The sequence below is a fragment of the Hevea brasiliensis genome, chromosome 16 (genome assembly GCF_030052815.1).
Source record: "Hevea brasiliensis isolate MT/VB/25A 57/8 chromosome 16, ASM3005281v1, whole genome shotgun sequence".
NCBI classification, from domain to species: Eukaryota; Viridiplantae; Streptophyta; class Magnoliopsida; order Malpighiales; family Euphorbiaceae; genus Hevea; species Hevea brasiliensis.
In genome coordinates this window covers 48915525-49059703 of record NC_079508.1, presented here as the reverse complement: position 1 = coordinate 49059703, position 144179 = coordinate 48915525, and the positions used below count along the sequence as shown (strand labels likewise).

The 144179-nt window shown below is 32.8% G+C and overlaps 10 protein-coding genes and 2 long non-coding RNA genes across 20 annotated transcripts; 8 read left to right on the top strand and 4 right to left on the bottom strand.

The window, feature by feature from the left end:
• The first annotated feature begins 11815 nt into the window (after window positions 1-11815).
• Window positions 11816-14438, top strand: LOC131174761 (G-type lectin S-receptor-like serine/threonine-protein kinase LECRK3). Its single transcript, XM_058138670.1, has one exon. It carries the CDS (start codon window positions 11882-11884, stop codon window positions 14210-14212), a length of 2331 nt encoding a protein of 776 aa, XP_057994653.1. The 5' UTR covers window positions 11816-11881; the 3' UTR covers window positions 14213-14438.
• A 14550-nt stretch (window positions 14439-28988) lies between these two features.
• Window positions 28989-31545, top strand: LOC110636012 (G-type lectin S-receptor-like serine/threonine-protein kinase LECRK1). The gene has a single exon (XM_021785516.2). The coding sequence runs from the start codon at window positions 28989-28991 to the stop codon at window positions 31317-31319; it is 2331 nt and encodes a 776-aa protein (XP_021641208.2). The 3' UTR covers window positions 31320-31545.
• A 7932-nt stretch (window positions 31546-39477) lies between these two features.
• On the top strand, window positions 39478-42080 carry LOC110636014 (G-type lectin S-receptor-like serine/threonine-protein kinase LECRK3). Its single transcript, XM_021785518.2, has one exon. The coding sequence runs from the start codon at window positions 39654-39656 to the stop codon at window positions 41796-41798; it is 2145 nt and encodes a 714-aa protein (XP_021641210.2). The 5' UTR covers window positions 39478-39653; the 3' UTR covers window positions 41799-42080.
• A 1243-nt stretch (window positions 42081-43323) lies between these two features.
• LOC110636013 (RNA-binding protein 2) lies at window positions 43324-47205 on the top strand. Its single transcript, XM_021785517.2, has 6 exons — window positions 43324-43785; window positions 45317-45459; window positions 45560-45848; window positions 45968-46029; window positions 46120-46198; window positions 46744-47205. Exons 1-6 carry the CDS (start codon window positions 43461-43463, stop codon window positions 46845-46847), a joined length of 1002 nt encoding a protein of 333 aa, XP_021641209.2. The 5' UTR covers window positions 43324-43460; the 3' UTR covers window positions 46848-47205.
• A 10575-nt stretch (window positions 47206-57780) lies between these two features.
• Window positions 57781-59335, top strand: LOC110636006 (repetitive proline-rich cell wall protein). 2 transcript variants are annotated; one of them, XM_058137611.1, is made up of 3 exons: window positions 57781-58449; window positions 58483-58916; window positions 59063-59335. In XM_058137611.1, the coding sequence occupies exons 1-2, from the start codon at window positions 57921-57923 to the stop codon at window positions 58884-58886; spliced, it is 933 nt and encodes a 310-aa protein (XP_057993594.1). In that variant the 5' UTR covers window positions 57781-57920; the 3' UTR covers window positions 58887-58916; window positions 59063-59335. The 2 variants fall into 2 exon arrangements, with proteins under 2 accessions (XP_057993594.1, XP_057993593.1); XM_058137610.1 differs by having other exon boundaries at window positions 57781-58916.
• A 6047-nt stretch (window positions 59336-65382) lies between these two features.
• On the bottom strand, window positions 65383-86250 carry LOC110636015 (serine/threonine-protein kinase STY8). Of its 5 annotated transcripts, none has more exons than XM_021785523.2 (16): window positions 85813-86238; window positions 84941-85055; window positions 83669-83778; window positions 83398-83517; window positions 82547-82619; window positions 81051-81161; window positions 80485-80535; window positions 74184-74323; window positions 73981-74088; window positions 72702-72775; window positions 69289-69464; window positions 68482-68577; window positions 67142-67222; window positions 66987-67037; window positions 65889-66029; window positions 65383-65682 (listed from the first exon to the last, which is right to left on the bottom strand). In XM_021785523.2, the coding sequence occupies exons 1-16, from the start codon at window positions 85995-85997 to the stop codon at window positions 65674-65676; spliced, it is 1641 nt and encodes a 546-aa protein (XP_021641215.2). In that variant the 5' UTR covers window positions 85998-86238; the 3' UTR covers window positions 65383-65673. The 5 variants fall into 5 exon arrangements, 4 of the variants coding, with proteins under 4 accessions (XP_021641215.2, XP_021641213.2, XP_021641211.2 ...); XM_021785521.2 differs by having other exon boundaries at window positions 65383-65788; window positions 85813-86233; XM_021785519.2 differs by having other exon boundaries at window positions 65383-66029.
• Window positions 86251-87215: 965 nt separating this feature from the next.
• LOC131174788 (uncharacterized) lies at window positions 87216-88897 on the bottom strand. Its single transcript, XR_009145005.1, has 2 exons — window positions 87620-88897; window positions 87216-87336 (listed from the first exon to the last, which is right to left on the bottom strand). It is a non-coding gene; the product is annotated as an uncharacterized LOC131174788 (long non-coding RNA).
• Window positions 88898-92381: 3484 nt separating this feature from the next.
• On the bottom strand, window positions 92382-93967 carry LOC110636017 (SKP1-interacting partner 15). Of its 2 annotated transcripts, XM_021785527.2 has the most exons (2): window positions 93627-93967; window positions 92382-93398 (listed from the first exon to the last, which is right to left on the bottom strand). In XM_021785527.2, the coding sequence occupies exons 1-2, from the start codon at window positions 93713-93715 to the stop codon at window positions 92531-92533; spliced, it is 957 nt and encodes a 318-aa protein (XP_021641219.1). In that variant the 5' UTR covers window positions 93716-93967; the 3' UTR covers window positions 92382-92530. The 2 variants fall into 2 exon arrangements, with proteins under 2 accessions (XP_021641219.1, XP_021641218.1); XM_021785526.2 differs by having other exon boundaries at window positions 92382-93964.
• An 804-nt stretch (window positions 93968-94771) lies between these two features.
• Window positions 94772-95512, top strand: LOC131174639 (uncharacterized). Its single transcript, XM_058138395.1, has one exon. It carries the CDS (start codon window positions 94772-94774, stop codon window positions 95510-95512), a length of 741 nt encoding a protein of 246 aa, XP_057994378.1.
• A 6741-nt stretch (window positions 95513-102253) lies between these two features.
• Window positions 102254-103637, top strand: LOC131174638 (serine decarboxylase 1-like; the record flags this gene model as incomplete). Its single annotated transcript, XM_058138394.1, has 4 exons — window positions 102254-102423; window positions 102538-102731; window positions 102820-102956; window positions 103071-103637. Coding segments are annotated over 4 exons (1068 nt in total), but the record flags the coding sequence as incomplete, so codon positions are not given.
• A 125-nt stretch (window positions 103638-103762) lies between these two features.
• On the top strand, window positions 103763-107129 carry LOC110635983 (uncharacterized). 3 transcript variants are annotated; one of them, XR_009144954.1, is made up of 3 exons: window positions 103763-104915; window positions 104996-105628; window positions 105757-107129. It is a non-coding gene; the product is annotated as an uncharacterized LOC110635983 (long non-coding RNA). The 3 variants fall into 3 exon arrangements; XR_009144955.1 differs by having other exon boundaries at window positions 104996-105912; window positions 106682-107129; XR_009144953.1 differs by having other exon boundaries at window positions 104996-105912; window positions 106046-107129.
• A 2404-nt stretch (window positions 107130-109533) lies between these two features.
• Window positions 109534-120847, bottom strand: LOC110636019 (transcription factor VIP1). Its single transcript, XM_058137962.1, has 5 exons — window positions 120178-120847; window positions 119675-119807; window positions 110495-110579; window positions 109846-110097; window positions 109534-109740 (listed from the first exon to the last, which is right to left on the bottom strand). Exons 1-4 carry the CDS (start codon window positions 120741-120743, stop codon window positions 109847-109849), a joined length of 1035 nt encoding a protein of 344 aa, XP_057993945.1. The 5' UTR covers window positions 120744-120847; the 3' UTR covers window positions 109534-109740; window position 109846.
• Window positions 120848-144179: the final 23332 nt, after the last annotated feature.

Below are 144179 nucleotides of genomic sequence, written 5' to 3'. Positions count from 1 at the left end.
TTCTTCATGGAATTAATACTGAAATTAATAATGACAATAATAATCAAAAGCAAAATCAGAAGGGTAAGCCTAAAGCAACTGAGGAAAGAATGAGGAATGAAGGTTTTGGGGCTAGTTTAAGGTTTGACACAGCTGATACTGATTCTGAATATGGTGATTCATATGAGTTGCATTTTAATTCAGATTCTGAGGGTGATGGGGAAAATGTTATTTCCAGAGTTTAATATGGATAGGGATATTGATGATCCTACATTTAAGGTTGGTATGATATTCTCAACTGGAGATGAGTTTAAAGATGCATGCAGGGTTTATGGGATTAAGCATAGATTTGAACTTTATTTTCCAAAAAATGACTTCCAACAGGTACAAGATAGATGTAAGAAGGAGTGTGGCTGGAAGATTTGGGCAAGTAAACTACACCCTAAAGACCCCAATGATTAAACCATGCAAATAAAGACAGCTTCATTGAACCATAGTTGTGGAAAGAGTTTTACAAACTACCATGTCACTGCAAAATGGGAGGATCAAAGATGATTACAACATATGTATTAGCATGGCCAAAGCTTGGAGAGCAAAAATCATGCTTTGAAAAGGATTCATGGGGATGAGGCTACCCAGTATGGTAGATTGCATGATTACAAGTGGGAAATTTTAAGAACTAATCCTGGGAGTACAGTGACATTTAGAGAAGAGAAGGGAGAGTTTGCTAGGATGTACATATGTTTGTCAGCTTTAAAAGAGGCATTTAAAGATGGTTGTAGGAAACTCATTTGTCTGGATGGATGTTGGTTAAAAGGGACTTATGAGGGACAACTATTCTCAGCAGTAGGGATAGATCCAAATGACTGTATGTTCCCTTTAGCATATGCTATTATGCGTGTAGGGAATAAAGACAGTTGGCAATGGTTCCTAGAGCAGCTTAAAGAAGATATGCACATGTACAACAATCACTAGTGGTGTTTCATGTCAGACAAGTAAAAGGTAAACTTTTTTTTATAAGTATTTTTCATATTAAATACATAACTAGTTATTATAATTTTTATGTTTACTAACTCAAATCTTTTTCTTTTTGTCCAACCACTTGTCAATGTATCTAAATTGGGTGGATTCAGGGACTTGTTAATGTGGTCAGTGAGATGTTCCCAAATTCAGAACACAGGTTATGTGTTAGACACATGTACACAAACTTTAGGGGTAGATTTAAGGGGAAGGAACTTAAAGACCTTGTGTGGAATGCAGCTAGGGCCACATACCAAGCCAAATTGGACTTTTGGTTAGAAAAGATTGAGAATAAAAATAGTGAAGCTAGGGAGTGGTTAAGGGAAAGACCTTGTGAAAATTGGTCTAGAGCTTCTTTCGAAACCACTGCAATCTGTGATATGTTAACAAATAATTTGTGTGAATGCTTCAATAGGTACATCTTAGATGCAAGGGACAAACCAATCATTACCATGCTAGAAATGATTAAAACAAAATTGATGAGGAGACTGTTTAGAAAGAGAGAACAAATGCATAAAATTCAGAGTGCAATTTGTCCAAAGATATTGAAAAAATTGGAAGAATTGAAAAACTTGTCAAATTTGTTTCAACCTCAGTTTTCAGGTGGTCCACAAGTCCAAGTTTTTGCGGGGGAGGGGGGGGGGTTGGTTTGTTGTTAACATGGTGGAGAAGACATGCACTTGTCGTAGATGGGAATTAAAAGGCATTCCTTATGCTCATGCTTGTGCAGTCATCTTTGGAAATAATGAAGAACCTGAGGATTATGTGCATGACTGTTATTCAATGAGAATCTATTTAAGGGTTTATAGTCATGTAATCCATCCCATTAATGGTCATGATATGTAGCCAAAGGGATCAAAAGATTATATTATCATCCCTAATGAAGCCATTCAGAGAAAGAGAGGAAGAAAGTAGATGGCAAGGAAGAAAATAGCTGAAGAACTTGAAATGGCAGCAGCTAAAGGGAGACTATCTAGGAAAGTAATGGTAAAAATGAGATGCCAAATATGTAGGCAAATTGGACACAATAAAAGGTTCCACAAAGACCATCCTGTGTCACAATCACATGAGGAAGCCCTTCCTGCTTCAACTCAAATTTCTTCTAATGCTGTAAGAACCTTATTCAATGTAACTACTTCTTTGCTATTCATTTATTCTGTTTGCAATATAACTGAACATTTAAACAAAGTTATATTGCAAACAAAGGAATGGTATTTTTTTTTTCATTTGGATATTTGATACTGTTTATTTATTGATTATAGAGAACAAAAAAAAAAATTATATGCAAAGTCAAGCAAAACAAGAACAACTGATACAAATGCAAAGGCTGCACCTATTTCATCACCTACCACAGTGCAATGGATGATGGATGCAAGTCCTAGAGTACAAATTGTTGTTTGTGTATTTTAATTAAAATGAGAAAAGTCACTTAATGTAATAATATTAATATTTGTATCAGGGTTCAAGTCAAAGACCTACAAGGATACCCAACAATGTGGAAGACACCATGACTGATGCAAATATATTTAGATCACTGCAGACCTCATCTTCACAGCTGTAACAACTCAAAAAAAAAAAATATCAGAAAACCAAAGCTCCCCTTAAAACTCTCCCTCACTCTCATTCCCTCTCCTTTTCTTCCACAAGCAAGCCTCCAGCCACCATGGCCGGCCGGCGAGGCGTCCCCCCACCCTGGGCGACACCGGCGACCCTCCAGCGACGGCCAGAACCACAAGAAACGGCAGCGAGAGAGGGAGAAGAGAGAGAAAACGTGCGCACAGTGGGCAGCGGCTTTCCGGTGCGATTCCGGCTTCATCTGACATCCAATCGAGGTGATTCAGGTGGCGTTGGAAAGCTTGTTCCGAGAGCTTTCTTTTGATACCAATTTTGCAGCAAATGGTGGTCAGATGAGTGAGATATGGAGGAGAGAAGTTTCGAGTTTTTCAAGCTTTTTCGTCAGATCTAGGACGATTCGACCGTTGGATCGACGATCTGAGACCACCTATGGACTGAGGAAGAGGGGAGGAACATGATGGTATGATCAGATCCAGCAAATGTCGCCGGCTACGGCAGCCGGCCACCGTGCGCGGTGGTTTCGGCGGTGGCTCCGGTGGGCTTTGGAGATGATTCAACTTCTAGAAGCTTTCTCATAAATTTTTGGAATTTTTGAGACACAGATAAATTTCGGGTAAGATTATTTTCATTATTTCTCTGTCTATGGAGCATAAATGCAGTGTTTCTTTAACAGGAAAAATTGGAGAAAAATTCTAAGAAAAATATATGATAAAAGTAAAATTATTTGGAGATATTCTATGGTGTTTGTTAAATTTTTGAGTGATTGTAGAATATTTTTGAAAAATATAGATGGATTTTAGTTAGATTTTTAGCATATGGGCGTATAAGATTATTTGAAATTATGATATTTAAATTTTATATGATTGGTTGAAGCTTGAGGATGGGGGTTTAAATATGTAAATATTGAATTTGGTTGAATTAAGAATACGTTAGCTGTTGGAAACTTATGAAAATTGAGTAATATTCTTGAATAAAATATTCATGGGTGATTAGAAAATTACAATTCATTTTGCAATAATCTTATAATATTATTAAGGACCGCGGGGCAAAATTTTAGAATTTTTAGAGCTTGTTTGAGTGGATTTTTACAAAATGTCAATTATAAAGACTAAAACGTAATTTTTAAGTTTTTGAGTATTGCTTGGTTTGGAGGGTCCAGGAGGGGCCATATAATGATGATATAAAATGAGTTGAATTTAGAAGTGTTATTTGAGCCTTTTTGCAGGTTGGGTAAGTTCCAGGTATAGGGGAAACTCTGCCAGATTTTCGGCATAAATTAAGCTATCTGTTGCCTTTTTAGAGTTTTATTTTGACTTAGTACTAATAAATTTATAATTTAATTATTAGGTGATCGATGTCAGCTATTTTCTTGCATCCAGCAGCCACAATAGTCATCGGTGTACTGTGAGTAAAATATTAATTTTAATTATAATTTCGATATTATTATATGTTCAAGCATGCCCATGCATCACTTATATGTATATATATATATGTAGTTAAACTCTAGGCACGTTTTATGTTGCATTCACAACTGTTAAAGTGCCATGTATGTTATTGTGGTAATTTGGAGCAGTGTGCGTGCGTTGGCGTGCGTGTGATGTGGTGTTGGCTATGGATAGGACGGGTAAACACGGCTTGAGATCTTCGCTGGGACCCGGTCCTTTGGGGTAGTCACGGCTTGAGTTCTTCGCTGGGACCCCGATTTGGTTTATTAAGCGAAAGTCCGGCTTGAGTTCTTCGCTAGCACTGGTTGGATTTAAGAGAGCTGTATAGGGGATCAGCTCCCATATATTTATGATTTGACATTACTGGGTGCGTGAGTGCTCCAAATTACCTTTTTGCTGTTATGATATGAAAATATTGCTGATGTTGCATTTCACTCTACAGGGTGCATTAGCTTTAGATAGTTATAGAGATTATGGTTAAAGTTGATATTTTACTCTCTGAGTCGAACGCTCACTCCTGTTCACCTATTTTTCCAGGCTACAGGAGGAGTTCTTTTACAGAGCAACCTGCTTTCTTCCTTGCAGGTTTAACGTCGGTTATTTAATTGTTTTATTATTTTTCAAAATTTGAAATCTAGAACTCCGCATGTGTTAGTAATAGTGTGAACCTTTTTAGAAATCGTGTTAATTTAAATTTTTGAGGTTAATAAATGAAGATTTATGTGGTATTTAAACAATTTATAAGTGGTGATAACAGGGTTGAGCGATGCTCCCCTTACTTCAGTTTTTTTATGTTTATCGGGTTGGGTTGACCCGGATAAAAATATTTTATTTTATTTTATTTTATTTACATGTTGGGCCTAAGTTTTTGGGCCTTGGTTATGGATTTGAGAACAGTAAGGCTTACTACGGGCCTCGGGGGCTTTATGTCGGCCCAGGTCCTAGAAATGGGCCAATCAAAGGTAACTCAAAGAAACAACAATCAACTGTGGTGGGGAAGGACAAAGGGAAATTACTAGCACATAAAGGGAACAAAGGAAATGCACACTCCAAGAGGAAACCATGGAAATGATAGCAGCTAAAGGGAACTTTTTTGGATGTAGATTGTGTATGGAAATGTGTTTTGTGGACATAACATTAGGAAACTTTTTGGTTTTTGGATGTTGTTTTAGATAATGTGTTCATGTGATATAGCTATGTCCATCTTTTTGGGTTTTTGATTTTATATGTGGCAATTGCAGGTTATGGACATATTTTAGGCAATTGTCACTTACTTACTCACAAGATATGGTCTGGTCACAGGATAAGAGTGATTCAACTGTGAATCATTGTACATGCCACAACTGTGAAGCATTTTTTGACACAGACAACATTATTATTAATGAAGTTATTGATTTTATGTCTTGAACATTACTTCTTTAGGCTTGTTATTTTGAATATCATTTTTTGCATTTATAATAAAAGGGCAAATGGTACCCAATTGCAAATGTAGCTTACAAACCAGTTTTAGTTTTACATATATCATTTTATTTCTTATAAAGCCAAAAATATTAATTCAAGCTTTTGTTTACCATTTATAATTTTCAAACTAATGTTTAAATACAATTCAACGCAATTCAATTATTTCATAAAATACCATAAAATATTAAGCCAAGTTTTTCATTGCATATTTTGCATTACACCATCAGTAGCACATTTAACATTTGCATAATACAAATTTCACAAACTTAAAATCAAGGTAAATACAACTTTCAGCTTCCAAAACATTTTGCCGCTAATGGCCCCAAACACTTAACTAACAAAACACTACCTCTCTAACACTCCAACTTTACCTCACAGCAAAGACATGCACCAAAGGCTCACTTTCCCCATCCGAATTTCTCAACTAAGATATACACTATCAAATAACAAGCAACCACCTTCCATTTTCTTCCTTTTCTCTTAGCAGCTTCAACTTCTCTCTCTTCTTTATCAATCCTTTTAGCAGTCTAGAAATTATTTGGCCCAATTAAAGTGGGATTGGATCATCAAACTACTGGAAAAACCCACAATGATCTCTACTTTGAACAAACAAAAATGCCATTACCATTTCCCCTAATTAACCCAAAGCAAAAAACCCAAAATATCTCATAAAATCAAAATTACTTACCCCGTAATTTCTGCAACCATAAAAACGTCTCCCTGGGTTACATCCTGACCAAGAAGTACGCAACTCAGCTTCCAAGTTGCAAGTGCATCTTGGAGCTCCTAGAATTACCATCGCAGATCCTTAAGAATGGACGAAGGGATTCAAAATAGCAAGGGACAGATGAGGAAGGGATTCAAAATTTGAAAGAAAGAAATTTATTAGCTAGAGCAGAAATCAGAAGAAAGGTGTAAGTGGATTGCATGTTTCAATGTACAAAAGATTTTCCATATCTTTTTACTGTTAGAGTGAAAGATGAGAGAGGATTTGGTGACGTGAATTTATTTTCATTTAAAAATGACACCTTGGATTGACACGTAAGCAAGTCATCAGAACTCATACCGGATTCTATTTTAAAGGACTGTTATTGCAATTAAAACGAAGTTAAATAATTTTATTTTAATAAATTGAAGTTTATGGATGAAATTGAAAATACCCCTAAAGTTCAGGGATAAGCGGTGCAATTAACCCAATGCACGCTTGGCATGATATTTGCGCAGTTAGATAGAAGAACACAGTGCAAGGAAAAATAATCTGTTAACTTGGAGATAAAAGAGGGTGCTAGCAAGTCAACATGAGCCATTCAAATGCATGCATAGTGAAAGAATTCAGCGGACTGCTAGCTAACATGGAAAGGAAAAGCATTTCAAATATTGAAAAGCACAAGCAAAGGGGAAAAGTGGAAAGGGAAAGAAGGCCGGAAACGGTAGGTTTAGGGGCTGGACGATGTCGTTTCAAATTAATGGCGTGAATGATGAGAGTGGAACATAGTGTGGCTGCACGCTGACAGCACAGGAAGGAAATTAATTTTTTTTTTCCATGGAACACATTAGCGATAACGAAGAAAGGAAGGAGGAGCAACACAACCCTTAAATGTGTGAGTATTTGCAAAAGCACCAAAAATTGCCACTGTGCTATGAACATTGAAAATCTTTCATGTTATATAATGTAACAATGTATTTATTTAATTGACAAAAAAAAATAACATACTTAATAACATTTTTTATATAATAAATCGAAATTACCAAGAAATTTTATGTGATAATAACAACAATAAATGACCAAAGACCATCATAAATGCTTCAGCTTGTACTGGATGACCAATGAATGCTGTTATGCAAGAAACAAAACCACAAAACAAGAGGTAACCAACGGAAAAAAAAGGTCAAGAACGTAACAGCCACTTACAAACAAGACCAAGATTTTTCCATTGTGCCATTTGCAGGGATATGTAGGTCTGCCCCGAAAATGACGAAAAGAAAATAACAAACGTTTCCAGCTGGGCATGCTCGTTTCCAACTGAACAGAGCTTAGTTCTCATTTTAACAACCCATGCCGTTCAATTATGGGCGCATGATTCATACCCTTCAGAAAACTTTATACGGTAAGCCTACTTTTATTGACTTCTTAATAACTTCAAGTCGAGTATTCTCAATAGTTTGGAAAATTGAACAAGAGAGATTGACCAAATTTTCTATTCCCTATATTGAGGAATTGAAATATTGGGGAGAACTCGGGAATTAAGGGACAAGAATAACATGTTCCACAATCCAAAAATTGTAGCAATGGTCCTGTTTCTTCTCATTCTAAGTTCCATATTTTCTGGAGCAACAGCTCAACAAAGAACTTCCAACATTAGCCTAGGTTCTTCTCTCACCTATTTATAGTTAAACTTAGTTATAACTTAAATTTAATAAATAATTGAAGTTAAATTAATTTATAACCTCAGTTACTTCATAAATGATTAGATTTAAGTTTAAATTATGTTTAATAAATAAGCTTAATAAATGAAGGCATGAATCATACCAAGGCCAAGCGAAGACCAAAAAAATACGTCAAGCGATAGATTTTAGCATAATCATGGTTCATATGTCAATGAATATAAAACATAAAATATACAGTGAAATTCTTCGGCCCTGGCTTAGCCTAGTGGCCAAGACATCGCTCACCCTGGACAATGCTCCGGATTCGAGCCCCCCAACAAAATACCAGTTTAAGGCCTTGAAATGCAAAACACAATAAAAAAAAAAAATATAATGAAACTTATTTATTAAATGAAAATTTTTATTTAAATCGAGTTAATTATGAATCGAAAATATAAATACGTGGGATTTATATTTTAATATGTGAGTCTTACTTGAGTCTATAGTAAATTCGATATAGATAAGAAAAATCTCTTGGATCTTACTTAAATTCATGATATACCAAATCTTAACCGGGCAATGAAGTCGAAACATACGTTGAGCTTAGAGTTAGGCGGAATCATGACTCATACGCCACGAGCATTTTAAAGTCAAAAAATACGTCGAGAGATAGAACTCAACATAATCATGACTTGTATGCAATGACCACTGAAGTCCACAAATTACGTGAGAAATAGGGTTTCACATAATCACGACTCATGGGATACACCGGGTGAATTAAGTAAAATTTACTGAATTATTGTGAGTTATATTTAATTATGTGTTTGGTACAAGAGTAATAAGAAATAATTATTATTTTTATAATTTTTAACCTTTTAGAACTCTTATTTGAATGTTAATAAGAGATTAAATTAATTTTTAATATATTTAATTAATATTTATTTCCTCTTTAGAGATTAAATATTAACATAAGGGTCAAGTTAATAAGGCTTAATAAATGAAAATAATTAAAATTTTTTAAATATATTTCATTTTAAAATATATTTTATTAATGTGATCAAATTAATGAATAAATAAATTAAATAAGACAGTGATTTCATTATTATTTTTTATGTGCAATAAATTAAAATAAAAATATTTTTTACAATATACTTTGATTGTGTGTGAATGTAGAATATTTTTAATTATGAGTAAATCTACATAATTAATAAACTATTTTATAATAATATTATATCCGTTTAAATATTATTGTCAAGTTTTGTTATTGTTTATTTTTTTTTCTTTTCATCATTACTAATATTTATTTATTTATTTGTTTTCCGTTTATAAATTGCTTTTAAGTTATCTGGTTGAATCAGAAAAGCATAAGAGCTACCACAAATCGGAAAGAAAATTTATTTAAGCTTCATTTATTTACAGAAATATTTTTTATATTTTTTATTATTAAAAAAATATCAATAAAAAATATTTTCTTAATAAAAGAGAAAATTAAATCATTTTTTGATACTTATCTCAGAAATGCACAAATTCCTATGTAGAATTTAATCTAAGGGCCAAGTAGCGCATTCTCATATATGATCGCGCTTAATCGGACCCTTGATTATTTTGTACTCTTTAATAATCATTCCTTTTAAATTTATAAGAATAACACTTAATTATTAATTTTTAATATTATATTAAATTAAATGCTTCTTTAAGTGAAATTTACCTTATTATTTTTTAATTTTAAAAGATCAATTGAATTAAACTCAACTCAACTCAACTAAACTTTTATCCCAAAAATTTATTGGGGTAAACTATATGGATTCTTTTTCTCCACTCTAACGATTTTAGGTTAAATCCTCTGAAATTTGTAATGCTTCTAGATCATGTTGCACAACTCTCCTCCAAATCATTTTAGGTCTACCCTTTCTTTTCTTTCTATCCTCTAACCTAACGTGCTTTACTTGTTTAACTGGAGCTTCCGTATGTCTATGCTTCACATGACCAAATCACCTCAATCTCCCTTCTCTCAACTTATCCTCAATTGGCACCAATCCTACCTTTTTTCCAATACTTTCATTACGAACTTTATCTAGTCTAGTATGGCCACTCATTCACCTTAATATTCTTATCTCCGTAATTCTCATCTTCGACACATATGGCTCCTTCATTGCCCAATACTCACTACCATATAACAGTAAAATTTTCCTATCAACTTATTGGAAATCTTGCGATCACATAAAACTCTCATGGCACTTCTCCACTTCAACCATCCGGCTTTAATCCTATGACTAACATTCTTCTCACATTCCCCATCTACTTGATGGATTGAGCCGAGATATTTAAAGTAATTACTTTGAGGCAATACTACTCCATCCAAAATAACTCCTTTCCTATCACCAGTTCGGCATTCACTGAACTTGCAATACATGTATTATATCTTCGTTCTACTCAACTTAAAGCACTTTGACTCTGGAATGCTATCAATTAGATTAAACATGTCAAATATTTATGTAAATTATAATTGTATTTAAAAATTTTAATTTTATGTAAAATAGTCAAACTTTAAAGATTTATTGCAATTGTATCCAATGAAGTGAAATTAAATTTAAAAAGTTAATTACAATATAATATCTGAAATTTTATTTAATTAACAAATAAAAGTTTTAGATAAAATTGTAATTTTAAGTAAATATTTTGACATTTTTAGTCCATTTGATTAAACTTAATATATATAAAATTTCATACTAAAAAATATTTTTATTAATTAAAATTAATGTAATTATATTTTGAATCAAGATAAATAAATCTATATAAATTTATACCTTTTTACAAGCAATTTAAATATAAAAATTTTCACTTATTTTTTATTATATTTTTGAAAAATTCATTAAGGAGTTTTAATTTTAATTGAAGAGAAATGGAAAAAAAAATTCAACATAATAATATGCAAGGCTCTATAATTTTATTCTTCTCTCACAAAGAAAAGAAGAAAAAATGAAAAAACAATTTTATGAAAATTTGTGAAGAACTTATATATCTTTTTTTTTTTTAATTTTCACGAAATTTGCATTGTAAAGAATTTATGTAAATTATATGAAATTTATACGTCTTAATATTATATATCATATATTTTGATCTAAAAGATAAATCGGGTTTACATGTCTTTTTTTTTAATTCTAATTCAAGAGTAAAAAAGGACTCAATGCAATAATATGTATAGTTATACAATTCTAATCTTCTATTCACAAGAAAAAAAGAAAGAAAAGGAAAAAAAAATAGTGAAAAAAATTTTATTTAAACCCACATGAATTGTAGCATATATTAAATAAAAATATATAAAATATACATTTTATTTAATGGATATTACAATTCATATGAAACACATTCTTTTTAATTATATATTCTTTTCAAAATTATTTTGTAAAAATGTATGAATTTATTTTTATATTTTATATTTAAATACATAAATTTATTTAACTTGATTCAAAAGGTAATTACATTAGTTCTAATTAATTAGAAAATTTAGAATAAAATTTTAATTAAAAATAAATATAACATATATTTTCTTTTTAAATATGAAATTTAATTAATAGAATAAAAACTTATATTAAATTATAATTAAATCTAAAACTTTTATTTATTAATTAAATAAAACAATATATTATATTATAATTTACAGTTAATTTTTTTATTTAATTTTACACATTTAAATATAATTATGATAAATTTTAATCATGATTTGATGTGAACATTTTACATTTTTTTCCAATTGCGCATTTTAAAATTACATTTTTAATCAAGTCCAATGGATAGAACCATGCCCGAATTTTTGGTATCAAACACTTGCATTCCGTCCTATTGGGGAAATCGTGGTCCCAATAACAATTTTCAACACCGCGGTGGCCACCTTTCAAAGGTTTTGAAGTCAAATTTGAGAGGGTTGATGATTTTTTCAACTCGGCGGAATTGAATGCCGACGCATCTAGATAAATTAAAGCAAGGAATTTAAAAATTTACAAAGTGCTATCAGCGTCACGAAAATTGCAGCAATGTTGCTAATTTTTCTTCTACTGAGTTCAATATTTTGTAAAGCAATAGCTCAACACAGTATCATCAGCCCAGGCTCTTCTCTTACTCCCACTAATATCTCTTATTGGTCCTCAGAGTCTGGCCATTTCGCCTTTGGTTTTTATCCACAAGGGGATGGCTTTGCTATAGGCATATGGTTGCCAAGAATCCAGCAGGCAACTGTCATATGGACAGCTAACCGTGATGACCCTCCTCTGTCCAGGAATGCTACTTTGATCTTAAATACCGAAGGTAAGCTCGTCCTGCAGCAACGAGGAAGTGAACCGAAATTCATTGCAAATATTCCGAAGCCTGCTTCCTCAGCCTCCATGCTCAATTCTGGTAATTTTGTACTCTATGATTCGGAGTCTAAGATCATATGGCAGACTTTTGATGCCCCCACAGACACCATTTTACCAGGACAGCATCTAGCGGCTGAGGAACAGCTGGTGAGTAGCATCTCCAACAAAATTCATAAGAGTGGAAGATTTGCACTCAGGATGCGAAGGAATGGAAATCTGGTAATGTTGGCACTGGAATATCCACTTCAAAGGGATTACTTTTACTGGATATCCCAGACAGCAAATGCTGGAGATAATGTTACGCTGAATCTTGATACCAATGGTCTGCTGTACCTGCTGGATACTAATGGCAAAAATATAAGGACACTAAGTGATGGCAGAACCATGTTTGATCAAGCTATGTATCGGGCAACAATTGATGCAGATGGAATATTCCGATTGTATTCGCATAATTTGGATCGATACAGCAATTGGTCAATGGAATGGCAGTCATCTGATAACAAGTGCGATCCCACTGGCTTGTGTGGCTCAAATGCATATTGTACTGTGGTGGATCAGGTAGTTGCATGCGCTTGTCCTTCTGGTTTTGATTTTATTGATCAAAGCCAGAAGAATTTGGGGTGCCTGCCGAATTCAAGCGCAGATGATTGCTTGCATATTAAAGAGAGTAGTCAGGCTTTTAATGAATTGGAAGGCATATCATGGAAAGCTGAACCATATTCTACTCTTCCGTCTAGTACAAAAGAAGCTTGCAGACAGGAGTGCCTAAAAGACTGTTATTGTGAAGCTGCAGTATATAGGAATCAACAGTGCGGAAAACACAGGCTTCCTCTGAGATTTGGGAAAGCCCAGGAAAAACCATCAATGACAACTTTTATCAAAGCAAGAGTTGTAGATTTGGGAATGAAAACTGGGGCCAGTAATAGAAAGAAAGAGTTACGAACAAGAGGCATCCTGATAGCTTGCACTGCAATCTCAACACTCGTATCACTAGCTCTGGTGATTTTTGGTATTCTTTTCTACAGATACCGTGTTTGGAACTACAAAAAAATTACAAGTCAAGGCAATGATGAACTGTTCGAAGATGCCATTTTGAGATCATTTGCGTATGACGAGCTAAAAAAAGCAACTAACAATTTCGAGGATGAAATTGGCAGAGGAGCTTTTGGGACAGTGTATAGAGGTGTCATATCAAATGGCAATAGAGCTGTGGCAATCAAGAGGCTAGGGGAAGTGGTGGCGGAAGGTGAGAGAGAATTTCGGAATGAGATGAAAGTAATAGGGAGAACCCATCACAAAAACTTAGTTCGATTGTTTGGTTACTGCCATGATGGATCTAACAGGCTTCTGGTATACGAGTACATGTGCAATGGCTCACTTGCAGATTTTCTTTTCAGGTCTGAGCAAAAGCCAGCCTGGGAGGAAAGAATTGAAATTGCACTAAACATAGCCCGAGGAATTGTCTATTTGCACGAAGAATGTGAGACCCAGATCATCCATTGCGACATCAAACCTGAAAACATTCTGATGGATGAGAAAGGATCAGCAAAAATTGCAGATTTTGGTTTGTCCAAGCTGCTGATGCCCAACCAGTCCAGGACGTATACTGTAATCAGAGGAACAAGAGGATATGTTGCGCCTGAGTGGCACACTAACTTGCCAATTACCGTCAAGGTAGATGTGTACAGCTATGGAAAAATGTTACTGGAGATCATATGCTGTCGTAGGAATGTGGATTTGAATGTTCCTGACGACCAAGTTGTTCTTGCAAGCTGGGTCTATGATTGCTTTGAGGCTAATGAGTTAGATAATCTAATCCAGGACGAAGAGGTGCAGGAAGGTAAACTTGAGAGGCTGGTCAAAGTAGGACTATGGTGCATCCAGGATGAGCCCTCATCTCGGCCGTCGATGAAGAACGTGGTGCTGATGTTGGAAGGGACAATAGACATACCAGATCCCCCAGCTCCTCCATCCTTTTCCAGTTCCAATAATGACACTACTGGCACATAATTTGCCAAGACCTGAGGGCTACAAGACCCTTCCGATGGGTTTTCATTTTTGAATCTTTCCTTGTGTATATTAGTTTTGAGTGGTTGAATTTCCTTAAGGATGGAGGGAGTATATAGTTAGCAAGCTTAAGTGAAAAAGAACATTATAATCCATTCTTGATTCTTCAACCGAAATTAAAAATGTAAGTGTCTACAATAATTAATAATTATGCAAATTATATTTGTTATATTAATCTATATATATAAGTCATTAAATAAACATAAACTATATTTTTGACAATAATATTTACACATTCTTTATATATTATACAACTCAACTCAACTAAACCTTTGTCCCAAAAATTTGAGGTCGGCTATGTGGATTCTTTTTCTCCGCTCTAAACGATTTTAGGTTAAATCCTCGGAAATATGTAATGCTTCTAGGTCATGTTTTACTATTCTCCTCTAAGTCAGTTTAGGTCTAACCCTTCTTTTTTTTCTATCCTCTACCCTAATGTGCTCTACTTGTCTAACTGGAGCCTCCGTATGTCTACGCTTCACATTACCAAATCACCTCAATCTTCCTTCTCTCAACTTATCCTCAATTGGTACCACTTCTGCCTTTTTTCTACTACTCTCATTACGGACTTTATCTAGTCTAGTATGGCCACTCATCCACCTTAACATTCTCATCTCCGCAACTCTTATCTTAGACACATACGACTCCTTAAGTACCCAACACTCATTACCATATAATATGGCCGGTCATATGGCTGTACGGTAAAATTTTCGTTTCAACTTATTGGGAATATTACGATCACATAAAACTCCCATGGCACGTCTCCACTTCAACCATCCGGCTTTAATCCTATGACTAACATCCTCCTCACATCCCCCATCTACTTGAAGGACTGAGCCAAGATATTTAAAGTGATTACTTTGGGACAGTATCACTCCATCCAAACTAACTCCTTCCCTATCACCAGTTCGGCCTTCACTGAACTTGCAATGCATGTATTCTGTCTTCGTTCTACTTAACTTAAAGTCCTTTGACTCTAGAGTACTTCTCCAAAGCTCTAGCTTTCTATTAACTACTTTTTACGTCTCATCTATCAGAACTATATCATCCGCAAACATTCTTTATATATTATATTTAAAATAAATATAGTTTAGATATTTTTTATAATTAATAATTTATATTAATTATAAAATATTTGCTAAAAATGGTACAAATGCATGCTGGGTTAATTGCACTATCCATCCCTGAACTTTAGGAGTATTTTCAATTCCATCCCTTAACTTCAATTTATTAAAATAAAATCATTTAACTTCGTTTTAATTGCAATAACAATCCTTTAAAACAGAATCCGGTATGAGCTCTGGTGAATTGCTTACGTGTCAGTCCAAGGTGTCATTTTTAAATGAAAATAAATCCATGTCACCAAATCCTCTCTCATCTTTCTTCCACTCCCACATTACCTTCCCGATAAGATTGCAGTCCTCATGAATCTGCCTAACTCTATCAAACTTTTTCTTCATCTCCTTCCTGTCACTCACCTTTCTCTCGTTTATCATCTCCGTCAACAATATAGATGTGAAACAAAACCCTAATTTGAGCAAAGTGAAAAGGTAAGTTTTGTTTGGAGAAAACATTTTTCATCTCTCTTTTGTCAGGTGTGAGTGTTGCTTTCTTGACTTTTTCATGGAAAGTATTATTTTGTCAAATCTTTTCTAATAGATAAATATAATATGGGTAGGACCACATTGAAAGGGACGAAGGTGCAGTGGGGGACAGAGAGTCGAATATTTGCAAAGGTTGGAAGCCCCACAAGAATATGGCTACCCCCTCGACAAGTGAACCCATTAAAATACTTCCTGAGTGTAAAAGCTTGTGTTTTGCCGTAGTTGTGGATTGTAGAAAAAAAGAAACTTTCTTGTACAGTTCAAATTATTAGTAGATAAGTATTAAATTTGGTTTGTTTATTGTGGCCAAATTATTGCATGTTGCAGGACCTGGTGGTTCTAGGTTTTTTACTATAATATTGCATGTTAAGGGGGTTAAGGGAGAGTGGGGCTATTATGATGGAGTTACTTGGACAATTCCTTTCTGTCAAGATAATGAAATGTCATTAGTAAGGATAGATAAGTTATGTCAGGGCTTGAAGTTACATGGTTATTGAGGTACTATTGGAGGGTTCCAGGTGCTGATTATAAGGGTAGTTTAATGACATTAGGTTCTGACAGTGATGTAGTAACAATGTGTGAGCATGCTGTTGAACATGGTGAGGTGGATATTTATGTAGAGCATTTGACAATTGAAGACTTAAAAAGAGAATTTCAAATTGATGACAATCTACCAAAATAGTCTAGTTTGGTTATTGAAGAGATTGAGGAAGAAACAGTAGCACATACTGACATTCCAATGCAGCCTTTAGCTAAAACAATTGAACTTGGGGAGTGTAGTTGGACCACTAATCATGCTAATTTATTATGTGATAGGGAAGCTAATGTTGATTCTAATATAGAGATTGTAAATGATGTGCAATGTGAAACAAGTGTCAATGAACATTGTGTAAATGAAGAGAATAGTGATGGTAGTGTAAGGGCAAAAGAAGTAAATGTTGATGATGGATTTAATGAGTATATTGATGCTTTAAAAGGGAGTGAGAGACTTGATGATTATATTAATCCCATTATGGAAGACAATATGGGGAATTTTGGGAATAATAGTCAAGATGTGCCATGTGAAGAAGTAAATATTTGTCAGAGTGGGGGGTATCATGCAATGAATGCAAGAGAAGGAGTGAATGTTGAAGAGGGAAATCCCAACAGGTCAGGGGTAAATGCTCAAGCAGATGATGAATTACAGGATAATGAGTATGAAATGGAAGAAGGGGATGAAGATGTTCAAGATGTTCTTCATGGAATTAATACTGAAATTAATAATGACAATAATAATCAAAAGCAAAATCAGAAGGGTAAGCCTAAAGCAACTGAGGAAAGAATGAGGAATGAAGGTTTTGGGGCTAGTTTAAGGTTTGACACAGCTGATACTGATTCTGAATATGGTGATTCATATGAGTTGCATTTTAATTCAGATTCTGAGGGTGATGGGGAAAATGTTATTTCCAGAGTTTAATATGGATAGGGATATTGATGATCCTACATTTAAGGTTGGTATGATATTCTCAACTGGAGATGAGTTTAAAGATGCATGCAGGGTTTATGGGATTAAGCATAGATTTGAACTTTATTTTCCAAAAAATGACTTCCAACAGGTACAAGATAGATGTAAGAAGGAGTGTGGCTGGAAGATTTGGGCAAGTAAACTACACCCTAAAGACCCCAATGATTAAACCATGCAAATAAAGACAGCTTCATTGAACCATAGTTGTGGAAAGAGTTTTACAAACTACCATGTCACTGCAAAATGGGAGGATCAAAGATGATTACAACATATGTATTAGCATGGCCAAAGCTTGGATAGCAAAAATCATGCTTTGAAAAGGATTCATGGGGATGAGGCTACCCAGTATGGTAGATTGCATGATTACAAGTGGGAAATTTTAAGAACTAACCCTGGGAGTGCAAGGACTTTTAAAGAAGAAAACAGAGAGTTTGCTAAAATGTACATATGTTTGACAACATTAAAAGAGACATTTAAAGATAGCTGTAGGAACCTCATTTTTCTGGATGGATGTTGGTTAAAGGGGACTTATAAGGGTCAGTTATTCTCAGAATTAGGGATAGATCTAAATGATTTTATATTCCCTTTAGCATATGTTGTGATGCATATAGTGAATAAAGACAGTTGGTAATGGTTTCTAAAGTAACTTCAAGAAGATTTGCAAATGTACAATAATCACTAATGGTGTTTCATGTCAGACAGGCAAAAGGTAAACTTTTTTTTATAAGTATTTTTCATATTAAATACATAACTAGTTATTATAATTTTTATGTTTACTAACTCAAATCTTTTTCTTTTTGTCCAACCACTTGTCAATGTATCTAAATTGGGTGGATTCAGGGACTTGTTAATGTGGTCAGTGAGATGTTCCCAAATTCAGAACACAGGTTATGTGTTAGACACATGTACACAAACTTTAGGGGTAGATTTAAGGGGAAGGAACTTAAAGACCTTGTGTGGAATGCAGCTAGGGCCACATACCAAGCCAAATTGGACTTTTGGTTAGAAAAGATTGAGAATAAAAATAGTGAAGCTAGGGAGTGGTTAAGGGAAAGACCTTGTGAAAATTGGTCTAGAGCTTCTTTCGAAACCACTGCAATCTGTGATATGTTAACAAATAATTTGTGTGAATGCTTCAATAGGTACATCTTAGATGCAAGGGACAAACCAATCATTACCATGCTAGAAATGATTAAAACAAAATTGATGAGGAGACTGTTTAGAAAGAGAGAACAAATGCATAAAATTCAGAGTGCAATTTGTCCAAAGATATTGAAAAAATTGGAAGAATTGAAAAACTTGTCAAATTTATTTCAACCTCAGTTTTCAGGTGGTCCACAAGTCCAAGTTTTTGCGGGGGAGGGGGGGGGGGTTGGTTTGTTGTTAACATGGTGGAGAAGACATGCACTTGTCGTAGATGGGAATTAAAAGGCATTCCTTATGCTCATGCTTGTGCAGTCATCTTTGGAAATAATGAAGAACCTGAGGATTATGTGCATGATCATATTCAATGAGAATCTATTTAAGGGTTTATAGTCATGTAATCCATCCCATTAATGGTCATGATATGTAGCCAAAGGGATCAAAAGATTATATTATCATCCCTAATGAAGCCATTCAGAGAAAGAGAGGAAGAAAGTAGATGGCAAGGAAGAAAATAGCTGAAGAACTTGAAATGGCAGCAGCTAAAGGGAGACTATCTAGGAAAGTAATGGTAAAAATGAGATGCCAAATATGTAGGCAAATTGGACACAATAAAAGGTTCCACAAAGACCATCCTGTGTCACAATCACATGAGGAAGCCCTTCCTGCTTCAACTCAAATTTCTTCTAATGCTGTAAGAACCTTATTCAATGTAACTACTTCTTTGCTATTCATTTATTCTGTTTGCAATATAACTGAACATTTAAACAAAGTTATATTGCAAACAAAGGAATGGTATTTTTTTTTTCATTTGGATATTTGATACTGTTTATTTATTGATTATAGAGAACAAAAAAAAAAATTATATGCAAAGTCAAGCAAAACAAGAACAACTGATACAAATGCAAAGGCTGCACCTATTTCATCACCTACCACAGTGCAATGGATGATGGATGCACGTCCTAGAGTACAAATTGTTGTTTGTGTATTTTAATTAAAATGAGAAAAGTCACTTAATGTAATAATATTAATATTTGTATCAGGGTTCAAGTCAAAGACCTACAAGGATACCCAACAATGTGGAAGACACCATGACTGATGCAAATATATTTAGATCACTGCAGACCTCATCTTCACAGCTGTAACAACTCAAAAAAAAAAAATATCAGAAAACCAGCAGCTCCCCCCCCCCTTAAAACTCTCCCTCCTGTCACTCTCATTCCCTCTCCCTTTTTCTTCCGGCCGGCAAGCCTCCAGCCACCATGGCCGGCCGGCGAGGCGTCCCCCCACCCTGGGCGACACCGGCGACCCTCCAGCGACGGCCAGAACCACAAGAAACGGCAGCGAGAGAGGGAGAAGAGAGAGAAAACGTGCGCACGATGGCAGCGGCTTTCCGGTGCGATTCCGGCTTCATCTGACATCCAATCGAGGTGATTCAGGTGGCGTTGGAAAGCTTGTTCCGAGAGCTTTCTTTTGATACCAATTTTGCAGCAAATGGTGGTCAGATGAGTGAGATATGGAGGAGAGAAGTTTCGAGTTTTTCAAGCTTTTTCGTCAGATCTAGGACGATTCGACCGTTGGATCGACGATCTGAGACCACCTATGGGTGAGGAAGAGGAGGAACATGATGGTATGATCGGATCCAGCAAATGTCGCCACTCACGGCGGCCACCGTCTTGTGATGGTTTCGTGATGGCTCCGGTGGGCTTTGGAGATGATTCAACTTCTAGAAGCTTTCTCATAAATTTTTGGAATTTTGAGACACGGATAAATTTGGGTAAGATTATTTTCATTATTTCTCTGTCTATGGAGCATAAATGCAGTGTTTCTTTAACAGGAAAAATTGAAAAAAAATTTTAAGAAAAATATATGATAAAAGTAAAATTATTTGGAGATATTCTATGGTGTTTGTTAAATTTTTGAGTGATTGTAGAATATTTTTGAAAAATATAGATGGATTTTAGTTAGATTTTTAGCATATGGGCGTATAAGATTATTTGAAATTATGATATTTAAATTTTATATGATTGGTTGAAGCTTGAGGATGGGGGTTTAAATATGTAAATATTGAATTTGGTTGAATTAAGAATACGTTAGCTGTTGGAAACTTATGAAAATTGAGTAATATTCTTGAATAAAATATTCATGGGTGATTAGAAAATTACAATTCATTTTGCAATAATCTTATAATATTATTAAGGACCGCGGGGCAAAATTTTAGAATTTTTAGAGCTTGTTTGAGTGGATTTTTACAAAATGTCAATTATAAAGACTAAAACGTAATTTTTAAGTTTTTGAGTATTGCTTGGTTTGGAGGGTCCAGGAGGGGCCATATAATGATGATATAAAATGAGTTGAATTTAGAAGTGTTATTTGAGCCTTTTTGCAGGTTGGGTAAGTTCCAGGTATAGGGGAAACTCTGCCAGATTTTCGGCATAAATTAAGCTATCTGTTGCCTTTTTAGAGTTTTATTTTGACTTAGTACTAATAAATTTATAATTTAATTATTAGGTGATCGATGTCAGCTATTTTCTTGCATCCAATGACCACAATAGTCATCGATGTACTGTGAGTAAAATATTAATTTTAATTATAATTTCGATATTATTATATGTTCAAGCATGCCCATGCATCACTTATATGTATATATATATATGTAGTTAAACTCTAGGCATGTTTTATGTTGCATTCACAACTGTTAAAGTGCCATGTATGTTATTGTGGTAATTTGGAGCAGTGTGCGTGCGTTGGCATGCGTGTGATGTGGTGTTGGCTATGGATAGGACGGGTAAACACGGCTTGAGATCTTATTGGGACCCGGTCCTTTGGGGTAGTCACGGCTTGAGTTCTTCGCTGGGACCCCGATTTGGTTTATTAAGCGAAAGTCCGGCTTGAGTTCTTCGCTAGCACTGGTTGGATTTAAGAGAGCTGTATAGGGGATCAGCTCCCATATATTTATGATTTGACATTACTGGGTGCGTGAGTGCTCCAAATTACCTTTTTGCTGTTATGATATGAAAATATTGCTGATGTTGCATTTCACTCTACAGGGTGCATTAGCTTTAGATAGTTATAGAGATTATGGTTAAAGTTGATATTTTACTCTCTGAGTCGAACGCTCACTCCTGTTCACCTATTTTTCCAGGCTACAGGAGGAGTTCTTTTACAGAGCAACCTGCTTTCTTCCTTGCAGGTTTAACGTCGGTTATTTAATTGTTTTATTATTTTTCAAAATTTGAAATCTAGAACTCCGCATGTGTTAGTAATAGTGTGAACCTTTTTAGAAATCGTGTTAATTTAAATTTTTGAGGTTAATAAATGAAGATTTATGTGGTATTTAAACAATTTATAAGTGGTGATAACAGGGTTGAGCGATGCTCCCCTTACTTCAGTTTTTTTATGTTTATCGGGTTGGGTTGACCCGGATAAAAATATTTTATTTTATTTTATTTTATTTACATGTTGGGCCTAAGTTTTTGGGCCTTGGTTATGGATTTGAGAACAGTAAGGCTTACTACGGGCCTCGGGGGCTTTATGTCGGTCCAGGTCCTAGAAATGGGCCAATCAAAGGTAACTCAAAGAAACAACAATCAACTGTGGTGGGGAAGGACAAAGGGAAATTACTAGCACATAAAGGGAACAAAGGAAATGCACACTCCAAGAGGAAACCATGGAAATGATAGCAGCTAAAGGGAACTTTTTTGGATGTAGATTGTGTATGGAAATGTGTTTTGTGGACATAACATTAGGAAACTTTTTGGTTTTTGGATGTTGTTTTAGATAATGTGTTCATGTGATATAGCTATGTCCATCTTTTTGGGTTTTTGATTTTATATGTGGCAATTGCAGGTTATGGACATATTTTAGGCAATTGTCACTTACTTACTCACAAGATATGGTCTGGTCACAGGATAAGAGTGATTCAACTGTGAATCATTGTACATGCCACAACTGTGAAGCATTTTTTGACACAGACAACATTATTATTAATGAAGTTATTGATTTTATGTCTTGAACATTACTTCTTTAGGCTTGTTATTTTGAATATCATTTTTTGCATTTATAATAAAAGGGCAAATGGTACCCAATTGCAAATGTAGCTTACAAACCAGTTTTAGTTTTACATATATCATTTTATTTCTTATAAAGCCAAAAATATTAATTCAAGCTTTTGTTTACCATTTATAATTTTCAAACTAATGTTTAAATACAATTCAACGCAATTCAATTATTTCATAAAATACCATAAAATATTAAGCCAAGTTTTTCATTGCATATTTTGCATTACACCATCAGTAGCACATTTAACATTTGCATAATACAAATTTCACAAACTTAAAATCAAGGTAAATACAACTTTCAGCTTCCAAAACATTTTGCCGCTAATGGCCCCAAACACTTAACTAACAAAACACTACCTCTCTAACACTCCAACTTTACCTCACAGCAAAGACATGCACCAAAGGCTCACTTTCCCCATCCGAATTTCTCAACTAAGATATACACTATCAAATAACAAGCAACCACCTTCCATTTTCTTCCTTTTCTCTTAGCAGCTTCAACTTCTCTCTCTTCTTTATCAATCCTTTTTAGCAGTCTAGAAATTATTTGGCCCAATTAAAGTGGGATTGGATCATCAAACTACTGGAAAAACCCACAATGATCTCTACTTTGAACAAACAAAAATGCCATTACCATTTCCCCTAATTAACCCAAAGCAAAAAACCCAAAATATCTCATAAAATCAAAATTACTTACCCCGTAATTTCTGCAACCATAAAAACGTCTCCCTGGGTTACATCCTGACCAAGAAGTACGCAACTCAGCTTCCAAGTTGCAAGTGCATCTTGGAGCTCCTAGAATTACCATCGCAGATCCTTAAGAATGGACGAAGGGATTCAAAATAGCAAGGGACAGATGAGGAAGGGATTCAAAATTTGAAAGAAAGAAATTTATTAGCTAGAGCAGAAATCAGAAGAAAGGTGTAAGTGGATTGCATGTTTCAATGTACAAAAGATTTTCCATATCTTTTTACTGTTAGAGTGAAAGATGAGAGAGGATTTGGTGACGTGAATTTATTTTCATTTAAAAATGACACCTTGGATTGACACGTAAGCAAGTCATCAGAACTCATACCGGATTCTATTTTAAAGGACTGTTATTGCAATTAAAACGAAGTTAAATAATTTTATTTTAATAAATTGAAGTTTATGGATGAAATTGAAAATACCCCTAAAGTTCAGGGATAAGCGGTGCAATTAACCCAATGCACGCTTGGCATGATATTTGCGCAGTTAGATAGAAGAACACAGTGCAAGGAAAAATAATCTGTTAACTTGGAGATAAAAGAGGGTGCTAGCAAGTCAACATGAGCCATTCAAATGCATGCATAGTGAAAGAATTCAGCGGACTGCTAGCTAACATGGAAAGGAAAAGCATTTCAAATATTGAAAAGCACAAGCAAAGGGGAAAAGTGGAAAGGGAAAGAAGGCCGGAAACGGTAGGTTTAGGGGCTGGACGATGTCGTTTCAAATTAATGGCGTGAATGATGAGAGTGGAACATAGTGTGGCTGCACGCTGACAGCACAGGAAGGAAATTAATTTTTTTTTTCCATGGAACACATTAGCGATAACGAAGAAAGGAAGGAGGAGCAACACAACCCTTAAATGTGTGAGTATTTGCAAAAGCACCAAAAATTGCCACTGTGCTATGAACATTGAAAATCTTTCATGTTATATAATGTAACAATGTATTTATTTAATTGACAAAAAAAAATAACATACTTAATAACATTTTTTATATAATAAATCGAAATTACCAAGAAATTTTATGTGATAATAACAACAATAAATGACCAAAGACCATCATAAATGCTTCAGCTTGTACTGGATGACCAATGAATGCTGTTATGCAAGAAACAAAACCACAAAACAAGAGGTAACCAACGGAAAAAAGGTCAAGAACGTAACAGCCACTTACAAACAAGACCAAGATTTTTCCATTGTGCCATTTGCAGGGATATGTAGGTCTGCCCCGAAAATGACGAAAAGAAAATAACAAACGTTTCCAGCTGGGCATGCTCGTTTCCAACTGAACAGAGCTTAGTTCTCATTTTAACAACCCATGCCGTTCAATTATGGGCGCATGATTCATACCCTTCAGAAAACTTTATACGGTAAGCCTACTTTTATTGACTTCTTAATAACTTCAAGTCGAGTATTCTCAATAGTTTGGAAAATTGAACAAGAGAGATTGACCAAATTTTCTATTCCCTATATTGAGGAATTGAAATATTGGGGAGAACTCGGGAATTAAGGGACAAGAATAACATGTTCCACAATCCAAAAATTGTAGCAATGGTCCTGTTTCTTCTCATTCTAAGTTCCATATTTTCTGGAGCAACAGCTCAACAAAGAACTTCCAACATTAGCCTAGGTTCTTCTCTCACCTATTTATAGTTAAACTTAGTTATAACTTAAATTTAATAAATAATTGAAGTTAAATTAATTTATAACCTCAGTTACTTCATAAATGATTAGATTTAAGCTTAAATTATGTTTAATAAATAAGCTTAATAAATGAAGGCATGAATCATACCAAGGCCAAGCGAAGACCAAAAAAATACGTCAAGCGATAGATTTTAGCATAATCATGGTTCATATGTCAATGAATATAAAACATAAAATATACAGTGAAACTCTTCGGCCCTGGCTTAGCCTAGTGGCCAAGACATCGCTCACCCTGGACAATGCTCCGGATTCGAGCCCCCCAACAAAATACCAGTTTAAGGCCTTGAAATGCAAAACACAATAAAAAAAAAAATATAATGAAACTTATTTATTAAATGAAAATTTTTATTTAAATCGAGTTCATTATGAATCCAAAATATAAATACGTGGGATTCATATTTTAATATGTGAGTCTTACTTGAGTCTATAGTAAATTCGATATAGATAAGAAAAATCTCTTGGATCTTACTTAAATTCATGATATACCAAATCTTAACCGGGCAATGAAGTCGAAACATACGTTGAGCTTAGAGTTAGGCGGAATCATGACTCATACGCCACGAGCATTTTAAAGTCAAAAAATACGTCGAGAGATAGAACTCAACATAATCATGACTTGTATGCAATGACCACTGAAGTCCACAAATTACGTGAGAAATAGGGTTTCACATAATCACGACTCATGGGATACACCGGGTGAATTAAGTAAAATTTACTGAATTATTGTGAGTTATATTTAATTATGTGTTTGGTACAAAATTAATAAGAAATAATTATTATTTTTATAATTTTTAACCTTTTAGAACTCTTATTTGAATGTTAATAAGAGATTAAATTAATTTTTAATATATTTAATTAATATTTATTTCCTCTTTAGAGATTAAATATTAACATAAGGGTCAAGTTAATAAGGCTTAATAAATGAAAATAATTAAAATTTTTTAAATATATTTCATTTTAAAATATATTTTATTAATGTGATCAAATTAATGAATAAATAAATTAAATAAGACAGTGATTTCATTATTATTTTTTATGTGCAATAAATTAAAATAAAAATATTTTTTACAATATACTTTGATTGTGTGTGAATGTAGAATATTTTTAATTATGAGTAAATCTACATAATTAATAAACTATTTTATAATAATATTATATCCGTTTAAATATTATTGTCAAGTTTTGTTATTGTTTATTTTTTTTTCTTTTCATCATTACTAATATTTATTTATTTATTTGTTTTCCGTTTATAAATTGCTTTTAAGTTATCTGGTTGAATCAGAAAAGCATAAGAGCTACCACAAATCGGAAAGAAAATTTATTTAAGCTTCATTTATTTACAGAAATATTTTTTATATTTTTTATTATTAAAAAAATATCAATAAAAAATATTTTCTTAATAAAAGAGAAAATTAAACCATTTTTTGATACTTATCTCAGAAATGCACAAATTCCTATGTAGAATTTAATCTAAGGGCCAAGTAGCGCATTCTCATATATGATCGCGCTTAATCGGACCCTTGATTATTTTGTACTCTTTAATAATCATTCCTTTTAAATTTATAAGAATAACACTTAATTATTAATTTTTAATATTATATTAAATTAAATGCTTCTTTAAGTGAAATTTACCTTATTATTTTTTAATTTTAAAAGGTCAATTGAATTAAACTCAACTCAACTCAACTAAACTTTTATCCCAAAAATTTATTGGGGTAAACTATATGGATTCTTTTTCTCCACTCTAACGATTTTAGGTTAAATCCTCTGAAATTTGTAATGCTTCTAGATCATGTTGCACAACTCTCCTCCAAATCATTTTAAGTCTACCCCTTCTTTTCTTTCTATCCTCTAACCTAACGTGCTTTACTTGTTTAACTGGAGCTTCCGTATGTCTATGCTTCACATGACCAAATCACCTCAATCTCCCTTCTCTCAACTTATCCTCAATTGGCACCAATCCTATCTTTTTTCCAATACTTTCATTACGAACTTTATCTAGTCTAGTATGGCCACTCATTCACCTTAATATTCTTATCTCCGTAATTCTCATCTTCGACACATATGGCTCCTTCATTGCCCAATACTCACTACCATATAACAGTAAAATTTTCCTATCAACTTATTGAAAATCTTGCGATCACATAAAACTCTCATGGCACTTCTCCACTTCAACCATCCGGCTTTAATCCTATGACTAACATTCTTCTCACATTCCCCATCTACTTGATGGATTGAGCCGAGATATTTAAAGTAATTACTTTGAGGCAATACTACTCCATCCAAAATAACTCCTTTCCTATCACCAGTTCGGCATTCACTGAACTTGCAATACATGTATTATATCTTCGTTCTACTCAACTTAAAGCACTTTGACTCTGGAATGCTATCAATTAGATTAAACATGTCAAATATTTATGTAAATTATAATTGTATTTAAAAATTTTAATTTTATGTAAAATAGTCAAACTTTAAAGATTTATTGCAATTGTATCCAATGAAGTGAAATTAAATTTAAAAAGTTAATTACAATATAATATCTGAAATTTTATTTAATTAACAAATAAAAGTTTTAGATAAAATTGTAATTTAAAGTAAATATTTTGACATTTTTAGTCCATTTGATTAAACTTAATATATATAAAATTTCATACTAAAAAATATTTTTATTAATTAAAATTAATGTAATTATATTTTGAATCAAGATAAATAAATCTATATAAATTTATACCTTTTTACAAGCAATTTAAATATAAAAATTTTCACTTATTTTTTATTATATTTTTGAAAAATTCATTAAGGAGTTTTAATTTTAATTGAAGAGAAATGGAAAAAAAAATTCAACATAATAATATGCAAGGCTCTATAATTTTATTCTTCTCTCACAAAGAAAAGAAGAAAAAATGAAAAAACAATTTTATGAAAATTTGTGAAGAACTTATATATCTTATTTTTTTTTAATTTTCACGAAATTTGCATTGTAAAGAATTTATGTAAATTATATGAAATTTATACGTCTTAATATTATATATCATACATTTTGATCTAAAAGATAAATCGGGTTTACATGTCTTTTTTTTTAATTCTAATTCAAGAGTAAAAAAGGACTCAATGCAATAATATGTATAGTTATACAATTCTAATCTTCTATTCACAAGAAAAAAAGAAAGAAAAGGAAAAAAAAATAGTGAAAAAAATTTTATTTAAACCCACATGAATTGTAGCATATATTAAATAAAAATATATAAAATATACATTTTATTTAATGGATATTACAATTCATATGAAACACATTCTTTTTAATTATATATTCTTTTCAAAATTATTTTGTAAAAAAGTATGAATTTATTTTTATATTTTATATTTAAATACATAAATTTATTTAACTTGATTCAAAAGGTAATTACATTAGTTCTAATTAATTAGAAAATTTAGAATAAAATTTTAATTAAAAATAAATATAACATATATTTTCTTTTTAAATATGAAATTTAATTAATAGAATAAAAACTTATATTAAATTATAATTAAATCTAAAACTTTTATTTATTAATTAAATAAAACAATATATTATATTATAATTTACAGTTAATTTTTTTATTTAATTTTACACATTTAAATATAATTATGATAAATTTTAATCATGATTTGATGTGAACATTTTACATTTTTTTCCAATTGCGCATTTTAAAATTACATTTTTAATCAAGTCCAATGGATAGAACCATGCCCGAATTTTTGGTATCAAACACTTGCATTCCGTCCTATTGGGGAAATCGTGGTCCCAATAACAATTTTCAACACCGCGGTGGCCACCTTTCAAAGGTTTTGAAGTCAAATTTGAGAGGGTTGATGATTTTTTCAACTCGGCGGAATTGAATGGCGACGCATCTAGATAAATTAAAGCAAGGAATTTAAAAATTTACAAAGTGCTATCAGCGTCACGAAAATTGCAGCAATGTTGCTAATTTTTCTTCTACTGAGTTCAATATTTTGTAAAGCAATAGCTCAACACAGTATCATCAGCCCAGGCTCTTCTCTTACTCCCACTAATATCTCTTATTGGTCCTCAGAGTCTGGCCATTTCGCCTTTGGTTTTTATCCACAAGGGGATGGCTTTGCTATAGGCATATGGTTGCCAAGAATCCAGCAGGCAACTGTCTTATGGACAGCTAACCGTGATGACCCTCCTCTGTCCAGGAATGCTACTTTGATCTTAAATACCGAAGGTAAGCTCATCCTGCAGCAACGAGGAAGTGAACCGAAATTCATTGCAAATATTCCGAAGCCTGCTTCCTCAGCCTCCATGCTCAATTCTGGTAATTTTGTACTCTATGATTCGGAGTCTAAGGTCATATGGCAGACTTTTGATGCTTCCACAGACACCATTTTACCAGGACAGCATCTAGCGGCCGAGGAACAGCTGGTGAGTAGCATCTCCAACAAAATTCATAAGAGTGGAAGATTTGCACTCAGGATGCGAAGGAATGGAAATCTGGTAATGTTGGCACTGGAATATCCACTTCAAAGTGATTACTTTTACTGGAAATCCCAGACAGCAAATGCTGGAGATAATGTTACGCTGAATCTTGATACCAATGGTCTGCTGTACCTGCTGGATACTAATGGCAAAAATATAAGGACACTAAATGATGGCAGAACCATATTTGATCAAGCTATGTATCGTGCAACAATTGATGCAGATGGAATATTCCGATTGTATTCGCATGATTTGGATCGATACAGCAATTGGTCAATGGAATGGCAGTCATCTGATAACAAGTGCGATCCCACTGGCTTGTGTGGTTCAAATGCATATTGTACTGTGGTGGATCAGGTAGTTGCATGCGCTTGTCCTTCTGGTTTTGATTTTATTGATCAAAGCCAGAAGAATTTGGGGTGCCAGCCGAATTCAAGCGCAGATGATTGCTTGCATATTAAAGAAAGCAGTCAGGCTTTTAATGAATTGGAAGGCATATCATGGAAAGCTGAACCATATTCTACTCTTCCGTCTAGTACAAAAGAAACTTGCAGACAGGAGTGCCTAAAAGACTGTTATTGTGAAGCTGCAGTATATGGGAATCAACAGTGCAGAAAACACAAGCTTCCTCTGAGATTTGGGAAAGCCCAGGAAAAACCATCAATGACAACTTTTATCAAAGCAAGAGTTGTAGATTTGGGAATGAAAACTGGGGGCAGTAATAGAAAGAAAGAGTTACGAACAAGAGGCATCCTGATTGCTTGCACTACAATCTCAACACTCACATCACTAGCTCTGGTGATTTTTGGTATTCTTTTCTACAGATACCGTGTTTGGAACTACAAAAAAATTACAAGTCAAGGCAATGATGAACTGTTCGAAGATGCCATTTTGAGATCATTTGCGTATGACGAGCTAAAAAAAGCAACTAACAATTTCGAGGATGAAATTGGCAGAGGAGCTTTTGGGACAGTGTATAGAGGTGTCATATCAAATGGCAATAGAGCTGTGGCAATCAAGAGGCTAGGGGAAGTAGTGGCGGAAGGTGAGAGAGAATTTCGGAATGAGATGAAAGTAATAGGGAGAACCCATCACAAAAACTTAGTTCGATTGTTTGGTTACTGCCATGATGGATCTAACAGGCTTCTGGTATACGAGTACATGTGCAATGGCTCACTTGCAGGTTTTCTTTTCAGGTCTGAGCAAAAGCCAGCCTGGGAGGAAAGAATTGAAATGGCACTAAACATAGCCCGAGGAATTGTCTATTTGCACGAAGAATGTGAGACCCAGATCATCCATTGCGACATCAAACCTGAAAACATTCTGATGGATGAGAAAGGATCAGCAAAAATTGCAGATTTTGGTTTGTCCAAGCTCCTGATGCCCAACCAGTCCAGGACGTATACTGGAATCAGAGGAACAAGAGGATATGTTGCACCTGAGTGGCACACTAACTTGCCAATTACCGTCAAGGTAGATGTGTACAGCTTTGGAATCATGTTACTGGAGATCATATGCTGTCGTAGGAATGTGGATATGAATGTTCCTGACGACCAAGTTGTTCTTGCAAACTGGGTCTATGATTGCTTTGAGGCTAATGAGTTAGATAATCTAATCCAGGACGAAGAGGTGCAGGAAGGTAAACTTGAGAGGCTGGTCAAAGTAGGACTATGGTGCATCCAGGATGAGCCCTCATCTCGGCCGTCGATGAAGAACGTGGTGCTGATGTTGGAAGGGACAATAGACATACCAGACCCCCCAGCTCCTCCATCCTTTTCCAGTTCCAATAATGACACTACTGGCACATAATTTGCCAAGACCTGAGGGCTACAAGACCCTTCCGTTGGGTTTTCATTTTTGAATCTTTCCTTGTGTATATTAGTTTTGAGTGGTTGAATTTCCTTAAGGATGGAGGGAGTATATAGTTAGCAAGCTTAAGTGAAAAAGAACATTATAATCCATTCTTGATTCTTCAACCGAAATTAAAAATGTAAGTGTCTACAATAATTAATAATTATGCAAATTATATTTGTTATATTAATCTATATATATAAGTCATTAAATAAACATAAACTATATTTTTGACAATAATATTTACACAGTTTTTCTATATTTTTGACAATAATATTTACACATTTTTTATATATTATACAACTTAACTCAACTAAGCCTTTGTCCTAAAAATTAAAGGTCGGCTATATGGATTTTCTTTCTCTACTCTAAAAGATTTTGGGTTAAATCCTCGGAATTGTGTAATGCTTCTAGCTCATGTTGTACTATTATCCTCAAAATCAGTTTAGGTCTACCCCTTCTTTTCTTTCTATCCTCTACCCTAATGTGCTCTACTTGTCTAACTGGAGCCTCCGTATGTCTACGTTTCACATCACCAAACCACTTCAATCTCCCTTCTCTCAACTTATCCTCAATTGGTACCACTCCTACCTTTTCTCTAATACTCTCATTACGGACTTTATCTAGTCTAGTATGACCACTCATCCACCTTAACATTCTCATCTTCGCAACTCTTATCTTAGACACATACGACTCCTTAAGTGCCCAACACTTACTACTATATAACATGGCCGGTCATATGGCTGTATGGTAAAATTTTCCTTTCAATTTATTGGGAATCTTGCGATCACATAAAACTCCCATGGCACGTCTCCACTTCAACCATTCGGCTTTAATCCTATGACCAACATCCTCCTCATATCCCCCACCTACTTGAAGGACTGAGCAGAGATATTTAAAGTGATTACTTTGGGACAGTATCACTGCATCCAAACTAATTCCTTTCCTATCACCAGTTCGGCCTTCACTGAACTTGCAATGCATGTATTCTGTTTTCGTTTTACTTAACTTAAAGCCCGTTGACTCTAGAGTACTTCTCCAAAGCTCTAGCTTTCTATTAACTACTTCTTGTGTCTCATCTATCAGAACTATATCATCCGTAAATATTCTTTATATATTATACTTAAAATAAATATAATTTAGATATTTTTTATAATTAATAATTTATATTAATTATAAAATATTTGCTAAAAATGGTACAAATGCATGCTGGGTTAATTGCAATGTTCATCCCTGAACTTTAGGGGTATTTTCAATTCCATCCCTTAACTTCAATTTATTAAAATAAAATTATTTAACTTCATTTTAATTGCAATAACAGTCCTTTAAAACAGAATCTAGTATGAGCTCCAGTGAATTGCTTATGTGTCAGTCCAAGGTGTCATTTTTAAATGAAAATAAATCCACATCACCAAATCCTCTCTCATCTTTCTTCCACTCCTGCATTACCTTCCCGATGAGATTGCAGTCCTCGTGAATCTGCCTAACTCTATCAAACTTTTTCTTCATCTCCTTCCTGCCACTCACCTTTCTCTGGTTTATCATCTTCATCAGTGATATAGGTGCGAAACAAAACTCTAATTTGAGCAAAGTGAAAAGGTAAGTTTTGTTTGGAGAAAATATTTTTCATCTCTCTTTTGTCAGTGTTGCTTTCTTGACTTTTTCATGGAAAGTATTATTTTGTCATATCTTTTCTAATAGACAAATATAATATGGGTAGGACCACATTGAAAGCGACGAAGGTGCAGTGGGGGACAGAGAGTTGAATATTTGCAAAGGTTGGAAGCCCCACAAGAATATGGCTACCCCCTCGACAGGTAAACCCATTAAAATACTTCGTAAGTGTAAAAGCTTGTGTTTTGGCAATAGTTGTGGATTGTTGAAAAAAAGAAACTTTCATGTATAGTTCAAATTATTGGTAGATAAGTATTAAATTTGGTTTGTTTATTGTGGCCAAATTATTGCATGTTGCAAGACCTGGTGGTTCTAGGTTTTTTACTATAATATTGCATGTTAAGGGGGTTAAGGGAGAGTGGGGCTATGATGGAGTTACTTGGACAATTCCTTTCTGTCAAGATGATGAAATGTCATTAGTAAGGATAGATAAATTATGTCAGGGTTTGAAGTTACATGGTTTATTGAGGTATTATTGGAAAGTTCCAGGTGCTAATTATAAGGGTAGTTTAATGACATTAGGTTCTGACAGTGATGTAGTAACAATGTGTGAGCATGCTGTTGAACATGGTGAGGTGGATATTTGTGTAGAGCATTTGACAATTGAAGACTTAAAAAGAGAATTTCAAATTGATGACAGTCTACCAAAATAGTATAGTTTGGTTATTGAAGAGATTGAGGAAGAAATAATAGCACATACTGACATTCCAATAAAGCCTTTAGCTAAAATAATTGAACTTGGGGAGGGTAGTTGGACCACTAATCATGCTAATTTATTATGTGATAGGGAAGCTAATGTTGATTCTAATATAGAGATTGTAAATGATGTGCAATGTGAAACAAGTGTCAGTGAACATTGTGTAAATGAAAAGAATAGTGACGGTAGTGTAAGGGCAAAAGAAGTAAATGTTGATGATGGATTTAATGAGCATATTGATCCTTTAATAGGGAGTGAGAGACTTGATGATTATATTAATCCCATTATGGAAGACAATATGGGGAATTTTGAGAATAATAGTCAAGATGTGCCATGTGAAGAAGTAAATATTTGTCAGAGTGGGGGGGGAGGGGGGGGGGATCATGCAATGAATGCAAGAGAATGAGTGAATGTTGAAGAGGGAAATCCCAACAGGTCAGGGGTAAATGCTCAAGCAGATGATGAATTACAGGATAATGAGTATGAAATGGAAGAAGGGGATGAAGATGTTCAAGATGTTCTTCATGGAATTAATACTAAAATTAATAATGACAATACTAATCAAAAGCAAAATAAGAAGGGTAGACCTAAAGCAACTGAGGAAAGAATGAGGAATTAAGGTTTTGGGGCTAGTTTAAGGTTTGACACAGCTGATACTGATTCTGAATATGGTGATTCACATGAGTTGCATTCTAATTCAGATTCTGAGGGTGATGGGGAAAAGGTTAGATTTCTAGAGTTTAATATGGATAGAGATATTGATGATCCTACATTCAAGGTTGGTATGATATTCTCAACTAGATATGAGTTTAAAAATGCATGCAGGGCTTATGGGATTAAGCATAGATTTGAACTTTATTTTCCAAAAAATGACTTCCAGCGAGTACAAGCTAGATGTAAGAAGGAGTGTGGCTGGAAGATTTAGGCAAGTAAACTACACCCTAAAGACCCCAATGATCAAACCATGCAAATAAAGACAGCTTCATTGAACCATAGTTATGGAAAGAGTTTTACAAACTACCATGTCACTGCAAAATGGATTGCTTCACACTACTTAGAGACCTTCAAAAATGATCCAAACTTGACTTTAACAAGGTTAATTGGGAGGATCAAAGATGATTACAACATATGCATTAGCATGGCTAAAGCTTGGAGAGCAAAAGATCATGCTTTGAAAAGGATTCATGGGGATGAGGCTACCCAATATGGTAGATTGCATTATTACAAGTGTGAAATTTTAAGAACTAATCCTGGGAGTACAGTAACATTTAGAGAAGAGAAGGGAGAGTTTGCTAGGATGTACATATGTTTTTCAGCTTTAAAAGAGGCATTTAAAGATGGTTGTAGGAAACTCATTTGTCAGGATGGATGTTGGTTAAAAGGGACTTATGGGGGACAACTATTCTTAGCAGTAGGGATAGATCCAAATGACTGTATGCCCCCTTTAGCATATGTTATTATGCTTGTGGACAATAAAGACAGTTGGCTATGGTTCCTAGAGCAGTTTAAAGCAGATATGCACATGTACAATAGTCACCAGTGGTGTTTCATGTCAGACAAGCAAAAGGTAAACTTTTTTTTATAAGTATTTTTCATATTAAATACATAACTGGTTATTATAATTTTTATGTTTACTAACTCAAATCTTTTTCTTTTTGTCCAACCACTTGTGAATGTATCTAAACTGGGTGGATTCAAGGACTTGTTAATGTGGTCAATGAGATGTTCCCAAATTCAGAACACAGGTTATGTGTTAGACACATGTACACAAACTTTAGGGGTAGATTTAAAGGGAAGGAACTTAAAGACTTTGTGTGGAATGCAGCTAAGGCCACATACGAAAGCCAAATTGGACTTTTGGTTAGAAAAGATTGAGAATAAAAATAGTGAAGCTAGGGAGTGGTTAAGGGAAAAACCTTGTAAAAATTGGTCTAGAGCTTCTTTCAAAACCACTGCAGTCTGTGATATGTTAACAAATAATTTGTGTGAGTGCTTCAATAGGTACATCTTAGATGCAAGGGACAAACCAATCATTACCATGCTGAAAATGATTAAAACAAAATTTATGAGGAGACTGTTTAGAAAGAGAGAACAAATGCATAAAATTCAGAGTGCAATTTGTCCAAAGATATTGAAAAAATTGGAAGAATTGAAAAACTTGTCAAATTTGTTTCAACCTCAGTTTTCAGGTGGTCCACAAGTCCAAGTTTTTTTTTTTTTTTTTTTTTTTTTAGGGTGGGGGGGGGGAGTCAGTTTGTTGTTAACATGGTGGAGAAGATATGCACTTGTCGTAGGTGGGGATTAAAAGGCATTCCTTGTGCTCATGCTTGTGTAGTCATCTTTGGAAATAATGAAGAACCTGAGGATTATGTGTATGACTGTTATTCAAGGAGAACCTATTTAAGGGTTTATAGTCATGTAATCCATCCCAGTAATGGTCATGATATGTGGCCAAAGGCATCAAAAGATTATATTATCACCCCTAATGAAGCCATTCAGAGAAAGAGAGGAAGAAAGCAGATGGCAAGGAAGAAAACAGTTGAAGAACTTGAAATGACAGCAGCTAAAGGGAGACTATCTAGGAAAGGAATGGTAAAAAATGAGATGCCACATATATGGGCTGATTGGACACAATAAAAGGTTCCACAAAGACCATCCTGTGTCACAATCACATGCTTCAACTCAAATTTCTTCTAATGCTGTAAGAACCATATTCAATGTAACTATTTCTTTGCTATTCATTTATTCTGTTTGCAATATAACTGAACATTTAAACAAAGTTATATTGCAAACAAAGAAATGGTAATTTTTTTTTCATTTGGATATTTGATACTGTTTATTTATTGATTATAGAGAACAAAAAAAAAATCATATGCAAAGTCAAGTAAAACAGGAACAACCGATACAAATGCAAAGGTTGCACGTATTTCATCACCTACCACAGTGCAATGGATGATGGATGTAAGTCCTAGAGTACAAATTGTTCTTTGTGTGTTTTAATTAAAATGAGAAAAGTCACTTAATGTAATAATATTAATATTTGTATCAGGGTTCAAGTCAGAGACCTACAAGGATACCCAACAATGTGGAAGACACCATGACTGATGCAAATGTATTTAGATCATTGCAGACCTCATCTTCACAGCAAATCACAGCTGATGCAACTAAAAATGGGCCAATCAAAGGCAACTCAAAGAAACAACAGTCAACTGTGGTGGGGAAGGACAAAGGAAAATTACCAGCACGTAAAGGGAACAAAGGAAATGCACACTCCAAGAATAAGCCATGGAAATGATAGAAGCTAAAGGGAACTTTTTTGGATGTAGATTGTGTATGGAAATGTGTTTTGTGGACATAACATTAGGAAACTTTTTGATTTTTGGATGTTGTTTTAGATAATATGTTCATGTGATATAGCTATGTCCATCTTTTTGGGTTTTTGATTTTGTATGTGGCAATTTCAGGTTATGGACATATTTTAGACAATTGTCACTTACTCACAAGATATGGTCTGGTCACAGGATAAGAGTGCTTCAACTGTGAATCATTGTACATGCCACAACTGTGAAGCATTTTTTGATACAGACAATATTATTATTAATGAAGTTATTGATTTTATGTCTTGAACATTACTTCTTTAGGCTTGTTATTTTGAATATCATTTTTTGCATTTATAATAAAAGGGCAAATGGTACCCAATTGCAAATGTAGCTTACAAACCAGTTTTAGTTTTACATATATCATTTTATTTCCTATAAAGCCAAAAACACCAATTCAAGCTTTTGTTTACCATTTATAATTTTCAAACTAATGTTTAAATACAATTCAACACAATTCAATTATTTCATAAAATACCATAAAATATTAAGCCAAATTTTTCATTGCATATTTTGCATTACACCATCAGTAGCACATTTAACCTTTGCATAATACAAGTTTCACAAACTTAAAATAAAAGTAAATATAACTTTCAGCTTTCAAAACATTTTGCAGCTAATGGCCCCAAACACTTAACTAACAAAACACTACCTCTCTAATACTCCAACTTTACCTCACAGCAAAGACATGCACCAAAGGCTCACTTTCCCCATCCAAAATTTTCAACTAAGATATACATTATCAAACACCAAGCAACCACCTTCCATTTTCTTCCTTTTCTGTAAGTAGCTTCAACTTCTCTCTCTTCTTTATCAATCCTTTTCAGCAATCCAGAAATTATTTGGCCCGATCGAAGTGGGATTGGATCATCAAACTACTGGAAAAACCCACAATGATCTCTACTCTGAATAAACAAAAATGCCATTACCATTTCCCCTAATTAACCCAAAACAAAAAAACCCAAAATATCTCATAAAATCAAAATTACCTACCCCGTAATTTCTGCAACCATAAAAACGTCTCCCTGGGTTACATCCTGACCAAGAAGTACACAACTCAGCTTCCATGTTGCAAGTGCATCTTGAAGCTCCTAGAATTACCATTGCAGATCCTTAAGAATGGACGAAGGGATTCAAACTAGCAAGGGACAGATGAGGAAGGGATTCAAAATTTGAAAAAAAGAAATTTATTAGCTAGAGCAGAAATCAAAAGAAATGTGTAAAAGAGTTGCAAGTTTCAATGTACAAAAGATTTTCCATATCTTTCTACTGTCAGAGTGAAAGATGAGAGAGGATTTGGTGAAGTGAATTTATTTTTATTTAAAAATGACACATTGGACTAACACGTAAGCAAGTCACTGAAACTCATACCGGATTCTATTTTAAAGGACTGTTATTGCAATTAAAACGAAGTTAAATAATTTTATTTTAATAAATTGAAATTTATGGATGAAATTGAAAATACCCTTAAAGTTCAGGGATAGGCGGTGCAATTAACTCAATGCATGCTTGGCATAAAAGGATATTTGCGCAGTTAGATAAAAGGAAAAATAATCTGTTAACTTGGAGATAAAAGAGGGTGCAAGCAAGTCAACGTGAGCCATTCAAATGCATGCATAGCGAAAGAATTCAGCGGACTGCTAGCTAACATGGAAAGGAAAAGCATTTCAAATATTGAAAAGCACATGCAAAGGGGAAAAGTGGAAGGGGAAAGAAGGCTGGAAACGGCAGGTTTAGGGGCTGGACGATGTCGTTTCAAATGAATTGCGTGAATGATGAGAGTGGAACATAGTGTGCTGACAGGAAGGAAATTATTATTTTTTTCCATGGAACGCATTAACGATAACGGAGAAAGGAAGGAGAAGCAACACAACCCTTAAATGTGTGAGTATTTGCAAAAGCACCAAAAATTGCCACTGTGCTATGAACATTGAAAATCTTTCATGTTATATAATGTATCAATGTATTTATTTAATTGACAAAAAAAATAACATACTTAATAACATTTTTTATATAATAAATCGAAATTACCAAGAAATTTTATGTGATAATAACAACAATAAATGACCAAAGACCATCATAAATGCTTCAGCTTGTACTGGATGACCAATGAATGCTGTTATGCAAAAAACAAAACCACAAAACAAGAGGTAACCAACGGAAAAAAAAGGTCAAGAACGTAACAGCCACTTACAAACAAGACCAAGATTTTTCCATTGTGCCATTTGCAGGGATATGTAGGTCTGCCCCGAAAATGACGAAAAGAAAATAACAAACGTTTCCAGCTGGGCATGCTCGTTTCCAACTGAACAGAGCTTAGTTCTCATTTTAACAACCCATGCCGTTCAATTATGGGCGCATGATTCATACCCTTCAGAAAACTTTATACGGTAAGCCAACTTTTATTGACTTCTTAATAACTTCAAGTCGAGTATTCTCAATAGTTTGGAAAATTGAACAAGAGAGATTGACCAAATTTTCTATTCCCTATATTGAGGAATTGAAATATTGGGGAGAACTCGGGAATTAAGGGACAAGAATAACATGTTCCACAATCCAAAAATTGTAGCAATGGTCCTGTTTCTTCTCATTCTAAGTTCCATATTTTCTGGAGCAACAGCTCAACAAAGAACTTCCAACATTAGCCTAGGTTCTTCTCTCACTCCCAATTCTTCATATTGGTCCTCAGATTCTGGCCATTTTGCTTTTGGATTTTACCCAAAAGGGGATGGCTTTGCTGTAGGCATCTGGTTTGCCAAAATCCAGCAGAAAACTGTCATATGGACAGCAAACCGTGATGATCCACCACTACCAAATGATGTGACTCTGAGCTGGAGCAGTGATGGTAGACTAATCTTGCAGCTGAATCAAGGCCAGCAGATACCAATTGCAGAAGGTTCTCAGCCTGCCTTCTCAGCCTCCATGCTTGACTCCGGTAATTTTGTGCTCTATGATTCAGAGTCAAGAATCATATGGCAGAGTTTTGATGTTCCAACAGACTCCATTTTACCAGGACAGCGTCTTTTGGCAGGGAAAAAGCTAGTGTCTAGCATCTCCAACACAAATAAATCAAGTGGAAGATTTCAACTCATTATGCAAACAGATGGAAACCTGGTGCAATATCCAGTAGAATATGCTGAAAAAGATTATGCCTACTGGCATTCAGATACATACACTGCTGGAGAAAATGTGAGTTTGAATCTTGATAGCAATGGCCATTTATACCTGTTAAATGCTACTGGCTTTAATATAAAAATTCTGAAGGATGGGGGAACCATATCTGGTAACCTGATCTACCGTGCAACAGTTGATGTAGATGGGATATTCCGGTTATATTCACATAATCTGGATCAATATGGTAATTGGTCAATTGAGTGGTGGTCATCTGACAACAAGTGTGATCCAATTGGCTTGTGCGGTGTGAATGCATATTGTACTCTTGTGGATCAGGGCACATCATGTGCTTGTCCTCCAGGTTTTGATTTCATTGACCAGGGCCAAAAGAATTTGGGCTGCCAGAGGAATTCCAGCAATGAAGATTGCAAACGCTTCAGAAAGAGTAATTATATCATTCAGGAACTGGAAGCTGTATCATGGGAAGATAACCCATATGCTAAGTTCCAAGCTAGCACAGAAACAGAATGCAGAGAGGAGTGTTTAACAGACTGCAACTGTGAAGCTGCATTATATAAGAACCAAGAGTGCAGAAAACAAAGGCTTCCACTGAGATTTGGGAGAATTCAACGACATGAACCAATGGCAACGTTTTTTAAGGTAAGCAATAGAAGTTCAGAGACAACAATTGAGAGCATTAAAAAAACGAAAGAGCAACGAATGAATATCCTTATAATAGGCATTGTACTTCTAACTCTTGCAATTTTTCTTCTAGCAATTTTTGGTGTTCTATTATACAGATATCGTGTTTGGAATTACAACAAGATTTCAGGTCAGGGAAATAATGCACTATTTGAAGATATCACTTTGCGATCTCTTACATATGATGAGCTCAATACAGCAACAAATAATTTCAAGGATGAAATTGGCAAAGGAGCTTTTGGGACAGTTTTTAGAGGTGTCATATCAAATGGCATTATAGTGGCCATCAAAAGGCTAGAGAACGTGGTGGCAGAAGGTGACAGGGAATTTCAGAATGAGATGAAAGTAATAGGGAGAACTCACCACAAAAACCTAGTTCGGCTATTTGGTTATTGCCATGATAGAATTAATAGGCTCCTTGTTTACGAATACATGAGCAATGGCTCACTTGCAGACTTTCTCTTCACATCAGAACAAAAGCCAGCTTGGGAGGAAAGAGTAGAAATAGCCCAGAACATAGCCCGAGGCATTTTCTATTTGCATGAAGAGTGTGAGACCCAGATCATCCACTGTGACATCAAACCAGAAAACATACTAATACATGAGAAAGGTGAGGTGAAAATTGCAGATTTTGGTTTGTCCAAGCTGCTAATGCCCAACCAATCCAAGACATATACTGGAGTTAGAGGAACCAGGGGATATGTTGCACCTGAGTGGCACAGAAACCTCCCCATAACTGTCAAAGCAGATGTTTACAGCTTTGGAATCATGCTGTTAGAGATCATATGTTGCAGAAGGAATGTAGACATGCATGTTCCAGATGATGAGGTAGTTCTTGCAGACTGGGTCTATGAATGTTTCGAGGCAAATTAGCTTGGAAAGCTGGTCCAACACGAAGAGGTTGAGGAGAGCAAACTTGAGAGAATGTTGAAGGTAGGACTTTGGTGCATCCAGGATGAGCCATCATTGCGGCCATCAATTAAGAGGGTGGTGCTTATGTTGGAAGGGATGATAGACATACCAGCCCCTCCTACTCCACCTTCCTTTTCCATTTCAATTTAGTTGTAACGAACTTTGCACATAAGTAGCTATGACCTGAAGCAACAGGATAGTGGTTAAATGATTATTCAAATGCATTGTAATTTTATGGTGGCATTTGCTTTTTGCACTTTTAAGAATTTCCATTTGCTTTGTAGACTACTTCTGAAGCTTAATTTAAAAGAACAAAATTAATAACAGTTTGTTCTATAACATTATAATCAATAATTCAATACTGTCTGATAAGGGACTCCTGCAGAGGCTTGGACAGTAAGAAAGAAGTAAAAGAAGCAAAAACAGAGTGTTCCAGCAGGGGCAGCACTTTGATACAGTATTGTACATGCCCCTAAAAGCTGCGTTTTTAGGGTTAATTTTGAAGTCTGGCAGTCCTAAATTCACTTGGACTTCCTGTTTTGACTATTTACCGCTGTAGAAATTGATTAGAATTAATTTAGAAAACTTTTCTACCCTATTTAGGATTTATTTGTTTTTCTTTTCAACTAGGATTAGTTTATGTCTATTTTTTTAGTATTCATAATGTAATTAGGTTTATCTAAAGTTCCTATTTAGCAGTTGCATATTCCTATTAGGTTTAGGAGATAAAATTCTATAAATAGCCCATTATTCTGTGAAATTTCAGTTTTGGAGATTTCAGTTAATAAAATTCTGCAGAGAAGTTTCTCTCCAAATTTCACGCTTGTGTGTGTGTGTTTTGTTTTCAAGCTTCAAGCTGCATCAATCCAGTCTAGATGAAACCCTGAAATTAAACAGATAATGGAAAAGCTATCACAAAGACACTTTCTTGCAGTGTTTACTCAAATAGGGTGAGATAACAAAATGCAAAAGAACTCACTGTTAGTATCCAATTTAACTCAATGCATGCATAACAATTCTGAATGGACAATTAAAAAGTGAAATTGGTGAATCAACCAGCTTAAACAGAATCAGTTACTCATACTGTGATATTAGCTCAAAAATGATTCATTTCTGATATGAGTATTGAATTGTTATATCTTTCTGTACGCCAAATTTTGTTAATCATAACAAGCAATATGCAGAATCAGCTATCATAAGGTTGTGTTTCCATTGAGTTGAGCTGCATTCTTATTTTAGGAACCAAGAAAATATTGGTAGCTTTACTAGAACAAACTCATTCTCAAGGGCAACTAACCTCCCTTAAACAATGTTCTACACACCAAGATGACTCCCATGTAACACCCTTTACCATTTCACCATTATCACTGTAAATAAGAGTACTTCTCTGCTTTGTTTGGTGCAAGAGAAAAGAAAGGAAATTGAAAAAGAAAAGAAGGGAAACACAGATATATTCCAGGAAAATATAAGACAAAACAGAGTAGTTTACCTCTGTGATCGATCCAATCTTGTTGCTGTTCAAAGAAGATGCTCGAGACTAGAATCGAGGCACTGGCTTTCTTTTGTCTGTCACCAACTATATTTCGACGTGGCCACATCTGATTGGCTCATCAGGAAAATTATATGAAACCTACCACACTGAATCACGGAATGATCCCCTTCCACTTCCAGCCAAGAGAAGTAAAATGGGAAAATAGGGCTTTCTTAGTAATAAAAAATCCAAAGCCTTTTGGATGGAAATTGGGGCTTTTGTTTTTGTTGATATCTCTACAAAAACTCTGTGACGTAACCCAAGTCGAGAACTTTCTCTTACTGAAAGCAATAGCTACTCGCCAGAGAAGCCGAGACATGACGGACGGTTACCGGCATCGGCAGTGGCAGCAGCAGCAGCAGCAGCTGCCTCTTCTCCCAGCCAGTGGCAGTTTAAAACGACCTCGTTCCGACTACAGTAAGCCTTTCTTTACTTTCCTTTCAATTTGTGTATATGAAAATGCAAAATTTTCTTTTCTTTTTGGCGGTTTAAATATTAACGTCGTCTTTAGCAAGACATTATTCAAGACATTTAATTTTTTTTTTCTTTTAAAAAATTAGGATCTAATTAGTGTACTTGATCCTGTTTTTAAATGTAAGAATAGCATTGGGACTTGGTGAATTTCATGGCAAATCAAATAGCATTGGGACTTGGTGAATTTTATGGAAAATCGATACCTCAATTTGGAATTAGCATAATCTGGTGTTTGGTACTAGAGGACAAGCTTTTCTGCCTTTAGGTGCTAGCTCTGTATTTACTCATCGAAGGAATTCCTGCATTTTCTTGTATCATTTGTTGAAAATTGAAATTATGTGAGGTACAGATCCCTACAATGCCCACAAAATGATGTAGAATAGAATCACATACAGATGTATCATGGTAAAGAACCTTATTCTTTATTGTTGATGCAATTTGTATCGTATATCATTCATTTTGATCTATATTGTTTCAGTTCGTGCATGGCTTCTTTTCAAAGTTGTTCTAAGATTCTTCTTGTCAATAGTAATTGTTGTTGTTGTTGTTTGTTGCTGTTTTGTTTTTTCGGTCTGCATTGTTGCTGATACAGAATATGGTCAACAACTCTGTTGTTTAAAATAGTACTTCAAATGATTTTTTTTTTTTTCTGCATTCTTTTATTGGATAAGAATGATTAGCCATTAAAGATTGTCTTTTTTGGCTGAAATATCAACTTACGCTGCCTCAAGTTGTTCAGTGATAGATGATTTATCATTGCAAATTAGTAATCTTCTTGAGTTTCTATCTGCCTTAGACCTACTTTTTTTGCGATTTTTTTTTTTCAATGGAGGCTTAATGGGGCCAGATAATAACTGATGTACTATTCGGTGGGTGGTAGACCTCTCTCTTTCTCATCATAAAAGGGAATTAACTCAGAATATGTTGATAGTACACTCCCTACTTTTTTGTGATATTTTAGTTTAACCATGAAACTTAATAAGATGGTGTAGTTGTTTTCTCATAAACTCTTTCCTGAAAAATCCTAAAGTCAATCGAAGCACCTGTCTTGATTGGCTTTTCCTCAACTTAAACGGTCCCTATCTTTGTCCTTCTCAGGTTAGATTTTCTAATTAAGCTAAATACCTTTCCGAATAATATTGGTTCATAACTACCATGAGTTACAGATGTTGATATTCTTTCTAGTAAAAATTTAATCTGTGCTGCCATGTTTACCATAGAGCTTTATCTTGATACAAGCAAGAAGGGCATATGGTAGAAGATATTCAATTCACTGCTAATGTAATGCTTAAATTGTGGCTTTCTTAAATTAAATGCATTGGCATTTAAAATTCAAATAAAGGTGTCTTGTTGTTTTCTGGACTTGATCTTCCATGCCATTTTCCATGCGCAGCTTCTGTGGATTCATTTGACGGAGAATTAGATACTGCTGAGAATGAAATTTATAGTTAAGTGTCTTTGTTTGAGATTGCAGATCTCCAATCTTCAGGGTTGCCTTCAAGCCATGAGATTCATAACTATTATCCAAGGGATGATGATGATGATCACAGCAGGCATCAGGTTGTGAAGGATACAAAGACAATTGGATCGGCATATGACCGATATCTGCAAAATGCGGTAGCCCTTTAAACCTGGTGCTTTTTGGCAATCTTTATTTTTTCTAATCATGAACATACAAGGTTTTTCGCTGAAATACTCATCCTAATTTCTTTTGAAGCAAATTACTTTTTCTTCTGGAGAAGCTAGTGGGTTAAGTGTTGGATTGGGAAGGGCTAATGGTAATGCAAGGACTGATCTTCCAGTATTTAACTCTGGTGTCGTGGGCCGTCCTCGGGTTAGTGGTCCTTATCTGGCACCAAATGGTCGAGACCTTGTTTTTCGTAGACAGCCTTCAGTGGATACAATGGATAGGCCTGTTCGTGAAACTGTACCTCTACCCCCAGATGCTTCCAGCACACTATATGTTGAGGGACTCCCTCCTGACAGCACAAGGAGGGAAGTAGCTCGTATCCTCTTGATGTTGTAGCAATGTTGTACAATTGTGGTGTCTATTTTTTCTCATTATTTACTGGAGGTATTCCCTCCCCTTCCTCCCTTCTTTTGTGTTCCTTTACTGGACCGTTAGATATCTTTCGCCCTTTTGTAGGATATAAGGAAGTTAGACTTGTAAGCAAAGAATTCAAACATGTAAGTGTCTGTTTTACAAACTATCTTGCCATACATGCCTTCTTGCATGTGGGCTTGTTAGGATTGTGACTCTATTCATTGATAATGCAGCGTGGAGATCCTATTATACTTTGTTTCGTTGATTTTGAAAATCCAGCCTGTGCAGCAACTGCATTGAGTGCCTTGCAAGGTAATGATATTCTCTTTTTCTAAATCTTTAAAGAAACCAATGATGGGGAGGTTCACAATTTGACAATATCAACTGCTGTTTTATCACGCCCTGTTATATAAATGTGTGCATGCACTTTTGTGTGTTTGTATAAATGCATCATATTAATGTTTTACTTGGTCATGTGCCAACTCTTCTTCCTTTTGTTGCATTATCTCTGGATAAACTTCCTGCTACAAACCATTTTCTTAATCATGATAGTGATGATGTTGACGCAGCACTGTGTCTCTTTGGTACAGAAGCTTGTTACTTATGTTGCAGTCTGACTTAATTAATTATAAAAGTAAGAAAGACTCTTGTGTGTCAAGACTTGTATGTTATGTGTCACCATTCCAAGTAAAGAGGAGATTGTTGCCATTAATTGGGAGCTGAAACTGAAAATATGGGGATGAGTTGTATGTCTAAGACCTTGAAAATGTAGGATTATAATTCTTTACATGGTTCTTCAAGTGTTACTGCTTTTCTGAAATTCCAGTTGATTCTAACTTTGTGGCTTGATTCTGCAGGTTATAAATTGGATGAACATGACCGTGAATCTAACTACTTGAGGCTAGAGTTTTCTCGGTACCCTGGTCCAAGATCTGGCCATGGAGGTCGTGGAAGGAGGTGATCCATCAACAAAGTTTTGTGAAGAACACCTATCAGGAATGCAAATCAGTTTTCTAGTACTCATTTATCCTGCATTCGAAGATCTGCATTTTTTTACTATATATTCATCCGCAGCTTGCAATAGAGATTGCTATATCCTGTCCACACGAATTATTAGCACATTAGATCAAAAAAATAGTGAAGGGATAAGGTGTTGCAAATATATCTGAGATTAATCATGCAAACAAACAAAGATGCTCAGATTGATCACTATAAACGATCATGTAGTGCCCAAATTTTCTGAAAGAAAAATGATGTACAATAATTTTTAGAAGATAAGTTCCTTGCAACGTTTTTTAGGATGCTAATTTTAGCCTTCATGCTCATGTCTGGAATGTGTGAATCTTTGCTTTTATTTTCCAATCAGGCTTTACTAATTGTTTAACTATGAAATTCAAACCCTGTTTGGATAATAGAGAGAGTCTATGTATTCTATTTTTTTAATTCAATTATAAGATGTTTCGCGCTCGGACTGAAAGTAGCATTCAGGTAAAACTCTCTCAATAAAAATGATTTCAGGATTCATAACTCCTAACTTCATAATATTGGTTCATTTGGAGTTAATTTCACATCACTGTTCAACACTTGTCCATTTAGGCAATATATTTTATTATATTTTAATAGCCTAATAAATAAAGTTGCCCTGATTGGAAAATTTTATTGAACCTTTAATCTTTTACTCTGATATAATGCACTCTTAAATGTGAGAAAGGCATATTTCTGCTTGGAAGGTTAATTATATTAGTGGATCAAGATCCATTTCATAATTTGTAAAGCATCTATTTAAAAAAGATTTTTATTTTAATTAATAAATAAAGAATTTCGTTTTATATAATTTTATGAAACACTTGTGTTTGATATACATAATTTGGAAATGAATTTAAATTAATATAGTTATTGATATAATACAAAATAATCATATAAAATATATATTCTCTTATTGAAAAAAATTGTCTCTCAGAAAATATTTTTTAAAATATATTAAGAAATATATTCCTGTCACTCTCTTCAGTGATAAGATCAGCTAAGAAAAATAAAATTGCTTCTCTTCACTCCATATACTCTTTCTCTACCGAAATACTATCCTTTCTAATTTGTACATCAGAGGGTCCCTTGTGTTGGAGGGTCGTTACTGCAGACCTTCTTGATGGATCTCTAACTATTTTCTTTTTGTTTATATATCTTTATATCTAAGATGATGAAAATGGAACATATGCTAGTGAAGTAACAGTTTTAAACATAATCAAATATAAATTTAAAATAATGTAATCTCATATATACCGTGAGACTAATATGACATGTACTTTGAGAGCAGTGGTGAATCTAGAAAAAAATTTTTTTGAGTATTCATATAAAAATAGTTAAATTTTAAATTTTAAAAAATAAAATTATAATTTACTAGTCTATTGATTTTCTAATAGTAAAAATATATTTTTTATTAAAAAAAATTTAATACTTAAATTTATAAAAAGTCTATTTAAATAAATATATAATAACAATAAAAAAAAGTTAATTGACCTCTCTTTTTTGGAATTGCATCTGCATCTCTGTTTGAGAGCACTCAATAAATTTTACAAATAATAGATTAATTTAATAATATGTAACGATAAGGTATTTCGTTTCTAATTTATACTGTAAAATTTTTTAATTTTTAATTTAATTAATAAAAAAATTTATTAATTTTTAGTAGCTTTTATTGATATGACACTTTTTAGATTTAAAAAAAGTTATATTTTTTTTATTTGACGTAAAAAAAATTAATTAATTAAAAATAATATTTTTTAATTAATTTTTATTTTTTACTTTCTCTCTTCCCGGTTCTTTCCCGGCCTTGTGGTCCGTCCTCTTATTTTCGACCGCCCAAGACTTCAAATTATTGCCAGTGACACCTCGGCAGCTCATTCTCACGCAATCAAGTTGGCAAAAGCCCAAAACACCATCTGTAATCGTGCAAGTAAAGACAATGAAAACAAAAAGTACTGGCTTCCATTTTCTCCCTTTCACCATCGCCTGAGCTCAAGCAGCTCTTCCCCAACAGCACAAGGCCCACAACAGCCTCCTGTTGCCATTGAAATGGTTCCTGTAATGGTGTCCAATCTTTGCGACTAATTTGAATAGTAACGATTCTCTCTTTGTAGTAAAGCCTCCACTGGCATAAAAATTACCATTAAACAAAAAGAACCCAGTTTGAATATTGCAATTTTTTATAACATAAGAAAAATTAAAATAAAAAAGAATAATATCATAATAAAGATTTAGAACAAATAGAAGGTAGCCGTGTAAGAGAGTTTGAAAAGACTCCGGAGGAGACGAATTGCATGAGAATTGAAAAGACAAATGTCAATTAGGATTGTGACTTGAGGGACGTAGCTTTCGTGCATTTATGGGAAACTGAAACCAATAGATTATCATTTTTAAATGAGGGGAAAAAAAATCTATGAACCATACGCTTTTATCTGCAAATTTACTCGCATTTCATGGCCCATAGTGCAGGCAGACAAGGACAAAATCTTCATAATACATGTCCATGCCCAAGGCCTGAAAACACTAAATCAGTCCCCCACCTTCAAAAACAAGCCCAAAAGAAATACGCCTAACGCTTAAGTACAACAAACGCTAGCTGAAGTAAACTAAACAATACCTAGAAGCTTCATCTTCTTCGTCGGTGGATAGGGGCAAAGCAAGAAAGGCCTGCCGACAGCCATACAGAGAGGTCCTTCCATCAAATTAAGATAAGGAAGACACCAATAATAAATGTATATTATATAATAATAAATTAAAAAAAAAAATCTCCATGAAAAACACATCTCACCCTACTTCTCGACGAGAAGTCCCCACTCAAATCTCAAACTCATTGACAAGATATGAAAGTAATTTTCAACTCCAATCCACTTCAGTACCATTCCTATACCTCCCCTCAAACGCCGGCAAACACCCCTCAAACGCCGGCTCTACAGTACTCGAGCAACCTTATTGTTACACACCCGAGATAACATATATGAAATAATCCTTGCAAGCATTAGTCATTTCCTTTACGTTTACGTTGTTTTAACCAAATTTATTTGCAAACATAATGAATGAATTTCATGTTTATCTCTTACAAATGTAATATTACATTTTCTCAACTTAATGTATGTGGTCTATATTACGGGGTCGATGCATTTTTCTTAACATCTATCGTAAATAAGGCCGGATCCAATGATTGTTCGGTTGAGGTCCTCTAGAATAATCGGTAGAAAAGTTTAGGGTATTTTACAATTTCATCCCCAAAGTTTAGTAAAATATATAATTCAATTCTTATATTTCTAAAACGTCACAGTTACATTTTTGAAATTTATTTTAATTCATTAATAAGGTCTTCCATTCAAAATCAATTTAATTATTCAGAGTTACGCATTCGGTTCGAATCAAATCAAATCATTAAAATTAAATCATTAAAATCAAATTAATTGAATTATCATATTTTAAAAATCGAATAGTCTTAATTCATGAAAAACAGAACCACTTAATTTCATTCAATTTAGTTCGAACTGATTAATTTTTAGATTTTTTTATTTAATATTAATTTTTAAGTTATTTGATCTGATTTTGATCTTTATTTGAACTATAAAAATACATATGATGCATAATTCTCTATAAAAATAAAGTAATTTAAAAATTAATAAATCAATTCGGTTCAACTCGGTTCAATTAATTTTTTATCTAAAATCAAATTAAACTGAAATAACTAAAAATTTTAAATTTTAAAACAAAACAAAATCAAATTAGAATGTGTTCGGTTTGATTTATTTGATTCAAATCAAATAGTACTCATCCTTATAATCAGTTGTTAGGCACATTAAAATGACAAAAATACCCTTAATAAAAAAAATTGCATATTTTCTTTGACCTTTGACAGATCAATAACAGGGAAAATAAATGGAAAAGAACACATTTTTGACAATATTAAATTATTATGAAATATATTTAAAAATTAATTTTAAGTTATTTATTAATATATTTTAATTATAAAAACTTGAAAATAATTAATTTTTTTTACTTAATTAAAAAAAAAAAACTCCATTGCTGTGTAGATATATCAAGATTCATCTGGAATTCACATTTGCCAAACCAGTGGAATTAGCCTTCACAATGGAAAAAATAATAATAACATAGCAATTATTGTAGCTTTACAATTAAAAGAAGACGGTGCTTATCGCTGTTTGCATGGCATCTTGAAAAAGCATATGCCTAACAAATTATTCCAAATTATGTCAATTGATTGATCTAAAATAAAATAATTAATTAAGAAAACCCATTATTGCAAGTAACATCAATTGAAACCCATTATTTTAAGTAACATCAACTAATATATTTATGTGAAAAAAAGAAAGGGGAATCATTTGGTTCCCAGCTATCATATGCACTGTGATCTCTTCCTTGGCTTGGTGGTAGAACATGTGAATTCAATGTCTTTCCACCCCAATAAGGGAGACGTCCACAATCTTTGATAAGAATATATATATAAACAATTTTAATTAATTATTGTTTCTTGGTTTTTACTTTTCTTGATCACCTGTCTGTCAATGAGAAGTGGGATCTACAACTTTATATATATTTTTTTATGTATCAAATGAGAATATTTTGAGAGATATATATATATATATATATATATATATATATATATATATATATATATATATCTCAAAATATTCTCATTTGATACATAAAATAATATCTATTATTATTAGAGAGGTGGGGGAGGGAAGAGTAGATCTTAAATTTTTCAAATTTAATATAGTTAACTATGTGTTCTAGCTGTAAAAAAAAATATGTATATAATTCTTTATGTTTTAGATTATATAATAAAATATTATATAAAAATAAATAATTGAAAATATTTAATGACTAAATGTTTATCTTATTATAAAAAAATTAGAGTAAATAATACAAGCAGTTATTTAATTTTAGGAGTATTTTTATAAAAATTAATAAATTTTAATTTTTTTAATAAAAATTATTGAATTTTAATTTAATTTAATAAAAATCACTATAAACAGAAATTAAATATTTTCAAATTAATCTGTTGATTTATTAATTATTTTATAAATAAAATTAACTTAATTTATTAGTTTTTGTAAAAGAAAAATAATAATAAGATGCATAAAATGCATCCAATTACTGTATCATCATCAAAGTTCTTCCTTTTTTTTATTTCTTCTCCACTAGAAATTACTAGTTAAGTAATTTTATTTATTAAATAGTTGATAAATCAGTAAATTAATTTAAACATTTTTAATTTCTAATCATAATAATTTTTATGAAATTAAATTAAAATTTATTGAGTTTTATGAAAAAAATTAAAATTTAATATTTTTTATGAAAACACTCATAAAATTGAGTAATTACGTATGATTATTAAAAAAAAATTGTGAATTTAAATTTTAATAAGCTTTATCTAAAAATATTTCATGTCAAAAGAAAATGTATGAAAAAATATTTAAAAGGATATATAATTAAGAGTTAGGAATATCTAACATTTAAATCTTTTGCTTTGGTTAAAAAAATAAAAATAAAAATGAGATTTTTTACATTATGGAACAAACATTTTGATAAAATAACAATAAATATAATTATATAAAATTTAAGATTTTTATCATACTAATTAAAATTGAAAATTTTAAATAAAGTTTTTACATAAATGAATTGTATGTGGAGGATTAAAATTTTAATTATTTAAGATAAAAAATCAAAGACAACTTCTCTTTTTCTTTCTTTAATTGAAAGGTATGTTTGATGGTCATTACATTGACCATATGTACTTGCTTGACACAGTGTATGGTTTACCGGTGCCGACTGATACTAGTTCACCGATTACAGCTTTAAGGATTTTTCTTATATATATTTGATTTATTATAAATTTAAAAAATAAATATATAAAAATTATGATCAAATTATAATCTTTATAGCGATAATATTTTCCTTTTTTTTTTCAATTTCTCATTAAATTATAATACTTTATATATTCTATCACTTTCATTTTTCTCTAATTTTTTAGATTTTTTTTTTTATTTTTCATTTTTTAATCTCCCTTTTAGTAGAAATTTTATCCTATTTCAATAATTTTTTTCTTTTTTTAATAAATTTTTTTCTTCTTATTGTAAAAGTTTTATCAATGATGGTATTTATTCAATATAATTTTTTAAAATAAATCTATTATACCCCATGAATTTAAATTCTCAAAACGCTCGATGTGTAATGATGGAGATTTTTAATCAATAGAATGATGTAATGTTAGCAAAATATTTTCTTGAAGAGAACATTGCTATAATTATTTTCTTGAAGAGAACATTGCTATAATTTTGAGACTATATAAATGCAAGTTGTAATTATTAATAATATGAGAAAATATTTTTATTTTGATATTTTAAAATTAAAAAATAAATTTTAATGCAAATATTATACAATTATTTTATCAATAAAATTATTCTTTTATTCAAAAAAAAGTTCAAATAAAATTAAAAAAAAAAATTAAACTCAATATATATGTGTGTATGTGTCGAGAGTCTCACATCTAAAAATTACAAAAAAAATCAAAGAATTTATAAGAGTGAATGACTAACTATTTGATTGATTAGTTCTAATATTTTAACAACGGTTTGTCCAATCCCAAGTAAGCCTTTCTTTTATTTATATATATATCCAAGTCTTGTTGTTACTATCTCACATCGTTAAAGAATAAAGAATAATATTAGTGAGATGTTAATAAGTTCTAGGTATTCTCTCATTGTAAGTCGAGACTTATTAATCTCTTATCAAAATTATTTCTTAGCGATGTGAGGTCATAACACTTAATATGATATGTTTATCGAGAAATTCAACTCACTCATTCAACCCTGCCTGTTCAATTGAAATTTGGAATTATATATAGGTTAAATTCAACCTAGATCTAATTCAAGGCGAATTTGTGCCTTACAGCCTGAGACGAAGAATAATGATGGAAACAATGGAAAATATTGTCCTCAAGAAATGGTCCAATAACGAACAGTCATTGTTTAGGTAAATTGAATTAATATAATGTGTGAAAATTCTTTGTAAAGCAACAAATATAATTGACTCATCAATATAGGATTACCTAAAATTGTAGAATCTTGAAATTGTTATTAATTTAAATCATCGCTATATATTATTATTATTATTATTGCTATAAAATATTATTAATTAGCTAATTAAAAATTTATGAATTGACGTTATAGAATAATAAAAAAAATTATTAAACTATAAAATTTTATATAATGTGAGAAAGTGATATGTATTAATTATTCAATAGGCAACAAAAAATGTGAATTTAATTTTTTTTTTCATATCTATTCAATTTTAATTTTATTTTATAATTATTAATTTTGTTTGTTATCCTGTGATCAAAATGTTCAAACATAAGATAAGAGATAATCTTATTATTCGTGGTTCCACCTAAATTGGCCACCTTTTCATTTTTCCAAGTTGTTATTAGAATTTGTTTGATTGATGCTTCATGAGCCAACTACTCTGCCCTTTTTTTCAAAAAAATTAAATCGTTGAATTTTCTAGATTGCTTTTTTTTTTTTTCTATTCAATGAAAATTCAATAAATTGTTAATAATTTATGACTATATAATGATAAGTAATTATTGCCAATGAATCACTCAACTTAAAAGTTTAGACTTATAGATAAGAGATCAAAGAATAATTTTATATCTCCTTATTACATTCTCCGTATGTCAAAGTCTACTATACTTAGAAGCATGAACAAGAGCAGACACACTTCACCTTATGTTAATATATTCAATTAATAAATGGACTGACCAAGATTTGAACTTTGAACTTTTTAATCTGAGAGGCTCTGACACCATATTAAGAAACCATTCAATTTTAAAATTTAAATTTATAAATAAGAGTTCCATATATCTTTCTATTAATTACTCTCTTTCTTATCATAGACTTTCTTTCGTCCTACATCTTAAAAAATTAAGAATATCAATCAAGCTACCTGATTTGCAATTGCTTCCCCATTTTCTTTCAATAATTACCAGTAAACTTAATTAGTTTGTTTTTAACCCTTATCTTATGAAAGAAAAAACCCAAAAAAATTATTTTATTTACCATTAAAATAATCTGACTGACGTTATTTTATATATATATATATATATATATATATATATATATATATATATATATATATATATATTTTAAGAGAGTGAGATATTTTGAATTTAAAATGTTATGTGATCAATCTTTTTAATGATAAAATTTTTTTATTATGATAAATAATATTTCAAATTAATTTTCATTCGTTATATTAAGTTTATATATTTAATATTCTAATTCTATAAAAAAAAATCATTTACTCTTAAAAATGAATAATACTATTATTTTTAGTTACAAATTTATATACATATAATGGATTATATTTTACATATACTATTAAATTTACTTATTCAATACTATTATAAGTGTCAAAATTAAGAGATTCATGAAATGCAAAAATATTTTATATATTTCTATAATAAATAAAAATTGCCCATAAAAGTATCATTGTTTTCGAATTTGGATCAGTAAATTAAGTCTCAAATTAATATGAATTTCTAATCTAATCAAAGAAATAAGTGATATGGTGTGACCTAATCGATTAGATAAATGAAATGATATGATAGAAGCATCTTTTTTAAGTATTGACAATAGGAATTGAATTCAAGATTTTTCTTTAAAGTCCCCATCAATATATATTAAACGAGCTTAAAAATTATATATTTATTATTTTAAAAATAAATATCTCTTATTTTTATAAAATAATATATTTATTTATTTATTTAATATATATAGTATTTCATAAATATTAAAAAATAATTATACATGTATACCAAAGTTTTATTTAAAATTAGATAATTACTTTTTAATTAATTCAATTTATTTATATATAAATTAATAAATTTTACATTTGATTAATTTATATATTTTTTTAATTTTTAATAATTCGTTGATTAAATTGATTCAATCCCTTGTTAAGTGAACCTATAAGCCAATTTTAATAACACTAAGTAAAGTTATTTAATAAATACTTTTATGAAAAAATTTGAATAAAGTATACTATACCATAGCTAACAATTAAGAAATGGTAAAACCTAAAGGGAAAGTTTGAAGAAGAAAGAAGGGTGTGTACGTAGGTCAATCAATCTTAGTTATTGTAAAATTTAGTTAGAAGAGGTAGATAGATGCAGAAATATAATAATTACTTAGAAAATCTAGTGGCTTCTAGATCATATTCTTATGGACCAACAACAAATAGTCAAACACACTATTATTAATTAATCAATCAATTAATACAGTCTAATTTAATTAAGTAATTGAATATTTTTTTAAAATTTTTTTTATTTAAAATAATAATAATAATAATTAGTGTTATATAATATAACATAGTTTAATTTAATATTCAAAAATATATCACCTAATTAATATGGGTCGTATTTGAGTATTCACTTTTTATTACCCTTTAAAAAAATAATTAATGTTATGAGAGTGTCGGTTCTTGGAAAGATGATGTCTGTAATCTTCAGTCTTCACCAACTCCTCCCTTCTTTTGTACTATTGAATATTGATAACGATTAGTGTCCATTTTGGTCTCTTTTTTTCTCTGTCGGTGACTAAAATAGTCCCACTATTATAACGGAAAAGTCACAATTGATTATTAGTCTTTTGATATTTATACGAGTCTGCTGTGTATAACAGTTTAATTAACATATTAATGTTTATTTTATAAAAATTAATTTATATATAAAAAATATTTTTTTGTTAATTAATTATAATATTAAATTAATAATATATATTTATTTCGTATAATTATATTTTAATAAAATTATTGAAATTTAAAAAATTAAAAATAGCTTTTAAAAAAAAACATTTTTATTAAAAATAATTTAATTTTTTCTTTATAAAAAAATATTTTACCCCAAATATTAAAAAATATAAAAATTTCTGTAAAAGAAATGGAGCCTCAAAAATAATTATATTTAATTAATGAGCATTAAAAAAATTTGACGACTATCAATGAATTTTAACTGAATGTTATTAGAATGATCTTTAAAATTATAAAATAACAAATCTGAATTCAATTAAAGCTAATTATATTTAAAATATTAATTAAACTGAAAATATGTAATTTTAAAGATTAATTAAATTTATAAGTGATTTTTATTTTATCTTAATTATTAGGATTCAAATTTTAGGACATGATCATATCATAATAGTGATTAAAAAGTTTTCTCATAGGCCCTTTTCTTGCCACCTAATAAAGAGTTAAATGAAATTGATTGGCCGCAAACCATTCACACTACTTTTCATAAGATATATCTCAATCTTGCCTCTTATCTTTGCGGGACATTGAGAAGGAATCCCATGCAACTTTTTTTTTTTTAAAATAAATAATTCACATTTTACTAGAAATTTACCCACGAAAGCAACCTTTGATACCACCCAAATAATATAAAGAAATTAAAATGAAATACAGTACGAGTGAGAAAATGAAATTGGATAACTACTCATTCAAGTAAGTATAGAGACGGGAGAGTACTTCCAAAATAGAGAGAGAGGGAGAGATTAAGTCAGTTCATCACAGCCGCCTGGTCCCGGAGCTTAAAGAATCATGGAAAGTTAGGCAATCCAATACACACGTTTTCAAAGCTTTACATCAAGAAATTATTGATTAAATCATTAAGTCTTATGCATGTTTGAATTATTGCATCATTGTGTTCAGGCTAAATTACAAATGTTATCGTGCTTGTTACTTTGTTTCCTGCTGAGCTTGCACACTCTCTAACCTGTACAAACATACCACATTTTCATTATTTTTTTTCCAGTCCCTTTTCAGGGTAAATTAAATTTAATGGTATTTTAATACTGGTCAATTTTTACTTGGGGTTAGTTTGGGGTTTGAGGGTAAAATAGATTATCTATATAAAGGAAGTGAGTATTAGTTAGGAAGCAACAAATCAAAACCCACTTCCTGATAAGGTTTTGGAAACATGGGGTCTCCAATGGCCTCTATCATTACCACCCTTTTGGTGGTAGCACTCTCTCTAAGCTTGCCATGGGAAGCCTCAGCAAACGACCACTACTACTTTCCTCCACCTCTAAAATCCCCACCACCGCCTGTGTACTCTCCACCTTACCATTACAAATCTCCTCCTCCTCCTCCTCCTCCAGTGTACTCTCCACCCCCACCACCACCTTACAAGTATAAGTCCCCTCCACCTCCTCCTCCAATTTACAAATACAAATCTCCTCCACCCCCTCCTCCTGTGTACTTTCCTCCACCACCCAAGATACCTTATAAGTACAAGTCTCCTCCACCTCCTCCACCAGTTTACAAGTATAAATCTCCTCCACCCCCTCCACCAGTATACCCTCCGCCACCCCACAAGAAACCTTATAAGTACAAGTCTCCCCCACCACCTCCAACACCAGTTTACAAGTACAAATCTCCTCCACCCCCTCCACCAGTGTATTCTCCTCCACCTCCTCCGGTCTACAAATACAAGTCTCCACCACCACCTGTCCACAAGCCGCCAGTATACAAGCCACCACCAGTCCACAAGCCGCCAGTCTACAAGCCACCACCAGTCCACAAGCCGCCAGTCTATAAGCCACCACCAGTCCACAAGCCGCCAGTCTACAAGCCGCCACCAGTCCACAAACCGCCAGTCTACAAGCCACCACCAGTCCACAAGCCGCCAGTCTATAAGCCGCCACCAGTCCACAAGCCGCCAGTCTACAAGCCGCCACCAGTCCACAAGCCACCACCAGTCCACAAGCCGCCACCAGAACACAAGCCACCACCAGAACACAAGCCACCACCAGTCCACAAGCCGCCACCAGAACACAAGCCACCACCAGTCCACAAGCCACCTCCAGTCCACAGGCCACCACCAGTCCACAAGCCACCACCACACTACGTCTATGCATCTCCCCCTCCTCCCCACCACTACTAGACTATATGCGCGCGGTTTCATAGTTTCAAGGTAATGCATTACACTACATATTCATGCATTTTATTCTCGTTTCATTCCCATTATTGTCGAACAAACTAAAATGCAAGTGCCATTAGGCAGTGTTTAATAATTAGGAAACCGAAGCAATGACAGAAACCCAATGGTGATTCTTGCAGGAAAGGAATGCGATGAGAATAAAGAAAGAAGAGATCAAATGTTGATGCGGAGAAAAAGAAAGCGAGTTTCCGCGTTTGCTGTAGCATATGCTATCTCCTTTTAGAAGAAAAATTAATAAAGGCGTGCATGTTTGAAGGATAAAAGTGTTCATCATTTCATTTCATGTACTGGAAAAGTTGTAGCTTTTGATCCTGTTGAAAACTATATATATAAATTATGTGCTTTTCAACCTTCTCTTATTAATGAAAGATTTTTCATATTTATCAGAATAATTTCAATTCTCAAATTATTTAATCTCATAATATGAGAATATATAATTAATATATTGAATTTTACTTATTTAAACTCGATCAGTTAAACTTAAAAAATAAAATGTATGGATATATGAATATTACATATTTATATTTTAAATTCATGATAGATAAAAATTAAATAAAATTTTTCTCATACAACTTAATTAGCTCTTTATTTGTTTTTTATCACACAAAATTTTATGCTTTACCATCTAAAATTAAATGATGTATAAATATATTATGTTTATAAAAATTAAGTAAGACGCATTAATAATAAATTTAAATTCATATAAAAATAAAATTTATAATTATTAAATTAAATATTAATATTAATAATTATATAAAATTAATTAAATCGTATCTAATAAATATATAAATTGAAATATAAATATTTAATTTAATAATTATTAAACTCATTTTCGAGTTGAGTTATTAAATGTGTTATTCAGTATCAATACACATAATGTGTCTTTTTTTTTATTATTGACCACACTAGTTATGATTAATTACTATCATAGAGTGGTATTTATATTAAATTAAATTTAACACTATTTATTTATTAAAATATCGAAATTTGAGAGAAGGAAAAAAAAAAAAAAAAACAACTTTGCAAACTGACAAGGGCAAGTGGAGTGACTTTTTATTTTGCTTGTCGACAAAAATTACTAATATTCGCCTGGTTACGTGCAACAATATTCAATATATATTGTTTCTCTCTCAAATATATATTTTTTTTCTTATATAATATTTTTTATACATAATTAATTTATTTATAATTAAAATTCAAAAATTTATAATTTAAAAAAAATTAATATTATTAAAATAATTAAACCCATTAATTTATATCATAATAGTTTAGTCATTTTATAATTTTTTTTAAAAGAAAGTATTTAATGTAGTTAATAAAATAAAATTATTTAAATATTATACACTACATGTTTCTTTAATTATAATTTTAATATATTTAAATAATTTCATTCTTGTTAATTAGATATTTAAAGAAAAATATACAGACATTCCGACATATAACATTGCGCAAATTTTGTTTAAGCATCAAACAACAAGCAAGTTGACGAGAACTTTAGGGTAACATTGTGAAACACCAACGTTAACCAATTTTTAGGTTTTAATTAACACTATATTGTATTAGAGGGTTCTAGAATTAAGAAGAGAACAACCTTTGTGGATCAATGAGCTTAACTTGTTCAATGGAATTATTACTAAGATTTTAAAATTATATATTCGAATTTTAATTAAAAATCTAATTTATAAAATAAAATAAAATAAAATAAATTTACGGTCGCAAAGAGTGTTAAATTAAAGCTTTGAAAAGTCTCTATCGAGGAAATTGAGGCTAATGCATAAAAAAGAAAATGGGGGGGTGGGTTAATATTTTTTTCACCTACACCCTTTTATATGAATGTTCTCGTCCCATCTCATGCATAAATTCAAGTTTTTTTTTTCAGAATTTATTTATTTTTGGCACAAATTTGATGAGTTTGGTGGATGCTTTTCGAAGCAAGTTGATGGTACAGCCTTGAAAAAAAATGGAGGATTCTCTCTCCATATCTCTTTATCTCTTTAAATAAGTTCATTGCTTCATTTCAGGATCATACACCAAAACCCACCTCCCCTACTTAGGGACAATGAGTATGCCCAACTTGGAACCTGTCCTCTCTCTCTCTCTCTGCGCCATGGATAAGATTTTATAATTCTAAAAATGATTTTAATATCACTGATATTACAATTCATTGCTAACAAATTTTACTGTATTATTGTTATTATTATTATTATTTTCTTTTTGTAAAGAATAAATTTTTATTATGAAAAAAATGTTATTAATACTATTCAAACCTTGATATTTATTCTGTAAAATAAATAAATAAACCTGTCTATTATTCAGTATACATTTTATTTTTATTATAATGTGGAGTAGGTAGCTCCACATTGTCATTCCAGATCTTTCATATTGATCAATGTAATGTGGCTAACTTATCTATTAGTCAGAAACATGTTGGCACGTGCTCTCACGTGGAATCCATCTGTTACAAAATCATTTTCAACATATGTGAACTGTTTTGCATGAAAATTATTCAACAAAAATATTAAAAATTCAAATCTTAATAATTAGGTATTTAAGAAAAAAAAAGGGTGTCATTGAATTATTTCTTTTTTGCAATATCTAGAAAATAAACACAGACAGATCATTAATATCCCAAAGATTATTTTCTTTTACTAATATTATTTCTAAATAAAAAATTTTAGTTATGTATATTTATATATTTTCTCTTATAAGAATATTATATTGCACCTACATATTATTGTTTATAAATGAATTGATAATTTTTTTTTAAAATTATTTAATCCCAATAATAATAATAATTTTTCTCTCTTTTAAATACATAAACTAACAAAAAATTTAAATTCAAACTGAATGAAAAATTAAAGACTAGATAGAAGAAAAATATAAGAAATAATTAATATATTTTTTAAAATAAAAAAATTAAGTAATTAATTTTATTAAAATATAAATATTAAGTAAATAATATTTTTTAAAAAATGGCATATATTGGTGTTATAATAGGCACATCGTAAAGCTAAAATTCAAAGTTGGATAGAGTTTGCTTTTGGCTTTTAGTGTAAGTTGCTGGTCCCCCGAGAAGATAGCTTTTGAACTGGCTCCCATAAGCTCTTGTCTGTGGGGGAGAATCGTTTTCACCTATTTGCATGGGCGAAGAGGTAAAGGGAATATCAAAGTCTGGGTCTGATTCATTTATTGGTTAAGTACATGCGTGAGTCTTTCCATGCAATGCAAGTAATAATAATAATAACAATAACAGTGAGATGGTCAGTTCTGAATTATATGATGAAACGTATAGAAGCAATCAATTAAATGAATGGAAATTGACAGATTTTTGAACAATTTGCGGAGAATAGAATAGGAGAGGAACCCACTTATTGACAGGCAATATAGACTTTGGCATAAGAGCTGCCCCAGCAAATAAATTTTCTTCCAATAATGCTTTCCATTTTATAATAAAATTTATAATAATTAACGATTATAATTAATATTTTATAATTTTTTAAATTTATATATTTAATATATATTCTATATGAATTTTATTAATTTTACATATATAAACACTATTTCTAAAAATTTCTTATTATTTTTATCCTTTAACTCATAGTATTTACGGTTCAATTGATTTCTTTATAAAGAATTTTCTTTTTAAAAAAAAAAATAAATGGAATCAAGTGGAGAAATGGGAACAAGATTATAAACTAGTTGACATTAAGTCCTATAGCAGTAGCCGACAAATGTGTCAATGTAGCTTCAATTATATCATAGAATAAATAGCACTTAAAAAATACGAATTGATTGAAATTATCAATGCCCCAAGTCAACAAAAATGGCACCCATTTTACTTGTAGATCCAGAAAATATGATATTATAATTTTCCAAAAGAAAACAAAAAGATTATATCATGATTTCAGCATGTTAAAATTTTTATTTTTCTATCACTAACCTTTATATGATTAAAAAAATTAAATAAAATAAAATTATCAAACAAAATTAGTATATTAATGCTACCCATCACTCAAGTTGTTAGGCTTTAATTTTGAAAAAAAATGAATAATCTAAAAAACAGTGCATTGAATACTCATATAAAAAAAATTATATCATAAAATTAAAAAAATAAAGCTCATTATTTTATGAATAAAGATGAACACACATCCTGTGGATCTAATAATTTATTATCAATAATTATAACCAAAATTTTGGGCTGCCGTTTTTCTTTAGAACCCTACAGCGGGGCAGAGAAAGGCCCAAAGAACTGGCCTTACAAAAGGCTGCGAGAGCTGCAGGTCAAACTCTTAATTTTGTATTGCAAACCAAGCCAAAACACAAGATCATAATGCCGGACCTCAATTATCCTCTCTGTTCAAATATATATATATATATATAGAGAGAGAGAGAGAGAGAGAGAGAGAGAGAGAGAGAGAGAGAGAGAGAGATAGACCCAAAAATTTTATATAGATAAAATTTTTTTAATGTAACTCTATATGTTTAAGATTATATAAATTGGTCCCTTAATTTTATGAAAATAAAACTAATATTTTATATAATTAAATTAAATTGACTCCCTAAATTTAAAATTTTGTTTATTTGATTAGGTTATTTATCTATTTAAATTTATAATATTTTGATTCAAAATATTAATTTTATTTTAACTATAAATTAAAATTTGAGTGAGTTAAATAAAAAAATTTTGTTTAAAGTATAGTACATAAAGTTTAGAAAATAATTCATTAAAAAAATAATTTTTATATTAATTTTTAGATTAAAAAAAAACTCTCTTATCCTTATATTAAATATCAAACTTAAACATTTTTAAATTTCAACTATTATAATCTTATCTTATATAAAATAACAGTAATTATCTAAAATTTTTTTTATTATATCTACTAATAATTAAAAAAAAAATTAAGTTTACAATTTCATGTATTATAAAATTTTGCTCATTATATTATATATCTCTAAAAATTAGTCTTTTAATTAAATTTTTTGTTGAATTAATAAAGGGCGAATTATTTAAAAAAAAATTATATTAATACATATTTAAATAATTATTCACTAAAAATTATTTATAAAATTTAAATATTTATTTTTTAAAACCCTCTTATATTAAAATATAAAAAATTTAAATAATGATATTTCAATATCACTACATGTCATACGTCTTTTTTATTTTATTTATCTTTTTATTAATATATATTAAATAATTTTAAGAAAAAAAGTAATTTTCTAATCACCTTATTTATTTATTAACACTTAAAATAAAATTATAACTAATGACAAATTTTATCATTAATAATATTTTATAACACAATTATAAAATATAAAAAATATATATTAAATTATATTATTAAAATAAAATAATAAATAATTTCGTTTTGACTCGCACAAACTTAAATCCTGGCTTCGCCCGTGGTAAAAGCGCAAGGTGCAAAGCTAACTAAAGATGAGGATTGAGAACACGCTCGGACACGGCAATGGACCGGAAGAAGCACTCGGGTGGTGGAATGATAATAGTTCTTTATTTTAAAGTAAAAAAAAGTATAAAAATTTGTTTTCAAGAAACAAATATTAAAAAAATAAAAGTATTGTTCGATTAATTTTATTGACAATTGTTGATGATTGCTAACAACTTTTGATGTGGAAAGTAAAGAAATACCACCACCCCTGAACTTTTTTCTAACAAATTTAACTAAAAAAATATTTATTTATCAAAACTCAAGCCACAGAACCCTTCTTAAAAATAGCTTAAATGGCACTTGTTTTTTTTATATATACCCAATCCTATTTTTAATCCAATGAACTGATAAAAACCAAAATAAAAAAGATTTTTGGAATCGTTGCTTTAATTGAGCTGTCATGATCTTTCTCGAAAAGTAAAAGACCAAAGCTCGTTTCTTTAGCCGGTGAAAAGAAAAAAAAAAGAAAAGAGAAACTCTTTTCTTTAACCAATCAATTTCTTCATGCATACAGACCCAGCCAAAAATACTAATTAAAAGCCCAGCAACATAATAATAATAATAATAATAATAATAATAATAATAATAATAATAATAGCTTTGCACTAATGCCCAACCATTTCAGTTTTTTTATTATAAAATTTTTTAAGCATAAATCTTAGAAAAAAGTATAATTTAATAACATGTACTTTCACATTTTTTCGATTTAAAGATCAAAGAAAATTATGTGACAAATCTAATGTTAAACTATCACACCATTAGCATTTTGAAAATTTAAAGAATAATGCCGTTAACTGCATTACCATGATGTGCGTGATGATAATGTAAAACTTATGTAAACATGCTACATTAGACATGACATTAATGTTAATATGACACACCAACTCCACATAAACGCACTTAACACATTAATCTTTTTTCTTCCTTGATTTGCTAATGGTGTGATAATTAAATTTCCAATTTGTCATAAAACTTTTTTTATCATTGAATTGAAAAAACACAAAAGTACTGATTACTTAATTATATTTTTTTTCCAATCCTATATTACAAAACAAACACTTGGACCATCCAACTATTAGCCCAAAGCACTATTTCAGTTTTGTTACTCATTTCTTACCAAATAGCACTAATCAAAAACTTTACAACTGTGCATGGGAACTCCTGTATGAGAAACTGCTATTGTTGCGAAAAAACACTAATCATGGCGCTCTTTGTTTCTTTAGTGTTGTAATGGACAGACTATATAATTTTTTTTCCCTTGGCTGTACATAAACACTCTATTAACTGTTCTGGAGGAACCATGACAAAAGGAAGACATCAAAATGTAATTGTTAGTATCGTAACCATATTGCACGCAGCAATGGCTCAGCTGCCATTCACTGCATCCTTAGTTTCCTAACAAGTGAATGCATGGTCAGATGCACATGAAGCATAGCTAGCTTATTTCAAATTTTGTGGGACAGAGAGTGGAGGTGGTTATTGAAAGATTTTTTACCTGAACGTTTTGGAGAAGGTTTTCAAGTTCAACTGTTATCTCACAGAAGGATGGTCGATTCGCAGGCGTTGTTTCCCAGCATCTCTGCATCAAGTCTAATAGCTTTGGATGTGCATCCTGGGGAAGTTCAGGACGCAGTCCCTGGAATACAAGATTAAACAACATAAGGGATGAATTAACCTGGAAAAACAATTTACGAACCATATATGCACCCCTGGAGAACATTATACTCTAAATTCTCAAGGAATATACTATTCTAACAACAGAGAAAAATTTCCCATTTCTTATTTTCCCCTAATTTTTGTTTTAATGGTATCTAGAACACACTAATAGATAGGACTAATGATGAGCGATTTTAAGTGTACACTATTAATATTTCATCGTCAAAAATAAAAAGAAAAAAAATAGGAAGCAATTATGAAAATGGAACAACTTTTAGGACTGCAAATATAACTATCCCAATTTGAAAAGCTAAGGTGCCACTCAAATTAAGGGCCCTTGTTCGGTCTACAACTCCCCAAAATGTGAATACTAATGACTACTTGCAAAAAGGGAGGTCTAGCAACGAATATTTAGCTCCTTATTGATGCATCAGGTATTGCAATTGGTCTCACTTGTTTTTACATTGTAAGTTAGCTTGGACAATTGGGAACTACATTTTGGTCTTTTTGGAAAGAATAAAGTACATCCAGAATCTTTTTGATTTTTATTGGTTTAGAACAGAGAGCAATTGGTGGTAAAAAATGTGCTAAAGTTCTATAGAATTATTATTCTTTTCAGTATTATGTAGCATCTGGATGAAGAGGAATGCAGGATTCCAGAATTTTTCCTTTATTTTGGGACAAGGTGGTTTTCTGGGCATCTCATTGGACTCTCACTTCATGGGCTTTACCAGGTACCTTTTTAGTCTTATCTCTTTTTAATGCTTTTTTGTTGTGTTGATTAGGCTACGAACTTGTCCTCCACATCATAATCTTCTACAGAAGTCTAATCAAATTCACTACTAATGTTGTCATGCACTTATATAGAAGCTTAACGAAATTCAGATTTCCACATTAAATATATTTAAGACATGAATCAACATATAGATGTGAAAACCTGTCTTACTCCCAGGGCAGCCTGTAGTGGAGTCATGGTATCATATGGCACCTGGAACACCAGTAAAAATGCAAAGTAAGAAAATTACAACATTAGTGCACAAACTTCTATATTAAATCGTTTGCCACAAAGCTGGGTGTAACTTTAGGAAATACCTTGGCTGTTACCAGCTCCCACAGTACAATAGCAAAACTGAATATATCTGCTTTTTGATTATATGGTTGATGGTTTATAACCTTGCAACATCCAGATTAGATATAAGCAACCAAATTAGGATGCAAATGGCAAGAGAAAGGTACACTAAATAGTATCTAGTAAGATTTTTTTTTTTTTATCAAATTATAAAAGGCCCAAAATTTGGCAGATTTTACACTTGAATAATTGTTTTAAAAAATGAATTAAATGATCCTCAACTTCTTAATTTCACAATAATTTATTCCTTCTGTTTAAATAACATGTTTGATTTTACTTTGAATAACATTTTGAGTTTTCAACAAATAAAGCTTCTAAAATGTTGTTTCCTCTAAAATGTGAGGAATTAAAAAAAAAAAAAAAGCTGTTTTACTTAAAGATGAGGGACTAAAGTGTATATTTTTCCAAAAGTCAAGGACTATTTAATTCACTTATGAAGAAGCAATGTACAAGCATAAACATGGAGGTTTGGTTCTTTATGACAGAATTGAAATTCATGATATGATTGCCCATTCAAAAATTGCGAAAGCATGCAAAATGTTAGATTATTGTTGCTGCAAAAATGATTGATGTAGCACCAAAAATAACAAAGGCAAAGAGAGGAACAAATCCATAGAGAAAGAGAACTAATTTTCAAACTGTATTATGCTCAAATAATTCTCATATCAAGTCTTTGCTAAAAATAATAAAAACCCCAAGTCTTATTTATAGAATTAGGAATCCCAATCACATTAGGATTTTAGAACCTAATTCAATCCTAATTAGGAATAATATAAACTAGGAAATAATAGTCATAATAATAATAAAATTTCTCAGTAATAGAACTCTTAAATTTCCAAATTTTACATTGAAAATAACTCCTAAATTGTATTAGGATCTCCATCTTCCAAATTTTACATTGAAAATAACTCCTAAATTGTATTAGGATCTCCATCTTCCCATACTGCATTAATGATACTCTGATTCACTTCTTAACATGAAAGCGCACAGGCAAACACAAAAACAAACTAAAATGAAAGGAACAATGGCCTATAACGTATTCTTGCTTCTTGGTTAGGTTGGGGAGAGAGAAAGAAAGAAGGATGACATATAGTTATGGCCAGGATTTGTAGCAAGCTGCATAATGAGATTTTACAAATCAAATGCAGTGAGTATTATTTTTCCCAATTGACAACCAATCAATTAGGAGTTGATGATAAAAATTGATACAGGCCCAAACTCAGAACACGATAAGGTTCTATAACTCTCTAAGAGTAAGAAGCTAAAAGGCAGAACAACAAAGCAAACCTAAAATATTCCAAACCTCGGGTGCCATCCATCTGTATGTTCCGGTCTCTGCTGTCATCACACCTTCTTGATTCTGGAACCGAGCAACTCCAAAATCTGCCACTTTAACAACCTTGAGACAAAAACATACATGTTTCTTATTATGGTAAAGACGCAAACCTATTTCTCCACAGCCATCACACCCCCTTTTTTTTCTTTAATATTTTAAATATCTAAAAAAATACACACACACATCCTGAACTCAAACTCAGCCACGTTTACATTTTAACAGTGAGGAGTATTTGAACTTGATTAAAACACTTACCTATTCTGAATGCACCACATTAAAAATAGCATCAAATCCAACAATGTGATCCAAGAAAGGACATAATATCAGGAAAAAAAATCTTCAACCACTAGTCAAGAAAGAAGCTATATGATCGTGGAAGAACTGCAGGCTACAACAGGCTAGTGCTCCTCCCAAAAAGCAGCTAGCACTCTAATCCCATTATTGAAGCTAAGGCTACACCCATTTAGGTCCACCGTCCCCAATTGTTCAAAAGTAAACAATTCAATTCTTTCTTCATAGGTAAGATTTAACTCTTCAGTTAAAGCCCAAGGGAAACAGCTACTCTTCCAAATAACATTAAATAATTTTGAAGAAATATTTATTAAAAAAAATTCCTGAATTATGGTCTATTGATTATCATATTTCCCAAGTTCTAGAATGCAAGAACAACAAAATGATAAAATAAGATTGATTTAAAGAAACTTCACATTTATGTAACTTAAGGGCCAACAAAGATGTGATCTGAATCCCATCAGTTTTAATGATTATCCTTACCTTGTGAGCGTCCATTAACAAATTTGCTGTCTTCAAATCCCTATGAATTATATTGTTTTGATGCAAATATTCCATGCCTCGGCAAACATCTATTGCAAACTTCAACAACTGCGGGAGCTTCAATAAATTATGATTCTTATGCAAGAAATCATAAAGACTTCCACCAGGCATATACTCTGCAAGCAAGAAAATGAGGCAAGAAAATGTTAAACAGAAGACAGACACATATGGTATGAAATATGTTTGAAGTTGAATAATCCCAAAATTCAGTCCAAAAGCCTAAGTTTTCTTTGGAACAGGAGTTCCACTAATTGGAATCAGTGACACAACTACCTCTACGGCGTGTTCTCATGATCAGGGACAGAGAGGATTGCCTGCTGCGCCCCGCCCCCAAAAAAAAAACCCCAAATATATATATATATATATATATATATATATATATATATATATATTGTTTTATCATAATATAAATAATGAGAAATATTAGAAACCTTATTTCTCATTATACATTCAATAGATTTTTATAGCATTAGCACCCTCAAAAAAATTTTTCTAGCTCACCTACACTCTATTATGGTAATTTTTTGAATATATAACATAAACTCCTCAAAATATATGAATAATGAGTGTAATTACTAATTAACCATTTTTCAAATCAATTTTATATATAACATTAGCCCCCTCAAGAAAAAATTTTTGGCTTTGCCATTGCTCATGATCCATACAAAACAGATGTCATGTAACATAGCATGAATTTATTCAACCAGAATAAAGTGAAACAACTGGGTGACTTTAATTCAAATCATGTAAACTACAAAATAGGTGATCAAAGAAAAAATGAATGAATGAAGGCAAGTCCCTAAAAGAAGTTCAATTATAAGCAGTGATGGAGCTAAAAGTTTAGTTTAGAGGGCCCAATTGAAATATATGATTTGTTAATAAATCACTTGTTTATATGTTGATTTAAGAGATTGATTAACTAATTATGATAATTCTATATAGTGATAGAATCATTTCATAATTATAAAACAAAAACATTTAATAAATATAATGATAAAAATAAAAGCTTTAATTTTTTAAAAAAAAAATTGATTTGCTAAAAATTAAATGGAATTGCTATTAGTTTAAAAATATAATGAGTTATTAATATCGTGAATTGCTAAACCTAAAATATATTTATGGCCTAATATTAAAAAATTTATCCAATTTATCTCAAATCTTTTTAAAAAAAAATTATAAAAAGCAAATTCAGTTAAAATTATAAATTTAATAAAATAAATGACATGGTTTAACTTCTAATATGTTATGGAAAGTCAATAACTATATTATTTCTTTGTATATTCTGTATTCTGTATTCCTATTTAGGATTTCTTATTTAGAATTTCTTCCTAATTAGTAGAACACAATTATAGGAATCAATTGTATATATATACCCATGTACAGATTAATTAAAATTAAGGAGAATCATCTCTTTCTACATGGTATCAGAGTAAGTCATCTATTAGGGTGACTATTTGTTGCTCAGGGGGAGTTGAGTAAAATTTATAGGCTTCGAAAGTCTCTTTATGGCTTGAAACAAAGTCCTAGGGCCTGATTTAGGAGATTCAGTGAAGCAGTACAGGAATTTGGTATGCAAAAGAGTAAGCGCGATCACTCCAAACCCAGTTTATGACCAAAGACTTGGGATTATTAAAGTATTTGTTGGGTATTGAAGTTATGAGAAGTAAAAAGGGTATTTTCTTGTCTCAAAGAAAATATGTCCTCGATCTATTGACAGAGATAGAAAAATTAGGTGCTAAGCCTTGTAGTGCACCAATGACTACAAATTTACAACTGTTAGCAGGGATAGTGAATTGTTTGAAGATCCAAAGAGATACAGGAGATTGGTAAAAAAATTGAACTACCTTACAATCACTGGTCCTGACATTGCTTACGCCGTTAGTGTGGTAAGTCAGTTTATGTCTTCCCCAACTGTTGCTCATTGGAAAGTCTTGGGACAAATCTTGTGTTATCTGAAGGGCGCTCCAGAAAGAGGTTTGTTATATAGTTATCATGGGCATTTGAATGTTGAATGTTTTTCAGATGCCGACTGGGCTGGATCTAAGGTTGACAGGAGGTCAACTACTGGATATTGCGTTTTTGTTGGAGGAAATTTGGTGTCTTGGAGAAGCAAGAAGCAGAGTGTAGTTTCTCAATCTAGTGCTGAATCCGAATACAGAGCCATGGTACAATCAGTATGTGAGGTAATGTGGATACTTCAATTACTAGATGAGACAGGTTTTAAGACCTCTCTGCCTGCGAAATTGTGGTGTGATAATCAAACTGCTCTCCATATTGCTTCTAATCCGATGTTTCATGAGCGGACCAAACATATTGAGATTGATTGTCACTTTGTTCGTAAAAAGATTCAACAACAGATCATCTCAACAGGACACATCAAAACTGGAGAGCAGTTAGGAGATATTTTCACAAAAGCTCTGAATGGAGCTAGGATTGACTACATTTGTAACAAGTTGGGCATGATTAACATCTATGCTCAAACTTGAGGGGGAGTGTTATGGAAAGTCAATCACTATATTATTTCTCTGTATATTCTGTATTCTGTATTCCTATTTAGGATTTCTTATTTAGGATTTCTTCCTAATTAGTAGAACACAATTATAGGAATCAATTGTATATATATACCCATGTACAGATTAATTGAAATTAAGGAGAATAATCTCTTTCTACATAATATTATGAAAGAAAAATTTTTTTCTTCTAACTTGAGTATAAAGACATTTTTAACAAGAAAAAAAAATCTAAAATAGTAATGAGATTACAAGAAGAAAGCTAATAATGTTTTAAATTCATAAAAAAATGAAAAAATTATGTTAGACTTTCTTTTAATGATATTATCCAATAATTTAAATTTTAAAAAATAGAAATCATAATTGTAGATTTGTTGAATCAGTAAACGATAAAATAAAATTGATAAAGAATACAAGGCTAAGAGACAATAACGATTTGGATTTTTTCTTAGTACAAGAATTTGTATTTAACTGTTAGTATCATTCTTTTAATAAAGAATTTACATTTTTTTTTTATAAAATTATTATTAAACCCACTTAAAACTTTCAAAACCCTCAAGGGTCTATACTCATCAAAATTTAATATAAAAATAGATATTTTTTTAAATCACCATTAAATTCTTGAAACTTTTCAAAATTTCATGGTGGCCCCAACATGGCTCCATCCATGATTATAGGATACATATGCATAAGCTCAAGTTAAGTACTTTGAAGTGCTATTCCTACTATTGCATCTATTCTTGTTCTCAAAAAGGATGTGCATGTAGATCGAATCAAAAGCAGAAGGCAGAGGGAAAAAAAAATTTAAAAGCAAAAATTGTCTTCAAGCAGGGAATTGTCTACCTGTTACTATGCACAAATGTGGAGAATGTGTACATGCACCAATAAAACGAACGGCATTTCTATGTTGGACTTGCCTGCATCAAGAAAAGCATAAATCCAAAAGAAGAATAATTAGAAAATAAATTAACTAGTAGCGCAGTCATCCAAATGCTAATATAGAACAAAATGACAATGCAACAATTATGTTTACATATATACTCACATAATGTATTATTATGATTTCTAAGCTTACAAAATACATAGACAAATTTATTCAAATATAATGCATACCCTAAATAGTCATACTTATTCTATTATTCACTATCCAATATGATCAGCAAAAAATAGCATGCCTAGGGACAGCATTAAATGCAAATGCACATTTATCTATATGTACAGAATTGACAGGAAAAAAGTGAATATTGGTCCGCCCTTGCAGTGGCCAGAGCACAAGTATCAAAACTGAAAAAATAACTGAAATAAAAACATCATGGATGCACCAACATCAATAAGTAACTTCTTCCAGTTTCATGGGAGTTGAATCATATTATTCTAAGCACCCTGGCATTCATCAAGGAAAGCATGAGAGGCGTACATGGGAGTTTGTGTTCAATAATTGAATCCTGTGTAAACAGTTCATTACAGCAAAGTTCCAGTAACTTGGTTTCCTTCATGTTTCAGGTAACCTCGATTAGACGAATATTCCTAATTCAGGAAGCTAAAGTATTTAACAATGACATAAATAAGATTCAAAGAGAATTGCTCATATTTTGACATTTTGAAATTAGCAGGGCACAATTCCAGCAGACAAAATGTTCAAACAGTTTACAATACTATTTGCTACAGAAGCAGTATTGGATCAGGAAACAAATCAGTAAATTCTTTATTAACTTAATTATAGGGATAGTTAAATCTTAGGAAACCTTGTATATAAATATGTATACTCTCCTATGAAATATAATCATCAGTTTTATACCATCAATGTGGTATCAGAGCAGGTCAAGGCCCAGTTTCAGTTTAATTTCCCAGTGTTGCCGCTGCATTTCAGTTTTAGGTTTTAAGTGTCAATCAGATGTCCCAGTTGCCACTAGAGGGGGAGTGTTGGAATATCACTTATGGGAATAAGTCCCACATCAGTAGTGTACAAGAAAATTAATGAGCATATAAGTGTTGGAAAATTAAACAAAAAAGGCTTTGGCCATTTTGGTGATAGGAAGCCCAGTTTCAAGCTCAAGTTTAACATGTAGCTTGCCAGTTTGATATTCACACTCTTGGGTCCATAATTCTCAACACTATTCACCTTAAAATTGCAACTTCTTTAGCAAACTCCTCTTCTTTTCTATCATTTAAATGCTCAGATATAAGAATTTTAACAGCAACATCCTGACCGAGGTAAACTCCATGATACCTGCACATAAAACAGAAGGTGAAGGATAAGCAACAGAAGGATAACAAAAAGAAAAAGTTAATTGAAAATAGCAGCTCTAAAAAGGCTTAACTCACAGATCTCCACAAGATCCAGATGCAATTCTTTCCGCTATTTTCAATAATCGTCCATCTATTTCCCAATCTCCAGATTTTGCTTGTGCTGCTGAAGCTTTATCCACCGCTGAATGAAAGTGTGAAGAACCAGACCATGACCCCTATATTTTCATAGAGGCTAGTCAAAAAAGTTTTTTCCATTTATTATTTTTCTACTCAAACAAAGATGAAACTGCCACAACTAGAAAAGGACAAAGCAAGTTACAATTTGCAAAAACTTTGAGATATGATACCAAAACCAAGGCCAATTGCTAAAGGAAGCTAAAAGTTGAGAATCTGCGGTAAGATCCACTCATTAGCTCAGACATTTTGTGAATTTAATTTAATCTTTTCCATGGATACACATCTTGATTTCTTTTTGTTTCACAATTGAGGCTGGCAAATAACTGCCAAGGTAAACAGCTTCTCTAAACTCAATCACTGTCATTCTTCATCATAGAACCAGCTGAATTTCTAATCTACAAACTATTAGTGAGAGGAAGTTCATCATCTAGCTGTCATGATACAAGTTTTCTTAAAAAAATTATTTCGTTCCATCTTGAATGAAGATTGCAGAAAGTCTCAGTAGCCAAGAATCCTGGAACAAGAGAAGATGCTACTTCTTATTTGGAGGGCAGGAGACAGAACTAAGAGGTTGCAAAATAAGCTTTTCAAGTACAGCTGGCACAAAGCAAGAACCACACATGAAAGTCATAAAATTTAATGATTTTATTTCTAGAAGGAAAGATTAGTGCAGACATGTAGAAAAACCACAACAGATATATAAGCTTCATAAGGTGTCTCAACAGTGTGAAGAGCGAGTGGAGCCACCATCAACAACCATGTGCCTCAAAGATAAGACAATACTGTTATCTGTTGATTGCTGACACCAAGCTAATGATATAGCTAGTTTAACTGTTGAAGGATGAAAATTTCAGTAATGAATTATTTATGGATACCCAGGTTAAGTCAAGAAGAAACTCCTATAAAAGGAATGTGCTTGGAACTGCAAGTTGAAAAGAAGAATGACTTATTAATGCCTCCACAAATTTTTTCAAGGTCTGCATACAGCAAATATCATTTACCATTTATCTTTTTTTTATTATTATTAATTTAGAATCTCCTCTTTTTCCGGTTACATCAAATGGCTGAGCTACACAAGGGAAACTCCCCCTCTCCCTTAACCTTGTTATGACTAGGGGAAGCCCCAAACAAGGGAGTTTTCGCACAAGGCCTGTGGGAGATCAATAAATATGTTTTATACACCACATTCAACCCAAAATCAGAAAAGCAATGGTTTATGGATCCCACATGTAAATTCCTCACTTGGCCTCTTTCTTTCTATTGTGGGATTCAATAACATTCATTCTCATCTGTTATCCAACAAAATCCACCTGCCTTCCCAGTTCCCTCCACCCCCAACAATATTCCAGGTGTAATTGAGATTTATCTCAAGTTGATATCATGCAACCTCACCAACTCAAATGAGTAAATGACTAACACTAACAAGCATATCATCTTTCATTACCAACGGCAACTAAATTTTCTTCCGCAATCTGTGTGATTTATTCCGATCGTGGAAAAAGTGAGGAGTCAAATGGGATTCTTGTGAGAAAAAACCAAGTTTGAAAGATAAAAAAAAAAAGAAAAAGACTAAGAAAAAAAAAATGAATAAAGTTGGGGAAAGGTAACCGGGTGAAAAATGGTGAGCACCGGGCAGCAGAAGGTAAGAGGGTAGTTTTGATATGGGAAAGTGGTAGGTTAGATTTAGTTATTTGTCCCTTGAGGAAGTTCTTTTGGTTTTAGGTTCAGGAATTTTTAGGATTAGTTAGGAGAGGGATGATAAGGATGTTTTTTTTTTTGGTAATAATTTTTTTGATTTTTATTTTTAGTTAAGGAAATACTTTTTTTTAAATTTTTTTTTTCATTTTCTTTAGAACTTTTTTTTAGATTTAATTTAGAAATCTCTTTCTTTAAAATTTTAATTTAGAGAAGAGATTCTAGATAGAATAAAAATTTTCTAGAGATATTAATTTATTATTCGATTAATTTTAATTTGACTCCGGATACTCTTTATTATGATTTATTAAAAATTTTATTATTTAAAATTTTATTTAAGACTCCAATCTCTATTCTCTTTTTATATTACTATTTTATTAAAATAATTAAATTAAACTCTCCTAAATCTTTAGATCTCTTTTCGAAAATTTTTAAATAAGTATTATAAATTTTCTTAAAAATCTTGAAAAACTTTCCTCGATCTTCTCGGAATTTCTCGACGATCTTCAATTTTTCTTAGATCTTACATTTCAATTTTCATCAATTAGAACACTTTTCCTCAAAATTTCAATTTCACTAAAAATAAAGGTTTAATGATTCTTTCCATTGGTAATACTAAACTTGATTTAATAACTCATATTTAAATGTTCACCATATACTATTATCCTCCGACTTATCATGTCATTTGCATTATTTTTTTTGTCTTCCTTTTGGTTTCTTTTTTTATTTTGGTTTTTTTTTCATTTGTTTGTTTGTTTGGTATATTTTTCCGAATAGTTTCTTTCTTTTTTAAATTCGCTTCTCTTTTTCTAAGAGACTTTCTTGACAGACGACCATATTTTTCTATTACTTGCTAAAAGCCTGGAAATAAAAAAAATAAAATTGATAAAATGATGGAAATTGATGAAATGATGGAAGAGAGAGTAAGAGATTTTTTTTTTTTTTTAGAGAGAAGAAAAGACTTAGAATAGAGAAGAGAAAAGAGAAAAAGTAAAAGAAAAAAAGTAAAAAAGTAAAAAAAAAGTAATAATAAATGAAAAAAATGAATAATAAATGTGAGAGCCAAATCAAATAAAGTGGTAATGGTAAATGAAGATGAAGATGGTTGATTGATTTGTTGATGGCTGTGAGTTGAAAGGAGCCAAATGAATTGATGTAGCCAAATAGTTGATGAATGGGAATGGATGTGAAGATTGATGAGTTGAGTGGATGAGAGTTGATGAAGAGATGAGATGCTTTAGAGCTAAAAGCTAAGTAAAAAGAGTAGGTAAGAAGGAAAGGGCTTGGAACAGAAAAGAAAGAGGAGATGCGAGAGATGATGAGAGTATAATGGAACAACAAAAAAAAATAGAGAAGTTATTCAAAATCTTTTTTTTTAAAAACAAAAACAAAAAAACTAGTTTCAAAGTTTTTTTCACTACAAACAACAATGTAATAACAAGAATGAAGTTTTTGAGTTCCGTGATGGTCAAGAGATTTTTAAACACATGATCTGATGTTCAGAATTAAAGAGAAATTTGTCTTATTCTTTTCATTAAATGCCCATTTCTATATATACGACATTTTCTTCATCGACTTTCCTCTCTTCATTTCTTACTCACCTTGTAGGCTTTGATCTTTTTCCCTTTCTCAAAAATTTTACGATCCGGTGATTGGATCGATCTCGAGTTGCTCACTTCTCATCACATTGAGTGGGTATCCTTGGGATCGATTATAAACCGATCCTTAGATGATAGGATTTTTAGAGATCGCCCAAATGATGTAATTCTTCAATGTAATCAGATCTCTAGAGATCTCCCAAATGATGTAGTTAGACCTTTATTAGAGATCGCCCAAAGGATGTATTTTATTTTCAATGCAATCCGATCTCTAGAGATCACGAAATGATGTGATCCAATGTTAGTGTAATCCGATCCTAGAGATCGCCCAAATGATGTAATCCGATCTTTTGGAAATAAAGACTTCATTTTTATCATCTTATTGTTTTTGCATTGATTATTTTCCGATCCCTAATGTGATTATCAATCGATTCTTTACTGAATGACACTTAGTGACCCTTTATTCAAAATGTTTAACTTATTATGCCGATCTCTAATAAACCGATCTCAGAACATTCGGATATTTGAGAAAAGTGTCGAGTCCCACCAATCGATTAGAACCTCGCGAGCATTAAATGCTCGGACTAGTATAAATAGGGGTGGGAGGGTTTTGTTCTCTCATTCCATTTTCAATCCCTCACAACAAGTTCTCTCATTTTCTGGACTTTGATCTTCTTTCTTGTTTAAGTTCTTTGTTTCTTTTAAAAATGAGCCCTCCTTCCATTCAGTTCTCATGGTCATCATCGAAGAAGGCAACCTAAACCCCTAGGGTCTGGTCATACCATCAAGGCTTGCACCACCTTCAAGGAGAGAGACCCTTCCTATGGTTCTTCGTGAATCGCAATCGTTTGTTCAAGAATACAACATTTGTCTGATTCATATGGTGATCAAGTGCCATGGCGATCTTCGTGTCGATCACTCTTTTGAAGAGGATGACATGGTTATGGTGTATGAGCGAGGTTCCCGATTTCTATAAAGCGGTCCTAAAATTTCACGAACATCCATTGTTCAAATCCACCCCAACTCGTGGCGGATCTTGGTAGCTTGAGGTCTATGCCGAGCTAAGGGAATACGGCTAAGGTGTAAAGGATGGCGAAGGTTCTTAAGCCTCATGCCCTCATCCCTTAAGAATTGGAAGAACCGGTTCTTCATTACGAGGAGTAAAGATCGCTTTGAGGACTTTCGTGGTACAAGCACATTACCTTGAGTCAAGAGGAAAGCTCAATAGTGATGGAGCTGAAAAGTCGGCCGCCACTCTAAAATATTCTGTCCAAATGCGGTGCACCATTGGACCATGCAGCGATCACCGGCCAAGCTCGCGAACTTCCGCTCGGCATTGGTATTTTCTATATCTCGGTTCGGGACCTTAGAGATCTCACTAACCTTTTCTTTGTGCGGTATGGCGGGTGGTGAGGGTTCTAGGAAGCGGAAGAAGGACAAAGAGATCTTCGGAAAGTAAAGGAGATGAAGCGTTGAACGACTTCAAACACGGGAGATACAAAGAGACCCACCTCAACCTGATCTCCTCCTAGATCGGAAGAGCGCCTCTCTTATTCCAAGCACGGAAAGGAGCCGGAGGACCTCTTCTCGTGGCGCTCAAAGCTTGAAGAATAGGGAGAACCCGATTTTGCCAAAGTCGGATCTACCATCTTCTTTCGGGAGGATCGTATCCGGAGTGGTCTCGATGATATCTTGACTCGAACCATGAGCCTAAGCGTGGAGTGACCATGATTCGGAAAAGATTGGTAAGGAGGTCGGGAAGAAAAATCAGGAATTGGCTTCCTCCGATCCCAACTCTCATCCGCTCGGGATTATATATCTCAAGTCGAGGGAAGTACCATGAAGACCGAAAGGTCTCGTGACTTGGCTGAAAGTGAACGGGCTCTCGGAGAAGTCCAGTCGCTCAACTTGTAGAGGAGCTTAACGCGAAGGATAAGGAGCTTTCGGAGAAAGACAAAGAGCTTAAGGAAAAGGATGAAGAGATGGTGTCGGGAATAGCCGGAGCCTATGTGAATGCTCATAAAGATCTCTTGGCCGAACTCGCGCTATCTGAAGAGGACTTCTCTTGGATGGACGAGGCTCCGGGCGATGGTGAAGATAGTGAGGAGGAGGCGAGGAAGAGAGAGAGAATCAGGCTGGGGGATCACCCCCAGCCGAATAACTTGTACAAATTATGAAATGAAATGGAATATCTCTTTTGTTCAATGAATGGATGTGATTGGAAAATCTTTGAATTGCCTAAGTATTTGATTGTATGAGCATAGCGAAACATGAACTAAATGCCATTATTAATCTAAGTATAAAAGATCGGAAAGCACAATAAGCATGAGATCGGTGGGGGAGAAATGCTGAACGGGACTTGATTAAAATTGAAAATTTAACTTGAACACTTAAGATCGGAACCCTCGTTAAACCGAACCAAAACTTTAGCTCTTAATCTTCCGAAAAGGAGGTCGGCAATAAAACCGGTAGGAAAAGATCTAGTGCCAGTTCATTTTATTTATCAACAGAGATCAGGAATATACTTGACAGGTCCGGAAATTCGACAACGGGTTTGAGAGGTCGGTAAATGATTTGAGAGATCGGCGAGGCCTTAATGAATATGAGGACTCAGCATTAATTCAATTCTTTGTGAGGAGAGATCGGAAATGTGACCGCCTATCAAAGAGGGATCGGAAACGTGATTAGCTGTTCAAAGAAGAATTTTTATTGATTCTAGGGATCGGCCAAAATATGGTGTCGACAATAATTACAACAGCAGCAGGAAAAAAAAAAAACTGTGAAATCAGGTCCTGAAAATTAAGAAAATATTCTACTATTCCTCTGATATTGATCAACTTTTTCACAAAAACAGCATGATTAAAAAAAAAAACAATAAAACATAATGACAATGAGACAGACTTCACCTCACTTCCAGAAATTGCTTTTTCCATAGCCTTATATAAACCATCTGTATCCTGGCCACAACATTGCAAAGTCAGCAACATTTGGACTCAGCACAGATCCCTGTCATAAAGAAGTATAATCACAATGCTCCTTAATATAATACAAGGCAGTATCCTGGGATAAAGAATACTTTTTTTTTTCAACAAACCAATTTGATAAGAGTTCAAGATAAAAACAAAAAAGTGGAAATTCAATGAAGGCAATTTAACTGAAACTCATATTATTCTTTCAGTGAGATTCAATCACAAGCACATGCCAAAAGAAAAAACACAGGTATTAGCCATACTTGCAACAAACAAAAGTCACCAATACAATGTTAAATCACACTGGAAATCTCAGACAACAACAAAGAAAACATCCAATAGAACTAAATATCAAGAAAATTTTTGGATGCTAACAATGAATTATAATATGTAGGAATAAAATGTAGGAGAATGGTTTCCCAGACAACAATAACATATAAAGGACAGAATTACAAAGGGCAAACTGAATAACAACAAAGATACTAATATCAAGTAACAAATACCTCAACAGGCCATCCATCCACCACAAATACATCCAAAGAGTAGCCATCCATTGTTGAGAACACATGTGCTTCACGGATATTAAGTCCTATATCTGAAAGCAAAGCAGAAAGCTAGAAGAAAACAGCACCTCATCAGAGGAAATTCTCAGTTCTTGATTCAAACTTTTATATTTAATTAAGTCTAGCAGTACAATTTCATCATCAGTTTAACCTTTCCATGCTACCCAGAAAAACTTTTAAGTTGCAACAAATGCTTGAAATATTTCCCAAAAATCTTTTACATTGTTTCAAGTACACTTCAAATCCTCCATTTAGTTTATTGAATGCATAAAGGCTAAATTGCCCCTAAATTGAAAGGCGATTTCCCAGTTTGTCAAAAATCTTCAAGTTGGTCTAAGTAGGACATAGCTCTTACATTACGGTCAATTGAGCCCAATGTCTGAAAAACCTAATAAAAATATTATTATTTTATATTTTTTAATAATTTCATCCTTCAATAAATTTTGTAAATGAAAAGTTAATATTAAAGTTTTTAAATTGTTTTTGTTATAGCAAAAATTATACCAGAATCAGGGAATAAACTTAAAAAATATATGCTTGGATTGAAAACTCTCTAATCTCAATCTACGATCCTAGCCTTTGTATAAATCTCTTCCTTCTCCCTCCTTGTTCCATATCTCTCACTAATCCATTACTGCTATCATATCTCTTCAACAACAATAATACTTCAGAGTGGGGCAAAATAGAGAACAAATGAAGACCCAGCCAAGCAAAGACACTGCTATTAAAACATATTTCAGTAGCTCTTGGTTTTAACTTCAGAGATACTAGGGTAGGCCTCTAAAGTTTTTACACTTACAGGTGGGAGAGGTTAGGAAAAGAAAGCATTATAATGCCTAGGCAAGTTCATACAAATATTGCAAGTGACTTCACACGTTTCAGAAAGGACATGTGATTGTGCTCTCCTTTCCAGTACGTGATAGTTACGCCAACGACATCCACCCTTTTATCACTTTAGGCTTTGGTAAAGTTTGAAATGCAAACAACACATTTAACACCAACGCAATCAAAGATTTCTAACAATTTCTAGTGAAGCATCAAGCAGAATGCCCAGGTGAAAGTACTATGCTCTAAAGTGAGCAGTAAAACCACAGCAAATGAAAGAACCCATAACATCGAAAAAATGCTCTCAGTAACTTAATTTTTAACAATATATAAAACTAGGACATTGAGACAAAAAAAAAATGTGCTCAATACTCTAATTATCAGCATAATTCATTGTTGGTTCGCAAATACAGAAGACATAAACACTGAGGATTAAAACAAAGTCAAACCCAGTTTTATTTTGCTTTGTACTTTTCTCAAGTGAGATATTACCAATTACAAAATCCCAAAGAATTGCAGTGAAAAATCATTCACTTGAAAGTGCTTCAAGTTCATGGCAGTTTAAGGCCATGACAATGTACAATTAATAAGCATAGTTCTTCCAAATATACCTGACTAAGAAGCTTTGGCTTGTCAATGGTGGAAAATATTACTTCATGTATTGGAACATGTACAAATTCTTGCCTGCATTAAATTTCCAAACAAACAACTTAATTCTCATGCATATATGACAAATGCAAAATCTAATAGTAATAGAACAAATCTGATTTTTATAAATACATATGCATCCAATTCTTGTTAATTTATGTTATTTCAAAAATATCTCCAGCCAAGTTATGAATAATTCCAAAAAAAAAAAAAAAAAAAACACTCTCTATACAAATGCACATGCAGCATTTTACGTAATTTCAAAAATATCTCAAGAAAGAAAAATTATGTTTATTATGGCTAAAATCTATACTTCCCAAGTCCTAGAAAAATTTTCTTGTTCCTTTATAAGAACAATTGTTTAAGAAATGAAATTATTGAGACAAAACTCATACTTTGTTCTTTTTTCTAAAATTTCCTCTTATAAGAGAAAACCTTCTCAAAAAGGTTGCACAAAATGTTAATATATTAGTAAGAAAATTATTTGAAAAAGAAGTTGATATTTGTGGACCTATTGTAATGAACATACAAGATAGGACAAGAAAAAAAATCATTGTCATTCCAACCTGCATTGCTTATTGATAAGAGAAAAGTTCAAATGTGAACATGAAAAATAACATATTGGGACTATGACAGCCAAAAAATTCACAATCATATATGACATGCATCGTGAACTCACTCCAATCAACTTCATTCCTATTCCCAAAAATACAAAAATCTTCCTCATGCATTACGAACAAATAGCAACCATCTTTTTAATCTTTCAAAATTAAAATGAACCACAAGAAATACAGATAAAGTGTTATTAAGGTACCTTCTAGAAACATTCTCTCCATGATACATTTCCTCTAGGCCTTTGGAATTCTTTCTGACATCCAAATTTAGATCCTCGAGCTTAGAGCAGGGCTCAAAGTCAATTGTACAATCCCTGATTCTACTTACAGAAATGACAACAATAACAAATCATAACATGGCACAAAGCACTAATATTTTCATCACAACATGCAAATTCACGCACTTACAGGAAAGTGAAAAGGGTTCATAGCCATGTACACATGAAATAAGATCTTTATAAATTAGAATACCTCTTATTTGATTTCACAACCCCATTGTCTGCATCAAAATCTGGCCTCTCAATGGAAATAATGTTCATAAATTGTTGGTCATCACCATCTTCTTTTCTGGAGCAAAGATTCTGCCCAGCAACAAAAAGAGGGGAAAAGTAAAAAGGAAGGAAAAAAATGTAATCTGCATGGCTAATAGAGAATAGCAGGTTGAGATCACAAGCAATATTATTCTAGCTGAAGTTATAGGATTCTTCAAAATATAAAAATTTATGAAGGATTTTGAACCTAATATCTAAGCATTTAGCAACTCTGAGACACATTATATTACAGCAAAAAGATTCTAAGTCTGAAAAGTAAAGAGGCCTGAGTGATTTATAGAGCTAAATGAAATTACAACTTAGGGTCATCCACTGAAATAGGAGAAAAATAAACAAAAAATAAAAGAAAAAAGAAAAAGATGAACAACATTGAAAAGCTTTTAAAGAAGCTTACTCAAAACAAGTTTAGTTTGCCAGAAAATCAAAAAAGACAGCTTCAATTGACAAAAGTAGGGAACGGGGAAATTAACAGCTTGAAAAGTAGGAATAGGGCATGGATCATTTGCCTAAAGGGTTGGCCAATAGCATCACGATATTAGGTAATGTATAACAAGAGAAAGCTAGAAAGTAAAACACTGACTAGCTAATTAGTGAAAGCAAGAGTTTCTCACAAATAATTTAGACATGAACTGCTAGTTTTCAAATGAAAGAGCCTAATATATAAAATTTTGCCCTTAAACTAATTGGAGAATGTCTGTTACACCCTAAACTTCTATTTTTTGTTCCATGATTATGAATTTCCTGTCCAGATTCTTCCTTATCCACACTCAAATTCATATTTGCCACTTTCCCAATTTCATAAGAACAAAATCTTCTTATCTTGAACTGTACAAAAAATAAGAACAAGCTATCCAAGAGCAAGAGTTCAAAAATACTCTATAAAGATTTCTAACATTAAAACCAAACAGGACAAAACCTATCAAATCTTTTTTCCCCTCTCGTAGAACCAAGAAAAACTCTAATCAAGTTGTTCTACTTGGATTAAATATTTTTCATATTTTCTGTCTGATCATTCAATGTAAAGTTGTAAACATTACTTAAAACAAAAGCCAAATCAAGCTATGAATTCTATTACTTGGCTCTCATGCCCACAAAATCAATAGAAACAGATTTTGGCCTTAAAAACAAGCTTAAGTGATAAGAAAAAAAAAGTTCAAAAGCTTTGCTACTAGGCCAAATAGACAGATAGTACCTCCAAGAAACGAATATGATAAACAGGATGTTTCTCTGGATCTTTTGCTGATGTAAGAAGTCTTTGGTGTAACAGAACATCCTCCACTCTATCCATGTTGATGTCAAGTCCATAACTGATATGAAATAAGTGCAAAGCAATTTCATCAGCCCATGACAGACTAGAGATCATTTATTCCACAAGAGACATCCCATGCGCACAAAAGAGCATGATGTAAGCAAGCCCAAAGATGAACGCAAATAAGCAATTAAGAACATACTTAGAGACAGATTAAGGCATGAAAAACTACGGATCAAACCTTGCTTTTATACAAAAAAATAAGTTTTTTTTTTTTAAGTGTATTCTGAAATGCTATAGACAGCCTATCTTGTGGACACATTGGTAAAATTTCTTCCTGATTTCATTTTCCTCTGCTGAATAACTATCAGTAGTTAAGCAAACCCAAACACGCAAATCCTAAGGGTTTTCAGTTCAGCAACTCCTAGCGTGGAAAAAAAAAAAAAACTCCACAATACGTTCGTACCCTTAGAATTAAACTCCCAACCAAAATTCTAAACATCACAGTAGAACGTTTCAGAAAAATATCGGGAATCTTACATCAGCTTTAGCAACTCCAAGCTAATGCTTGTTTTCAAAATATAAAGAAATTCAAAACAGAAATCCAAAATTGATAGTTAAAAACAAAACTAACCACTCATACGTGCACATTCCAGTTATCTACATAAGCAGCTATAACCCATTCAAACAATGGTGGCAAGTCGAATTTTCAAAAACACAGAATGCTCTCGCCATCCAAAGCCAGATACACGACAACAAAGACATGAACACATACATTTATGCATAAAAATCAAAGTTAAAATGAGAACAAAAACCTAGGAGGCAAGCGATTGAAGTGGACATTGAGCAGCTCACGAAACAACTCAGGATTAGAAACAGCTTCGTTGTGGCCACTCTCCATCAAACGATTGTACACAGCGTTCCTCACATCATAGTTGCTGAAGTTCCCAAAGCTCCTCGGTGGCGACGAGCTCTCACCAACTCCTTCCGTCAAATCCATTTGACACTCTCTTCTCAACTGCTAGTAGCAACCTCCTACTACTGCCATGAGAGAGAGAAACTGAGAGAAAATGGAAAGAAAAGCGCGAGAAAGTTCGGTGTTAGGAAAATTTCGATCAGCTGAGTATCTTTGACTTTAAGTGGAATCTACAAGGACAATGCAAATTTTCTGTAGGGAAATGAAGGGCAAAATGGTCCTACAGAAAAACTGTAGCCTACAAGTTCGTAGCTGGGAACGTGAAAGAGAGGAACAGATATTTCTTCTACGTTTTTAAAGCGAAATGGAATTGGTTGGAGATAGACGAAATGTCTAAAATGCCCTGGGTCATTTTGATAATTTACTGGGTTGGGAATGAAATCACGCATAAGCTATAGAGCGTTTTTTTTGTACCAAAAGAGGAAACGAGCTATTTTAACGTTGTCCACCCCATATTTTAAGCGTTTAAGATTTGAGAATGTGATAAGGAAACAAGCTGGTCATAATTATCAAGTGACAGGCGTCAGAGGATTTTGTGCTTTGGGCTTTTCATCGCCACGTCACAGAAAATTTCATCTCGAAAGCAAAATTATGTGGCAACAACCAGTTTAATCCAGCAAAAAAAAATTGAATTTAAAAAAAAAATTGATATTTAAAAAAAAAATAATTTATATAAAAATATTATATATTTATTCATATTTTCCTTTTATATTCTATTTTTAATTAATATTTATAGTGTATATCATTATCATATAAAAATAATATATTCCTCTAAGTTTCAAAAGAATAAACAATTAAAGCAAGCAGCATAAAATTGGGTGAAAGGATGGATTCTCGACACTTTTTCGACAAGTAATATACTCTTTCCGGAATTTGCCCACTAGGCCCTATTCTCCATCTCAACTCACCGTCAAAGCCTACCTAAATACACCCTTTTTGGGGAATAAATTAGGGTAATTTTTAATTGGGTATTTGAAATATATAGCGAAACTAAAAAATTAATCCCTGATACGTTCTGCCCCGTTATTGTGACTGTTTTGCATGCGCATTTTTTGAATTATTATTGTTGATTTCGCAAGACGATGTGCGAATATGTCAATTTGGTAATGATGACACACATGAATTCAATGAATTTATTGTAGATGATGATGATTTGCACAGTACCTAAAGGGAGGGGTGGTATAAACTTGCGATATAAGCTTTAAATTATTCAGTTCTTTTTGTGATTTTGGAACCTCGATCTCCGATAAGAAGAATGAGTTTTGCTCAAATTCTGGAAACCTGCTGACAAGCATCCTATAAGCACAATTTTGGTTCTCAGTCTTCATCCACTCATCCAGTAGACTATGACCAGCCTGCTAACCTATATACACATAACAACATAAGGTTTACAAAATGATAACCACAGGCACCCTATAGCACAAGAATGCAGCTCTGAAAACATCAGCTTTCCTAACAGGGAAACCCAACTCATACACCATGCAAGAGAATCTGACTGCAGCATTAAAATGAGTCTTCACAATATATTGTGGCAAGTGGCAACCACTCAAGAGTCCAGCAAGTCAAGAAAATAAGGAGCACATGATTACTTCAACAGAAGAAAGTAATCATTTTCATGGCATTCAGGAGATGAACGGTGACAGTACCTTGACTGATCTTCTATTGACAGCAGTCCAGGCTGTTGAAGATTCCAACTAGCCTCATGCTACATAGTCGCAAAAATTTGCAACCACGCATAGGCTTGTTCCTGCGCGGAAAATTTGCATGTTTACGTTCCATATGCTCCTTCCCATGAGTAAAATTTGTGTAATTCACTGCCAATCAAGCAATCCTTGAGGCAACCAAAGTAGAATGTGAGATTCAAGTTCTTGATCTTGACATCATGGAAGGAATCCAGTGGTGAACGCTCAAGCAAGATCTTGTACAGAGTAAGAATTTCTTTAAGAATAGCTGCAATTGTTGGGGGCCCACAAAATGCAGCTTTGATTAAAGTTTGCAAAATAAGTCTCGTCTTCCTTCCAGGCATCAAATGGTGATGGAAAATGAAGAGGACTTAAATCAGGTTGAAGTGGGCCACAGACAGGTAGCTAACTATAAATGATCCAACAGTTTCACACGACCAGCAGAAACTAGTCAATAATGAAGACTTTCTTAAATGGTGCTAGTTAAATTATCCCCAAAATTGGTGATGTTGGTTGCAGATCTATCAAATTCTGTAGAGTTTTCCTCTTTCCTTTGTAGAGTTATGCGATGCCATCCAACATTTACACTGCACTTTATGATTCAGAGGCACAAAGCTTCACTAGTGAGAGGTATAGAATGTTCCAATATGGCTTAGGATTGTTGATAGCATAGGAAATTTTCTAATGCTGAAAGAAAAACTGTAGTATAGGGAATTTTAGATTGGAGAAGGAAAAAGTGTTTCTGGGAGCCTTTATCCCTGTGTGAGTTAATGATGTTTATCAAGCTGAGCCATTGATTTGTCTTTTTGGTGGGGGGTACTGGGCAACATGAATATTTAAGATTGTTTTTGTGTCGGACTTGGTAATCAGAGCCCTTGACAACTACTTCTGTACGGAGTCCTAGATATATAACTAAGCCGATGATATTACAGAAGACCGAAGGAGCTTCTGAAATTCCAGTGATATAAGACCTGGCAACGACAGGTTTAAGATAAAACACTGAAAACCTACACAAACAAGTTCTCTTTTCCAGTATAGTGAAGTGAAAATGATTTCTCAAGTCTTTCCAACCAGACAGATTTTATAAATTTTTTCATGGGTATCACACTTAGCCAAATGCATCATACCATATAGGATACATTTTTTTTCCATTGAGGATACATGTTCTGTATCTCAGATGAAGAAATTATAAGACTTAGGGACTGTTTAGTTTAACTATTAAATACAATTGATAGCTGTTAGCTGATAGCTGTTACTGTTAGCTGATAGCTGATAGCTGATGATAACTGTTTTATGTTAAGTATTTGATAAAATTATATTTAGCTGTTGCTGTTAATATGTGAAATGACTAATAAGGGTATATATCATATAATTTATTTAATTTTTAAATAAATATAAAATTATAAATTTATTATATTATATTATTTATTATATTATTAAATTAAATATATAATTATTAAATTAATATATTATATTATTTAAATAAATATATAATTATTAATCTATTATATTATATCATTTATTTTATTATTGAAATAATAAAATAATTATTATTGTTAATAGAAAAATTTATAATTAATTTTAAATTTTTAGATATAAATAAATATTTTATATTTTATGTTATTAATAAAAAATATTTTAACAAAGTTAAAATACATTAATTAAAATGTTAAAATTACAAATAAAAAATAAAAATATTAATAATATTAATTTTCAAGTTAAATAAAAAAGAATAATATGATCAAAATAAAAAATAAAACTAAATCAGATATCAGCTGATGAAACTGCAGCTGATGGAAATCATATCAGTTGCCCATCAACTATCAGCTCTATTTTTTTAAACTTGCCAAACACTATAATTTGCCTGTTTAGTCCATCAGCTATCAGCTGCACCTAACAGGTAAACCAAACACCCCCCTTAATCTTGGTCTTGGATAAGTTTCTAGACGATTGCCAGTTCCCAAGTATGAACAGTGTGTGTGTGTGTGTGTGTGTGTGTGGAGGGGAGCAGTCAAAACAAAACACCAGATATGAACATATGGTTTCAGCCGTCTTAGTATTTTTGTAACATGAAATGAGAAAATAGCAAACTAAATACTATTTCAACTAATCAATAAAGCCAATAAGCAACCAATATATATACATATATATAATCATGAAGTAAAAAAAACATGCTGCAGCGTAATTTCTGATCCATAAATAAGCTAGACATAAAGGAAAATGCTGGTTGCACATCCATAATCATAAGCCAAAACCAAGCAGATGCATTATGCTGATGCAATGTAATGACGGTATCTTTTAATCCATAAAAAACGGATGTCACATGTTTAAACTTCAAGAAGTAAAGTCCTTAAAAGCCAGCAACATATATAAATCACAATCAAGTTCCACCAAGTCAGTGTGCTTACTCATGCCCACTGCAATTTTGCCATCTAGTCAAGTAAAACTTCCTGAAATATGATACTTATTTACAACGTGACTAATTGTGCTTTAACAATGTGCAAGGAGATAGCACTGGACTAGCAGTAATAGAACAGTGATCAGGTGTTGCCGTGTCAACCCCAGGCCCTTGCATGTAATTCGGGATGTTAACAGTTTAAACCCCCTACTTTGCCCACCCTTCAACCCAGAGAGAGAGAGAGAGAGAGAGAGAGAGAGAGAAGAGGAGGAAGAAGAACAAGCAGATTGATTTAGGAAGACCATGGACCCTTGATGAGCTAAGGCCTTCATATTTTTTTAAGGATATGTTTCAGAAAACATGCTTAAGATGAAAGATAAAAAAGAGTTCAACCATTAGAGGCTAAGCCTGATACAGGTTTGGAATAGTGAAAAATGATTACTGAAATTCCTAGATATAGGCCAAATAGGAGTACTAAAGGCATTAGGGACTAAAATTAGGAAATTACATATGATTTTGGGATTTGTACGATGCTAGAAAAATTGATAATTCTTGGAATCAAGAAACGTTAGAGAGAGAGAGAGAGAGAGAGAGAGAGAGAGAGAGAGGCTAAATTTAGGCTTGCTGTTTGGTCAGGGATTGCTGTTTACATGTCTCAAGTAAACATTCAAAAGAAAATCACATCTTAGAATTTTATGCAACTAAAGAATTGGGAAAAATAGAAAAGAGAAAGAAAAGCACTGATGAAATAAATAAACAACATTAACACAAGTACGGCAACTGACTTATCTCAACATTAACCACATCCCCATTTCCATATGTTTGAGAATTTGAAGCCTAAACGACTGGCATAAGCAGTGACTCATCTCAACATACGCCTTGAATTCTAATGAAATTCTCATCTCTAATTGTCTCTTTTAATGGACAAACATGACACTCCATTTCCCAATATTTAGATGCCAAAAAGCGTGACAGCTGCACATCATCACATTCACTTGACTTGGGTATCAGTGCACGTACAAAGTCAAATATTATTGCAAGATACTTGACATGACATTCCACCATTATCTCCACGTGCAAGCCCAAAGAAACACTTTATTAACTGCGCTGCCCATTTTCGCAATGTTCAAAAAAGTGGAATAGATGCCCAATAAGTTTTTCTAACTTCAACAAGTCCCATAAGATTAAAAAGAGAATAGCAGATAATGTAGTAAAGCTATCGGCAAACTTCACTGTCCATCAACATGATTATTGAACCCAAATATAAGGGTATAACTACTCTAACCATGCAGTTGTAAAAATCTTTGAATAGTCATTTTATGATCACATTTTCCTTTTTTTTTTTTTTTCTCTTTTTGTCGCCTCATTGTGTTAGTAGACAATCATAACTTCATATACAAAGTATTCATTTTTCACCGGTTTCTATTTATTTGAATATTTCCAGATATTCACACCTTCAAAATTGATGAAACCTTATCTTGTGAAGTGAGGATAAATAAAAATGAGCTCTATAGTTTAAGGCTTTTTTGCAACTTAAAATAAACCAGATTCAAACCAATTCATGCCAAACGAGAATATCACAATAACATCAAGGTGGCAAGAAGAAGATATATCACAAGATGAAACTGATTGAAAGACCAATTCCAAGATTCACATTGGCATTTCCTCAAATATGATGCTCATGACACAATCATTTTACTCACAGGTATACTAAAAGCATCTTTGAACCAATAAAAAAAACCTAAGACATGAGGACACAAGTCACGGGTTTAAAAGGCTCAGACACCATAACCTTAAAAGAGTCCCAAATCAAATACTTCTGTCAACGGGAGAATTAATATGAAAAATGTTATATTTTCTCAAAGCAACTTGCAAAATGGTAGCTTAACCACAAAACAAGTTTGCCAGAGACAATAAAATTTTTTAAAGAAGTTACTGGATGAGTATTGAGTCCTAAATTTAGGAATGGCAAAGAAAATTTTAGACACTGATTTAGCTATCACACACAAAATAATAATAATAATAATAATAATAATAATAATAATAATAATAATAATAATAATCGATTGCTTCAATAACATGGAAATCCAAAGAAACCCTAGAAGGCATACAAAACTCCAAAAAAAAAAAAAAAGAAAGAAAAGAAAAGAAAATTCAGTCTCACTTGTCTCATCAATCATCAAATATAGAGCCACAAAAAATTCAACCTGATTATTGAATTTCATATGTAAACTTGTACCGCTATTACTATATGGATAAGAAGGCCAATTGCCAAGAAACAAAAGACAGGACAACCAAAGAACAATACATGCAATTGATTTATAAGCATAAATCAAATATAACATTTTTCTTAACAATTCATTGATAACTCAAGTACATTAGCGCACCAGATGATAACACAAGAAGTTGATGAAATTCAAACACTCAAGGTTATACAAATACAAATACAACTCAAATTGGATATTAGACATACCAATTCAAGGCAATGCAGTGAGTCTGGCCTCAAACACAAATCCCCTCCAAAGCCCATCTCCACCCCCCGGCGCCCCATCAATCCACCTCCAACAATTCTTTTCTCCACCACAATCAACCCATAGCGCCAATTTGCCCACCCTCTTGGCAGAGAAACAAACTCTATCCCCACCACCAAACACCTTCAACTTACTAGACTCCTGGAAACACCTGTACATCTCCACAGGCATTCTCCCAGCCTCTTCCCATTCTAATCTCTCCAAATCCAACCTCAATATCAATATCGTCGAACACGATGGGTTCAACGAGAACGTCGATTTCAAACCTCCAACCATCAACAGCTTATTCCCGTTCCCACGAACCAAACGAGGCCGTTTTATGATATCGAAGAGATCCGCCCACTCGTGCTTCTCCAAGCAAACCCAGTGGTTTTGATTCGATGAAGACGACGAGGACGACGATGTGCTGCTGGTTTTGAGGTTGTTGGGATAATTGAGACTAGAGAGTTTGCAAGTAAAGAGCTTCCATTGGGACCTCCAGGGAGACCCAACATCGCATAAAGCAAAAACCGAGTTCGAAACTAAAATTGGGCTTCTGGGTTTTGATGGGAGATTTGAAGAGAAGGTTAGCCACGAATTTGCGTTCGTGTTTGACAAGTATAAAGCCGCGAGTTCCATGAGTACCATGACTCGGCTCGCCGAGTCAACCAGGACAGCGCCGTGTCTCGACCAGGCCGAACCCAGCTGAGGTAACACCTTGAATCGGCCAGTCAACGGATTGCAAACCACGAGCGACTTGCTTGACTCGGTCGAGTTGGGCGAGTCACCCCATAAATAAACGAGTCCACCAGCTGATGCCACAGGGTGAGGAGACCTGAAAGGTAAAAAGCTTAGGTTAAATCTGAGCCACTGGCTTTGGTCAGGGTCGTAAACGTGAAGGGAGGGCAGAAGCGACAGGTGGCTATGATGACGGTGGTGGTGGTGGTGGTGGTGATGGTGGTGAGGGGGCCGTAGAGCAAGGAAACGCAGAGGGGGTTGGGTGGAGATAAGGTCCAAGAAAGAAGGTGAAGTCAAAATCTGATTAAAGAACTTGCAGACTGACCGGCAGATCATGATTTGTCGAAGCGGAAGAGAGGAGAAGATCTGGTGGAGCGTATCCTGGGGCAATCTGTTGATCGGCGACGAATCCATTTGTTTTGGATGGACCGGCGATGCAGCAGATCACCAAAAAAGGGAGGGAGACAACAGAGAAGAATTGGATGGGAGAGAAAATGGATGTGGTGTTGCCGTTTTGGAGCGACTCCTTGTCTGAGTTCATACAGTTAGCGCCTTTTTTTTTTGTCGATTAAAAAGTTGTATTACTGGGAAGGAAACGGAGGGCATTAAGTCCATTGCAAGTAGAAATACAAAGCAGGCTCAAGGCCCAGAAGACAATGTTCTTTTATTAAAAAATAAATTATAATTTAGTTTCTATGATATAGTAATATTTATAATTTAATTATTATATTTTTAAAATTTATCTATTTAATCCTTTATATTCTAAAAAAGAACACATTAGGCCTTACCATTAATATCATGGTTAAATCACTATTAATTAGTGAGAAAGCCAAGCCTCTCTCATATCGCACACAACTCACCCTTGCTACTTTCTCAACAAAATAAACATAGAAAATCACAAATAAATCTCAACAAACAAATTTGAAAAATCAACATTAAATTTCAACAAACAAATCTGGAAAGTTAACAATACTTAATAAAATAAAATCCAGTCAATACAAGTATACAACTTAATAAAAAACGATAATGAAATTTGAATCGTTAAGATGAAGAAGGCACATCATCAAAGAAGAAGAAGAGGAGGAATAAGGCACATAAGCAATTTGGGATATGGGTAAAGATGTGAATCGCGAATTCATAGATGTGGTTAATCTATAAGAAGGATGTTTTGAGAGAAAGAAGAGGCATTTGAAAGGGGCGGGTTTAATTGTTAGAATTTGCTATTTTGTTTTAGTCAATAAATCCCTATTGCTAAGGGATTTTCAAGTTGTTTTGATTTGCTGAATTATTCTACAGATTTTTAGCTTTTGCTGTTTTTATAAGGCTATATAAAGCCATCTACTGCAATTCAATATATTATCTTTTTCTCTCATCTGTCTTCTATACTTCTTTTCTTTGTTTTCTAACATTTGGTATCAGAGCCTCCTTGAGAGGTTAGAAGTAGCAATCTTCTGAGATCTTATTTTCAACATGACGGAATCGTCTTCTTTTGTCCAACCAGCCATTCCAAAATTTGATGGGCATTATGATCACTGGTCAATGCTTATGGAGAATTTTCTGCGTTCAAAGGAGTACTGGAGTTTGGTGGAGAATGGAGTCCCTGCAGCAGCAGAAGGAGAGACTCTGACAGATGTACAAAAGAAGTCCATTGACGATCAAAAGTTGAAAGATTTGAAGGCAAAGAATTTTCTGTTTCAAGCACTTGATCGTTCTGTTCTGGAAACAATTCTGAAAAAGGATACAGCAAAGGACATATGGGACTCAATGAAGCAGAAATATCAAGGTACAACTCGGGTTAAGCGAGCACAGTTGCAAGCTCTTCGCAAAGAGTTTGAAGTTCTCCAAATGAAAAATGGAGAAACAGTAAATGAATACATTGCCCGAGCTCTTTCCATTGCTAATAAAATGAAAGCAAATGGCGAAGACAAGAGAGATGTTGCTGTGGTTGAGAAAATTTTAAGGTCCATGACTCCTAAATTCAATTATGTTGTTTGTTCCATTGAAGAGTCTAATGATACAAGCAAACTAACCATTGATGAGCTGCAAAGTAGCTTGCTTGTACATGAACAGCGTATGAGCACGCAAATTGATGAGGAACATGCCTTAAAAATTTCTCATGGAGATCAATATGGAGGACGAGGCAGTAGTGGACGAGGTGGTCGCGGAAGAGGACGAGGCCGGCAAAATTTTGACAAATCAAAGAATGCTTAGTGTCACAAACTTGGACATTTTCAATGGGAATGTTTGCAGAAGGAAGTGAATTTTGCCGAGGGACAAGAAGAATTGTTGTTGATGGCATATACAACTACAGGTATTGCCAACAATGAAGACACATGGTTTCTTGACTCCGGGTGCAGTAATCACATGTGTGGAAAGAAAGAATATTTCTTTGATTTTGATGCAAATTTCAGAGATTCTGTGAAACTTGGCAACAATTCCAGCTTGCTTGTCAAAGGCAAGGGCAACATACGATTAGTAATGCATGGAATAGCACAAATCATCACAAGTGTGTTTTTGTTCGAAAAATAATCTCGAGCATTGGACAACTACAAGAGAAGGGTCTTGCCATTCTATTTCAACATAACAAATGCAAGGTTTATCACTCTGAAAAAGGCCTAATTATGGACACAACAATGTGCTCCAATCGAATGTTTCTTTTCAATGCAGTCACTCAACCTGTAAACTCTGCTTGCTTCAACACAATTACTGAGGATACAACACAACTTTGGCATCATCGATATGGGCACCTAAGCTTTCAAGGCTTGAATCTTCTTCAACAAAAAGACATGGTTCATGGCTTACCACAGTTCAAAACTCCTTTAAGGCTATGCAAAGATTGTCTAGTGGGCAAGCAACACAGAGATCCATTTCCAAAAAGGAGTAATTGGAGAGCTTCCCGAATTCTACAACTAGTCCATGCTGATATTTGTGGGCCAATCACGCCAATTTCCAACAGCAACAAGAGGTATTTGCTCACTTTTATTGATGATTTCAGCAGAAAATTATGGGTGTATTTTTTGATTGAAAAGTCAGAAGCTCTTGATGTTTTTAAGAAATTTAAAGCTAAGGTTGAAAAAGAAACAAATCAGTTTCTTCAAGGCTTGCGCACTGACCGTGGTGGGGAATTTACATCTCAAGATTTCACTAATTTTTGTGATGTTAATGGTATAAATAGACAATTAACAGCTGCATACTCGCCGCAACAAAACGGAGTCGCTGAACGGAAGAATAGGACCATCATGAACATGGTTCGCAGTATGCTTTCAGGAAAGGATATTCCAAAGAATTTTTGGCCTGAAGCTGTTAATTGGGCAGCACATGTTTTGAACCGGAGTCCAACCTTAGCAGTGAAAAATCAAACACCCGAGGAAGCATGGAGTGGGGTGAAACCTTCAGTTGAGTATTTTAGAGTTTTTGGTTGCATTTCACATGTTCATGTTGCAGATAATAAAAGAACTAAGCTGGACAGCAAGAGTTTTCCTTGCATTTTGTTGGGTGTAAGTGAAGAATCAAAGGCTTACCGCCTTTATGATCCTACTTCAAATAAGATCATTGCAAGCCGTGATGTTGTGTTTGAAGAAGACAAAAGCTGGGAATGGAACAAGAAAAATGAAGAAATTGTTGTACGTGATTTGGAATGGGGCGTCAGTTCGGTTTAACCATTTTTTTCTCTTCAAAATCGAACCGAACAAAAATAATCGAAATTTTTATAATGTAAAATCGAACCGAACCGATTGAATTTTAAAATCAAATCTATTAAACCGAATTGACTTGATTCAGTTCGATTTTTCGATTTGAACCAAATTCTGCTCAGCCCTAGAAGTGCATATACACGGAGAGTATTCAATAATTTGCCCATCCTCCCTCTTTTTTTCTGTCCCGATACCCTTGTCGCTTTTCTCCCTTCCTCCTTTCTCACTACCTCTACCCATCACCTGAAAACCATCACCAAACTTTCCCCTCCTTTTGGCGACCCCCCCAAACCAAACAAAACTCAAAACAATGTAGAATAAAGGGAGAACCGACCAAAGGTTCATGAAGAGCTGAAGACACAGTTGAAAATAAGCCTTCCCAACATCGAATGGTTGTCCCGCTAGTACCATTCAACTCATCAGTGCTTAGGGAGTGTGTCCTAACCAAGGGTAGCCCCAAAGAATGCCAAAATTTATCGATATCGAAAAAGAGAGAAAATTGACTTTGTTGCTTTATTATGTGATTCCAACCAAACCATCGACCTCAGCTTTCTTTTAGCAGCAACGTTACTTGTTTTCGTCTTTGGAAAGTCACAAAGAGCCATGGACGACAGAAATTGATTTGCCCAATTTTTTATGAACATCGGTGCATTTCAGAAAATGGACACCATTTTTATGACCAATTTTAAGGAAATTGTACTAGAATTCCGGTAGGATCTTAGGGCATTTCTTTGATTACTTAGTATTTATTCCTTATGGTGTGAATCAAAGAAAAATACCAATCAAGCATCCAAAGATGATTAAAGGCATTAAGAACAATATAAAACTTTAAAAAAATAAAATTGATTTAGTTTAATAAATTAATTAGAGTATCAATCCAAGCTACATCAATAACAGTAGCAAAGAATTTAGTTCATCATAATTGCAGATCTAAACACAAGTTTAATTGAATTAAAATCCAAAAGTGTCATCTAAGAATCAAATCTAGGAATTTAAATCAAAGAAGCAAGGGAAAAGAATAACAATGATTTCGTACGGGACACACTCCCTGAGTGCGTCTCCAAACCCATCACTCACCCCCGAGTGTCTCAAGTCCAAATTGCGAGAATTTCACGACTTACTTCACATCTTCAACGGATGACACAAACCCGTAGGTATGCCTCGTATTTTAATCCTCTTTCTTTTACTTTGTCTTCAATTCAGCCCTAAAAACACCAAAATCAAGATTAAGATTTAAAATGATGGAAAATTTGCTGAATGAAACAAAAATAACAACCAACAAATGCATAAATTAATGAAATTTCTAATAAAATAATGTTGATATTCAATATAATTTTACACTACATGGATCAAGTAGATTGATTGTTAACTTATGAGTTGATTGTCATTAATTGTCATTTTGGTTAAAATCACGATAGGTCCCATTTAAAAATATATGTTGATGATTTTCTATTGATTGGGTATTTATACACGTTATGGTAAAAGATTTCCATTAGTTGTTGAGTGAGGATCAATTCCCATGTATTATTATGGATTATAATGGATGTGTGAGTGGTTCTATATAGTTCAATTATGCAATATTTGAATATATTATATGAGATTTTTATTATCTAAATTCGATCAATTATGAACTCAAGATACATAATATATGATAGGACTTACCTATTAAATATATGAGCCCATATATTTGTGTTTTGAATTCATAATAAATATGATCTAAATAAAAAAAATTTCATATGGCGTGATGTATATTATATTTAATATTAAAATTTATGTATCGAACAATTATTCCTATCTAACTTTTTGTTTTATAAATGAAAGGAAAATATTTATTGAAGAAAATAGGGTAATCTACATGTTTCTTCATCACAATGGCATTTCATTTTAAATTATACATTGTTTCGGGGTGAATATTTACTATTTCTTAGAATTACTCCGCAATGCTAATTAATTAGATGTCTATAATAATTTAATTATGAATATTGGGATAGAGATATATTATTATGATTGTGAGAGTTTAGCACTTTTTTTTTTAATTATTACATAATATGATATGGATGTGAATAGAGCAGAGCTCCCCATTTATGATGATATTAGTATCCATACTATATTAATATTATATTTTTAATAATTTTTTTGAAAATATTTTTAATAAATTTTAAAAGTATTCTATTATTTATTTTTATATGTTGGCTCAAAAATTATTTTTTTAATCCATCAATGAACATTGTTTATTGGATATAGTAGGATAGACTAATTAGTAATTACAACTTGAAATCAAGATCTCACATCGATTGTGGATAGTGTATATGATTTATATGAGTTAGTATGTCTTGATAAAATTGTTATTATTTTATTAAGATATGTGTCCTATCATTGAACTGTGTATACATCTATTTCCTTTTGAGAAAAAAAAAAAAGCTTCATATTGATCTAATTCTTATCACCGGCTCTTTAAAATATATATTTTTTATAATTTTTTCTTATTTTTAATAATTAACTAATAACTTAATATGATATAAAATATGTTATACTATAAATTATAAATTTTTAATATTTATGGAATTAAAAAGGTAAATTTTGTGTTATAAATTAAAATTAGTCTATTTGATTCAATTTAAAATTAAAATCTCATTTTTTAAAAGGTTGTTAATAAGAATTCAACTATATATCAAATTTGATAATTATTTTATTTATATTATAATTTCATCATGAAAGTAAACTTTGTTAAAATATCTAATGATAATTACAAATAAAATAAATTTTACTTTGTAAAAGATAACGTTTTCTTTTTTTAAAAAAAAAATATTTACACTTTTGTTGAAGAAATTAAGACTTGTGAGTCAGACTGTGTAATAGATTGAGTGTCCAAACATATTATATAAAATTATTTAATTTGAAATATAATATTAATTTTTAATATTTATGAGTAATAATTAAATATATCATTTTATAAAATTCATTGTATTATTATGAAATATCAAATTTTATTATCATTTTCAATATTTAAATTTATTTTAAATTTAATTATAATTTATTATAAATTATCATAATCAATAACAAACCGGCTATTATTATTCAAATAATTCTTAAATTTATTTAATTTTATATATTTTAATTAATAATATATATAAAATATATTTTACTAATAAATTTTTATTTACTAAAAATATAATATATAAAACTTTATTAATATTATTATAAAAATTATATTTTATATTAATTAATTATTTATATAAATAAATTTAAATAATTATCCACACTTAACATACAAAATTCAAATTTAACATAAATATTTTTATTTTTTTCAAATATGGGCTTATCTTAAAGCTGATTGTGTATTATTCGAATTTATTTTAATTTCCAATAATATCTGAGTTGTTATTATCCCTGCTCACCCGCCTTCGTAAGCAAACGCCATTATAACAACGTGGCATAAAATAATTGCATTCATGTTATGAACAAAACGACAAGTTGCATAGTAAGACTTTCCACGTGCATGCATTGCATATCATCTACTCAAGGGAAGATATCTAAAACGCGGGCTCATTCCTCGGTCGAATCTCTTGGTCTGGGTCGGTGGGGTCATATGGAATCTAAATAATTCATAGAAGTCATCATCAAAATTATTTAGCGAAGTAGTTAAAACGACGTAGGATAATTATGAGCTGGAATGAACGACACCGCCTTCTTTGATGCTAAACAATTGAAGAAAAAGGAAGAGCCCCCAATTACGGCTGGTAACAAGGCCAGTGGCTGAGTCACACCAAAACTCAAGTCAATAAATCAAACTTATGAATCAAATCCAACTCTATTCTAAAAACTCTTGGAAAACAAAATGGGAACACTGAAACATAAATCGCTACTTATCACCACCAGAGGAATTGAAACCAGATCGAAGACAACACATCGTAGTTAGCCACTAAGGAGCAACTAAGAGCCCATCCAAGCACAATCACTCTTCTATAACAAATCAAACTCCCCATTTTCTCAGCAGAGCACTAAGCCTAATCCCACAGTTGGCAAATGGGGGTTGTTGCAAAGTTCTCTTGACACTCAAGCTATCGGGTGAAAAAGCAGAACCCAGATATGCAAAAATAGCTTAAAGCAAGGGAGATCCATTCGCCGCACAAAACCACCCTTAGGCGCAATAGATGATGCACCAAAAGGGGATTCCATACTACAATTGGTCATCATCATAACCTGTCCGTCCAGAGCCCTCAACCATACCTATCACACAATCCTTGCTGAAATGCCCTTTCATTATTAAAGATCAAACCCGTAGGTAAACCAAACAACACAAACCAACAACTATGTACATCTTTACTTAGTTGGGGGAGGGCTTTCCCTCTAAGCTAGGCCAGTCACCAAAAGACAAAGCCCTCTCTTACCGCAGGCAAAGGCAATCAATGGAAAAAAAACAAAACTTAACGACCTGAGAAGATTATAAACGAAAACACTAAAAGAGATAAAATTTTTTCTCTCTTAAAACTAGGAAAGAGATTTTTTCTTTTTTTCCTTTGACACTTTCTATTTCTTGTTTCAGGGTTCGGCTAATTTGATTGACAACGACTATGCATAATAATTTGAGAAAATTCAAAAAAAAAAAAATCTGATATGATATATGAATGCTATAGCAAAGATTTAACCAAGAATTATTTTGTTGAAAATATTGCTTTACCAAATTAATAGTCAGTATAAGTAATATATATATATATATATATATATATATATATATATATATATATATATATATATATATATATTACTTTTTTTTTTATAAACATACTTATATAAATTATATTGTACAAGAGTAAATTTTGGAGATTTAAAATATAACATATTCATAAAATAAATATGATAAAAATGCATATGTTAAATCTAGTATTATAATAATAGATAAAATTATGAATGCATATAGTACATATTAAAGATAAAAATAAAAGAGGATCAATTAAAAGGATTTTGTCATGTCTAATGTAAAGTATCAAATATCTTAACATGAAAATGTGACTTTTTAGTGATGGAAGGGATAAGAAGAAAAATAAGAGTTCTAAAATTTATAATAATTGTTGTTGTAAAAGAGTTTTGAAATATTGAAATAATATGCAAAACCTCAATTCAACTCGAACCCAATAAGGATATTATTTTTCAAATTGAATCTGTCTCAAACTCTACTGTATTCTATCTAAACTCATCCTGTCAAGATTCTGTCGAATCGGGTACTTATAAACATTCTAGCTGTTGCTTTCCCTAAATAAACAATCTTGGTGATCCATTTATTGACAGTAACTATGGTGTCCATTCAAGACAGTTTGAAGTGGGTGTCTTAGATTGGTTTGCCCGTCTATGGGAGATAGAGAAAAATGAATACTGGGGTTACATAACAAACTGCGGTACAGAAGGAAATCTTCATGGGATTTTAGTAGGGTCAGTAGTTTTCACTTTGGCTTTGTTCTTCTTCTTCTTTTTTCTTTACGCTCCTCATTCTTGATTATTCAGTATCAGAAATGAGTGAAATTGTTAAACATTTTAACCATGCAGGAGGGAAGTGTTTCCTGAGGGAATTCTGTATGCATCACGAGAGTCACATTATTCTGTCTTTAAAGCAGCTCGCATGTATAGAATGGAATGTGTGAAGATTGACTGTTTGATCTCTGGTGAAATTGATTGTGCTGATTTTAAAGTTAAACTACTGGCTAACGAGGACAAACCAGCCATCATCAATGTTAATATAGGTATCTTTCTTATTGTTATTAGGCGTATAAACATGTCTTTTTTGCAGGCACATTACAAATTTGTTTCAATATGTTTTTCTTAGTGCAGGAACAACTGTCAAGGGAGCCGTCGATGACCTTGATCTTGTCATACAAACACTTGAAGAAAGTGGATTTACACATGACCGGTTTTACATCCACTGTGATGGAGCTTTATTTGGATTTATGATGCCTTTTGTTAAACGTGCAAGTGATTTCATTTTATCTGCCTGCCTGCTAAGCATCCTTAAATTCTTTTCTTCCCAGATACGATGGTTTTTGTAAAAGTCATTTTGGCTCATTATTGCTTGTGGTGCATAGGCACCAAAGGTCACTTTCAAAAAGCCCATTGGAAGTGTGAGTGTTCCTGGTCACAAGTTTGTTGGCTGTCCAATGCCATGTGGTGTGCAGATAACAAGGATGGAACACATTAATGCTCTCTCAAGGAATGTTGAGTACCTCGCTTCAAGGGTTGCCACAATCATGGGAAGCCGCAATGGCCACGCTCCTATCTTCCTTTGGTACACCCTCAACAGAAAAGGCTACAGGGGATTCCAGAAAGAAGTGCAAAAGTGTCTCGGAAACGCTCATTACTTGAAGGACTGCCTACGTAATGCTGGGATCAGTGCTATGTTGAATGAATTCATCAATACAGTTGTATTTGAGCGTCCTCAAGATGAGCAGTTTGTGCGCAGGTGGCAACTAGCTTGTCAAGGGAATGTTGCACATGTGGTGGTGATGCCCAATGTCGCCATTGAGAAGCTGGATGATTTCTTGAATGAATTTATTGAGAAGCGCTCAACTTGGTATTTGGATGGACGAGTTCAACCTCCGTGTATTGCAGCAGATGTGGGGAATGAGAATTGTGCTTGTACTTTGCATAAGTGAAGAATTGTCATGAGTGAGAACTATTACACTGTTGTAGTACTCGTTTTATTTTGTAACAGAAGACTGATATTTTTTAAGAATCTAAATTTCTTTGTGAGGCCTTCTCTACTTTCCCAATGTTTGACTCACTGTAAGACAGGCCACTGTCTGGTTCAAAACCAAACCAGTTCAATCCGAAATCAAAACCGGTTAAATCTAACCGAAATTGGATCTAAACTTAACAGTCTAATTTTGGGATGAAAGCGTAAGAAGAAAAAATTTTTTATTATTAGATTTGGTCAAAATCGAAGTGAATCAAAATTAAAACCAATATCGATATCATAACCAGATTAAAACAGAAACTAAGAGGATCATTTGGTCTGGTTTCAGTCCCCTTGGCTTTCAGGCCAGCCCCCAAGCCGGCCCTTGTCACACTTAGAGATTCCAAGCATGAGCTGTTCCCTTGGGGGCGGAGTTTTATCACCTTATAGTTCTACGCATTTTCTTGCTTTATTCTAACACTTTCGATTCCTTTTAACAAAGACACAAATGACATGGCATAAAATTGATAGGAGTATGATTAAGATGTACTCAATGAGCTACTATTCTGATTTTGGTTTCCTTTGCTGGCTTTTGTTCATGAAATGTTGAATATCTGGAGGCTTCAAAACTATGACAGCAGGCCAAATCTGTAATTAATTTCCACTCTATATCAGATAAGTTTGTGCAGGATGAAGAAGAATGGTGGTCAATTTGAAGGTGGCCTGATTGTTTGCATTGCAGACTTACTCTAGTGAGAAGGGTTTTCTTGCATTCATACTTGATGGGAAAATACAACTGTTACATCCTTTTTAGCTTGTGCTATTTTTTTTTTTTTTGGATTTTAAGTGCCCGGTTTCCATGCTCAGATAAAGCCCTCCAAACAATAGGACTGGCTTTGAAATTATTTCTTCCATCTATGCTTGTGGGAGTTTTACAGCGGTTCAACTATAATTGGATATTTGTTTTTTGGCATCCGCACTAGTGTTGGCTGGACAGAGTCATCTTTCTCCATGGGTCTCCATCTGTTATAAACATCATGATATCAGAATTAAAGACTTAACTTCAGGGAGGAAGAGGGGTTGGATGAAGTATATCCTGCTTTTGCAGAAAATTTTTTTATGTGTAATATGCATGCCCTTTTTCGTAATTGTCATTCATTCAATGTGTTTCTTTCATCTTACTTGTATCTGGTGATCAGGTGATGGATGAAGACACAGATTTCCAGTTTGGCCAGGTTGATTCCAGGGCACATACGAGGTCCACTACCAAATCCAAGAAAGCTGTATGACTTTATGGGTTCCTGGATTTGATTTCAAAATTTATTACCCATTTTGCAGGTGGGAGGAAAGAAAATGGGATGCTGATGATGAAATGAGAGGTAATTACATCAAATCTGGAGGGATTGAACCTATAGGGATCAGGAAAGACTTCTGGATCATGGTGAATAGAGACGACATCCAAGTTGATTGACCAGCCTTTCTTGATTTTACATCCTGCAATATTGAGGTAGAGCAAATGCCACTGTTTATATTTTGTAAGAAATATATCATCTTTCACTGTGTGCTTTTTGGATTCATACCATCAATTTCAAAGTCCTGGGCAGCTTTTCTTGAAAACCAAGGTAATATTGTAGCTCTTCGAAGAGTCTCACTGATTACCTGAACTTCATGGAAGGGCCTATGATTGATACATGGGAAGATTTTGATAGATAATGTAATTATAATAAATTTGCAATTTGCTTCTCACTTTGTTTGTGTAAGGCATGTTATTAACTTCAGACCACGTAAGATTTGCTCCCTCTGTTCTTTTTGATTGGATTTGTCTATGCTCCTCCTGCAAGTCAAAATCAATTCCAATTAGAGGTGATAAGCTCAAACTATTTTTTTTTTTATCACTTGATGTTTGAGGTTAAAATTACTCGAAGTTGTTCAAGAACTCCAGGATTTTCATCAAGAAATTTGATGAGCCAGGTAAGAGCAGCTGTTGTGGTATCATGACCTGCAACTAGTAGAGTTAATATATTATCCTTCAGTTGTTTGTCAGTAAGTTTATCTCCATCTTCTTCTTCATTTCCTCCTTTGGTATGCTTCATTATCAGTGATTCTAAGAAATCTTGTTGAAAGCTTTTGCCAGTTCTCCTCATTGCAATGATTGAATCAAGCATTGCATACATCCTATCCCTAGCCTGAAGAGGTGGAATATTGCATCAGAAGATTTTGAAATATCAAGCAGCATTGTCTAGAAAGAAAACAAGGTATGCCTTTGATTTTGTCTTCCATGGCCGAGATTAGTTGCTTCATATTCATGCTAGTAAAAATAAATGAGGTGCATTGAAGTGATACCTTAATACCATTATGAAAAGCTGTTCCGGGGATCTTGAATGGCAGGGATGCGAATGAGGAAGAAATGATTTTGAAATTCGACCGAAACTTTTCCTGCTCTTCTCCAGCGGGTTCTAGGCTCATTATCATATTGCCAATTACTTTGAGAGTGAACTGTAAAAAGTTCGAGCTTCAGTTACATCATTGTAAACAATGCAAACGGAAAATGTTCTCTTTTTCTTTTGTTATTAAGACTTAACTGTAGAGGCCTCTTCAAGGACAAATACTTTTCTTGCAGGCCAATGATCTAATGTTTCAATCGCCAGAGTGTTGATGAAATGAAAATATTTTTTTAGCCCATCAACTGATAGGGGTTCTGCAATCAGTCGCCGTAGCCTTTTGTGTGCTTCTCCGGTGGTTTGGAGCAAGCTTGTAGGGCCTAGTACTTGTTGCCCTGTATAGAAAAGATTCAAGCTCACCATCCCATCTTTTCCTGTTAACAAGATTTTACTTGCTTCTCTTCCTGTCATGAACACAGTGAATCTCCCCAGAACAAAACTCTTGAAAACCTTGCCATATCTGAGTAAATTCCATGAGTACAGAGAGAAATAGAAGAAAATAATCAGATAGTTTTTGTAGCAAAGTTGATACAGATAGATTTTGAATATGATCAATTACCTTTCCTGCCTCTTTTTCATGAAGCTGTATATACCAGATGGACTAGAAAATTCAGAAATGAATGAGAAGCTTTCACCAACAATAGGCCAGCCCAAGGTTCCTGGGATTTCCTCCACTGCTTTTGGTGAAATCCATAAATGCAGCAAGAAGAAAGCTGAAAACAGAAACGTGCTTACAAGAACAAAGATCACTAATATGGGCTCCATTGCTCTACCTGATAACTAGGCAGCACCAAATGTTGAGGTAACAATAATGATATGTTCAATATATATAGAGTGATCAGCAATGAATTCTCCTGTATATTCTTTGTTGTCTTTTTGTCTCTGCTATCACTAGTAATCTTGGCTGCACATGTGATATTTTGTAATTTATGAAGAAATCCAACAATATGTTCGATTTTCTCCATGATGCTAGCCTGCACCACCTTGTAGTTATTAACGGCATCTATGTGATGAATAGGGAGTCTTCTTAATTCTCCTCCTTGTTTATGCATAGACACAAGGAGAATAAACAAATTGCTGGATACTTCAGATTCGATGGGATATAAACTCTGGCTCTAAAAACATGGCAAATCTTTGACACGTTTGCTTGCCGTCCTTAGGTGCTCTTCCCCTATATTTTGTCAACAAAGTCAAACGAGGCCACCATTTTCTTACAGCATCAAGAATTTCTTTATTAATTATCTATACCATAACCTGGTAATTTAAAGATGCAAATCTAGATTGACATGGAAAAGTATAATCTTCCATTAAGTTGGACTTCTATGTTTTCTACTGCTGTGATTTGAAAAATGTTTTTGAGATTGTGTTTTTGGAATTTGAGAGCTAAAATGTTAATGGGTTTTTGTTAATGTTGGTTTTGTGAAGGGGTCTTTTTTTAGGGTAGTTCTTTAATTCATAAGCCAGACTGTGGATGAAGTATTTTAGATTTTTATTTTTGTGGGTTAATTTATGAGTTTTGATTATTGTGGAATGTGTATGTGATGTTATGGGTTTTGATTACTATGGATGAGTCAATAAATTTGTTTTTGGGTGTGCTTGACAGTTGTTAGTTATTCTAATAGTTGAAGTGTTTAATAAAAATAATTGTTAAATTAACTGTTAAATGTAAAAATAGTAGTATTATATTTATGACCCTAGCCAAAAGACTTTATCATCCTTTAAAACCAGTAGTGGTAACGTTTCGTGAACCATAGGAGTAAGCATTATTCGGTTCAAACCAAAAAAATTGAACCGAACTCCTTAATTCGATAATTCGGTTCGGTTTTTAAGATAATTCAGTTCGATTTGATTTTATATTATAAAAATTTCAATTATTTTGATTCGATTCGATTCGATTTTGAAGAGGAAAAAATGGGTTAAACTGAACCGAACCGAATAGCTTTATTGATTTTTAAATTGATTTATTTTTTATGGGAAATTTATGAATTATATGTAATTATATATATATATATATATATATATATATATATATATATTGTTTAATTTCATTAATTAATGTTATTAGGTTCAAACCAAGGTCAAAATCAGACCAAATAACTTGAAAATCAAGTCTAAATTAAAAAATAATAAAAAATCAAAGCTAATCGATTTGAACTGAACCGAACTGAAATAGAGCGGTTCAATTCGATTCGATTTTTTATCCATTGTTGTTCGATTCGATTTTTAAAATATGTAATTCGATTTTTATGATTTGATTCGGTGCGGTTTAAACTGAATGCTCACCCCTATCATTTTCTCAACCTCTAAATATTAGTATAAATACTATGCTATCAAATACTAAATGTTACCTTAAAAAACTGTTACCGAATAGGTTTTTGCTTTTAAAATTGTAGATAAATTATTATTATTATTATTATTATTAATATTTATGATGTAGATAAATTATTTTTGAATTTTTCGTTTTTTTTAATTTTCTGAGTTTAGAAGGCTTGAAGGATGTATTGTTAATGGGTTTTGCTTTCTTTTCTTTTTTTTTATTTTTATTAATTTCATTTTAAATAATGTTTTATTAATTTTATCGGACCACTTGTCGGATTTTGAAAAAAGTTTAACGAAAGTTTATCATACAGGTCCAATTGATGAAAAATTTTAATTTAAAGGGTCTAATTGAACTCCAAATTGAAGTTGGGTGATATAAAACCTAAATTGAGCCTTGGCCAGAAAATATAAGGGTATGAGAACCTTTTCCCCTCCTATACCCACGGTGTACAAGGAAAACCATTAAATCAACAAATTTGATCGATTCAAATCAATTTAAATCAAAATAGTAATTTTATATATTTAAATATTAATTATAATGAAAATAATTATAAAATGAATTTTTAGTTTAAATTCCAACTTAACATAATAAAAATTTAATTCAAACTGAATCCAAATATATATATATATATATATATATATATATATAAAAGAAATAAGTAAATAATTTTATTTATTTTTACTAATATATATGTATATATACGCGCAAAAATTCAATAAAAGTTAAATTATAAAAGTCTAAAAAATAAAAACTATGAAAATTTAAACTACAGACTTTATTCATTTGATTTAACATATACAGCAAAATCCATTTTATTGATTTGATTTGACAAAACCAGTCCATATACAGCACTACCCTGTCTCACGAATTCGTCTTCTACTCCATATTTCAATCGCCACACCTTCCGTATCCTTAATTTCTCCCCTTTGTTCACCAACCCCATTCCATCACCACCACAATAAATTTTTCTCATCATGGCTACCATGATTCCCAACCATGTTAAAGGAGCGTAAGAGATATTAAATTTAGAGAACCTCATGAAATAAGTTTAGAGCAAGAAAGCTCTAACAAAGGTGAACATTTTGCTGGTTGAGAATGAAGAAAGGGGAAACTGATTTCTACTGGAAATATAGGTGTTGAGTCCAATTTAATTTCAAGAGCTAATTGTTCTATACAGGAATAGATTACAGAAATCAACCACCCATGAATTATTTCACAAAGACCTAATTCCTTTTCAGCATGTTATAATTAACATCTGTCCTAAAGAGAACGTAGTTTTGTGGGTGACAGAAACAGCTCTAAGCAACACTCACAACATTTACCTGCAACACATATACATGCTCACATATAAACATGCTAGCTGGTTGAATTTTTAATTCCTAATTTTGCAACATATAATTCCCAACAATTGAAGTTTTTTCACATACATTACACCCTCTGGCTGAAATTTGAGAAGGCAGGATGAGGATGGGGCTGCCCATTGAGAGTCTGGTTGTTGGTGGATGGCTGCGGCACGTGCTGCTGCTGGGCTGGGGAACTTCCAAAGTGATGCAGGGCTGGCTGATGGGAGGAGAATTGTGGAGTCAAACCTCGATTGAAGGGGTTTCCATTGACGGCTGGAATTTGGCCAGTTGCTATCTTAAGCCGCTGCACCTCTTCCCTCAATGCATCATTCAGAGCTGCAGACCACAGAGAAGCACATAGGCACCAATTACCAATTATTCTAGATCCAATTCCTTTAAAACATTGGTTGAGGTAAAAAAAAAGGAAAGGATTACGTTTAGAAGGATTATCTACGGTAGTATTCCGAGCCAACATAGAAATAAGTTTTGTGGTGGTTGATTTATCTACTGATACTTTGCATAACTACATCCACACACTAGAATAATCGCAAATTGTGGCACATCAATGTCATAAAAATTCTCTCAAAGGAGAGATATTCAGATACCACAGGGAGAATTTTAAAGCTAAAGTACATTTAAATGTTTAGCGATTAGATAGACATGATTAATTAAGTTATATAGTTCCAAGATGCCCTAAATAAAATGGCAAAACTATTCCTTTCAACATGCTTACCATCTCTAAGTTGTGCTTGTTGCTCCATAGCCTGTAATCGCAGCTTCAGTTCCTTATTTTCAGCTGTTAACCCAGTAGTGTCTCTCTGCACAAACAAAAGAATGCACATAAGCACTAATTTTCCTTGTATGCTTTTAAATGTTTTTTGCGCATTAGATTTCTCTCCCTATAAAAGAAGAATTTATTTATAAAAGAAGATAAGAGTATAATTACAATAACATGTATGAGATATACTCCACATGAAAAATAGATAATTAAAAAGTTAACATAGCCCTACAAAGATAAAGCCAAAAACTAAAATTATCCCATAACAAAATTACTCATTAGGTTTTATGAGAGTTAACTAATACAGTAGCCATATAGGGTAACATGGGGGTGTTATCAAGCTGAGTAGGAGGTTCAGTCTGTATAAACTGGCACAATTCTGAAGCACGCACCCATATAGCACACTAAAGATGAGAAAGGAAAGCAGATCAGATAAGAAAAAGAATGTTTCCTTTTACTGGAATCATTTGATCAGACGCCATTCTGTCAATAAATAATTCTTTTCACTATAATTTTCAATGAGCAAAATTGTATCAAATTTTATGGCAAGCACATGTAAAAGCATGCACCTATGTATCATCCACAAAAGCTCATCATGTATGAAAATATTAAATACACATCAAATGGAAAGTATTACCCAAGGTTGTTGACTGTGGTTAACACTTCAAATAAAATGCAAGACACATGTTAAGGCTCCATTTATTTCAAGGAAAAATGTTTTCATTTTCCCAAAAGAAATTTCCATTAAGCCTCCATTTCATTTTCTCAGAAAACATTTTCTGCATTTTTTTCAGCATTTGGATTGTTTGGGAAAATTGATCGATAGAAAATACATTTCCTAGTCAAAGTAAAAACTAAGCTATTTTCAAAGGAAAAAAGTAAATTCTTGTTTTCAGAACAGAAAATCATTTTGAAGACCTCACAAATTCACAAAAAGGGAGGAAACATATAAGAAAACTGCATAGGCACATACTTATTAGTCTATCAATCATCCCCAACAGCTGCAAATCACAGGCAACAACAGTAGTTTACCCCTTTTTTGTGCAATTTTCTCTCATTTGCATTTATAAGGAAAAAATTAACTCCTTGTAGGTCCGAACGTTTTCATCGACTCAAGAAAATATACACTTTCCGATATACTCCAAACACCATTGTTATGGAAAGCCAATCACTATATTATTTCTCTATATATTCTGTATTTTGTATTACTATTTAGGATTTCTTATTTAGGATTTCTTCCTAATTAGTAGAACACAATTATAGGAATCAATTGTATATATATACCCATGTACAGATTAATTGAAATTAAGGGAAATCATCTCTTTCTACATGGTATCAGAGCAGGTCATCTGTCTAGGGTGACTATTTGTTCTTACCACCCAGCTTAGGAGAGACCTTGGCCGCCGACGGGCGGTTTCGACTCCAATCAACATCGTCGGCGTCGCCTCAACCCCCTCATTCCACCACTGTGTACTGTTGCCTGATCCAATACACCATTAAAGGACTTATGAGGTTTGGCCCTCAGATCCTATTTCGGTATTTGCTTGATTTATGATTTTGGGTTATTTTGCTGCTGTAAGCACTTTGGATTAACGTTTCGGTCAGTTTTCTTTGTCTCAACAAATGGTAGACAATAAGAATGTTATTTCTGATGTGATTCCGGTGATGACTAAGATCACTGAACACAAACTTAATGGTTCGAATTACCTGGAGTGGAGTAAGACTGTTAGGGTCCATTTGCGTAGCATTGATAAGGATGATCACCTTACTAAAGATCCACCTACGGATGATACACGACAAACTTGGCTAAGGGATGATACTCGGTTATTTTTGCAGCTTCGGAACTCGATTCATAGTAAGGTAATTAGTTTTATTAATCACTGTGAATTTGTTAAGGAATTGATGGATTACTTAGATTTTCTGTATTCTGGTAAAGGGAATATCTCCCGTATTTATGATGTTTGTAAGACATTCTACCATGCTGAGAAAGAGTATAAGTCTCTCACGGCTTATTTTATGGATTTTAAACGGGTATATAAGGAACTTAATGTATTGTTGCCTTTTAGTCCTGATGTGAAAGTTCAGCAGGCCCAACAGGAGCAACTGGCTGTTATGAGTTTTCTTGCAGGCTTTCCTTCAGAGTATGAGACTGTTAAATCTCAGATTCTCTCTAGTTCTGAGATTTCCTCTTTGCATGAAACGTTTACACTGATCTTTCGTACAGAGAGTACCCAATCTTCACAACTTGCCAGTAGTGCTCTTATTAGCCGTAATCCAAATGGACAACAGGGTAATAGAAGAGGAAGTAGAGGAGGAATTACAGGCAATAGAAGTAATCAGCGTAATGAAGAGGCTAGTTCTAATCAGGACTCAAGATGAGTCATTTGTTATTATTGCCATGAGTCTAGCCATACAAAATATAATTGTCCGCAACTTCAGAGGAAAAATCAACGATCACAGATAGCAAATATGACAACAGAGAATTCTACAGTATCTTCCTCTGAGACAACTATTTTGGTATCTGCAGAGTATTTTACACAGTTTTCCCAGTATCAAGCATTTCTAAAGCATACCAATTCCCCTGTCACTACGATCGCTGAGTTAGGTAAATCCACTACATGCCTTGTGTCTTCCTCATCCAAATGGGTTATTAATTCTGGTGCGACAGATCACATGACAGGTAATTCTAGTCTTCTATCTGCTTTTCAGTCTAATCTCACTTCCTCTGCAGTTACTTTAGCTGATGGTTCTACTTCTTGTGTCATGGGTTCTAGAACTGCGAACCCGACTTCTTCAATTTCTTTGTCATCTGTTTTGTGTCTACCAAAATTCTCTTTTAATCTACTTTCTGTTAGTAAACTTACTCATACCTTAAATTGTTCTGTTTCCTTTTTTCCTAACCAGTGTTTGTTTCAGGATCTTACGACGAAGCAGATTATTGGTAGAGGACGTAAGTCAGGTGGTCTCTACATTCTGAAAAATCATGTACCGTGATCGCTTGTTTGCTCTAGTACCTTAACACCTCTTGAAGCTCAATGTAGATTAGCTCATCCTTCTTTGTCTACCATGAAGAAGCTGTGTCCTCAGTTTTAGTCTTTATCAGTACTAGAATGTGAGTCATGTCAGTTTGCAAAATATCATCGTTTACCTTCTGTGTCTAGAGTCAATAAACGGGCTTCATCCCCTTTTGAGTAAGTTCATTCTGATGTTTGGGGTCCTTGTTCTGTTACTTCTAAAACTGGATTTCGTTATTTTGTTACTTTTGTTGATGATTACTCTCGTGTTACCTGATTATATTTAATGAAGAATCGTTCTGAGTTATTTTCTATCTTTTGTGCCTTTTGTAATGAAATCAAAACTCATTTTAATATTTCTGTGTGCATATTAAGAAGTGACAATGCCAAAGAATACTTTTCAGCACAATTTCAGTTTTATACAACACAAAATGACATTCTTCATCAGTCTTCCTGTGTGGATACCCCATCCCAAAATGGCGTGACAGAAAGAAAAATCGACATCTTCTTGAGGTAACTCGTGCTCTTCTTTTTCAAATGAAAGTTCCTAAACATTTTTTGGCGGATGCAGTTTATACGGCATATTTTTTTATCAATCGTATGCCGTCTTCTGTCCTTAATGGGGATATTCCTCATACTGCTTTGTTTTCTACAAAATCTTTATTCCCTGTTGAACCCCGTATTTTTTATTATACCTGTTTTGTGCGTGATGTTCGTCCATAGATTACTAAATTGGATCCAAAGTCTCTCAAATGTATCTTCCTTGGGTACTCTCCGGCTGCAAAAAGGGTACCGTTGTTTCTCTCCTACTCTTAATCGTTATCTTGTTTCTGCAGATGTCACATTTTTTGAGTCCACTCTATTTTTTTCTCAATCATCTGTGTATGAGAGTCAAGGAAAAGAGGATGATCTCTTAATATATACTGTCCAACCAATGTCTAGTCCTCTCCCACAGCCTATTCCTTTTGTCTCTAGACCTACTCAACCTCCCGTTGTTCATGTTTATTCCAAGAGATTGGAGATTCCTGACTCAGATCCTCCACCAGCTACTTCGTTGGGAGATTCTATACTTCATACTGATCATGATTCTGATCTAGACTTACCCATAGCTCTTCGTAAAGGTAAACGTTCATGTACTTACCCTATCTCTTCTTTTGTTTCTTATAATCAATTGTCTTATTGTTCTCGGTATTTTGTTACTTCTTTAGACTTTCTTCCTATCCCTAATACTGTGGGTGAGGCATTGTCTCATCCTGGCTGGTGTGCTGCTATGAAAGAGGAAATAGAGGCTTTAGATGCTAATAATACATGGGAACTGTTGCATTTGCCCACTGGTAAGAAAACTATTGGTTACAAATGGGTATTTACAGTAAAGGTAAATCCTGATGGTTCTGTGGCTAGATTAAAAGCACGCCTTGTAGCAAAAGGATATGCTCAGACATATGGGATTGATTACTCTGACACTTTTTCTCCTGTAGCTAAACTTACTTCTGTACGCTTGTTTATCTCTTTAGCAGCTACATATGATTGGCCCCTGCACCAATTGGATATCAAGAATGCTTTCCTTCATGGTAATCTTTAGGAGGAGGTGTATATGGAGCAACCACCTAGGTTTGTTGCTCAGGGGGAGTTGGGTAAAGTTTGTAGGCTTCAGAAGTCTCTTTACGGCTTGAAACAAAGTCCTAGGGTCTGGTTTGGGAGATTCAGTGAAGCAGTATAGGAATTTGGTATGCAAAAGAGTAAGTGTGATTACTCAGTATTTTATAAGCAATCTGAGGCTGGTATAATTCTCCTGGTAGTCTATGTGTATGACATTGTCATCACTGGGAGTGACTCTACAGGTATTTCATCTCTTAAAACCTTCCTCCAAACCCAGTTTCAGACCAAAGACTTGGGATTGTTAAAGTATTTCTTGGATATTAAAGTTATGAGAAGTAAGAAGGGTATTTTCTTGTCTCAAAGAAAATATGTCCTCGATTTATTGATAGAGACAGGAAAATTAGGTGCTAAGCCTTGTAGTGCATCAATGAATCCAAATTTACAACTATTAGCAGGGAATAGTGAGTTGTTTGAAGACCCAAGAGATACAGGAGATTGGTAGGAAAATTGAACTACCTTACAGTCACTCGTCCTGACATTGCTTATGCCGTTAATGTGGTAAGTCAGTTTATGTCTTCCTCAACTGTTGCTCATTGGGAAGCCTTGGGATAAATCTTGTGTTATCTGAAGGGCGCTCCAGGAAGAGATTTGTTATATGATAATCATGGGCATTTGAATGTTGAATGTTTTTTAGATGCCGACTGGGCTGAATCTAAGGTTGACAGGAGGTCAACTACTGGATATTGCGTTTTTGTTGGGGGAAATTTGGTGACTTGGAGAAGTAAGAAGCAGAGTGTAGTTTCTCGATCTAGTGCTGAATCCGAATACAAAGCCATGGCACAATCAGTATGTGAGGTAATGTGGATACTTCAATTACTAGATAGACAGGTTTTAAGACCTCCCTGCCTGCGAAATTGTGGTGTGATAATCAAGCTGCTTTCCATATTGCTTCTAATCCGGTGTTTCATGAGCGGACCAAACATATTGAGATTGATTGTCACTTTATTCGTGAAAAGATTCAACAACAGATCATCTCAACAGGACACATCAAAACTGGAGAGCAGTTAGGAGATATTTTCACAAAAGCTCTGAATGGAGCTAGGATTTACTACATTTTGTAACAAGTTGGGCATGATTAACATCTATGCTCCAACTTGAGGGGGAGTGTTATAGAAAGTCAATCACTATATTATTTCTCTATATATTCTGTATTCTGTATTCCTATTTAGGATTTCTTCCTAATTAGTAGAACACAATTATAGGAATCAATTTGTATATATATACCATGTACAGATTAATTGATATTAAGGAGAATCATCTTTCTACAACCATAAAATAATCTTTAACTAATTTTCAGAAAATCTTCTCCATAAACAAATTATTCTCTGCATGGTCTTAAATAACAACGTAACAGCCATTATTTAAAGATTTTTTAGCTTAATGTTATCATTACCACCATTATCTAACGGATTTTTAAATTTTCAATTGTAAAAGCCATTACAACCATTATTTAAAGGTAATGGACGTTATCAACAGCCGTTAAGTACGGTTGTTATTAACGGTCGGCAACAGCCGTTAAGTACGGTTGTTATTAACGGTCGGCAACGGCCGTTACTTTTCTAGCTAAGAATTCTTTAGTTTTTTTGTTTACCTCTTTAATGTGCAATGTAGCAGAGGATACCTTTTTTGGGGCAAAAAACTTTTGAGCACCTTTTCATTTTCTTTCTAGGCAACTAAGTCATTTTCTCTCAACTCTCTCAATTTTCTCCACAACCAACTCAAGTGAAATCATTCATTTCTCTACAAATTTTTTAGCTCAAGAGCATAGATCATCAAATAGACAAATTAGTTTTGAAGTGAAGGAGATTAAAGGGTGAGTTAATGTTTTTTTTTTCCCCTAAATTTTAGCTATTTTTTAGTTTTTTTAGGTAAATACACAAATAATTAGAAAATAATATCAAAGAAAGTTTTTGTGGTTAATAATTTTTGCTACGTATAAATTTAGGCTTTGACAAGATAAAATTTAAGAAAAATAAATAATCATTAAATTAACTCTTGAAATTAATTTTCATATATCATAAATTAAATAGTAAGTTTACAATCTAATTACATAGTATGTAAGTTTACAACCCAAGCTAATGATTAAATCTCCCAATCCCAGTCCTAGGATCAAAGTCAACATATTCAGGAATCTCCTAGACACTCATTTTGGGAGAAATAAGGTTAGTTTTTACTATTTTCTTAGTTATTTTGGTTTTGAATTGTTTAATACTAATGATGTATAAGAATAGTGGATTTAATATCTTTATTTTATATATTTGTGCTTATTATACATTTTAGTTTTAATTATATCTTTGAGTATTTATTCATTTCACGAAGTTTGCAAATTTTTCAAAAAAATTTGCATAACGACAAGCCGTTCCCATTACGTTGCGGCCATTATAGGCCTATTTCCATTATTCGCGACTGCGAATGTGGCCACGACCATTATTTAAAACCATGATTCTCCGTGAAACAAAAAGAGACTACAATGCAAAAATCTTGTTATATTCTGCATATTAATAACTAGTTAACAGTGGTTCTATTAATATGCAACTTTAATAAACACCATCAACACAATAAGGAAAGCCCGGCCTGAACTTTAGATAAAATTCCCAAATATGTATTATTTGAATATATTTCTTTACATGCAGGCTAGAGGGGTGTTACCATAGACAAGTTAATAAATGCTATTCAAAATTGCTAAGAGAGCTTGAAACGCAACTTAAACCATTTCTTTTGGCTTCTTTTTCCTTTTGAGCTCCACTAGCCCTCGAGTCCATCTAGTCATGATGAATGAAAGACTTCTTCCCAAGCCTCCAATTAAATGCTTAACAGACTTTACCAGCTATTCTAACTGGGACCTTCATTATGGTATGAGTTCAGACTCATGGATTATGATGGGTGGATGGCTATAAAGGGTATCAATTTATTCCCAATCTTGTTCAGCCATGATGAATTTCAAAAGGATATATGGTAGAAGGTGCTAGGTATCCCGCTGGTAAAGTTTCTGGATGCTTGTGTCAGGGGCTAAGGCTTATACCTGCTGCTATTGTTAGTGGGCATGAGAACAGTATGGTAAGTTCCTACTTCCTATGCAATATGTATGGTCCGATTGGTTGTATATGTATTGCAAAAATCAGCGTTTTGCTTTAAAATGAGAGTAAGGTGCATAGTCAAGTAGATAGTGCATTAGACAGCTAGTGAGTACTAAAACCATAATTTGGCTAAACTAAGTTTGAAATGTCCAATTAAATTTTGTTCTAAATCCTTCTTTTAACACAATTGATCATTAATGTCTTACAATTAGTCTTTCCAACAAATTGGAAAAATAGTTCCAGGATCACCATGTTTAGAAATCCACAGATTGTGTCAATGCACCAGAAGCATAATAAAGTCCAAGGAGATCAACTGACCCTGTTAGATCCGGTTGACAATTAGCTCTTTAATAATCTGAAGATCTAGTTGTTTGATAGTGCTTAAGCAGCTACTGAGGCTTGGTTGGGCAAAAATGGCTAAGTAACTGCTTTTCATCATAATAACCATACAATGCCACTTAGCATGCAAGCATAGAACCATAAAAGGTGCCACACTATTACAGAAAGCTTCATTAGAGTCAGAAAAGAACAACCATTCACCGCAATAACAGTACAACATCCTGGTTCCAAATGCAGGCACACTTTGCCCTCAACAAGCATGGTGATCTTATGAATGAGCCAGGTTTATTACCATAGCAATTAAAATTTTGCAGATTGAGAACTAAAGCAATATTAATGTAAATTTCTATTCAAACAACTAAAAGATATATCTTGCAAGGCATCTAATATGTCTAGCACCAATTAGGAATGAATAACTCAGCATCCAAGAAAAACTGGGCTAATGCGAGAAAAAAAAGATTACTAAGATGTGGGAAGAATATACATATCCTCATACATGTTCCTAAAGTCCAAACATAAGTGGATAATATAAACTTTCTAATATAGATATAAACATGACATAGTTAAGAAATAAGGCAGCATAGATGGGGCATATGTCGCAAACATAGGTACAAGCTAAAGTGCCATAGCTTGAAGTATCAAATTTAACAAAGAAATTGTTATCACAACAAAGTTTTAGTATAGGGGAAATTTGAATAAACCTCTGAAATCCAGCTACTTATTCTTTCGCATGTATATAAAAGATTTCTTTAGGACAATAACGAAATATATATATACACACACACTTCTACCTTTATATTAACTTTTCATGTAACACGTAAAAGAAAACTAAAGCTGAGAATAAATTCACAAGAACAAAGAGGTGGTTAAAAGTTGCACGTTATTAAATTATTTGCACCAACAAACCAGAAGTTGCAGATCCATGCATACAAAAACTTTCATCACATATTCACGACATAGAGGAGGAAACGCAACTTCAGTATAAGAAACAGAATCCATAATTATTTTTGTTTGAAATTAAAGAGAAACCATCAAGTAATAGATACCTGCAACATTGTGACCTGTGCAGAGAGGGTGGTTGCTTCTGTCTGAAGTGTCTGTACCTTCCTCTCCAGCTCATTAGTGTATCGTACTTTCCTCTCCTTTGACCGTGCTGCAGATTGCCTGTTAGCAAGAATCCTACACCAGAGAAACATTTCATAAGAAAACCAATGCCCCCAGTTCTCAATAATCGTCCACTTGATATTATACTTACTGAAAAAATGGGAATTTGGACCAAAAAATAAAAAAAAAAATTAAAAAAATTGCATATCAAGCTCAAGCAATGGATTGGATTAGAAAACTAGATTCAGAGAAAGGCTGCAACCTATAATCATCACAAACACTCATCTATCTCCCCATACTAAAAGAAAAATTACAATATACTATCATTTCAGCCACAGAATCTAGCTCAAAAACGATGATGTACAATTAATGATACATAAAAATAAAAGCGATAAAGTTATTATTTAAAAAAACAAAAAAATAAATTAGACTCCAAAGCTCGTACCTCTTAGCTCTCTTGGGATCAATCAAAGCAAGCTCAGCAAGTCTATCAGGACCGATAGCTTTCTTAACGCCATCGACCATAACAGAATCTATCTCAAACGAGGTCGTACTCGACCCATCCATTGAATTGCTATGCCTATGGTGTAACCTCTTCTCTCCGGCACCCACTCCTCCCCCCGCCGCTGCCGTCGCCGCCGCTTTCCCGCCAAATTTCTCATCTCCACCGCCAGTGGTAAGGCCCAACCCATCAAAGAAATCCGAGTCCATGGACAGGCTCCGGAGGTGGTTGATGGGTTTGGGCTTTGTATTTGGGCCACTGTGAGATGCAGAGTCATCAGAGACGGAGCCGGAATCAACAGCCATGGGAGCGCCGCGAGGTGGGGTGGGAGTAGGAAGGTCGAGAGAAGAAAGGTCGAGTTCAGAGGGGTCGAAGAGGAGGAGATCGTCGAAGCGGAACGAGGTGTCAGAATGGGCCCGTCTGTGGTGGGACCCACGTTGCGGTGTATCGGGCATCTGCTCTATGTCCATCGTCATCGGCTTTTTCCCGATAAACTTTGCTAGCTCCATTTTTTTCAGCCGGCAGTAGAGGTGGTTGTTGGTTGTAGGTGTACTTAATGACTGATGATAGAAACACACTGGGTTTTGTTAAAGCTTAGCACTGCAGACACACGAAAGACTTTTGTTAACGCTACAGGGGTATAATTGCAACAATTTTGACAATAGGGTTCTAACTATAAATAATTAAATATACATAATTTCTCTTTTCTTAATTAACTTAACTGGTAACACCTTAACCTAAATTAATTAAATACATTGTTTTAATTCTTGTAATTGAAAATAAATCATTACACACGTCAAATCTAATACATGTTATTTTTAGAAAGTTCATTACATCTATATATTTTTAGAATACAATACATATATCATTTATATAATTATTAAAGTCATCACTAAAAATTTTATTTATATAGGTTCATAAATTTCTCTTTGTAAGTTAACTTTTGAGATAAGATTAAGTGGGTTCATATTATTTAGTATCAGAACCTAACTATGCAAGAATCCATAGCCATATATAAAGGTCATTGACATTTTTTAAGAATATTCTTTAAAAGAGTTTAGAATAAATGAGTTATAATCTCAATTACATTACGAGATTATTCAATTTAAAGAGGTTGGAATGATGAGTTTCACATTAATTTTGCAAGAACATTTTATGTATTATATGTATGGATTTACGATGGAATTAGATGAATTCATACCATTTTGGAGTTTAAGTTTCAAAACGAATCATTTGTAAAAAAATTATTAGAGTTTGAATTTACAGTATTTTCATTAATAAATGTAAATACTGGCAAAATTCAAACTCTAATTAATTGAAACGTTTTTAAAATTATTTATTTTTATTTGATTTATTATAAAAATTAATTTAATATTATGTAGTTGAAACTATCATATATTTGATTTAGAAATAATTGGGTTGTATGTTGGATTTGAATTGTTAGGTTGTGTTATAGGAATATGAATTGATGGTTTTCATTTAAACAAATTAATTTTTTTATGAAAAATAGTAAATAATTTTTTAACAATTAAAAATTATAAAAATAATATTTTATTATAAAAATAATATTTTATTAAATCATTATTAATTTAAGCTTGTAAAATTCTGAATTTATTGAGTAAAAAGCCAAAATAGACATATTCACACATCACCAAAAAGCTGAAGAGCAAATATAAACTTTATTCCATTTAAAGTATAGACGAAGGTAATATAAATTTTTTAATACTAGGGACACCTGTCCATGTTTGAAATAAACTTCAAACCTTAGCCTAGTCTACTCTACTCTCACCTGCACTCTTCCTGCTCCACCCCAATTATATGATTTACGCCTCCCCATCCTCACTCACCCAAAACTCCGCTCAGAGGTTGACTAATAAAAGATTCAGATGAATAAATTGGTGATTTAATTAGTAAATTATTAAAAATTAATTAAATATAACATATATTAATATAAATAATATAATTAATTAAATTTTAATTATTTAAAATAAAAATTTAATATTTATTAAGTTATATTTAATAAATTTTAATAGTATAAAGTTTATATAAAAGTAATAAATATAATAATATATATATATTAAAATAAATATATTAAAAAATATATATATATTAAAAATAAATATATTAAAATATAAAACACATAACTATCAAGTTAGCTTAATTAATTTTTATTTTAAAATTTTTGATGATATTTTGAGTTATATTTTTTATATCAAAAATTACAAAAATTTAAAAAAAAGAGAGATTTTATTAAATAATTGAACCGATCGGGTCACACCGGATTACACTAGTTCATTGGTTCAACCGCCGAATCAAACGGGTCACTTTTTTTATTTGGTTCAATTATAAACTTCAACCAATTTGAGGGTCAATTCACTAATTTAGCTGGCCAATTTGATTCAGAGACAACAAATCAAATATTTACAGTATTAAATTCTAATAATATGTGTTTGAATAATATATAATTGAGTTTATAATGAATTCGAATTTAAAGAATAATATTTATGGTTGTTCAAATTAGATTCAAATTTTACATATCGGTATTCGTTACTTAAACCTATTTATATAAATAATTAATTAAATATAAAATTTATATTTTTTATCATAATATTAATAAAATTTTATATTTTATATTTTAAATAAATAAAATTAAAATATCTTGTAAAATTATTAGATTTTTTTTAAATATAAATTATTAATTAAAAAATATTTTTATGTATTTTATTATTTAAAATATATAAAATTAAATAAATTTAAATATTTTTTAAATAATAATAATCAAATTTAAAACATATTCAAATACTTTAGGATAAATTGTAAACGAGTTTTGAATAAATTCAAACAAGTAAAATAATTTTTATGAGTATCCCACTCATCTTCACTTCTATTCTAGCTCTTTTTTTCTCAACTGTCAATGAATATATCCTTTGACGTCATCCGTGTCCTTAAAAGCACCTCCAACGTTGAAAGTACTATCACTTTGGCCAGAGAAAGGCCCTACCCTAGTGATTTGACGAAGAAAACAAATCGTTGATCCTTTCCAAGATAATTAACTCCTCATTTTCTTTCTTGGAATGATTATGACAAAAGAAATTGAGGAGTGCTTGTCCTTGAACGAGAAGAGAGCATGAATTTGTTGCATTTTGGTTTACTCAACTATAATTTGTTGTGACATTCACAGAATTATAAAATTTTCAATTGCAACAATTGACAAATTCTATTTGGAATTTAGTGCAACCTTTGATGAGAAAGAGAAAGAGATTTTTTTTCAGATGAACTTAGTTTTCTAAGTTGTCTGATTTTGAGATTGAATTTTAAATTGATTTCTTTATATTTATTTTGAGTTTGTTGAGAGAGAGGGTGTGGAGGGGAGAGGGATTAGAAGGAGAGAGATAATAAAGTGGGTAGGAGAGAAAAAAATAGATAGAGAAAGGGGTGGAGAGCAGAAAATAAAGAGAAAGAGAGAGAAAGGTAAGAAAGATAGAGCGAGGGTGGGAGAAGGTAGAAATTAAAGAGAGAGAGAGAGAAAGGGAAGAATAATAGCATAATATTTTTATTTTTATTTTAACAATAAAATAATACAAGTTTTTTAATGAATGGACAAATTTATTAATAGTTTCATAATATATAGACAAGTGCAGAGAGATAGAAAGCTTAAATATTAATAATTATTAAATTAAATATTCATATATAAGTTAATATATTTATTATATACACTTTAATTAATTTTATATAAATTTTAATATAAATATTTTATCTAATAGTTATTAAATATGTTTTTATATGAATTTAAATTTTTATTAGATGTATTCTAAGGAAATAAATTAATTCTTAAAATAGAGAGATTAGTTACTTAATTATATTAAAAATTTAACTGCTAAATAATTACATATCTATTTAGAAATATATTAAACTTTATATTAATAATTATATGTCTCATGTATAAATGGTTGAAAATGTTTTACATAACATTAAATTATCCCATTTAAAGTATGTATCAAAATAAAATAGCTAAAATTTGTATAGAGTTTGTCATGAAAAAATATTATTAATTAAAAAAAAAGGCGTTTAATTATATTGTGTCCTTTTATGTAAAAAAAATATCAATTATAAAATTAAATATTTAATTGTAGTGCTTATAATTTTATTATTAAAAAAATGCAAATGGAGAATAAAATGACCAACTGCCATTAACCGACAGTTAAGAACTTATGATTTTGCTTCCCTAAGGCATTGACCACGAGTTTGAAAGTAGCTTGTTGTTTGATTTTGCTTCCCCAGCGCACTTGCCGACAGTAAGAACTTATTATATATATATATATATATATATATATATATATATATATATATATATATATATTTTATCATTTTTAAAAATAAATTTAATATAATAAATTAAAACTCACTAATAAAATTATTATTATTTTAATATCTCATAAATATAAAAATACTAAATTAGGATTTAAAAAAAAAAAAAAAAATATATATATATATATATAATAATACTGTCTTAAAAGAATAATTATTGATTTTTTAGGAATGAATTTTCAAAATGAAATGAGAAAAATATTTATTTAAATATATTAATTATAAAATATTAAAATATTTAAAATCAAATTTGATAAGATTTTATCATTAGAATACTACCGCTCTATTTATTTTGTTGAAAATGAAAAATATTTTTTTAATATTTAAAGTATTTAAAATATTAATCAACAAAAAATATTTCATTAATAAAGAAAAAATTAAATTATTTAAAAAAATAACTTCTTTTTAATGGAGAAATTATTTTTTAATTTTAATAATTTTATTAAAATATAAAAATATTTATATATGTATAACATAAATATATAATTAAATATTATTAATTTAATATTATAATTAAATAATAAAAAATATTTTAACAGAAATATTTTTTATAAAATGATTTGTTATAAAAAATATTTTTTATATATAAATTATTTTTTTATAAAATAAATAATTTAAAATAATAAAATAACTTTTTCTGAATTTTTTTTTTAGTAGCAACTTAAAATCATATTTTTTTTTCTTTAAATATAATTTTAGTCTTCAACCCACAATCAAAAGGGAACAAAAACTATGGTAATCAATGCTCAATGCTGACAAATGAAGATAGAAGATCTCTTCATGATGGAACTGCAGACCAAATTCGAAAAATAAATGAAAAGAGGCTTGAATTTTTGAATAAAAGGTACGATTTGGGTTAGCCAATCACTTCCTAAAAATCACAAAGGACCAGAAAATCTTTTTTTTTTTTTTTTTTTCTTTGGAGACCTTTTATGAGTCAAAGATTATATGGATTTTTCTCAAGAATTTCTTTTTTATTTTATTTTTTTTCCCGTTCATTTATGTGTGTATCATTTAGAATTTCGTTCCCTACAAAAATAGATGGTGGCCGTTCAAAAATAAAAGATAAAAAAAAAACCTTTTTTCCTGAAAAATATTCTTCTTATTGGAGGGTAAAACTCTTTTTTTTTTCATAATTTTTATAATAAAAATAATTGTTTATTATATTATAATAAATGTGAGAATAAAATTCAAAAATTTCTATTATTGCATCTTCTAAAAAATAGTTAATATTATATATTTTCGAATAAAAACTACAAACTCAATACATGGATTAAAATACATAAATTCAAATTTATATTTATATAATTTTAAGATTTTCATCATACTTATTTCATTAATTTATTACATAATTACATAAATAATTTAAATTATATAAATTAATTTACAGTCTAATTATGCACTTTATTTGCAATCTGATTAATAGCCCTCAATAAGGCATGTCACCTACTACATCAATTTGTTTTTCAAATACAAAATGATGGAAAAAAAAAAAAAGGAGGAAGAAGATAAGGTATGTTCGCACATGGTAAGCACCTGGGATTTGTATACATTTTAGAAATAATGGTTTTATTTGAAAAAAAAATATTTATAAAAAGAATAATTTAATTCGCACATAATTATATTATTTTTTTTATAAATATTATTTTTTTTAAAATAATTTTTTTCACTTATTTAAAAATCATAATTGAATAAAAATTTAATTTAATTAATTACTTTATTTGTCAATTTTTACATTTAGAATAAAAGAATTTAATTTATTTTAATTTAAAAAAAATATTTTTAAAATTTATTAAGAATTATTTTTTTTGTCAATTCTAATATTTACAATAAAGAATTCAATTCATTCTAAAAGAAATTGAAATAAAGTATGATTGTATGATAATATAATTCAATCATTCTCTTACAAATGAATTTTTTAATGAAATCTTTAAATTAAAAAAAAAATTGAATTCTTTTACTTGTTCCCTCTATTTGGAAATCAAAATTTTATAATAATTCAATTCAATTGTTTTTTTTTTTTGTCAATTTTTATATTTAGAATAAAAAATTTTAATTATTTTTAACTACAAAAATTATTTAAAAAATAAAAATCAAATATAATTATATAAGAATTTATTAAATTATTTTCTCGTAATGAATTATTTTAAATAAAGTTATATTGGATATTAAATATAGTAATTAAAATATTAATTAAATTAAATTTTTATAAAATTTTAGTTTGCAAACATAGAGAATATATAATATCAATGAAATATGAAATAAAATGGACTATTTCATGGAACTGATAATGGTTCAAAGCTGCATGATGAAATCATCCATTTTTCTTAACCCTATTTTGCTGCCAAAAACTAATTTTTAATTTATATTCATTTTTAAAACTTTTCATAGAACATAACAGCCATGAAAATAACTATTATGAGAAAATTTTAAATTAAATATCACAAATTTAAAAGAAAATTAAGAGATTATAAACTATTATCAAACATAAGTGTCATATATTCGTTCTATTGAATTTATGTTTAACGGAAATGGACGCAACACATGATATTATTTATTATTTTCTCCAATAATCCAAAAATTAGTCAACATGTATCCATCTAACATTTTTTTTTGTACAATATAATAATTTTAAAGAAAGGAAGACATTAGGATTAATTTATATAATTTTATACTATAGGATAATTATTTGATCATTGTCTTAATGGATACTTAATTGTTTTTTAATTTTATATATAAATAATTAGTGTAAAATTCAGATAAGTTATTTTATATGAGATATGAAAATGACAATGATGATAAGATATTAATTTTTATATAAAAAGTAATTTCTTAAATATTCCTTTTACCTAATTTTTTTAATAAAAAAAGGAAAAAAATAACCAAAATGGTAGCTTAATTTCTCAAGTGGTTGAATGAGACATGCTGGAAATAGAAACATCAATCCATCAATGACAATATATATTATTAATTATTATGCACTTTGACTTAGCTTCAAGAAAAATGGATAAATTATATAGACAATATCTCAATTTAATGTATGTAATATTAAGGTACTCAAATTTTAATTTGTAATATAAAATCCCATCATTTTCGATTTAAGTAACAGAAAATCCCATGTAACATTCAGTAATCAGTTTCAAATTATTTTAACTTACGAGACACTTATCATATTAAAAAGAAATATTGACCAAATAAATTAAAACATTTACATTGGTTACTCATTGTATCCAAAAATTTTAATTTTAAAAAATTTAATCATAATTTTCAAAATTAAAGAAATTTTATCCAAAACATAAATTCTAATTTGGGTGTAACGACCCAAGCTAAGGGCCGTTACTAGTGTTAGGAATCAGGTCAGCTTAAGGCTGCCGAAATCCGTAGTAAGCCTAAAACCTGATAAATATGCATATATTCCTTCATCTCACGAGCTAAACATACTTCAAACTATTACACCTTAGTTTTTTATCCATACATAAACATTCATAATATAATAATGGTTCATAATTTGAACTTTAACATACATAAGATTGAAAATGTAATAGTTCAACATGCATACCCTCAAAATGATTAAAACAACATATACATCATCGTACTCAAACAATTATTACATAATTCAAATTTCCTTTAATCACTAACACATTACTATCCATTTATAAATTACATATTCATCTACCCATATACCATACATAAGGAAAGAGCTAAGACTACCCCTGCAGCTCTCTCTTGAAAGCATCTTCTAGTCTTGCAACCCTGCACCTGGAGTTTAAGGGAATGGGGTAAGTTTACACAAGCTCAGTGAGTAAACTAACCATCATTAATTGTGTCATTCATTCATACATGTGCAATGCATTATTCACATAGATTTTCACATCACAAACATTTTATGTAATTGGACATTATCACCAGTACCTCCCTAAACTTTCCTTTAAAACATGACATGTGTCATGTATCCAGGGGTAACTCACAGATCTCTCTTGAAGGGCAACTTAAAAATCTCCCCTTAGGATTTACTTATGGATCAATAATATACGTAACATTACATAAACATAACATGGGGGGAGTTAGTGGGTCATCCAACATCCATCAATGCACCAACAACAAGTTATGCAATTACGTAACATCTTCATATTCTAAATATATAATCCTAAAATAAATATGACATGATACATGATGATGCTCAATAATTACCTATAAATAGTTTTCATTTTATTAAGGTTAGAGTTACTCACCTCCTGTAGTGTATCAACCACCTACTAGAATGGGAGCTATCCTCAGATTCTTACCCTTCTGAGTCCCTTAAGCCCGATCCTATAATTAGACCCTAGGGTATTATGCAAGGTTCTAAAAATCTATACATATCATAAACATCCTATTCTAGACCCTTAGGAACTGTGAAATTGGATTTTGGAACCTTGGAATTGAAGGAGAAATAAAGTAGGCAGAACCAAGTTCAGCTGCCAGAGTCTTAGGCTTCTGCTATTGAACCTTGAAACATCAGGTACCCATTTTGGGAAATAGCCACTGCGGCTGTCGAAGTCTGGGACTTCAACTGTCAAACCTAAAAAAATTTCATATTTCTAGAAACCACATGTTTCTGCTGGCAAATGTTAGGCTTTCGACAATTAAACCTAGGAATTTTCAGAATTCCTAAGTCAAACACCTATAGATTCATTCTCCCAAAAGCCTCAAAACTCATATCAAAGTTTTAAAACACAAACCCATCACATATACATATCTATAAGGCCTAGAACAACTAGAAAGTATGCTTAAAACTCACATATATTGATCAAAACTCAAATCCTAGATTTTTCCTGTCACACCTCACCCTTCCGTAAGGTATAACATGATCCCGTAGTGTACCTAATGAATTACCGAACTTCGTCTATCGATAACCCATTAAATATACTATAAGAGATTTTAAAATAATTTTCATTCATTTTTAAAATGGTGGGTAATATTGAATAATTATTCAAACCATTAATTGAAGTTTAGGTCATAAATTAAATTTTTGATTAAATTAAGATTTTCAAAAATTTTACAGAAATTTCGGCAGAGTGCCGGCTAAAAATGGAGAAAATAGTTCTTCAAAACCTAAAAAGAAAACACTTTCAATGTACTTTTCTCAACCACAACTCCATAAATGCTCAATTTTGTAACATCCTCATTTTAGCTAGTCCGTACAGTTTACTATTCTGGTGACCAATGTTAGTTCGGGTAGCTAGAATGTTTGAAATTTTAAATAGATTAGAGTGAGAAGTTATAAAGAAACTAAATAATGCTCATAAAAATCAAGAAAAAACTTTTAGAAACGAAATACACTAAGGTTAAACGAGCTGAAACCCCAGTGATGAGTAACCCGAAGGGGAAGTGACGGTGAAGGCCTTTAGCAACCCTAGACCCGGGAGAAAAATTATGAAATAATTTTTGGGACTCCAAAGAAGGATCATTGAGGTTTTTATGACATTAGAATGCCATGAAAATGCTTAGAAAATTTTTTCTATCGGTACACATAATTTTGGCTCGTTAAGCCAAATGAAGGGCATTTTGGTCATTTCGTCTTCAGAGATGATTTTTGACCGACTTGTCCACTTATGTAAATAATTTATGACATAAAATGTGAAAAAATGTTGTTAAAAATTTAATTGAAATTAAATAGACAAGAAAAGGATAGAAAATGATAGAAATTGGAATTATGACATCATAATGATGTCATTAAAATTCTCTCAACCAATCCAATGTTGACACATGGCATAAGTTTATTTAAAAAGACTAAATGGGCAGAAAAATGAAGAAAAAAATCAGAACCCTCTCTTACCTTCTTCCTTGCCGTCACCCTCTCCCTCCATAGCCAACCTTACCAAGCTTTTTAAAGCTTGATTTTCATAGCTTTTACCCAACTAAACCCTATATTCCCAACACAAAAAATTGTTCTTACATCTTGGTGAGTCTTTTAGGAGCAAAAAAAGAAAAGAAAAAGAAGAACCCTAGCAAGTGGGAAGTTCACTCCATTAGAGGTTTGTGACCTAATCTTGGTTTTCTCTTTAAATTCATGTTAAAGGACTATGAATGAGTGCAAATTACAAAGAAAATTATTAAATACCATTTGTATGCCATCCCATAATTTCGGCAGCCTTGGTTAGGATAAGATTGTGATGATTTTTATGGAGTTAAAATGGTAGTATGGCTGCCCTTAATATGCATCTCTTAAGTGGAGTGATGAAATGCAAATGATAATGCATAGTTTGTGATGTTTGAGTTAGGGTTTGGGATGAAAATGAGACTTTGATCATGTGATGATGAAAGTAGGTTTTAATGGTCAATTAGTGACCATTTGGTTCTGTTTGAATAAAAAATGAAGTGGGTTGTGTAGTGGGATTTGAGTTTGGTGTGGCTGCCCTTGGTGACCTGCAGAACTAGGCATGAGTCCAGCAGGTTTGGGCAGCAATGACTGGATTTGTAGAGGTTCAATTGGTGCAAAGCCAATTGGACATGAAACTAGACACATAATGATACAACTTTGGTGAAGAAACCATGCCCAGAAAACCAAACTAAGTTGACCAAAAGATTGCCCTAATCCGAGTGACCTGCATTCTGCCTGGGCAAAATGACCAAATGAACATTGTTTAGTCATTTGGTCATAACTCAGTGTAGTAAGATCCAATTGACCTAAAATTTTACTAGAAGCAAGCTGAGATATGGACCTACAACTTTTTATGAATAAACCTAACCCAAATTATGATCATAACATATTCAAAAAGTGACCTGCAGTCACTGCTCTAATTACTGTAGATTTGGTCAGTCCAGATATTCTGGAAAAATTATAATCCGGCCTGTTGTGGTTTTTGGGCCATAACTTGAGCTACAAAACTCCAAATGGAGTGATTCAAAAAAGGAAATGTAACTAGACAAAATAAGGAACAACTTTCATGTTGATCATATTGCCAAATTCCCACTGTAAAATTGACTAATGAAATAGTAAACACAAAGCTTGAAAACTGAAAATTTTTAACAATTAACATTAAGCTTAGAAATGGTATTGACAACCAATACCAACAATTTTAGAATGCAAAATGTGGTATGTTGGGAGTATTAAAACCAATGTACCTATTGTCTATGTAAAAGTCAGCATTTTGTTGACTAATGAATTGAATAGTAACACCAAAACTTGAATTTCAAGAATTATGAAACTTAAAAGTGTAATATGCCCTAGTATACCTAGCAAGATTGGTTTGGATAGATTGGCATGTCAATAGGGTTCTGTTAGCAGTACTTCATATGGCTTCATGCCATTCTGTGTTTCATGGCTTCCCATGCCATTCTGTGACATAATAGCCTTTGGTTATGTTATTTGAGTTGTTACACTCAGGTTTTATCCCTGATAATTATTACAGCTTATTAGCTGTTCTGTTGCACACTGGGAGACACAATATGACCGATAGTGTGATGGTCCAAGGTACTTAGTACCCAGTGCCAGTTTACCCGTTTATCTAGTCCAGTCGACTAGTATGGATTACTCGGGCAATGATAATAAATTTTACCAAATTTTAATTGAATAATACTGTAATAAATATAAAAAATTAAGTCTACCAAAAATGTAAACATACATTTTGCATATTTATATTATTTTAGTTATTTTATTTTATTTTATTTTATATTATCACCACTAAGCAGAATTGCTTAGCGCGTCGCTTTTGCCACACGCAGTATCGAGACATAGCCGGGAGCCCAAAGAAACATCGACCGAGTGAACTTTCGTGAGTCTGCATCGAGTCGAGTCACCTCACATCTGCAGTGCACTTGGTAGGACATGAAGACTTTGGGTGGCATTTTGTATTTTGCATTTTGTATTAGTTTTGATTGTAATTACAAACTTCTGAACTTATGTGATAATGTAGAGATATGAAATTTCATGTTATTGAAATTTTCTGTATACTATGTTGAAAAATGAAATGTTGAGAAATATTCATGAATATGCTTCAAGTGATGATGTGAACAGAAAAAAAAAAAAAAAGAAATTCTGAAAATAGTATTGAGATTTTGAGATTGAGTTGAAATGTGTGTATAATAGAGTTTTGGATTTGGAAATTATATTGGAAGTGTCTTTTAAACAGGTTCAGAAGAACTGTTTTTCCAATTTATAGTCGGCATTCTGTCGGATTTTTCTATAAAAATTACGAAAAAATTCAAATTTATCAAAAATTGTAAATAAATGAATTAAAAGGGATAAATTATAATTGAAATATGAATTGGTGCTCCGGCACACTGAGTGACATATCTTGCTCAGCTATACTGTAGACGGGTAAGGAGTGTCACATTTAGTGGCATCAGAGCATCGGTTTAGGCATTTTTGGGCCTAGATAGAGTGCATACCATTGCATTGCATTTGTAAGTGTTGAGGTGACACTGATGCAGATCTGTTTGTTTTCTTATTTTGAATAGGATATGGATCCTGCTTCTCAAAGAGCAGTTGATGAAGAGGTGGAGAGTCGTGCTCCACCACAAACACAGCCACAACCTCCACCAGCACCGCATAAGTCTCATCTGGAGAAACTGCAAAAACATGGGGCTGTGGATTTCTTTGGGAAGAGAGAGGATAATCCCATGACTGCAAAAAACTGGTTGGATAGAACAATCAGTCAAAACAAATTTAATCGCACCCAGAGCGTAACTCGAAGTGTGATGTGTCCCTACTCCAGGATGATGCATATCAGTGGTGGGACACAGTAACCAGTAAGGTGCAATCGGAACGGATCACCTGGGAATTCTTCCTCACAGAGTTCAGGAAGAAATATGTTAGTAAAGTGTATTTAGAAGAGCGAAGAAGAGAATTTATCAGTCTGAGACAGAGACAATTATCAGTGGTAGAATATGAGCGTGAGTTTGTCAGATTGAGCCAGTATGGGAGGGAGATAGTCCCTGCAGAGGTAGAGAGGTGCAGAAGGTTCGAGGAAGGGCTCAATGACAATATCAAAGTCATGATAACAGCATTGGAGATCACATATTTTGCTAAATTAGTAGATGCTGCATCAAAAGTAGAAAGGGTCCAAATCAATGAGCAAACTAGAAGGGAAAGACAGCAGAAGAGGGGTTCGGGTCAGTCCAGTTCATTTTCTGCTCCCAGTAAGAAGAGAAAGGGTCCTCTTGCTTAGGGTTCAGGACAACCACAAGGTCAGGGTTAGTCTCAAGGGCCCAGACCACAGTTCACACCTAGGAGAGGCCAGTCCACACCATCAGTGAGCAGCTCTCCAGGGACGGTGTTCAGGGGACCAGCCCCAGCATCTTCTGCCTTTCCGTACTGCTAGAAGTGGTATAAGGAGGACTGTTGGCGAGTGACTAGTGCATGCTTACAGTGTGGATCTACAGAACATCAGATTAAGAATTGTCTAAAGAGGACTACTACAATTACTCCAACACAAGCTGACAGACCTGCTCCTGCACCACAAAGGGGTAGGAAACCTGGTAAATCTGAGGTAGCTGGTCCATCACTGAGGTCTGCATCCAAGTCAACTGAGAGGCCAGAGACTAGAGTACCTGCCAGGGCCTATGCCATCAGAGCTCAGGAGGAGCAAGATGCCCCGGATGTCATCAGGGGTACGTTCTCCCTCTACAACACTTTTGTGCATGCATTGGTGGATCCAGGATCCACTCATTCCTACATTTGCATCAAACTACCCATAGAGAGGGGAGTTCCAGTAGAGAAGAGTGATCAAGACATTCTGGTTACAAATCCACTAGGCCACAGTGTGGTAGTGAATAAGGTGTATAAAGGTTGCCCGTTGAGGATTCAGGGGTATGAATTCTCAGCAGACCTAATTGAATTGCCCTTCCACGAGTTTGACGTGATTTTGGGAATGGACTGGTTGTCACGTCACTAGGCAATAGTTGATTGCAAATTGAAGAGGATTTCTTTGAAAACTTCTGAGGATAATAAGATTACTGTTATGGGTGAAAGGACAGATTTCCTGTCCAATGTTATCTCAGCCACAGTTGCAAGAAGATTGATGAGAAAAGGCTGTGAAGCTTACCTAGCACACATGGTTGATACTAGGCAGGCTAAGCCAAACCTGTGTAATATACCCACAGTAAGAGACTTCCCAGATGTATTTCCTGAAGAGTTGCCTGGTTTACCACCAGAAAGGGAAGTCGAGTTTGCTATTGAGGTAATGCTGGGTACAACACCAATTTCTATTGCCCCTTATAGGATGGCACCCACTGAATTGAAGGAGTTGAAAATTCAGTTGCAGGAGTTACTCGAAAAGGAGTTCATACTCCTCAGTGTGTTACCATGGGGAGCTCTGGTGCTATTTGTGAAGAAGAAGGATGGAACCTTAAGATTGTGTATTGATTACCGGCAGTTGAACAAAGTAACTGTGAAAAATAAATATCCATTGCCCAGAATTGACGATCTGTTTGATCAGTTGAAGGGAGCCGGTGTATTTTCAAAAATTGATCTCAGATCAGGATATCATCAGTTGAGGGTAATGCAGATGTGTCAAAAACTGTATTCAGAACCCGGTATGGGCATTATGAATTTTTAGTGATGCCGTTTGGGTTAACAAATGCACCAGCAACATTTATGGACCTTATGAACCGTATCTTCCATCCATACTTAGATCGGTTTGTAGTTGTCTTTATTGATGATATTCTGGTGTATTCTAAGACCAGGGAAGAATATAATGAACATTTGAGGATTATTCTGCAAACCCTGCGAGAAAAGAAGCTGTATGCTAAGTTGTCCAAATGTGACTTCTGGATGAGTGAAATCTCCTTTCTTGGACACATAGTATCAGCTGAGGAGATTAGAGTGGATCCCAAAAAGATAGAAGCAGTGATGGAATGAAAGCCTCCCAGAAACACAACTGAGGTCAGAAGTTTCTTGAAGCTAGCTGGGTATTATAGAGGATTTGTGAAGGGGTTCTCTCTTATAGCTGCTCCAATGACCAAGTTGTTGTACAAGAATGTGAAATTTGGCTGGAATGACAAGTGCCAAGCTAGTTTTGAGAGGCTGAAGGCTATGTTGACAGAAGCACCAGTGTTAACATAGCCAATGTCGGGAAAAAGACTTTGTGGTCTACAGTGATGCCTCGCATAATGGGTTAGGGTGTGTATTGATGCAAGAGGGGAAAGTGGTCGCCTATGCTTCCAGGCAGTTAAGGCCACATGAACAGAACTACCCTACTCATGACCTGGAGTTAGCAGCAATTATCTTCGCACTGAAGATATGGAGGCATTATTTATATAGTGAAAAATGTTACATCTATATAGACCAAAATAGTCTAAAATATTTATCAACCCAGAAGGAGCTCAATCTTAGACAGAGGCGATGGATTGAGTTCCTAAAGGACTATGATTGTGTGATAAATTATCATCCTGGGAAGGCAAATGTAGTTACTGATGCCTTGAGCAGAAAGTCCATCACAGCTTTAAGATCACTAAATGACTGTCTGTCCTTAGCTCAAGATGGAGCTATTTTGGCTGAGTTACAAGTAAGGCCAAACCTGCCATAGCAGATACAAGATGGGCAGAGGGCAAATGAAAAATTAATAGCCATTATGGATAAAATTCCAGAGGGAAAGGAAACTGATTATGAGGTGAAAGCAGATGGGTGTCTGTACTACAGAGGAAGAGTACGTGTACCAGATGATGGGGAACTGAAAGCTAGTATTCTGAAAGAAGCACACACTAGTGTTTATGCTATGCACCCGGGAAGCACAAAAATGTATAATGATTTGAAGCCTCATTATTGGTGGCCTGGTATGAAGAAGGATATAACTGACTATGTGACTAAATGTTTGACATGTCAGCAAGTTAAAGCAGATCATCAAGTTCCATCAGGATTGCTACAGCCTATAAGCATACCTGGAAAAGTGAAGAGACGATGAGGCAACAGTTCCCTCAACTGTTTGCATCAGATAAATTTCGAGGATGAAATTTTTATTAGAGGGGAAGAGTTGTAACATCCCCATTTTAGCTAGTTCATACAGTCTACTGTTCCGGTGACCAATGTTGGTCCGAGTAGCTAGAATGTTTGAAATTTTAAATAGATTAGAGTGAGAAGCTATAAAGAAACTAAATAATGCTCATAAAAATCAAGGAAAAATTTTTAGAAATGAAATACACTAAGGTTAAATGAGCCGAAACCCCAGTGATGAGTAACCCGAAGGGGAAGTGACGGTGAAGGCCGTTAGCAACCCTAGACCTGGGAGAAAAATTATGAAATAATTTTTGGGACTCCAAAGAAGGGTCATTGAGGTTCTTATGGCATTAGAATGCAATGAAAATGCTTAGAAAAATTTTTCTATCGGTACACACAATTTTTGCTCTTTAAGCCAAACGAATGGTATTTTGGTCATTTCGTCTTCAGAGATGATTTTTGACTGACTTGTCCATTTATGTAAATAATTTATATGACATAAAATGTGAATAAATGTTGTTAAAAATTTAATTGAAATTAAATAGACAAGAAAAGGATAGAAAATGATAGAAATTAGAATTATGACATCATAATGATGTCATTAAAATTCTCCCAACCAATCCAATGTTGACACATGGCATAAGTTTGTTTAAAAAGACTAAATGGGCAGAAAAATGAAGAAAAAACCTTCTTCCTTGCCGTCACCCTCTCCTTCCATAGCCAACCTTACCAAGCTTTTTAAAGCTTGATTTTCATAGCTTTTACCCAACTAAACCCTATATTCCCAACACAAAAAATTGTTCTTACATCTTGGTGAGTCTTTTGGGACCAAAAAAAGAAAAGAAAAAGAAGAACCCTAGCAAGTGGAAAGTTCACTCCATTAGAGGTTTGTGACCTAACCTTGGTTTTTTCTTTAAATTCATGTTAAAAGACTATGAATGAGTGCAAATTACAAAGAAAATTATTAAATACCATTTGTATGCCATCCCATAATTTTGGCAGCCTTAGTTGGGGTAAGATTGTGATGATTTTTATGGAGTGAAAATGGTAGTATGGCTGCCCTTAAAAATGATAATGCATGGTTTGTGATGTTTGAGTTAGGGTTTGGGATGAAAATAAGACTTTGATCATGTGATGATGAAAGTAGGTTTTAATGGTCAATTAGTGACCATTTGATTCTGTTTGAATAAAAAATGAAGTGGGTTGTGTAGTGGGATTTGAGTTTGGTGTGGCTGCCCTTGGTGACCTACAGGACTGGGCATGAGTCCAGTAGGTTTGGGCAGCAATAACTGGATTTGTAGAGGTTCAATTGGTGCAAGGCCAATTGGATATGAAACTAAACACATAATGGCACAACTTTGGTGAAGAAACCATGCCTAGAAAACCAAACTAAGTTGATCAAAAAATTGCCCTAATCCAGGTGACCTACATTTTGCCTGGGCAAAATGACCAAATAAATAGTGTTTAGTCATTTGGTCATAACTCAGTGTAGAAAGGTCCAATTGACCTAAAATTTTATCAGAAACAAGCTGAGATATAAACCTACAACTTTCATGAAGAAACCTAACCCAAATTATGACATAACATAATCAAAAAGTGACCTGCATTCACTGTTCCAATTACTATAGATTTGGTCAGTCCAGAAATTCTAGAAAAATTATAATCCGGCCAGTTGTGGTTTTTGAGCCATAACTTAAGCTACAAAACTCCAAATGGAGTGATTCAAAAATGGAAATATAACTAGACAAAATAAGGAACAACTTTCCTGTTGATCATATTGCCAAATTCCCACTGCAAAAATAACTAATGGAATAGTAAACATATAGCTTGAAAAATGAAAATTTTGAACAATTAACATTAAGCTTAGAAATGGTATTGGTAACCAATACCAACAATTTTTGAATGCAAAATGTGGTATGTTAGGAGTATTAAAACCAATGTACCTATTGTCCATGTAAAAGTCAACATTTTGTTGACTAATGAATTGAATTGTAACACAAAAACTTGAATTTCAAGAATTATGAAACTTAAAAGTGTAATATGCCCTAGTATACCTAGCAAGATTGGTTTGGATAGATTGGCATGCCAATAGGGTTCTATTAGAACTACTGCATATGGCTTCATGTCATTCTGTATTTCATGGCTTCCCATGCCATTCTGTGACATAATAGCCTTTGGCTATGTTATTTGAGTTGTTACACTCGGGTTTTATCCCTGATAATTATTACAGCTTATTAGCTATTCTGTTGCATACCAGGAGACACAATGTGACCGATGGTGTGATGGTCCGAGGTACTTAGTACCCAGTGCCAGTTCACCCGTTTATCCAGTCCAGTCGACTAGTATGGGTTACTCGGGCAATGATAATAAATTTTATCAAATTTTAATCGAATAATACTGCAATAAATATCAGAAATTAAGTCTACCAAAAATGTAAACATACATTCTGCATATTTATATTATTTTAGTTATTTTATTTTATATTGTCACCACTAAGCAGAATTGCTTAGTGTGTCACTTTTGCCACGCGCAGGTACTGGAGACATAGCTAGGGAGCCCAGCAGACATCAGATCGGTTGAACTTTCAGAGCTGTATACTGAGTCCAGAGTTACCTCACATCTGCAGTGCACTTGGTAAGACATTAGAACTTTGGGTGGCATTTTGTATTTTGCATTTTGTATTAGTTTTGATTGTAATTACAAACTTTTGAACTTATGTGATAATGTAAAGATATGAAATTTTATGTTATTGAAATTTTCTGTATATTATGTTGAAAAATGAAATGTTGAGAAATATTCATGAATATGCTTCAAGTGATGATGTGAACAGAAAAAAAAAAAATTCTGAAAATAGTATTGAGATTTTGAGATTGAGTTGAAATGTGTGTATAATGGAGTTTTGGATTTGGAAATTATATTGGAAATGTCTTTCAAACAGGTTCAGAAGAACTATTTTTCCAATTTATAGCTGGCACTCTGCCAGATTTTCTATAAAAATTGCGAAAAAATTTCGATTTATCAAAAATTGTAAATAAATGAATTAAAATGGATAAATTGTAATTGAAATATGAATTGATGCTCCGACACACTGAGTGGCATATCTTGCTCGGCTACACTGTAGACGGGTAAGGGGTGTCACAAATTCAACACAAGCTCAATGCATTTTCAATATCCATTAATTTTATTTAATATATTCACTATACATACAAAAGTCTTAATTTTACAGAAAAGAACACAAAAATAATATCATTACAAACTTAACTGTATAACTGCTCGACCAGTTCAATAGATATATATGAACAAAAATATTTACATCAAACTAAGTTATAAAGGTATAAATAATATACCCGTACAAGATCCTCAAAATGTGCTCCCCTATCACTATAGCAGCTCACTCTACTGCTTTATTCTTTTTCCTATCTGCGACAGCAAATAAAAGCTATTGCTGAGTAATTATACTCAGTGGTACACAACTAAGAAAATTCAAACTCCTTACAAAGCATAGTATCTCAAAGCATAACAAATCAATTTTTTCATAACCAATAAAATGTTTTCAAAATCTCAAGTTAATCTGAATCATTTATTTCAAACCACATTTCACAAATCACAAAGTAAAGGTGTTGCTAAGAATACAGGGTTTAGACCATGATACAAAATTTCATGATCAATGCCGTGTTATACACCACGACAAAGCAATCTCAATCTCACTAACCGTTATTAATGAGGGAAGGGCTATCTAGCTAATGAGTACTCATAGAATCTTACCCCACTAACCGTTATTAATGGGAGACATAAGCAATTTTAATTGCCAAACCCCAAATAGCCGTTACTACTAGGGAGTTCCGAACGGGACTGTCATGCTAACTGTGGTTTAAAAACCAATTCATAAAAATTCCATTCAAACAATTGCATTTCAAATCACATAACATATTTCATTCAAAGAAATTTCCCTTATAGGGTTGGCAACACATAATTAAATAAATTCAAGGAGAAAATCATAAATTGCAACCAAAACAATTTATAGTTACAACACTCAATTACAAAATTAAAATCACTTGAACAAAAGTAGTTGTGTACAAACCTCGACTAAGTCGCCTCTCTGCCTTGACTAACTTTTTCCTTATCCTTTACGGTCTCTTTTTCCACTGAAACACAAAATTAAAGTGTTTTAATGCCTATCCAAATTATTTCTAAGAATAATTTCAACAATTTAATTTTGCATTTCCCATTTACTTATATAGTCCTATAAGTTGAGTTCTTTGTGTTCTTAGTTATGGTGGTTACTATTTACTTGACTAATTTGGTAAAATGTTGACTTTCTCATACTTAATAGATATGCCAGTTCTAATTACCCCTACATACCACATTTGGGTTATAATTGTGTTGGCATTGATTGCTAATTGAAATTTAAACTCCCTAAGAGAGTTTCCAAAATTTCAGTTTTGGTCACTTGGATTTACTATTCTATTGGACCTATCTACAGTGAACATTTGGCTAACTTTTCTTCATCAAAATTGTTCCTTAATGTCTTAGCTTTAATTCCCTATTTGAATCACTCCATTTTGAGTTTTTTTAGCTCAAGTTATGTTATTTTTACTAAGGCTGGCTGGATTAGTCAAAACCTAGAAATTCTAGGCAAATTTAGCAGATTTGGTGACTTAAGTTTGGTTATCAATTGGACTAGGTTATGATCAGAATTTAGGTTTATGTTCTCCATGAAAGTTGTTCTACTATGTCTAAGCTTTCTAATGGTATAAAAATCAGGTCATTTGAACTTTTCTACACCAAGTTATGACCATTTGAACATGTACTATTCATAGGGTCAATTTTATCCAGTCGCAGTGTACCTAATCTTGATTTAACCAAATTTTACACCAACTTGTGGTCAGTTTTAGGGCAAGGTTTCTACATGAAAATTGTTGCTTTGGGTCTTAATTTTCATCTCTAATTAGCCTCAGACCAATTTGAGCAACAAAATTTTATTTTTGGCCATTTGAGTGGACCAAGGTCAAGCTGTCTAGATTTGGACATTACGACATTCACACTTCAATTCATTCCATGCATTCAATCACACTCATAAACACACCAATTGACCAATTTAAGTATCAATTATATCAATTGGTATCAATTCACCAAAATCCTCAAATTTTCCCCAATTTTCCAATTGCCAGGAGCCCTAACTTTTCAATTGTCTAATTCATGTCAAATTCAAGCATTTTAATTACTTATTCTTACTCCATGAAGCAAGTATACACACTTAATTCCATTAAAACACCATAAACCCTAACATCACCAATCATGGCTGAAATTCCCTACGTCCCATACATGCATAATTTTTCAATTTCTTTATATAAATTCATCAATTCTCCACTTACTTCAATTAATTTTACTAAAAGAGAAGATTGGATTAACTTACCTTATATGGAGCTTTCCAATCTTCCTAACTCCCCCTTCTTCCTTGAATTTCTCTCTTCAATTCTTCTTACCAAGCTGTAATTAGGGGTTTTTAGTGGAGAGACTATAAGAATTAGGGTTAAGTTTTGAAGTTTGGAAGCTTGAATTTAGTGTTAATGGTGGAAGTGTGAGAGAGCAAGAGATAGAAAAAGTGGACGGGTTGGAGAAGAAAGAAAAAGACTCATTTTTTTTTCTTTTTAACTTTAATTTATCTCTATTTATACTTATCTAAAAAATTAATTTAATTAAATCAAAATTCTTTATTAGGTCATGCTTATGTAATGATGATATCATAATGCATTTTAATTTTGAAATTTTTTCTTTTCTTTCATTCTCCTCTTCAATTTAAATCTATTTTTTATAATTTTAATTTCCTACATTTTTAATGGACATTTAGGCCAAAAGTCACCTCTAAGGGTGAATTAACCAAATGGCCCATTACTGATTTGATCAATTTTTCCAATAGCATTAAATTGCTTCCGGAATTCTGATTCAATTATTTAAGCTGGTTCTTTATTCTTTTCTATGGTTTTCATAATATCATTAGCTTCACAATAATTCTAAGGCCTGGGGTGCCATAAGGTCCTAGTAAAAAATATGATAGCGACTGAGCTTGCAGTCATTTCTAGGTTCGGTCACCCATCGCTGTAGCCTCGGTTCATTTAACTTATTATACTTTGTTTTCTTCATTTCTATTTTACCTTCATGTAGTTGTTGTAAATTTTCATTCATGGCTTTTTTAGGTGACTTAAATATGATTTTACACATCCCAACTGTCTGGGCAGACATTGGTCATCGGAACAGTAGAATGGACGAAACTAATAAACATAAGGGTGTTACAATTCTCCCCCCCTTTAAAATAAATTTCATCTCAAAATTTTACTTAGTGTTAGTCTCTGAACAGTTGTGGGTGTTGTCTCCTCTTGTCCTCCTCACGTTCCCAAGTAGCCTCCTGGCCTGAATAATGGTCCCACAGCTCCTTAACCAGTGGTATCTACTTGTTCCTTAGCTGCTTCACCTCATATGCCAAAATCTCTATGGGTTTTTCCTCATAAGTGAGGTCTGGATTTACTTCAATCTCTTCTACTGGTAGAACATGTGAGGGGTAGGATCGATATCTCTTTAACGTAGATACATGGAAGACATTATGTATCTTTTCCAACTCTGGAGGTAATGCCAATTGCTATGCTAGAGGACCCACTCTTTTCAGAACCTCATATGGCCCAATAAAGCGAGGACTTAGTTTCCCCTTTCGGCCAAATCTCATAATCCTCTTCTAAGAGGAAACTTTGAGAAATACCTTGTCACCCACCGTATACTTAATATCCCTCCTTTTCAAATTAATATAGGACTTCTGACGGTCTGATGCAGCCTTGAGTCTATCTCTGATAAACTTAATCTTCTCCTTTGTCTGCTGAACCATTTATGGGCTAATTAGTTTCCTTTCACCCACTTCATCCCAACACAGAGGATTTATGCACTTCCTACCATACAGAGTTTCATATGGAGGCATCCCTATCCTTGATTGATAGCTGTTGTTGTAAGCAAACTCAATAAAAAACAAGTGTATATCCCAACTACCTTCAAACTCAATCACACAAACCCGTAGCATATCCTCCAATATCTGAATCACCCTCTCAAACTGGCCGTCTGTCTGTAGATGGAATGTCGTACTGAAGTTCAATCTAGTTCCTAGGGCTCTTTGCAAACTACCCCATAACCTAGAAGTGAACCTTGGATCTCTGTTTGACACAATCGATACTGATACTCTATGAAGTCTCACTATCTCATCAAGATACAGTTTAGCCAATTTGTCCAGGTTATAGTCTATCCTCACAGGCAGAAAGTGAGCAGATTTGGTTATTCTGTCCACAATGACCCATACTGCATCATGATTCTTCTGTGTTCTCAGAAGTCCCATCACAAAGTCCATTGTGATTCTTTCCCATTTCCACTCAGGAACTGGCAATGGGTGTAGCAAACCAGCTGGCACTTGATGCTCTGTCTTTACTTACTGACAAGTCAAACATTTGGCTACATACTTTGCTTTGTCTTTTTTCATCCCATTCCACCAATAATGCTCTTTCACGGTTCTATACATCTTGGTTCCACCAGGGTGCATAGCAAAAGGAGAGTCATATGCTTCTTTCATAATGATTTGTCTCAATTCCACATCATTTGGAATGCACACTCTGCCCTGGTATAG

Bases quoted from the DNA above. Each gene is read 5' to 3' on its own strand.
- LOC110636017 (XM_021785526.2), bottom strand. From the start codon at position 93,715: ATGGATTCGTCGCCGATCAACAGATTGCCCCAGGATACGCTCCACCAG.
- LOC110636012 (XM_021785516.2), top strand. From the start codon at position 28,989: ATGTTGCTAATTTTTCTTCTACTGAGTTCAATATTTTGTAAAGCAATA.
- LOC110636014 (XM_021785518.2), top strand. From the start codon at position 39,654: ATGTTCCACAATCCAAAAATTGTAGCAATGGTCCTGTTTCTTCTCATT.
- LOC131174639 (XM_058138395.1), top strand. From the start codon at position 94,772: ATGACGGAATCGTCTTCTTTTGTCCAACCAGCCATTCCAAAATTTGAT.
- LOC110636015 (XM_021785519.2), bottom strand. From the start codon at position 85,997: ATGGATTTGACGGAAGGAGTTGGTGAGAGCTCGTCGCCACCGAGGAGC. The intron at 83,779-84,940 runs GTACTATCTGTC...GTTGCTGGGCAG, and splicing joins ATCATATTCGTTTCTTGGAG to AATCTTTGCTCCAGAAAAGA. The intron at 67,223-68,481 runs GTTTGGAATATT...GGATGTTGCAAG, and splicing joins ACAGATGGATGGCACCCGAG to GTTATAAACCATCAACCATA.
- LOC110636013 (XM_021785517.2), top strand. From the start codon at position 43,461: ATGAAACCTACCACACTGAATCACGGAATGATCCCCTTCCACTTCCAG. The intron at 43,786-45,316 runs GTAAGCCTTTCT...TTGAGATTGCAG, and splicing joins ACGACCTCGTTCCGACTACA to ATCTCCAATCTTCAGGGTTG. The intron at 45,460-45,559 runs GTAGCCCTTTAA...TTTCTTTTGAAG, and splicing joins ACCGATATCTGCAAAATGCG to CAAATTACTTTTTCTTCTGG.
- LOC131174761 (XM_058138670.1), top strand. From the start codon at position 11,882: ATGTTGCTAATTTTTCTTCTACTGAGTTCAATATTTTGTAAAGCAATA.
- LOC110636019 (XM_058137962.1), bottom strand. From the start codon at position 120,743: ATGGAGCTAGCAAAGTTTATCGGGAAAAAGCCGATGACGATGGACATA. The intron at 119,808-120,177 runs GTACGAGCTTTG...TCTCTGGTGTAG, and splicing joins GATCCCAAGAGAGCTAAGAG to GATTCTTGCTAACAGGCAAT. The intron at 110,098-110,494 runs GTAAGCATGTTG...TGTGGTCTGCAG, and splicing joins ACAAGCACAACTTAGAGATG to CTCTGAATGATGCATTGAGG.
- LOC110636006 (XM_058137610.1), top strand. From the start codon at position 57,921: ATGGGGTCTCCAATGGCCTCTATCATTACCACCCTTTTGGTGGTAGCA.